At 45.5% G+C, this 141,480-nt stretch overlaps 1 protein-coding gene across 1 annotated transcript; it reads left to right on the top strand.

Moving 5' to 3' along the window:
• The first annotated feature begins 19,891 nt into the window (after positions 1-19,891).
• NHERF1 (NHERF family PDZ scaffold protein 1) lies at positions 19,892-89,335 on the top strand. The gene is made up of 7 exons (XM_056848466.1): positions 19,892-20,321; positions 21,304-21,413; positions 71,150-71,311; positions 73,204-73,357; positions 81,168-81,208; positions 86,938-87,036; positions 89,103-89,335. The coding sequence occupies exons 1-7, from the start codon at positions 19,892-19,894 to the stop codon at positions 89,268-89,270; spliced, it is 1,164 nt and encodes a 387-aa protein (XP_056704444.1). The 3' UTR covers positions 89,271-89,335.
• Positions 89,336-141,480: the final 52,145 nt, after the last annotated feature.

Here is a 141,480-nt window from a genome sequence, read left to right as displayed (position 1 = left end):
GCGGCTTACTCTCTGTCACTAGGGTTTCCAACCTCCAGGCACTAGCTGGAGATCTCCTGCTATTGCAACTGATCTCCAGCCGACAGAAATCAGTTCACCTGGAGAAAATGGCCGCTTTGGCAATTGGACTCTATGGCATTCTAAGTCCCTCCCTTCCCCAAACCCCACCCTCCTCAGTCTCCACCCCCAAAACCTCCCACTGGTGGCAAAGAGGGACCTGGCACACAGAGGGATCCGTCACACAGAGAAGACCCTTGTGCTGTGATAGCTTGTGCGGTGGTGTGGTTAAGAGTGTTGGACTAGGATCTGGGAGACCCAGGTTCAAATCTCCACTTGTGGCACAGAAGGTCGCTGAGTGACCTTGGGCCAGTCACACTCTCTCAGCCTAACCTACCTCACAAAGTTGTTGGGAGGTTAAAATGGAGGAGGGGAGAATGATGTAAGCCACTTTGGGTACCCATTGGGGAGAAAGATGGGGTATAAATGAAGTAAATAAAATAAATAATATATTTATGTAACTTCATTTAATCTGCACAATCCCTGTTGCAGAATTCAGTTTTTTCTGGTCGCAAAATTTTAGTTTTTACTACAGAAATTTAGACTGGGAATTTATCCCATATACGTTCGGATGAGTGAAATATTAAGACCATACTTGTTCAGGGTTCATTATAATTTATTGCGGTCCTTGACAAGTATTACAAAGTTAAAACATAATTAAAACAACAATAGTTCAATACAACAACAAAAATAGCTGCATGAACATTTGAGCTAGTCAAATGGGTTTAAAACTCTACATCAGCTTTAATATTGTTTCCCCGTGTCTTGCATATCCCTAGACAGAATTTGGCTACTTGTCTGGATACCCAATGGTTTCTATCAGACAACAGATATTCTAGTTTAGCTGCGTCAGATTCATGAAGAAGCCCAATTAACACTGGCTGGAGATATTTTAACCTGGCCTCCTTGTAATGTGGACATCTCAGAAGCATGTGCTCTGTAGTTTCCACCTCCCCCATCAAGCATAAACATAGTCTTTCTGAGTAAGGGATCTTTTTGAATCTCCCTACCAGCATGGCAGAAGGAAGTGCCGTGCACATTGCCAAGGTAAATGCCCTTCTGCTGTTGTTAAATTCTAGTTTGGTTAAATAGGCTTCCGGGGCAACCACATATTTAATGCTCGGCTGACATTTAAAATTTGGGGCCCTAGAGAGGTCTGCTTGCCGCTCAATGTCTTCCACCCTCTGTCGAATAATATCTTCCCCACGTTCATACCCACTTTTCAACAGTGCCTGCTGGGGACTTGATCAGGATAGTGTTCTGCACATGTAGCAGGTTCAGATTGTAACTGCTTATTAAAGTGTTTGTTTCTTGATTATGTTTGAGTGGAAATCTACAAAGGTTGTGCTACTGACTTGTATAATTAGGGTTGCCAACCTCCAGCTACTAGCTGGAGATCTCCTGCTATTACAACTGATCTACAGCTGGAGAAAATGGCCGCTTTGGCAATTGGACTCTATGGAATTGAAGCCCCTCCCCAAACCCTGCCCTCTGCAGTCTCTGCCCCAAAAACCTCCTGCCGGTGACAAAGAGGGACCTGGCAACCCTATGTATAATGTCAGTAGTAAAGAGAGCTCCCACAATCCTTTGGGCTTAATGAAACATGGATGGCCTGCATTGCAGGTGTTCAGCTCATGTGGTTGTGTAACTGTGGCAACAATCCTAAGATTATTTTCCTTTGACTTTCCAGCAGACCCATTTAGGGACTTGTTCCCGGCTTCACTATGTAGGCACATTAAAACTCACTACACAAATGCACACACTTAACATTGCTACGGCTCGGCTAATTCAGAAACTTTATGGTGACACACACAGAAGTGTGGCTGGCAAGCTATAATCTGTCCATAGACAAGCTAGTAAACTATCACTCCATAACTAGCTTTACTTCAATCAGAACCACTGTACTGGCTGAATCAAACCACATTTCAATGCGCTAAAAGGAAGGTGTCAGTTTCCCCACAGGTCTCTGCAAAGGCTTCACATGTTAAGTTTGTGGTGTAGCTATCTAGGACTTCTAAAAGGTGCTATCTAACCTTAAACCAAAATACATATGTTTGAATGCTGCATATATTGTTTTTATATTTAACTGTGTGTGTGTGTGTGTGTAAAGTGCTTTCAAGTCGTAGCCGACTTATGGCGACCCCTTTTGGGGTTTTCAAGGCAAGAGACTAACAGAGGTGGTTTGCCAGTGCCTTCCTCTGCACAGCAACCCTGGACTTCCTTGGTGGTCTCCCATCCCAATACTAACCAGGGCTGACCCGGCTGCTTAGCTTCTGAGATCTGATGAGATCAGGCTAGCCTGGGCCACCCAGGTCAGGGCATATTTAACTATAGTTTACTGCTATTGAGCCAATTGCTCAGCCTCCCATAATTCCTATGCAAATTTCTATTTTACGTTGGGCTGCCCCACATTTTCACCCACAAAAGGGGACTGGGGCATAAGGAGGGAGTTTCATACAGCCAAGTCAGAGTAAGGGCAATACTTTTTAACCTCAGCCACAGTGGGTAAATATTTTTGTCCTGTTTCACAGATCCCCCCTGCAACAGTAACAACAATGTGTATGATTGAAAGGGGGCGAATTTTATTATGGAATACCACCTTTCCCTTCCTCGCCATTTTCGCTATTCATTATTACTCATTACTTCATGTTTTCCATTTTACAGCCGACTAATTAAAGCTAAGTCAATGATGTTTCCTATGGCCCCCCAATGACTCTGTCAGCCCATCCCTGCCCATGTTTACTTGCAAGTAAGTACCACAGAATTTGCTGGGCATAGGATTGCAGCCCATGGCCAAGATTAAACTGGCCCCCCCTCCCAATAATTTGATACTTTGTCTACTAGACAGTTCTGTATATTTCTTCTTTCCTGCTACACCTCTGCTCTCTCTCTGTTGCAGACAGCAGAACTTTTATTACCACATTAAATCAGGGCATCAGATCCTGGCGAACAAACAAGACTCCTCTGCCCTCTCACATTATCACGGTAGCCAGCAATAAGCAGCCAGAAAACAATCTCGTGTGTTTTTGCTGATTAATTTCTTCCTTAACGAGTTCCAGAATGGTTGCCAACCGCTCATGGGCTGACTGTGCTCTCAGACCAGTTCTTCTGGTCTCTACACAGGGCTTGCTCTTGCAGCAATGTTTGCCTCCCGAGTATTTCCTGTTCTTACGCATTTGGTTATGTCATACAATGACACTTTTTTTTTTTTTTTTTGGCCTTGGCTGCTCTGCGCGAGTTTCTGGTTGCAAGTTTCAAGAAATAAACCTCCGCATGCTAGAGAACAAGTCTGTCCGTCTGCTTCTTCAGCGGAGCAGCAGGGAGAATTTGGCTGCAATCCTAAACACATTAACCGGGGATTAACAGCTTGATCCCGTTGTGTGTTTACTCAGCAGTGTTCCATGAAGTTCTGTGGAGCTTACTCCTGTGTAAATGTGCATAAGTTTGCAGCCTAAGAGGTATATCCCACTGAACTCAACGTGGCTTGTTTCCAAGTCACTATGTCAAGCAGTAAATCTCCCTGAACTCTGAGTGCCGGCATGATGTAGTGGTTTGACTGTCAAACTAGGATCTGGGAGGGTAAAGGTCCCCTGTGCAAGCACCCGGTCATTCCTGACCCATGGGGTGACGTCACATCCTGACGTTTCCAAGGCAGACTTTGTTTGCGGGGTGGTTTGCCACCCCAGTCATCTTCCCTTTACCCCCAGCAAGCTGGGTCCTCATTTGACCGACCTCAGAAGGATGGAAGGCTGAGTCAACCTTGAGCCGGCTACCTGAATCTGGCTTCCGTGAGGATCGAACTCAGGTCGTGAGCAGAGCTTTTGACTGCAGTACTGCAGCTTAATACTCTGCGCCACGGGGCTCCTAGGATCTGGGAAACTCAAGTTCAAATCTTCACTCTGCCATGGAACATTGCTGGGTGACCTGGAGCCAGTCATGCTCTCTCAGCCTGGCTTACCTCATAGGGTTGTTGCAGGGAAGATAAACCGGAGGAGGAGAGAAGTTGTAAGCACCTTTGGGTACCCATGGGGAGAAAAGTGGGGTACATAAATATCTAAAAATGATAAAAAGGCTTACTTTCAAATCAGCACGTGTAGGATTACACTGTTGAAGGAGAGGCTGCTGCCCAATGGAATTTACTTTGCAGTATTCAGTGGGTGTAGGAGAACCGGGTGCTCCCGGCATCTCTTAATAAGCACTCCGGGTAATGTTCATGACATGTTTCACAGTCCAAAGGTGACAGGGGGGAAAGAGTAAACATGATCTGTTAAATTAAAACCCTCCTCCTCCTCCTCCTCCTCTTGCCGTTCTTATGCTGCAGAGTTCGGCATTCCCCAAATACCTTTATCATCCCACCAACTGAATGGCTGCTGTCACTGGGCTGCTGCTTGGGAGAGAAAATGCATTGTTCTTCTTTTTTAAAAAACGTTTCTAATGTACATCTGAAGTTTTGATCCTTCTTGTAGGAGCTATAGAATGATCTCTGCTCAGGTGAGGCCATAGAAAGTATAAACATTATACTGGATATATTACTGTGGAACTTCCCCCATAATACCAGGATTTTCTCAGCTGCTGGTGGAAACACACCGAATCTCACACTTTTACGTTAAAGCCCCTGTACCAACGAAATTGAAGAAAGCAAAAAGCGTTTCTGATCAACCATCAGTTTGAATTAAAAACGTTCACTTTTTAGGGCCAGGGAGCTACAAGCTATTAATTTTCACCAGCACGAGCACGTACAGTGGTGGACCTACATTTTTGGGACCCTGAAGCTTGAACTGTTATGGGGGGCCCCTTTGCAACCAGCAACAACAGGGCAACATCCAACAAGGTCCAAAGGGCCTTGCTGCCCTTGCAAGGACCTCAAGGCCCAAATGGTGGAGAACAGGGTGATGAGGTGGAGTCCTTGAAAATGAGCCATATAGTGAGCCCCTTCCCACCAGCAACGAGGTCTGGGTAACAGCTGTTATCTTCTTCAACAGGGTTGTTCTATGGCAGATGTATTGGTTCATTCTCTAATTCAGTGGTTCCCAAAACTTTCGGGCCACCGCCCCCTTGGTTCCACAAACTCAACCCCAGCACCCCCTACCTTATCCAACAACACAGTTGAAGGGGCCCACCGCTAGCGCCCCCTTGCTGCCCCCTTGCCTCTTAGTGCCCCCCTTGGTAAGCCCACCCCTCCACGGGGTGGTACTGCCCACTTTGGGAACCACTGCTCTAATAGAGAGGTAGAAGATCATCAGATTGGGCTCGTTAGGATAAAGAGGTGAGAATCTGATTTTTGGTGTTAAAATGCACAAGAGAGACAAGTGAAGCCTGAATTGAGAATTCAGATGTCTTTTTATGGTTCCGATTGGCTCTAGCCTAAGGGCTGAGCTATAGAACTATTAAGCCGTGCACCATCGAAGGATTCGAGGATCCAGCTGTCAAAATGTGGGCTATGAATAGATTCTGGCAAACTCAGTGAGCCCATACAGCTGGGGGTTTGGGCGCTGCAAGCCCCTGAGAAAATTTTGAAATTTGACCAATTACAGGGACATTTTGAGGCTATTAGAACACATTATAAGGTCAATATGAAGTACTTCAACCCATTGGCTTATGATTCTATCACTAAAATAGCCTTATTTTAATAACAAACACAAATCCATCAATTTTGTTGAAAATTCACTCATTAAAAAAGAAGTTGCTTCAGGGCTCCTCCAGGATTAGGGCCCCTGAAACTTAAGCTTCATTGGTTTCATAGTAGATCCACCACTGAGCATGTATGTCATTTGCTGGAACACAGTGTGGAGGAAATCAAGTACCTATTTGGAATACCGTATATACTCGAGTATAAGCCGAGTTTTTCAGCACATTTTTAATGCTGAAAAAGCCCCCCTCGGCTTATACTTGAGTGAGGGTCCCACTGTCCTGGGTCGGCGGCCGGCACCCCCCCCCCCCGCCCCCTTCTGGCTCCACAGGCGGCTGGGGGCAGGGCTGGCAGGAGAACAACGCCGCCGCCCGGCAAGGCGGGGCGCCTCCCTGCAACGTCCGCGGAGATGCAGACACCCCGGGAGGAGAGGCGCCCCCCCGGGGACCCGGCGGGACCGCGGAGACTCTGCACCGCGGGAGGGGCGGGGTCGCCAGGAGCTGCCTAACGCCGAAGACGACGACGACGCCCGGAGCATGTGGGGGCGAGACGGCGCCGGCCGGGGGCAGGGCGGGGGGCAGGGCGGGGCCGTCAAGCCAGGGAGCCCTGTGCCGCCGCGACAATGGCTCTGGGCCAGGGCTCCGTTGCTGCTAGAGGCCCCAGCGCCGCCCAGCTGACGGGCGGGCGAGCACGGGCGGGGCGGGGGTGCCAAGGCCACGCCACACACCCAGTACTTAGTCTGCTCTATTTATTTACAGTACTTAGTCTGCTATATTTTATTTTTTATTTTCGTATTAACCCCTATCTGGACCCAGTGTTGACTATGCTTGCATAGAGCAGCCTGTGTTAGGGCTCATAATATACACGCTGCGTTGTGTACGCACTGTGTTATTGCATGTGTTGCGTTAGCACTTCTTTTTCAAAGTCTTTTTTTTTTATCCTGTTACAAATGGATCCCAATACTTCTAATCCTGGACCAAAACAAAAACGCAGGTCGTACGAAGCTGGTTTCAAACTTAAGGTTGTGTCAAGAGCAGAAGAAAGAATTTTTATTTTGAAATTTACCAGTAGCTGCTGCATTTCCCACCCTAGGCTTATACTCGAGTCAATAAGTTTTCCCAGTTTTTTGTGGTACAATTAGGTGCCTCGGTTTATATTCGGGTCGGCTTATACTCGAGCATATACGTAATTCATTGAGAGGCACTGAGACTCAAACCACACCCCGTGACTGGAAACTCCGCCCTGTAATTGCCAGTGATGGAGTCTGGTTGTGTTTGCTTAAGGGTGAGTCAGCTCAGCATAGTGGGTTAACATATAAGGCCAGAAAGATGGCATAAATCTCCACTCAGCCATTATGCTGTTGAACGCAGAGAAGTGTCAGACTCGCATATGCTTCCTGAGTGATCTGGGCTAGTCGTTTTTTCTCAGTCTGAACTACCTCGTGGGGTTGTTGTGAGGATAAAAGGAGGGGCGGTGTATGCACACTGCCCAGAGCTCCTTAAGGAAAGGGTGGGATGAAACATGTGATGGTTAGTCTCTTGTTTGTATAGAATTCTTTGGGCATGACTGGATCTTCCGAACGATGGCAAAATTAAGAGTTCTCAGAGCATCACCCACCCGAGAAAACCCAGCATATTTTATAAGCAAGCTTGTTAGGGGGTGAGAGGATTTGCCAACTGGTTAGGGAAAAAATTCAGGTCTGCTTTTGTGCCTTGAGCAGAAGACAGATATGAAGAAGGAAGCCGCAAAGAAGCAAGCAGCGCCCACTGCTTCATGCTGTGAAACTTCAGCAAACTGAGGACCCCAGTAAAGTGTGTGCACTGCAGCAAGCCACAAATATCCCATGGAGGCTTCTGTTATTCTTGTGTCCTCAAAATAATACCTTCACATCTACCAGTTGAAAGTAAATTTAAGACAAATGTTTTTATTGTCTGTGTGTAAGGGCTACAATGTCAAGTCTCAGAGGATGGCTAATTCTGTGGGCCACAACTCAACAGGACCCAAATTCTAATTAATCTCTCCCCTTGATCGGAATGGGTTTTGCACTGGGAACAGCAAGGAATTTTACATAAGGCTATTTGACACAGTGTCAGAGCGTTGATTTAGGCTCACTATTATCTATTACAATTAGTAGTAGCTTTAGTAGTAATCTGGTGACCCGGGCTGGTTTCCCAACTCCTACATATGAAGCCAGCTGGGTGACCTTAGGCTAGTCACAGCCCTCTTAAAGTTCTCTCAGCCCCACCTATCTCACAGGGTGTCATCTGTGGGGAAGTGGAGGGAAAATGATTGTAAGCCGGTTTGATTCTCCCTTAAGTAGTAGAGAAAGTCGGCATATCGTTCCAATTTTAGTATATGTGCTACCGAAGCGAGCACAAGACGGCATATAAAAACCAACTCTTCTTCGTCTTGCCAGGGGTCTCAGGCGGAGACATTTCACATTGCCCACTGCCTGATCCTTTTAATTGGAAATGCTGGGGATCGAACCTGGAACTTTCTGCATGCAAACTGGATGATCCACCACTAAGCCACAGCCTCTTCTTGGTTCACAGCTACTAGGTACAGGCTGGCTGGATAGAGGTGAGATGTCAGTGGATGCACAGTAGCAATTGGGAAATAGAGGGAAAACCAGCTCAGTTTTATATCCAAAGTAATTGCAATGCATTGCATTAGGACTGCACCTCCTTGGTGCACTCACATGAACACATGAAGCTACCCTATACTGAATCAGACCCTTGGGCCATCAAAGTCAGCATTGTCTATTCAGACCAGCAGTGGCTCTCCAGGGTCTCAGGCAGGGGTCTTTCCCATCACCTACTTGCCTAGGCCCTAGTCCCTTTAACTGGAGATGACGGGGATTGAACCTGAGACTTTCTGCATGCCAAGCAGATGCTCTGCCACTGAGCCATGGCCCCTCCCCTAACTTAACCAGTTGGAGAGGAGCTCCTAAGTCTGAGCTGTTGGTTCACCTGTATTTGCTCACCATCCCCATATGTACTGCCTAGTGCTCTGAAAAGATCTGGGGGTTAGGTGGTTGCAGGCAACAGAAGCTCTGTCCTTCAAAAGAGAGGAAAACCCTTTCCTTCTTGGCCCCCTTCCTAGAAAACAGCGGCTTAGTCTAGAAGATACAGGCATCATGGGAACATTTCTGTTTCTATGTGATATATTTGTGTATATAGAAGACTTAACATGTAAAGCCTTTGGTATGCTGAGTTGGTAGTTTGCCACCTCAGGAATCTATCTCAGCAATTCTGTAATGGTTTCTTATGATCTCTTTGACTTGTGGCATTATGAACATTTGCATTATGCTCCTGGAGAAGAAGTACACTTTCCATATCAGCTGGCCATAGAGTTTTGATTCCAATCATCTGAAAGAATTGGGACTATGTAGCTGCCTTTTTTTGTCTATGGTACTCCTTTCAAAGTACTGACTTCAACAGCTTCCTGTAAGAAACTTGCAATGGCTTATGGGATAAAAAAAATCTTTGAAGCAAGGGGTTTGGGGGTGTTTTTTTTAAAAGAAATCCTTTATTCCATGCAATGCAGATTAATGTCATCAATAGGGTTGCCAGGTCCCTCTTCACCACTGGTGGGAGGTTTTTGGAGCGGAGCCTGATGAGGGCGGGGTTTGGGGAGGGGAGGGACTTCAATGCCATAGAGTCCAATTCCCAAAGCGGCCATTTTCTCCAGGCGATCTGATCTCTCTCGGCTGGAGATCAGTTGTAATAGCAGGAGATCGCCTGCTACTACCTGGAGGTTGGCAACCCTAGTTATCAATAATCATGACAGACACCAGGTTACCAATCGAGACTGTGCTAAATATGTTGTTTAACCCATGCCTTATGTAGCTCAGTCAGAGGTGCATCTGAGAGGACTGCTGTGTCATCACTAAAGACTTATGGAACCCTGTAGTACTCTTGGAGAGGAGACCCCCTAGGAGTTTCCAGACCCCAGTTTGATATACACTGACACACAGAGAAATGCTATCATATCATTTGCTGGTGTCCAGTTTCAGGAAAACCACTTGAAAAGATGACAACCCTAGAAGTGTGTCTGCAGCATTAATTCAGAAAATGAAAGTGCATGTTTAAAGACACATTTGCAACATTATACTTATATGGGTATACATGAAAGATTATCTTTTGCATATGTTCGCAACAAAAAATGCAAAAATGGAAAACTGCCACTATGGTGGTAAAAAAAATCACAGAAACTTGCAGAAAGTTATTTCTTCGCAGTACACATTTTATGTATTTATTTGTATAGTTACATCATTTATAGTCTGCCTTTCTCACTGAGACTGAAGGTGGATTAAGCATGCTTACTCGGAAGTAAGTTCCACTGAGCTGCTCAATGGGACATACCGGTAGCCTCGGTTCCTCAAATGTTTCTTTTTTTTTTTTTAATTCTTGTATTTTTTATTCAACTGCAACATTCCTCTATGTCCAGCAGATGTTGCTGTTAAAGTGGAAGGAAATAACTTGAATAGTTGTGAGGGGAGCGGGTGACCCATTTTCCCTGAACTTTTAAACATACCACTAGTTAACATTTTTAAAACAAGCAAAGGTCACAAGAAGATTCATTTGGAGGCTCATAATTCGGCCATCATCCTGGCCAGATGCTTTCTCTTCACTATCCTTACCTTTCAGCAAGTGTAGCCTTCTCCCCGCTGTATGACCACCGTCACCTGCCACAACTTCCTTTCTTCTCACACAAATATTAGACTTGATACAGAAGTCCCACAGGGTTTTGTACCTGGTTATCTGTCAGACATATTTCCTCTTCTGTGGCAGAGAAGGAAGACGGGAGGACTTTCCATCCATGCTTTTGTATATACTTAAAAAAAACCTGGCTGCTCATTTAATTGGGGACAGCTTTATCATAGGGTTGCCAGCTCCAGGTTGGGAAATACCTGGGTTTTTGGGATGGAGTCTGAGGAGGGAGGTGTTTCGATAGGGGAGGGATTTCAATGGGGTATAATGCCATAGAGTTAGGGTTGCCAGGTCCCTCCTCACTACCGGCAGGAGGTTTGAGGGGAGGAGCCTGAGGAGGGTGGGGTTTGGGGAGGGGAGGGACTTCAAAGCCATAGAGTCCAATTGCCAAAGCGGCCATTTTCTCCAGGTGAACTGATCTCTATCGGCTGGAGATCAGTTGCAATAGCAGGACATCTCCAGTTAGTACCTGGAGGTTGGCAACCCTTCATAGAGTCCCCCTTCCAAAGTGGCCAGTTTCTCCAGGTGATCTAATCTGTGTCACCTGGAGATAATTTGTAATAGTGGGAGATCCCCAGCCACCACCTGGAGGTTAGCAACCCTACTTTTTCATCAGTTATGATTAGATACATGAGACCCAGCTTTCCCTCATTTCCCCATGCCCATGTGGGGTGGTGGGCTCACCATACAATGTTAGAGCGTCCACTATACACGAAGATGGGAGTTTTGTGAATGGAGAACCCAGCAATTTTCCCCTCTTGAAAAATCAAGTGTGCACCACCCGGGCAAATTAGAGCCCCCCTGGAGCAATCCCAGGTTGGGAGAATAGTGCAGGCAGGGAGGTTTGAACCCCTTGCACTGCAGTCCCAATCCAAACTGAAGCCCCTTTGTGCTCGATTTTTCATGCACCTTCCAGCATCATACATAGCTGATCCTTTGGATGACCCCAGTTCAAACCCACTCGGCCATGAAGCTGATTGCGCTAGTCACTGTCTCTAAGCTTAACCTACCTCACAGGGTTGTTGTAATAATAACATGGAGGGGAGAGGCATGCATGTCACCTTGAGCTCCTTAGAAGAAGGGTGGGATGAAAATGTGACAGAGAGATACTTTGGCATTCTCTGGAATTTCCCCATTGTTAAAGACATTAACATTTCCTTGTTTACAGTTTCCTTGGGCTGGGCTGTGAATTGTTGCAAGCAATTGTTCCATTTCTCTCTTTTCCCCTGCCCCTCCCCGCTCTGTGCAAACACACTTGCCTTTTGCCCAATGCTTAGTCAGCTTAAAAATGCCATGTGCCATTGCAAACACTCTTACATCCTAAAAACTAAAGCGCACTCCACAAGATAACAAAGTGAGAGATATGCAAGGCTTATCAAGAACACCTACGGTCTCAAAACAAAATCCCTGAGAATGTCTCCTCTCTTTTTGCTAAATTTGGAGGATTACTGTTACAGGAAATGTGAAAATGGGCATGCCGTATGCACAGTTATTGAGGAAGCTTTGGTGGTTTACCCCACTGAAAATGTGTTACAGGCCTTTTGTATCAAATGGGTTGGCAGAACTGATTTGGTGGAGAACCAACCACCCATTTGCAGAAGTTGTGATTAGGGTTGCCATACAACTGATCTCCAGCCGATAGAGATCAGTTCACCTGGAGAAAAAGGCCACTTTGGCAATTGGACTCTATGGCATTGAAGTCCCTCCACCCCAAAAACCTCCTGCTTGTGGTGAAGAGGAACCATTTTCTCCAGGTGAACTGATATCTATCAGCTGGAGATCAGTTGTAATAGCAGGAGATCTCCAGCTAGTACCTGGAGGTTGGCAACCCTAGGAATACCGGATCAGGTTCAAGGTGCTGTTTTTGACCTTTAAAGCCTTACACTGTCAGGACCTCCTCTCCTGGTATACCCCCCAAAGAGCATTAAAGGTAAAGGTCCCCTGTGCAAGCACCGGGTCATTCCTGACCCATGGGGTGACTCCACATCCCGACGTTTACTAGCCAGACTTTGTTTATGGGGTGGTTTGCCAGTGCCTTCCCCAGTCATCTTCCCTTTACCCCCAGCAAGCTGGGTACTCACTTTACCGACCTCGGAAGGATGGAAGGCTGAGTCAACCTTGAGCCGGCTACCTGAAACCAACTTCTGTTGGGATCGAACTCAGGTTGTGAGCAGAGCTTTTGACTGCGGTACTGCAGCTTACCACTCTGCGCCACGGGGCTCCTCAAAGAGCATTACGCTGGACTAATAACTTGTTGGTGGTCCCCAGGCCAAGGAGTGTGTGGCTGTCCTCAACAAGGGCCAGGCCTTCTCAGCCCTAACCCAGCCTGGTGGAACTCCCCAGTGACATCAGGGCCCTTCCTTAAAGAGTTCTGCAGGGCCTGCATGAGAGAGTTATTCCACCAGGCCTACAACTGAGGGCAGCCGCAGGTTGTCATCTTTGCTGGCCTCCCTACCCTCCACCCTTTCTGTTTTTATTAACTATGTGGGGGCACGGACTGCTCTGCCGGGTCTCTCGGCAGTGACTATACTTTGAATGCACCATCTGGTTATTAAATAATATTGCTGTGGGGTTTAAATAGTTTTAATTGTAGATGTATTATAGTTTTATTGTTTTATTATTGTTTGTTGTTACCCACCCTGGGGCAGGCTGAAAATGGAAATAAATTAAAATAAACTTTTGCCACCTTTGTTTTTGCCTTGTAGAGATTATGGGGAGAAACTGCCTTCGCTATGCCAGATTACTAAAGGCTCATTTATATAATCATTTTTGCTGAATGTTGTGATCATGTACAGCATGGAGTAGTAGCTAGAGTTTCAGACCCAGATCTGGGAGACTCAGATTCAAATCCCCCCTCCACCGTGGAAACTTGCTGAATGCCAGCCACATTTGCTGAATGCCAGCCACATTTGCTGAATAACAGCCACATTCACTCAACTTACAGCCCTAACCTGGGTGGCCCAGGCTGGCCTGATCTTGTCAGATCTCAGAAGCTAAGCAGGGTCAGCCCTAGTTAGTATTTGGATGGGAGACCACCAAGAAAGTGTTGGAATATGAGACTGCACATGGCAAGCAGATGGCAAGCAGATGTAAAAGATCTATGTGACAGCCAGGTGATTGGTGGTGTCACATGACAGCTCAATGACTGAGCAGAAAAACTGGCTTGTACTGGACTGAGCTAGATAGTCCTGGAGACAAGGCAGCCAACAGGTGATTGGCTGAGAGACTATGCCAGATATGTATATAGGTGTGTTATATATGTATTGGGGTGTGGGTTGTGGAGAGTTGATGACCAAGCGGAGCATTCTGTCACTGTGAATAAAAGAGCACTTTTGTACTACGTGCTGAGTCTTCTGTGCTTACTCGCCTGTAGAGCTGCAACGCTTTCTAACATACGCCAACAGGGTTATGGGCCCAGAACAGCTCAACTGCGCTACATCCTGGAGGTTCTGAGCAGAGGTACTATCTGTGGAACAAGGGCTGTAGTGAGCAGAAGGCGAGTGCATGTCTGAGGTTGAGTCAGACGGAGCAGAGGAGGTGCCCAGCAGGTCTGTCAGCAGCAGTGCGTCTGAGGCGGAGGAGGAGAGCGACACGGAGCAGGAGCAGCAGGGAGCGGGAGAAATTATGGCTCAAGCTGCAATGTCCTTGCTTGTGGAGAAGCTCACTTCTACCAACTACAATGTGTGGGCGTTACGAATGCAACACTACCTTAAAAGAGAGGCACTGTGGATTTATGTCTCCAACCCACCGGATCCTGAGACGCCGCAGGACGTGGTGAAAGATGAGAAGGCACTGGCAAGCATAGTGCTGAGCGTGGCTGACGACCAGCTTGTCCATGTGACGGGAGCTTTGAAAGCGAAAGCAGCCTGGAACTCATTATCACAGGTCTACGTCCAAAAAACAGCTGGCTCTTTGATAGCCATAACGAGACGTTTGTACAGAACTTTTCTTTTGCCGTCAGTTCCTGTGAGAAACCATATAAATGAACTGACTGAATGTTTCCAAATGCTGGAGCAGAGGGGGAAGACTCTACCGGAGGATGATAAAGTTTATATACTCCTGAGCTCTCTGTCTGAGCAGTATAACATGCTAATTACAGCTCTGGAGTCGGTTGAAATTGATAAACTAACTTTACAGTATGTTATTGGAAGAATTTTGGAACATGAAAAGAGATTGCTTGCAAGAAATCCTGAGAAGCCTGCCAAGCCGGAGGGAAACCTGCCAAGCCAGGAGACGCGGAGGTTTGCCGGCGGAGAAAGGAATGCGGAGCAGAGAAAGCCGGGTGATTTACAGCAGCACGTGGCTCTGAGGGTCAGACGTTGCTACATCTGCAAGGCTACAAATCACTTAAAGCGTGACTGCCCAGAAGCAAGGAAGAAAAGCCGAAGGGACCAGTCGTCACGTGAGTTTGTGAGCGGTCAGAAGGCATCATTGGTGCTGACTGAGCACAGTGACACAGCCGGTGTCTGGATTTTAGACTCTGGTGCGTCACAGACCATTTGCCGGCATCAGGAACTTTTAAAAGACACACTGGACTCAAGTTTGCCGCACGTAAGCCTCGCTGATGGAAGGAATTCTGAGGTGACACGTGAGGGGAGTGTGTGGTTCCCAGCTTTGAACTATACATTTAAAAAGGTGCTATGTGTCCCTGAACTAGAGAATAATTTGCTAAGTGTAAGTGCCCTTGACAGGGCTGGATATACTGTAACATTTACAGACAAGGCTTGTAAGATATCCAAAGGTGGGAAAGTGCTTCTTACAGGGAAAATGTGTAATAATGTGTATGTGGTAGAAAATAGGCATGTGGAGGCAAAGATGATAACTAATAAGAGCCCCCATGACAATTGCATACATCTGCTACATAGAAGGTTGGCTCATGCAAATTATGAGACCATAAAGAAAACGCTAGCCTTACTGGGGAAGGAAAAAGTTAAAGAGTGTGGGAACTACCTGGATTGTGAGGTATGCAAAAGTTCCAAATCTAAAGCTTACCCAGTGGCTAAGCATAGTGAGAGACTCTCAGACACTGCATTAAAGGTAGTGCATGCAGATGTAATAGGCCCCTACAGGGAGAGTCACTCAGGTAACCATTACGCGTTGATTCTGGTGGATGATTGCACCAGATTCTCCTGGGTGTATCCTTTGAAAAAGAAGTCACAGGTGTTTGAAACATTTAAGTATTGGGCCAAAAGAGTGCAGAAACAACTTAAATGTACCTTGGATTCTCTCCAAACAGATTTTGGGGGAGAATTCATGTCAAATGAGTTTAAGAAATGGTTACAGGTGCAAGGTGTGAGGCACAGAGTTGCCAACGTGGCGGTGCCAGCAGAAAATGGTGTTGCTGAACGACATGGGGGAATGCTACAAACAAAAATGTATTCCATGTTGCAGGATGCAGGGTTGCCAATGACATACTGGGCAGAAGCAATAAAGGCCGCCTCCTATGTTTCCAACAGGATCTGGACCAGGTCCATACAAGACATACCTTATAGGGTTTTGTACCAGAGGGATCCTAGCTTAGGTTACCTCAGAGTGTTTGGTACAAAAGCCTGGGTTGATGTGCCAATATCCAAGAGAAGGAAAGGAGGAGCGAGAGCTAAAAAACTAACCTTCCTTGGGTATCAGTCTGGCATGAAATCATACAGGTTTGCTGATGAACATAATTCTCTCAGCTACAGCAGAGCTGCGAATTTTTGTGAGGGTAATAACTGGGCCAGAATTCATGGACAGGAGGAGCCAAAAGAAATTGGGCTACCATTGACAGATCTCTCACAGGATGCAGATGGGGTGAAGCAGGAGGGGTCTCCTCAAAGGGCTTCATCGCCAAGGGCTGAAGAGGGGAGACAGATTCCTAGGGTGTCAAGCAGGAGCACTAAAGGAATTCCCCCGGAGAGGTATGGTTTTGAGACCACTGATGTAAATCATGTACAAGTCAAAGAACCAAAGAGCTTTCAGGAGGTAATGGCTTTGGAAAGCAGGGAAAAAGAGGCCTGGCTAGAAGCCATGCAAACTGAGTTTGATTCCCTGAAAGAGAATAAGGTATTCTCTGTAACAAAACTGCCAGCTCAAAGAAAAGCCATAGGGTGCAGATGGCTTTACAAAGTCAAACAGTGTCCAGAAGGGAAGATACTCCGTAAGGCCAGGCTTGTGGCTAAGGGTTATTCCCAAGTTGAAGGGCAAGACTTTGATGAATTATTTGCTCCCACTGTGAAGGCTGATACTATAAGAGCTGCATTGTGTAAAGCTGTCAGAGATAACATGTTAGTGCACCATTTTGATTTCACCACTGCATATCTGAATGCAACAATAAGTGAAGAAATATATATGGAGCAGATCCCTGGGTTTGAATGCAAGGGTAAACAAGGAGTATTAAAATTGCATAAGGCTCTGTATGGATTAAAGCAGAGTGCACGTGCATGGTCCCAATGCATTAGTGAAGCATTGGCAAATCTTGGGTTTAAGCAAGGTGTTGCTGATCCTTGTATGTTTACCAAATGTGTAAAGGGCTCTGACTGTGTTGTATTTTTATATGTTGATGATCTTTGTTTGTTGTGTCATACAAAAGAACAACTAAACTGGTTTAAGGAGGCAACTGGAAAACTGTTTAAAATGAAGCATCTTGGTGACATTCAAAATTATCTGGGGGTAGAAATTACCAGGAACCCAGAAGGATATTTTGAATTGTGCCAGGAGAAAAAGATTGAACAGCTCCTAGAAAAATTTAAAATGACAGAGGCCAAAAGCACTGAGACTCCCATGACAACAGGGTATGTGAAAGAGGTGGATGATAAGGTATTCCATGATAAAAATCAATACCAATCGTTGGTGGGTTCATTGTTATATCTGTCATGTTGGACAAGACCAGACATTTGTATGGCAGTACATTTGCTTTGCCAGAAATGTGCATGTCCATACATGAAAGACTGGAATGCAGCAAAAAGGGTGCTGCGATACTTAAAAGGCTCAGCTTCAGCCAGGTTGTGTTTAAAGGCTGATGCAGAGGAAACAATCACAGTGTATAGTGACTCCAGTTGGGGGGAAAGAGAAGAAGGAAAGTCTACCACTGGGTACGTGTTATTTCTACATGGGGCACTGGTTATGTGGAAGTCTTTAAAACAGACTCATGTAGCTACCAGCACATGTGAGGCAGAATATTCTGCATTAAGCGACAGTGAGATTCAGCTGGAATGGCTGTGTCAACTGGCTAAAGACCTAAATCTTGAATATGAAATGCCTGTAAGTGTTTACTGTGATAATACTGCAGCACAGCAATTGGCTGGATATCAAGGTATTAGAACAAGAAGTAAACACATCACAATAAGATACCAGAATGTCAGGGAAGCGGTAAACAATGGTTTAATGGTTCTGAAACATTGTGCTTCAAATGTAAATATTGCTGACGTTTTCACCAAATGTTTGTCTACTGAAAAGTTTGAACTATTTAGAAGCAAATTGGGGCTTGCAATGTCAGTCTAGGAGGAGTGTTGGAATATGAGACTGCACATGGCAAGCAGATGGCAAGCAGATGTAAAAGATCTATGTGACAGCCAGGTGATTGGTGGTGTCACATGACAGCTCAATGACTGAGCAGAAAAACTGGCTTGTACTGGACTGAGCTAGATAGTCCTGGAGACAAGGCAGCCAACAGGTGATTGGCTGAGAGACTATGCCAGATATGTATATAGGTGTGTTATATATGTATTGGGGTGTGGGTTGTGGAGAGTTGATGACCAAGCGGAGCATTCTGTCACTGTGAATAAAAGAGCACTTTTGTACTACGTGCTGAGTCTTCTGTGCTTACTCGCCTGTAGAGCTGCAACGCTTTCTAACATACGCCAACAGAAAGACCAGGGTTGCTATACAGAGGAAGGCACTGGCAAACCACCTCTGTTAGTCTCTTGCCATGAAAACCCCAAAAAGGGGTCGCCATAAGTCGGCTGCGACTTGACGGCACTTTACACATACAACGCATCTCACAGGGGTGGAGTTGTGAGGATAAAACGGAGGAGGGAAGAATGATGTTAAGAAGAAGAAGAGTTGGTTTTTGATATGCCGACTTTCTCTGCCGCTCACGTGGAGGAGTGGGGAATCAAACCTGGTTCTCCAGATCAGACTCTACTGCTCCAGACCACTGCTCTTAACCACTACTCCACGCTGGCTCTCTGCTTTAAGCTTCTTTGGGTCCCCATTGGGGACAAAAGAAATGTAGAAATAAAGAAAATTCAATTAAAAACATAACTTGCTGTCCAGTACTGTATGTATGCTGAACTATTATTTGTTTTGTCGAAGGCTTTCACGGCATCTTCAGAGGAGTAACACTGAAGAGAGGAGAGACACTGTCCATCAGTGTCACTCCTCTGAAGATGCCTGCCACAGCCGCTGGCGAAACGTCAGAAAAGAAAATACCAAGACCACGGTCACACAGCCCGGATAACCTACAAGAACCAATATTATTTGTTTAATGCCGGTTCCGTGGTGTTCTGGAGGCATTTTGGCCCAGAAAGGGTTAACATATGCATGCTATTTCCACCTTTTGATTTCTAAAATATTGTTCTGGAGTGTCTGTAAGGGATGCCGCTGTTTTTCCCCCGGTACTATTATTTGTTTAGTGCCCTTCCCGGGCCACAGAAGTTTCCGTAGGCATTTTTGGCCTGGAAAGGGTCAACAAATGCCAGAATGCACCCTTTAAAACACTGGTTCCCAACCGGGGGTCCGTGGACCCCCAGGGGTTCGCGAGAACTAAATTAAGGTCTGCGAAACAAAGTTATAAACCCATAACAAATTAATATTTTCAATTAAATGTTCTCTATTATAAAAATATATATTCAAATAAATTTCTAAGTTTAATGTTTCACTAACAGTTATGATTAAAGTTTATTTTCAAATTCTCGGAATTTTTATTTTGAACCTTGGGGTCCCTGCACCGAACAAAAAAGTCCTAGTGGTCCCTGGCCAAAAAAAGGTTGGGAACCACCGCTTTAAAGTTTCACTTCGCAGAAGTTTCACTTTTGATCCTTCCTAACATTCCGGCTTCCTGGGAGGCGACAGAGAGACAAAACTTTCTTTTCTCTCTCTCTCTCTTCCCCCCCCCCTCCCGGCTCCAGACAAGACGACCAATAAAGAAGGAGGAGGGGAGGGGCTACCCGCGTCGCTATTTACATAACCCCTCCTCCGATTCGCCTCTTGCCTTGGAGGAGCGCCCTCCCGACTCCGCCCACCGCCTCACCGCCCGCTGCCCTATTGGTCCAGCGATGCCCTCGGGGACTTGTGCCCGCCCCCTTGATAAAGCCGGGCTGACAGCTCCGGGAAGGCTCAGACCCCCGAGGGAGGCTGCGGCAGGCGGAGCGGGTGGCGTCTGTAGGGCAGCCTCCTGTGGCTCTGGGGTCGTTCCGGGCCCGCCCCGGGGAACACCTGCTGCTCCTGCCCGCCAGGCCCCGTCGCCAGGGCTCGCCTTTGCACCTCCCCTCCTTGCCCGACGCGTGACCGGAGGACCATGAGCGACGGGGCGGGGAGCGAGCCGCCGCGCTTGCCCCGGCTGTGCTGCCCGGAGAAGGGGCCCAACGGCTACGGCTTCCACCTGCACGGCGAGAAGGGCAAGGTGGGCCAGTTCATCCGCTTGGTGGAGCCGGACTCGCCGGCGGAGCAGTCCGGGCTGCGGGCCGGCGACCGGCTGGTGGAGGTGAACGGCGAGAACGTGGAGAAGGAGAGCCACCAGCAGGTGGTGAGCCGCATCCGCAACTCGCCGGGCTCGGTGCGCTTGCTGGTGGTGGACGCCGCGGCCGACGAGCGGCTGCAGCAGCTGGGCCTGGAGTGCCGCGAGGAGCTGGTCCGCGCGCTGCCCGCCGGCCAGGCCGAGGGGCCGGAGGGGCAGGAGCCGCGGGAGGCCGCCCCGCAGCAGGGGCCGGAGGAGGAGGAAGAGGAGAGCCGCCAGGAGGAGGAGGAGAAGGAGCACGATGCCCAGCGGGTAAAAATCTGGGTCACTCCCGGGCGGGGGGGGGAGCGCATCGCAGGGGGCTGCTGGGGGGGGCAGACGAGTAGTTAGAGGCCGGAAAGCCGCGAGAAAGACGCTGGACAGTTGGAAAGGGAGCAATCCATCGCGGGGCTACTTGGGAGTCAGTCCCGTTTTAGTGGGTAGGGTTTACTCCCGGGAAGGCGTCCTCGGGTTGGCAAGCCGCTCCTTGGGGGCGGCTCTGAAAGGGGGAGGGGCAGCAGCGCCATAGCGGAGGCCTCCCCGAAACTGCATCTTCTTGGTGTCGGTCAAGAAGTTACGCCGGACGCATTTCTGCCTGTCTCACCGATCGGTTGGGGAGCGGGGGGGAGGAACCTGCCGGTGAAGTTGCCGTGAGCTGACCTTCTGCCGGCCTCGCTGCTCTTGGCGCCTGCAAGATCCCGGACAGGAAGGAATCCTAATCCGGGAGGATCTGGGTGGGTGGAAAACGTGGACGTGGTTCCTTAATCCTCCTGAGTTGGGGGCTCGAGTGAAACAGGGAGGGCTTTCAAGCGGTGCGGCTGCTGCGTGCTGATCTCCCGAGGAGCAGGAGCAGAAACTGGCCTCTTATCTTTCAGGAAGTAGATCTGAATTAGGAGAGCTCTTCCCACCCTTTAATCCTGCAGGGCTTTTTCTGGAGCGAGGGAAAGCCGGGTCTTGAAAGAATTTTTCTTTTTCCCCTTCTGGTGCTGATGAATAACCCGACTCTGCTTTCTCTCTCTCTCCTCCCCTCTGTCATTATGGAACGTGACCTCTTCTTGAAAAGCGGGTCGCTTCCGCTATGTGTGAGCTGAATGCAAAAGCCGCTGGCACCCACATGAGCCGGGAGTGCCGCCCAGTCTCAGCTTGCCCAGAGCAAGGTGGATAGTGGGGTTGGGGGGGGGTTGTGGAGGGGCTCTTGGCGGTCCCCACCCCAGCTGCAGCCATCTCCTTGCCAAAGTCTCCAGTGCCAGTCTGGTATCCCAACTGGGTGCCAGGAGTAAACTTGAAGGGAAAGATCAGGGTGTTCTTTAAGAGGCAGAACTGGGTTGGTGTGAGGTTTCTCCTTGTTCTGTTCCAGCGTTAGATCGCCCAAGCAGAAAGGACCTTTCAGTTGTTTGGTGCTTCCTGACACGCTTTGCCTTTTTTGGTACCTACCTGGACCTGAAGGAAGGCAATGACTTGTGAAATCTCTACAAGTACAGCAGGTGCCAAAAAACAAACAGACACCTCCTTTATACTATTAAGAATGAGAGCCAGCGAGGTGTAGTGGTTAAGAGGGGTGGCTGGAGCAGTGGACTTTAATCTGGAGAACCGGGTTTGATTCCCCACTCCTCCACATGAGCGGTTGACTCTAATCTGCTGAACCGGGTTGGTTTCCCCACTCCTCCACACAAAGCCAGCTGGGTGACCTTGGGCTAGTCACAGCTCCTAGAACTCTCTCAGCCCCACCTACCTCACAGGGTGTCTGTTGTGGGGAGGGGAAGGGAAAGTGATTGTAAGACGGTTTGATTCTCTCTTGTGATAGAGAAAGTTGGCATATAAAAACCAGCTCTTCTATTCTCACCAGGCTGGATATAGATGGGACTAAAGCTTATTTTTAGTCCCTTCTGGATGCACACCTTAATGTGGTGAGGGGGTTTGTGTGTGTCAGGGAAGCTGAGAGCAATACCGTAAGGGGTCTAGACTCTATCAAGAGACTAAACTCCTAGCAGAGTCACTCAAGACGGAATGGTCACAGCTGAGACACCAGACGAAGATGCATCCACCCCCTTAAGGGATCAATGGCCACATCCGCAGAAGAGAACAGGCAGTTCCAATGGGGATGGGGGCAGAGGAATCCCTGAAGGTTAGCTACTGGGCAGCAGCAGTAGTGGAAGGTGACACTGGCGGAAGATCTTTCGTAGACAACGGCAGTGCCACTATGGCTAACCCTGGTTAGTACTGTGCAGAAGAAGGCACTGGTAAACCACTTCTGACCGACCTTCACCTTGAAAACCCTATGATGAGACAATCCAAAATGAAAAAAGATATAGTGCTGGAAGATGGGACCCCCAGGTCGGATGGCACTCAATCTGCTACTGGGGTAGAGCAGAGGACAAGTACAAGTAGCGCTGTTCTTAATGATGTGATTGGACTAAAGCCGAAAGGACGTTCAGTGGTTGACATGAATAGATGCAAAAGGAAAGTCCGAAGCTGTTCGACGCATATAATAGGAACATGGAATGTGAGAAGCATGAATCAGGGTAAGCTTGAAATTGTTAAACAGGAAATGTTATCCTAGGGGGTAAGTGAATTAAAGTGGACTGGATTAGGACATTTTCAATCAGAAAATTACAAAGTGTTTTATACAGGGAATGACAAAAAGAGAAGAAACGGAGTTGCTTTAATAGTGAGGCAAGATGTAGCAAAGGCAGTCAGGAGCTACAATGCAAAGTCTGACCGAATAATATCAATCAGACTTCAGGGAAAGCCTATCAACATAAGCATCCTTCAAGTTTATGCCCCCACTACAGATGCTGATGAGGAAGAAATTGAATGTTTTTATGCCAGTGTTCAGGAAGAAATAGATCACACACCTAAACAAGATATGCTGATAATCATAGGTGATTGGAACACAAAAGTAGGAAACAAAGCAGAATCAAATGTTGCTGGCAGATTTGGGCTAGGAGCACGGAATGAAGCAGGAGAACGCCTCGTAGAATTCTGTGAAGACAACTATCTGTTCATTGCAAACACATGTTTCAGGCAACCAAACAGACGATTGTATACATGGACATCACCAGACGGCCAGTATAGAAATCAAATAGATTATATAATTGGAAGCAGAAGATGGAGAAGCTCTATTCTCTCGGCCAAAACAAGACCAGGAGCTGACTGCGGTACAGATAATGAATTGCTAATATCGAAAATTTAAGATAAAGCTTAAGAAAAACACCAAAACATTCATAGCACCAAAATACAATCTAAGCAATATTCCGGAAGAGCTTAAAGACCACGTAAGGAACAGATTTGCATTACTGAGTTCAAGTGAATGTAAACCTGAAGAACTATGGGTGGAAACTAGAGATATTATCAAGGAAGAATGTGCAAAGACTATTCCTGTAGCCAAAAGAAAAGAAAAACCTCGATGGATGTCTGAGGAAACTCTTAAAATTGCCAGAGATAGACGAAAAGCTAAAGTAGAAGGTGACAGAAATAGAATCAAAAGTAAGTGCAACGTTCCAGCGACTCGCACATAGAGACAGAGAGACCTATTATAATAACCTATTATAATAACCAGTGTAAAGAAATAGAAGAGAACAACAAAAAAGGAAGAACAAGAGATCTGTTCCACAAGATCCAAGAAATCAAAGGGAAATTTAAAGCACGGTTAGGCATGCTGAAAGATCAGCATGGAAATACATTAACTGAACAGGACAAAATAAAGAAAAGGTGGGAACAATACACTGAAGAACTATACAGAAGAGATGAAAGGATAAAAAATTCTTTCCAAGAAGAATCTTTTGAAGAAGAACCTATAGTTTTAGAAAATGAAGTGAAAGCTGCATTGAGAGCAATCGGGAGAAACAAATCACCAGAAGCAGATGGGATATCAATAGAGCTATTCCAAGCCACAGAAACAGAGTCCATCAAAATTTTGACAAGAATATCCCAACAGGTATGGAAAACAAAACAATGGCCCACAGACTGGAAACGATCCATTTACATTCCAATTCCCAAGAAAGGAGACATCAAAGACTGCAGCAACTATCGGACCATCGCATTAATTTCTCACGCAAGTAAAGTGATGCTCAAAATCTTACAGCAAAGGCTGTTACCATATATGGAACGAGAAATGCCTAATGTTCAAGCTGGTTTCAGAAAAGGAAGAGGCACTAGAGATCATATTGCAAACATACGTTGGTTACTGGAGCATACGAGAGAATTTTAGAAGAAAATCAGCTTGTATTTCATAGATTACAGCAAAGCTTTTGACTGTGTGGATCATGAAAAGCTATGGCTGGTTTTAAAGGAAATGGGTGTGCCACTACATCTGATCGTTTTGATGCGCAACCTGTACCCTGGACAAGAGGCCACAGTTAGAACAGGATATGGAGAAACGGACTGGTTTCCAATTGGCAATGGTGTCAGACAAGGATGTATTTTATCTCCCTATCTCTTCAGTCTGTATGCAGAACATATAATTAGGAAAGCTGGATTAGATTTAGATGAAGGTGGAGTGAAAATTGGAGGGAGGAACATTAATAATTTGAGATATGCTGATGACACTACATTATTGGCAGAAAATAGTGAAGATTTGAAACTACTACTGCTGAAAGTTAAAAGAGAAAGTGCCAAAGCAGGACTACAGCTGAACATCAAGAAAACAAAAGTAATAACTACAGGAGAATTACACAACTTTAAGGTTGACAATGAGGAAATTGAAATTGTTCAAGACTTTCTATTCCTTGGCTCCACCATCAACCAAAAGGGAGACTGCAGCCAAGAAATCAGAAGGAGGTTGAGACTGGGAAGGGCAGCCATGAAGGAGCTAGAAAAGATTTTGAAGTGTAAGGATGTGTCACTGGCCACCACGACTAGATTAATTAATGCCATCGTATTTCCTATAACTATGTATGGGTGTGAAAGCTGGACAGTGAAGAAAGCTGAGAGGAAGAAAATAGATTCCTTTGAAATGTGGTGTTGGAGGAGAGTGTTACGGATTCCGTGGACTGCCAAAAAAACAAATCAGTGGGTTATAGATCAAATCAAGCCTGAACTGACCCAAGAAGCTAAAATGACTAAACTGAGGCTATTGTATTTTGGTCATGTCATGAGACGACAAGAGTCACAGGAAAAGACAGTCATGCTAAGAAAAGTTGAGGGCAGCAGGAAAAGAGGAAGACCCAACAAGAGATGGATTGACTCAATAAAGGGAGCCACAGCCTTCAATTTGCAAGATCTGAGCAAGGCTGTCAAAGTTGGGACATTTTGGAGGACTTTCATTCATAGGGTCGCCATGAGTCGGAAGCGACTTGACGGCACTTAACACACACAAAGCTTATTTTTGCAAACTCTTTCTAGGGAAATTTAGGTAGTTCCCCATCTTTACTTTTTATCTAGCTGTCCAATCTGTTTTATCTCTCTCTCCCCCCCCCCAGAATACATAGTTATGGCCTCTTAAAAGGGTTTTATTGGTAGATTGAGCTAAAAAATTGCAATACTGTATTACAAGTGATAACTTATTACCATACCTCTCAAAGCCTTCAGGGAAGGATGGAATAAAAAGACAAGGGAAGTAAACCCAATGAAGTGATAGATGTAAATGCTAGTGCATTTTATATTACTTAGGAAATTTCTATGCTGCCTTGCCAGGATACCTGCCAGGATGGTTTACAAAATAAAATAAAAATAAGTTATTAAAACCCACCATCCAAATACAGCAGAGCATAAAACATGAAGCAGCTTAAAACTTGTCTTAAACATACCTGAGGCTAAAGACAGACGATAAAATGACGTTAATAAGATCAGCCCCTTGTTATAAGCATGAGTAATCAGACATTTTGGGCTGGCTGGCACCTGAAAGAGCATTGTAGGCTCCAGGTGGGCCTCCAGAGGAATGCATTCCACAAGCAAGGTGCCACCACTGAAAGAGCCCTGTCTCTGGTTGCCACTTGCCATAGCTCCACAGGTGGGTTCACACAGAACAGGGCTTATGGGTAAGATCTTAGTTGGCAGGCTGGCTGACGTGGGAGGACCTGGCTCCAAGCCGCTTAGGGCTTTCAAGTTAAGAACTAGCAAAAACATCAGATCAGTGCAGACAACACTCTGTGTTAGTGAGCCAAACGACGGTGTGAGCTCTAGTAAGTGTTTTATACAAACCAAGGAAGAGAAGGTCTCTGCTGAGTTCTTTACCTTTTGTTTCTTCTTGGGAGCTTGGCTTTTTCCATTACATTTTTAGATTATTTTTAGATTATAATCCAACACGTCTCCCTATGGAAGTACAGCCTGCTTTTCTTTAAACACACATGAAGACTTTTCAGTGTTTAATGTCTAAAAAGAGAGGTGCTATAGCACTCTGACATGCGCATGCACCCTGCAGAAGGAAAGCTCCATTTTCATGATTTCAAGTATGTATGTACCTCCTGCTTAGAAAATAAAATGGCCCCCACTAAAACCGGAATCCCATTCTCATGGAGCATGCAGGCACTTTGGAAATTTTGAGAGGGTGCTGGTCACTGCCACAAAATGGATGCTTGCCATTGGATGTGTTCAGTCCCAAAAGGCTGGGAGACTTCAGGCCAAGGGTTGACCGGCAACTAGGGTTGCCAACCTCCAGGTATTAGCTGGAGTTCTCCAGCCGATACTGGAGAAATGGCCGCTTGGGCAGTTGATCTCTATGGCATTGAACTCCCTCCCAAACCCCACCCTCCTCAGGCTCTGCCCCCCAAACCTCCTACCAGTGGTGAAGAAGGACCTGGCAACCCTACCTGCAACAGAGGCACCTTCTTCTGAATGGATCCTCTCCCCAGATACAAAGGATATCTTGCTCCATGGATATAGAGGGAAGCAGGGAGTAGCTCTTTGCTTTGGGATAGAGATGCAGTTTGGTGTCAATTTCCAAAGAAAGGGAAGAGTTCGATCTCTGTATGGCCACTGAAAGGTTTCCAAGGCCAGGGACATAAGGAAGTTATTGTCTATAGCCTAACCAAGGAGACATAGCTGTAACACATCTGCATGGGATGTGTTCAGCACTTTGCTTCTTGGTCCTGTGGTAGGGAACACCGTAAAGCTCCTGACTTTTTCCTGTATTATTCAAGAGCTTCTGGATTTCCCCCACCCCCTAGATTCTAGAAGCAAGTGGGTACCAAAGAACATTATTAGGAACCATGGCATCCCCAGGCACCATGCAGGGATCACTGCACTAAAACATCCCTCTGTATACTACCCAATCTATACAAAACATCTGTAAACAAATAAGCCAGCCAGGGCTATCCCAAAGGGCTTCCCAGAGTTGCCAAATAAATCTTAGGTTTTAGGAAATATCACAATCCCACCAATATAGCAAAGACCCCACATGTGCAGATGTTCTGGGGGGGGGAGGATTTGAATGGCAATGGATGAAAACATGGGCTAAAGTAGATGGAGAGGGTAGGACTGAAACAGCTGCGTTGTGTCTTTATCTGGGTCGCCCACTTCTCCCCCCTGTTGCTGCACTGGGGTGAGGAGAGGCAGGTGGGGAGAGAGAAAGCTAAGCAGCCATTTAGAAAGTGATCCAGAGTAGTAAAGGCATGGGGGGGGAGTCAAGCCAAGCTGAGATGAGGGGCAGGTCACAGTGGGTGGAGGGGAAGCAAGATGCAGTAGTGAGGACAGAGAAGGGATTTCTCTTTGATTGTAGGTCCTCTTGTAAAAATATACTATGCCGCACGCAAGGTATCTAATGAAGCAGTCTGGTGGGAATCACTGGTTAAAACTGGCAATAAGACAGTAGGGAAGTTATCAGAAACTTGTCCTCTCTTGGAAAGGAGTTCTCGAGAATGGGAGTCTTGTACGTTCCAGGGCCCAGCCTTTGTATTGGAAGATGTTTCTGAGGTTAAGCCCTGAGACAGCTGAAGTCTGGGAAGCATTTTGCTGTTCAGGCGCTTGCTGAGAAGTGTATGGCTTTGGAAGTGAGCATCCCCGTGATGATCTTTCTGCGGTGGAATCGGGCTGAATCCTTGCCATGCCAGCTGGCAAGTAGGCAGGCCTCCCAGTGCTAATGTGTGTGCAGAGAAGTGTACATCCTGCTGCAAATCAGTTGGATTTGATTTACAGCAGGAAAGCAAGTGGCAGGTAACTCATATGAAACAAGAGAGCTAATATGTTTGGAAGCATTTAGAAATGTTCAGCCTCAAGCACACTTTGTATACACAGAAGTACGAGCCATTCACAAATATAAACGAGGTCACGAGTGTGCCCGCTTGGCGCACAGACATGTGAATGGCTTATCTTCTGCCATAATCCTGTTCTGAAATATTTAATAGACTGGGAGATTGGGCTTCTCTGCTTGAGAGTGAGTCTCGTAATGTAGGGCAGGGGGGCACAGAATGGTTGCCTCTTCAACCTCTCGCTAAGATGCTAAGCTTCCTTGTTTCCCACAGAACTTGGACACTTAAAGAGCCTGTAGGGTCATCGGAGATCCAACAGCCTGAGCTGTGAAAGCAGATTTATTTCATGCCTGTTTGATAAAGAACCCGGCTAACCTCTTGTAAATCTCCAAGGGAGGGATTTGCATGACCACCATGGGGAATTTCTTACCGCTATCAGGACTCAGATGGATCTTGAAGTTTTGAATCTAGACTGCCTGTTTTGTTTAAATTCATTGCTCAGATTCTTTGCCTTTTCTGCTTTCTTTAATAATACTGAACAATTACCCGGTCTCCTTTTTTAGTATCACTTTTACTTATGAGAGAGAAGCTAATGCTACATGGTAATGTGGTCCCCTAAGATAGGAGAGAAAATATTTCAGGTACAGAATGAGGATTTTATGGTTACCACAGTTTAGGGGCTGGTCATGGTAGTAATATCATCTGGCCTGACTGTCTTCCATCATGAGCTTGTCTTTTAAAAAAAAACGTATGCTGATGGGTATCATAATACCTAGTGGTGGTGGGTTCCTTGGGTAATTAATGTTGTTAACCCTAATCCTATTTGTTTCAGTTTTGTGGATGACTCTGAGGGAAGAACTGCCTATTACCCCTGTTGATGTGTATTCTGAAATGAAGTTATGTGCAAAGGTGGGGTGGTGCTTAATGCTTCCTTATAAAAGCTCCCTCAATGCATTTTATTCCAGCCAGGCTTACGTTTGGTTGCAGAGCCTAACTTGAGGGGGAAAGGTGTTAAAAAAAAACTATCATAGGGCATTTGCAGGGTTGAGCAGATGGCTGAGGGATGGGTTAATTGCCTCTCACCCGTCCGCTCAATCTCCCTGCACGTGCGTCCCCCTCCAGCATCAGAGCTGAGACAAATGTACGGTCAAGAGACCTGGGTTCAACTTATAAACTGTTGGCCTGTCCTGAATTCCAGTGTGCTGATAATTCTGTCACTTGTCAGTATCTTGACACAAAATATGGACCCCAAGGTATATGCTGTTGAGATTTTTGGAGTTATACAGAAGGTTATTTATAGTCCTAGGCAAAATACTCTGTTAATGACTGATCTTCTCTACCACCCCCTGCGTATGATTTGAGGATCCCAAACAGCTGCTCTAAATTCAACTCCCCAGAATGTTCTTAAATGACATCCCACAAGTGCCCCATTTTTACCAGTACTGGGTCAATGATGTTAATATAACTGCTATGCTGGTTGTGTGTAGACAATGTCTGTCACCCCTTGGCCCTAGATAATATGTCACGTTCTCCTCAAAGTTACCTGTTACCCATTGGTTCCAATGCCAAGAAGTAACTGCGGCATTAACTTTGCTGAAACTGGAGGCCACCTTGTTGGGTGAGGCGTGAGATAATTCACTCAAATGCTCAAGTGTAAGCTACCAAGGGCTAATCACAGCATGCAGTTAACCTTTTCATAGAGATATAAATGGATAACTATATTGGTGTAAACCAGGGGTGTCGAACTCAATTGTTATGAGGGTCTGATATGACATAAATGTCACTTGGCCGAGCTGGGCCATGCCTTGCCAGCCCAGATCAAGAGTGAAGGGGGTAGCTGTCTCGGGCTAGATAAGAGCTCTCAATGCCCTCGGGCCTGATGTTTGACACCCCTGGCGTAAACAGCTCAGAAAAAAATAAGCATGAGCAATGGCTGGTGATGGTCTTGTTGGTAATGCATGTGGAAGTGAGATTCTGCTGTAGTAGTACGACCCTATGGGCCACTTTCATATGTCGTACTGAGGAAGCACACTCAATTTCAGTGGCATATGGTTAGCCATAAATATCTGAATGCAATAACGAAATGAGGAAATTTGCTTTTTATCTTTTATAGCACTTTTATGGCGGATGATGCCATCTTATTATCTTAAAGGAATTGGGTGGTAGCCTGTTATGAGAACTATGCAATTAGCTGTTTAGTACATTTGTATGCCACATCTCCAGGGTCTTGCTCAGGGTAGCTTACAAGTAAAAATAATACAATCAAATAATGAAAAGAGCAAGCCAAAATTATCAATATAAACATAGACCAGAGGCATAAAAAATTAAGCAGCCGAAGGTGGTGATGTCCTTGAACAATTCACAAGCTGGAGGGAGGCTGCAAAACAGCTAAAAATGATGGAACAGTGTTTGCTGCTATAAAGCTGGGCTATTTTGTTGGGGCAGGTGAAAAAACCTTGCTGAGAACAGTGCTTGGCTCTTCGAAACGTGAGTAATTTATTACCCCAGGACTGCATGGACACTTCCCTGAGTAGCCATGTTAGAAAAATTCAAAATTCATCCAGGTCTTCTTTTGTAGGTTAAAATATTGTTTATATGTGGGGTGGGAGAAGCGATTCACAAATCCCTTTTCAGGGAGTGTTGGTGTGTTGTGGTGGCTGAGAATATAAGCTGTGGCCTGGAAGGCCTCTGGTTCAAACTTTCCTTTTCTGGAGAGCTCACCAGGCAATCTTAGGCATGCCATTTTTGCTCAGTCCCCCGAATACTAAAAGCACAATAATTGTAACTGTAAGTAACCCCTTACACTAAACTCTGATATGAACAATGCAGTCCTATGCAGAACTGATTCCAGTAGTCTTAGGCCTCTGTCATATTACCGTTCTATACTGGATGTTCTCCGTTGTTGGTCCAATTCTGAGTAAAGCGATAAAGGGATGGGCGTTTGATACAGCTCATTTCAACCCATCTATGAGCCGTCTCTAAAGTGCTTGGAAGCACTCTGGCCATTTCAAACAGTGCTGAGCTTGTTTCCCCTCCTTTTTTCATGCCTTGTTCTTTTTCAGCTTTTAAAAAAAAACATTCTAAGATTAGTGCTATAGCGCTACAGAATCATAGCAATCCAACTGCTGGTGATACAGCAATCCGGCTGCTAAAACGGATTGTAAGGGCAGTTTGAACGGGGCCTTTGTTTGCAGCAACTCTGCGAGGGATTGTGCTGTCAACATAGGTAATAGATTGGTAAAAGGGAAGACTTTGCATTCTCCCTAAACTGGCTGTGTCTCAGTTTAAAGTGATACCCGAATGGCTAATAAGTGGTTATCAGCGTGGTGTTCCACGCAACCCAGTTTTGCGTTTAAATTGGGCCTTCTGTGACTGTGCACGTAGTGCGGGTACAACACGTACCAGGACCACTGATCCCACATGGGTAGCAGTTGAAGGACTGACGTAAATGTGAAACCAGCCACATGGAATACCATATGAGTAAACATTTTTAGCCCCACCCAGCGTTGCTGGGTGGCACCCCAGCAGTCATGATGCTGAAGGGCGAAGTGGTGGTTTTAAACGGGCAGTTGTGAGAACAGTCTCTGTTAATCGGGAATAAACCAGGATTAATACAAGATTTAAAACCCTTCTCCTAACTGGCCCTGAAATAGGGGAAGGAAATCCATCTTCATGCTGCCTGCTCAGTCTGACCCTGCTCCATGACCTTGTGGCATGAAAAATACTTTTTGCACTTGCCTTCTGAGTAAGCCGTTGCATTGTGCTTTTGATGCTAATCTGATGCCGCGGTGGAGAGATCCTCTTTCAGTTCAGCTGATTTCATAAAAGCAGGGAGTAACTAGTTCTCAGATCCAAGTGCCTTGAGTGACACCATGCAAGATGGGAATCTTAAGCTATTCATGCCAGTCTAGCCAGCCTTCTCTGAGGCCTCGCTGTACATTACAACATTAGAAAAAGCAAGCACTTGTGGGGAGAAATCTTATTTTCTCCCACTCAACTGTTTCCTCTTTCCCTTCCCCAGAAGTCCCCATAGTCCTTTTTCTGGCTTCCTTCTCTCCTTCCTTCCTTCCCACCCACCAGCCAATCTATCTTTATCTGTCCCCCCCATCTTCAGCTTTTCATCATGACCTCCCTCTGAGAGAACTGCATGGTGCTGGTTGCCTGGCAGGGCCAATTGCATGGTGGAGAATTTACAGACTTGTGGGGGGCCCCTCTCTTCCCAATCCCCAAACTACTCCTTCTTTTCATTCTCCTGGCAACTCCCACATCTTCACCTTTCCCTTCTTTTTCTCCTTCCCACCAGTCAACCTTTTATCTTCCCACATCTTCACATATCTATTTATTTACTTCATTTATACCTCACTTTTCTCCACAGTGGGGACACAAGGCAGCTTACATCATTCTCCTCTCCTCCATTTTATCTTCACAACAACCCTGTGAGGTAGGCTAGGCTGAGAATATGTAACTGGCCTAAAGTCACCCGGTGAACTTCTGTGGCAGACTGGGGATTTGAACTCGGGCCTCCCTGAGCCTCGTTCAAAACTCTCACCACTATACCACACTGTATTTTGTGGGGTGACTGCACTCAAACAGTAGCCAGCTACTAGGCCTGGGTAAGGCATTCAAGTCATGTGGTATCAAGTTGCCCAGTGGTTGCTGCTCGGCCTGGCCCCAATGAGTCCCCTCGAAGACCAAAACAGCCTTGGATACTGATCGAAGCCGAGGATGGCAATATTGTTGTGGTTGTCTAGCAACAGGCACTGAGGTAATTTGTTTCTTAAAGCTATGATGCTGCTTTATGGGAGTTTTAAGTCCCTCACTTTTAAAACGAGACTTCAGATTTTTCTGCCAACCTGGGGCTTTTCTCAGGTTTTTATGTACAGACCTGTCCTGTCTGTTCATGGCTCAAGTCCCTGAATATAAGTATCCACAGGTTTTGCCACATTGAGAATTAAATATATTGATTGTGCCAGTCAGCCTGCCTCTATGTATGTTGGGAATCAGGACCCCCTGAGTTCAGCTGGGCTTATTCCCAAGTAAGTGTGCATAACATTGCAAGTTTGGCCTCTGAGTCATTATCTCTGCGAAGGAAAAACTTGTTGCATATTTTGATAATTTGTATACTTATGGATTGGATCCAGTGATCAATCAGCAGAAGGTGCTGTGGCTGTCTCTGTTCTTCTCCACTTTCCCTTCTCTTTCCCGAGAAGCCGTTTCCCACCCTGGAAAAGTTGATTCCCAGGACTGCATGTAGGACCTGCATCATGGAATGAAGCCACATAGGTCTGTTGGATGCAGTGAGATGGGGAAAGGAGGCAAAGCCTGCCTTTTTGCCTCTTCTGTTTGGCACCCTTTACTTTGTCAGTGCAGCCCAGCCACCACCCATGTAGGTCCCACGACCCTGAGAATCAGCTTTCCCAAGGCTGCCAATGGCTTCTGGAGAGAGGGGGAAGCAGGGAAGATTTACAGTTTAGGCACTAGTGGATCACAGGATCCATTGGTTTTATGTGATTACCTTCTGGCTCTACAAGTTACTTATTAAACATTTTTTTTTTGTTTAAATAATTCCATGAGCTGATACTTGATGATGACTGCCAAACCTTCTTGGTTTCAGGTTCAAAGGTTGCAGTTAGGAGTGCAGCCCTGTGGCACGTCACTGAACCAGTGGGACATTTGAATAAGTATGTATAGGATCACCGTGTATGCTTCAAGAGATATATACATAGTGTGATGGGATTACTTGACTGTTGCTAATATAGTAATGCTGCAGAGTCCTCAGAAGAGCCTACCTGTCGCATCTCTGTGCGAGTCAGTTTTGGGCAGGCATTCTTCCATTGAGGGAACTCGCTTGAAAACACAGGGACGGGCTTTTCTGATGTCACATAACTCTTATTCTTACATACTGTTAAGGGTGTTTTCACACATGAATGCACTTTAACAATATTTTGCAGGTGGATTTTGCCATTTCACACAGTAAAATCCAGCTGCAAAGTGCATTGAAAGTGGATTAAAAGTGCGTTATTCAGCATGTGTAAATGTGCCCTAAATATTTTAGGGTGTAAGAAGGAAGTGTTTCCTGCTTTAACTTGGGGGGGGAAGGGTTGGGGGAGAAAAGGAGTGAGCCTGCTGTTGGAAGTCTGTGCTTGCGGCCCAAGCTTTCACACGTGGCTAGCAGGTGTCTTGCAGTTGAAGTTGGTGTAATCTGATTGCATGCTCCAGCTGTGTTAGAGGCAATCAGGTAAGGAGTGGGGAGGCTGTTTCTGAAGTCTGCCAGAAAGGAGTTGGACTTTGCTGTCAGTGCTGAGCCATCACTTGTTCGGTTCATGATTGTGTATAGTTATGTTAATGGTTCTCCTTGTTGGACTTTAACCGAAGAACGGGGAGGGCCGTGGCTCAGTGGTAGAGCATCTGCTTGGCATGCAGAAGGTCTCAGGTTCAATCCCCGGCATCGCCAGTTAAAGGGACTAGGCAGGTAGGTGATGTGAAAGACCCCTGCCTGAGACCCTAGAGAGCCGCTGCCGGTCTGAGCAGACAATACCAACTTTGAGGGACCAAGGGTCTGATTCAGTATAAGGCAGGTTCATGTGTTCAATGGCTGCTTCCCTTTGGCCAACTTGACTAACAGTAGGAGTGGCAGGGGCCGTGGCTCAGTGGTAGAGCATCTGCTTGGCATGCAGAAGGTCCCAGGTTTAATCCCCGGCATCTCCAGTTAAAGGAACTAGGCAGGTAGGTGATGTGAAAGACCCCTGCCTGAGACCCTGGAGAGCCCCTGCTGGTCTGAGTAGACAATACTGACTTTGATGGACCAAGGGTCTGATTCAGTATAAGGCAGCTTCATGTGTTTATGGTATGTATATCTCGGAAAGAAATGGTTAAGAAATTGGGCATCCAGCCTCCTACTCATTCCAGACCATTTTCTTGAGTCCTGTCGGAGAACCCTCTTCTTCAGTAATTGATTCATCAGGGTTTTTTTCTTTTTTAAAAGAGAAGTTTTGCCTGAGCTGACACTCCTTCTGTTTGAAGCATGTCTAGTTGGCGCAGCCCTGCTATGTTGTGACAACAGAACTAAGAACATCATGGAGAGGTAGAATACTGGAAAACCAATTGCAGACTCTTCAGTACAGACAGAACACTATTGTATATCAAAGGTCATTAAGAGTTCTCATCAGAATAAGAAAACGCCCCTGCAAATATTGTGCTGGGGAACACACTCCTTTAGGCATGCGATATAATACTATTTTGACGATCTTTTGTTTGTTCGCAAGTGGCAAATAATCAGAATAGTCTCTCTAAGACAGATGAAATGTGGAAAAGTACGGTTAAGTTGGTTGCTGTTCTCTGTGACAATGTCAGAGAGATACAAATTCAGCCCACGTGCAGGTAGTTTCTTGAATCAGATCAGACAAACTCCTGCCTTTAGCTTGTAACTTTCAAATGTTCCTGTTTAAATGCTCCACTAAAACTAACTTTGCAAGAAACAAATGGTGAGATTCTCAAAAAACAAAATTTGTGCCACCTCAACGCAAGGTTTTGCACACAATGCCGTTAAAACCACAGGTGAGGAAGATTTTATTCACTAAATGTGTAACATTCTTCTGCAGGGTACTCGGTATCCTATTCCATAATAATTAAATATCAAAGCACTAAACAAGAGACCACAGAACAAAACCAAATAAATCACATCAAAAAGCAGCAACAACCAGATACTTAAATCCCGTCAAAAACGGAAGAGAAAATTTAGTCCCCAGTCTAGCTAAGTATGCTTCTACGCATGTTGTTGTATTGCCCAAGATCCCCTGATAATCTTTGTTTTACTGCAAAGGTGTCTTCCCATAAGGACTTTTAAGGGAGATTATCAGTTAGAGGCCCTTATCAGGCATGTATGAGTTACAATGTATTGTCTTTAAACATTCTGTTCGGAAGTGATGGGTGGATGGCTATAAATGGATCCTGAATACTGATATGCATCTTCTGCAGATACTTGGAAGGTTTCTGGCAAAATGCTTTGAACAAAGGGCCATGTGCAGGAAGCACTTATTGGTAGGGTTGCCAACCTCCAGGTACTAGCTGAAGATCTCCTGCTATTACAACTGATCTCCAGCCTATAGAGATCAGTTCACCTGGAGAAAATGGCTGCTGTGGCAATTGGACTCTATGGCATTCAAGTCCCTCCCCAAACCCAGCCCTCCTCAGGCTCCACCCCAAAAACCTCCCGCTGGTAGCGAAGAGGGACCTGGCAACCCTACTTATTGGAAGGAAGGAGCTAGGTGAATTTGTATATCATTCTCTCTTGGAGCTAGTTAATGATCTACTGTTAACATTTTCAGAGTAATTTAGAGTAAACACCATCTTTTTCTTCTCACAACGAGCCTATGAGGTAGATCACTACATTCTGGGAAGTGCTTTAACAAAAGGATGAAGGGAAATCACTTACCTTACAGACGTGAGCTGGAAGCCCTCTCCCTTGAGTGGTGGTGATGATTCCAGAGAGGTAGCCATGTTAGGCTGTTGCTGCCAAGATAAGCAGTCTGGTGACAGTTTGCACATTAAGGGCCTTGCTAGGCAGGCAAAAATGTATGAGGTTGCAAAGAGGGAAAATAGTTGTAAGCAGCAGGATCCAAGGGCCATGAAATGCATGGAAGTACTGGATCAGATGTAATGCCAAATTCGCATGATCAAGAGAAAGATGGAGTCTATTCGCAATAGAGTCACTCTAGTTTTGCTAAGCTGCTTAACTGTGGCAGGGGCTATAATGCAAGGACACGTGTGTTGGATTCTGCTTGTTCTGCAGTCCTGTAGAAAGGAATTACATCTTTCACTAGGGTCCCATCTAAGCAGAGAGGGAAGGAGATGGTCATAAGGGCTTGTGAAGGTGGAGTTCCTAGGAATGCTTAGGACTAGGTGCAAGACCAGTTGCGTTTTATTGACTTCTCATGACAGTATGCTATGTTTCTCTTTACGTAAGCCATCCTGCATATTTTTTGCAATGGGAAGATGGTGTGTAATTTGAAGAAAGAATGCTGCCAAGTACCCACACACAGGATTCCACCTTGCTTAGTGACTTGTGACAGCATCCTTCCCTCGCCTCAGCCAGCAGATAAAGTAGGGCTGGGGGGGGACATCTGAGATTTTTGAGAGCAGGCGGTAGGTGCCACAATAAAATGGCTCTCATGGGTGGGATCAATACAAATGGTTCCCCTATGGCCTGGGGTTCAATCACAAATCATTTGGAGGCTGCACAAAATGTTTAGGGGTTCTAAGCTAAGCATTCCTCTATGATGGAGGCAGATGTTTCAAGACAGGTGCTCCCTGCAGACCTAAAGTTGACGCTTCCCTGGCTCTTCTGAAGTACCTCCTATGCCAGGGTTGCAGTATAGGTCCTTGTGCTGTGGTGGCAACTGATGCCAAAGCAACTTTTTTAAAAACTGCACAGCCAAGCAAATCTCCAACCGTAAATCAGAAGCCTTGCTGGCCGAAAGCCCTACCTGGCCCCACCCACTTCCTGAAACACTTAGCGGGAGCCAGAAAAGGTGCCCCTGAGCACCACATTGGGGACCCCTGAACTAAGCCATTGAAGTAGAGGAAAGCCAGGTTTGTGTCTATACTTGGGAGTAGATGCTGTGAAGAAAAATCAAGTGGGCACTTGGAGACATATTGGCAGAAGGCATTTACTTGTTTACTGCATCTATACCCTGCCTTTCTCCTTAGTGGGTATCCAAAGTGGCTTACATCATTCTTGTCTCCTTCATTTTATCCTCACAACAACCCTGTGAAGTAGGTAAGGAAAAAAGAGAGTGACTGGCCCAACGCCACTTGGTGAGCTTCCAAGGCAGAGTGGGGATTTGAACCTGAGTCGCTCAAGTCCCAGTTTGACTCAGCCCGCTATATCACACTGTCTCTCGTGCCTACACTGCACCTGTGGGCATCCTGTTGGGCATCAGTGAGGTGGAACATTGACTTTGGCGGAACTATGGGAAAGTTTCTCTTGCCTGTTAGGGATATTTTACTTATTGTTACAGTCTTTGACCAGTAAACTGCATATTCAGATATAAAACATTCAAGCGAAGAAGAAAACAATTTTTGATAGGGCAACACCAGAAGACTAATTCATGATAATAGTAAGACCATTTTACCACTTGTATAATTCCAATGACAATGGAGTCTATAAATAAATATATAAACACTAAAATAAAAATAGAGTAAAAATGTGAATATAAAATTTGAGAATTAAATCCATTTAACATTTTTCCCGTTGTCGTTGGGGCGAACTTTATATGCAAAAGCACAGAACTTAGCAACATTACTTGTGATTTGTCATCAGAGGAGTTTTTTGAGTCGAGTTTTTTTTCCAGAACGACCTCCTATTAGGGATAAGTAATCATTGTTGCTTTAAGGTTTGGTAATGGCAGCATAGTCTAGAATAGATTTTGCACTAGCAGTTATACCACTAGATAGCCGTCTGCTAGGAAAAGCATTCTTTCATTCCGGGTAGGGCTGCCCGTTTCCGAATGTCCTGGTTTTATTTACTTTCAGCAAGCTTTTACAAACGTTAACTGCCACCACCTGCGACGTATCTGTAAAGCGACTGCTTCCTCGAAACTGGAACTGTCAGTGTTAACAAGGCAGCCTCATATGTGTTGTTAGTTCCTGTCCTTCCCACAAACAGGAAGGATGTCTCTGGGGCAAGATATGCACTAGCCCACCTCATTTCGTGTGTGGCTTGTGGCCCTGGGTTCGTGAGACCAACTTTGCAATTGTCAAGTGAGCGCCCTTAGTTTGTTTTGGCAGCTTGCTTTGTGAAATTTAACCAACTGCTGAGGGATGAAAACAAGTGTTGTGAAAACTCCAGAAGTATGGCAGCCTTTCAAATTTGACTGCCATTTCAGAAGCAAAGTTTGAATATCTTTAAAATGCAGACCTAATTGGTAAATGTTGGTAGCTTAATTTCTTGTGTATTTGGCCCCGTTGTGTAGCGGTTATTGCTCCAAGAATTCACTGCACCCAAACAGCCAGGGTGAGTTAATCTCTTTTACTGACCTGGGAGTTCAGAACAGAAACCAAGGCAGGGTAAGAGTTAAAGCAACTGTACAGCAGTTCCCTCCTCTGGTTTTCCCCCTCTACTGCCTCTGTCTGTGTACGTACTATGCCGTTTTTAGAATCTGGACCTCCCTTCTTTCTGTCCACCCCTCACTACCTGTTTGGTGAAACTTAGTTAAGCTCAGAGGCTGAGTAACTCACATGGGGTGCGCAAAGAAGACTGGACTGTACGCAAAGAAGACTTGCTGATTCTCCCCATTCCAGTGGTCAAGTGCGTTTCTAGAAAGGTATTGAATCCTGTGGTGACCTTTAAATCTTAAGGCTATGTGAAATACCTTGTCCAATTCACTCTGAGATGCATTCCTTATACCCCTGCTTTCCAGCTTTGAATAACTGAGTTTGAATGTTAGAATTCTTGTGAGCAAAAACCAAAATGAAGCTTGATTTCTTATACTCAGAGTGCCTTTTAGTTCTGGTTGACTTTGTAGTGCGGGATCAAGTGAAGGATCTTCCTTGGGTGGTTGTCTTTTGATTTATCATCCCTTTTGTGTGGAGATCGCCTCTCATCAGAACTCTGATGAAACCTCTGGCTATTGAACAAGACTGGAACTATTTTTGCAATCATACCTTGAGACTGATTTTAATTGTAAGTTTCAACTGTAGCATGGAGTTTAGGAGAGCAGCACAATCTGCCCTTACTCTTTTACATGCAGGGCAGAATTAGTCTTATCTGCTTTAGACAATATAAAAACAAAAATAGCTTACATTTAGAAAGGGCTGTAGAGGGCGTTTTGCGGTCAGTAGGCTCGCCCTGTCCCTTGACTTTCTCCATGGCTCTTAATCAGTGTATGACTTCTCCATAATCCGTGCTTCCTATTAGCATATAACCTTACACCTTGCCCAAAAGATCTACAGTCTACAAACAGACTCCACTGTAAGAACCAAAATAGCTTACGGAAAGATGTCAGAATGGAAGTGGGATTTAAGCATTGTTACAAGTCGGTGAGAGAGCCGAAGCTGTCGTCAGCGATAGCGCATTTCTGCAGTAGACTTTCTGTCATACTGATACCTGAAATGCTGCATAACTGATTATCTTTACAGGTAACAGTGTGAAATTGTGAATCCACAATTCTCTCATGCACTGAATGTTCCTCGAAATCTACAGAGCTTCTTGTGTACATGCGTATAATTGGCATGTCCTAATGAAGCTCAGTTGCCTGCTCGGATCCTATGAGTTCATGTGTAGATCCTCGCCATATTAATGTCCAGCATTCCTATGCCTTACAGTATTAAAATGGGAAGAGGCTAACTTCAGCCAGATCATGCAGCAGAACGAACCTGCACCTTAGCAGTGGATTAAATGCTTTTGCCAGCTGCTTATCTGGGGCCAAGGCTCCCCACACCTACCCCCGGTTTAAAGTCCATATCTTGTTGGGGTTGATGATGAGGCTTCAAGTCCTGTTCACCAGCTGGGATATTTGCATATGTCAGAGTCTTATTTACTTTATTGAGTTGGACTTGGCCTTGTTTGCTTAACAAGCCTGAAGCAATTTTCTGCCAGGGTGTCATTGGCAGGCGGCTGGCAATTTAGTCCGTTGGTTATTGAGGGACTAGAGCAGAAAAATGGAGGCTGCTGTATTGAGTTTTGGTGCACTGCTTGCACATGCCTGCCTCAGTGTTCCCCAAACTTCCAAGATTCCAGGAACATTTCCCCCTTAATTTAAATTAAAGGCACGCTTCACTGTCATTCATGCAGGTTTAATTTTTGAGTAACAGTAAGAACTGCCCAGTTCTAGACACACCCACCCTGTTTCAGTACGAGTCACTGCTGGGGAGGCAGAACAGTGCCTTGTATTATGTGCTCTTCTGCAGGCACATAGTTTTACACCTTCTCTGGCTTGGGGATTGTCATGTGATCTGATTCCACCTGATACAGAGGGGAAGAACTACCTGCCTTGAGCAAGAACAGTAAACCGTGCAGACATAAAGCACGCCTACTTTCTTTCTCTTCAGCCCTCTATCAGGAGGCAGGGGGCATGGCAACAGGGCCCTCATTCAGGGCTGTTTTGGCCTTTCTACTCTGCCTACCCCCAGTATTGCTGGGTAATTTGGGGCTTGGATGAATCTCCAGTTAGTGCTCCGGGCTGGGTATTGTGGAAGTTCCTCAGAGTTTCATTGCTCCTGTGGGCTGTTAAAACTGAGACTTGTGGCTGACTTTAGAACTTGTAATGTAGAATTATGTACTAAGTGGGCCTAGTTTCATGGGCAAGGGACGTATCGTATTGCAAATAAACAGAAGAAGAAGAAGAGTTGCCAACTTTCTCTACCACTTAAGGAGGAATCAAACCGGCTTACAGGCACTTTCCCTTCCCCTCCCCGCAACAGACACCCTGTGACGTAGGTGGGGCTGAGCGAGCTGTGACTAGCCCAAGGTAACCCAGCTGGCTTCATGTGTAGAAGTGGGGAAACCAACCCGGTTCACCAGATTCATATCCGCAGCTCATGTGAAGGAGTGGGGAATCAAACCTGGTTCTCCAGATCAGAGTCCAGCACTCCAAACCATTACTCTTAACCACTACACCATGCTGGCTCCTATTTTATGGTATTTTTAGTATTGGTGGCCTCGATACATCTGGAAAGGCTCGATATACCGTATATACCCGTGTATAAGCCGACCCGCGTATAAGCCGAGGTGCCTAATTTCTCCCCCAAAATGGGGGAAAATTAGGCACCCGCGTATAAGCCGAGGGTCGGCTTATAACCCCTCCCCCCCCCGCAGACTTACCTTCTGGGCTCCTGGCGGTGGGAAGCGGCGGATCTGGCGGGGGTGGCCTTCCTGCAGCTGCAGGAGGCCCCCCCCCAGGCAGCTCCTGGCGGCGGGAAGTGGTGCGGCCCGGCGGGGGCGGCTGAGCAGCCTCTGGAGGCCGCTCCCCGCAGAGAAAAGGCGGCGGGGGCAGCGGAGCGCCCTCCCCGCGGCCGCAGAGGGCCTCTAGAGGCCTCTCCCGGCCGGGAGAAGGCGGCGGGGGTGGCGGAGCAGCCTCTGGAGGCCGCTCCCCGCCGAGAAAAGGCGGCGGGGGCGGCGGAGCTGCCTCTAGAGGCCTCTCCCGGCCGGGAGAATGGGGCGGGGGCGGCAGAGCGCCCTCCCCGCGGCCGCAGAGGGCCTCTAGAGGCCTCTCCCGGCTGGGAGAAGGTGGCGGGGGCGGCTGAGCAGCCTCTGGAGGCCGCTCCCCGCCGAGAAAAGGCGGCGGGGGCGGCGGAGCAGCCTCTAGAGGCCTCTCCCGGCCGGGAGAAGGGGGCGGGGGCGGCGGAGCTCCCTCCCCGCGGCCTCAGGGGGCCTCTGGAAGCCTCTCCCAGCAGAGAAAAGATGGCGGCGGTAAGTTCCCCCCTCCCTCCTCCCTCCCCCCTCTACCGTATTGACCCGCGTATAAGCCGAGGCCGGCTTTTTCAGCCCTTTTTTTGGGCTGAAAAACTCGGCTTATACGCGAGTATATACGGTAAGTGTTTTGAGTGATTCTAGAATGTCTTCTCCAGAATTTCAGGCAGCATCTCCAGGCTGTGTTTAACTGGTAGCTGTTTTTCAGTGGTGACAGGAAATGTACATGCCCTAGTTCTCTTCTGAGGCTAGGGCATCTTGAAGTTGTGGGTGTTTACCAATGCTCTCCGGGGAGGCAGGACCAAACTTTACTTCCTGTCTCCTCTGGTGGGAAACAGCCCTCGGCTTCCCACTTTCCATCCTGCCTTAGAGGGGAGAGCAGTGTGACTGCACAGCTCTGAGCTAAGTCTTAGATTTAACTCTTAATTCTTCCTAAAAAACTTACCTGTCCCTCCTTATCTATCTTATCCTTATTCTATTCCTCCTACTGGCTTTTAAGCTCCTTCCTTAGCCTCCTAGATCTCTGTCCCCGTTCCCCCCTTTCTCATTTTTCGGGCGGGTAAAATGGCGGACGGGGAAAAGGCGAGAGAGGACGATCTCCTCTCTGTCGGGGACTGTGAAAGTGGGCTGGTCCAATCCGCCCGCAAGGACACTGAGGCTCCCAACGGCTGCTCTCGCTGACCCTTGGTTGAAAGAAGCCCGCAAGAGCCTTTTAAGACGGGCGAGGAGGTGGCCACGGCAAACTGCAAGGGAAAAAAGGCGCGAAAGACCGTGTCGCTGCCGGGAGCCGCAAAAAAAAAAAAGCGCAGGTCAAAGTCAGCTTTCTCTTTCAAAACTGGGAAATCGCTCCAAGTGGCTACCAGCGGGAAGGGTAAAGTAAGACTCTCTGCTTCAGCAGTCCCCTTCCCTGCGCCAAAGCCTCTTTCCCCACAGAGTTAGGTCCCTCCTCCGCTACCAGAGTCGGCTGCAGGGACACAGATTATCATGGATGCGGAGGCCGCCATTATGAGTCCCTCTCTCTCGGGGCCATCTGCAGTTGGGAACCCAGCTACCCTCGAACAAGTCTCTGTGTTGTTTAATACTGCCTTAGAAAGACAGTGGCAATTCATGCAGTCCATGCTACCTTGTTTCCAATACCCCAATGTAGGGGAACAATAGAGTTCTGCGGGCAGTTCTTCCTCCTCCTTCCAAATTCCCAGGCTTGCTGAGGATGCAGTGGGGGGAGCTAGTTCTTCTCAGGATGCCCCTAGACCATCGCCCACTAAAGCAGCCATGAAGTCACGTCCTGCTAAGGTTTCTAACGCACAGCAGGATCCTCCCTCCCCTCATCTGGATTCAGATGACGAGGAAGGAGAGTGATTCCAATGAGGATTTCCCTATAGTTGAAGAGCAACAGCCCAGTCTTTTTGCCACTGAGGATTTTCAGGGCCTTCTGGCCAGAGCCTTAGTTGCTCTGGATCTTAATGAAGAGACAGAGTTGATAGAGGAACCTCAGCCTAAGTTAAAGAAAGGGGTTAAGGAATGCTTTCCCAGGACTCAGGCTCAGAATAACACTGTTCCTTTCCCTGAGTTTTTCCAAAAGGCTGTTAAATTGGAATGGGAGAGCCCTGCCTCTAACAGGCAATTCCCTGCTAATCTAAGAAAGCTTTATAGATTGGCTCCTCATGCCACGGATCTGTTAAAGATCCTTTTAGTTGAAGTTCCAGTGGTGGACGTTCAAAACCCCGGCTTAGTCTCAGAAGACGGGAGTGGTTCCATTAGGCATCACCTAGACAGGAAAACAGAGTTCCTCACTTGTAAGGCCCATGAGGCTGCGGCTTTGCCCATTCAGGCCAGTGCCACTACCTCAATATTTGCCAGAGCTTCCACGACATGGATGAGGAAACTTATCCAACTGATCCCGGAGGACAACCGCAGGGTTACAGTAGGTTGGGACAGAGTTTTCAAGGCGATCTCCCTCATGGCAGATGCCTCCCTTGATTCCATGTCTTTTTCCACCAGGTCTATTGCATCCCTCTCCACCATCAGAAGGGCTCTATGGCTAAGGCCTTGGCAGGCCGATTTTAGATCAAAGGCGATTTTAATGGTTTATCCCTTACAGAGCGGCCGCCTGTTTGGCAAAAAATTAGACAACATAATAGTGGAGACTAGGGATAAGAAAAAGGCACTCCCTAAACAAGTAAGGAAGGGCACTAGGGGACCCTCGTACCCTTCCTTTCGGCCTTACAGACCAACTCCCAGAGATAGGTCTGACTATAGAAGGGGCTCCTGGTCTAATAATAGAAACTCCTTTCACAGAGGGGGGAAGTTTCAGAGGCAAAATCAACAGTTCAGAATGGAGAAAGGGGACAAGTTCCCCAAAACCAATCCCCAGTGACACCAGTGCATTACATGTGGGGGGGAGGCTGCAACATTTCCTACACCGATGGCTAGCCTCAAACCCAGACAATTGGGTCCTCAGGGTCGTCTCCACCGGGTATCTCATAGAGTTTTCAAGGACTCCTCTAGATCGTTTTGTTCAGTCCCCCATGTCACTGAGGAAGGAAAAATATCTAAGAACCATAAGGGCCAACCAACACCTTTACAACATCAAAGCCATAGAGCACGTGCCTCCAGAGGAGGCCGGTCTGGGCGTGTATTCAATTTTTTTCACAGTCCCAAAACGAAATGGAGACTGGAGGGCTATTTTAGACTTAAAATATGTCAACAGAAGAATTTTCCCAAAACATTTCCACATGGAGACCCTCCAGTCTATAGTGGAGTCTCTCAGGCCACACACATGCATGACTGCGGTAAATCTCACAGAGGCCTATTTGCATATTCCCATAGACCCTGCACACAGGAGGTTTCCCCTCTTCACGCACAGACACAAGCACTGCCAAGTCAGGGCCCTCCCTTTTGGACTGGTCTTCCCCGCGCATTTTCACCAAGGTCTTGGTGACCATCATGGCCACCTTAAGGCAGGAGGGAGTCCAGGTACACCCGTACCTGGACGACATCTTCATGTGCGTGCGGTCTCAGGACCAGTCTGCATGACACACAGAGAGGGTCATTCAGGTCCTGGAGGAACATGGCTACCTGGTAAACACAGCCAAAAGTTCCTTGGTCCCCTCAAATTAATGTTGCATCTTGGAGTGGTCATAAATTCGAATACAAATTCCTTCTCATTACCACAGGGGAGGATAGACAAAATCTCCAGAATAGCCAGGGCCATCTATAGGACCAGGTCACCCCTACTCATGCTCCTTTCAAAACTAATGGGGCTCATGGTATCCTGTATGGCCATAGTACCATGGGCCCGATTTAATTCCAGACCTCTTTAGTGGCTCCTGCGCCCGTATCAGAAGAATATAACTCAAAAGCGGGACAGGCCTATACTGATTTCAGAGAAGGTGAGACTCAGCCTGACCTGGTGGTATTGCTCCAGCAACCTACGTCGAGCAACACAATACCTGCACGAAGATCCAGTCCAGCTCTTCACAGATGCCAGCCTGGAGGGGTGGGGGGGCCACCCTGCAAGACCAAATAGCGCAGGGACTCTGGTCCCCACAAGACAAGAGATCTCACATCAACTTGCTGGAAATCAGAGCCGTCAAACTGGCTCTGTTCCACTTCAGCTCAACCTTGCAGAACCATTGTGTTCTCGTCAGAACGGACAGTATAGCCGCATAGGCTCATCTAAACAAACAGGGGGGCTCAAAATCCTCAGTCCTCCACAAAGAGACCGAACTGATCTTCCAGTGGGCCCAGAACAACATCAGGTCCATCAGAGCAGAGCATATCAAGGGCTCCCTCAATGTGCAGGCAAATTGGCTGAACTGACTATCGTTAGACAAAGGCGAGCGGGCCATCAGTCAGGAGACCTTCAAATACATCTCCCACAGGTTTGGAACCCCAGTATTGGATCTCTTTGCCTCAGTGAGCAACTCCAAACTTCCGAGGTTCTGCTCCCGGTACTTCCATCCAAAAGCGGAAATGACCAATGCACTTCTGTCCCCCTGGCCCAAAGGGATGCTATATGCATTTCCTCCTCTACCCATTCTTCCCAGAGTGCTCAGAAAAATACAGCAGGAGAGGGCCAGCGTTCTCCTAATAGCTCCTTATTGGCCTCGCAGACCTTGGTTCGTCACCCTGAAACAACTGTCCATACAAGAGCCTTGGAGGATACCACCGGAACTGACCTCCCTTCAACAGGGTCCATTCTTCCACCAGGACCCCCGTTGGTTCTGCTTAACCATATGGAACTTGAACGGGGACGTCTTTTAGATTGCGGCTACTCCTCGGAAGTCATAAATACCATCATTGAGGCTAGAAGGCCAGTAACAAGGCGCATATACGACACCTCTTGGAAGGCTTTCGTTCGATGGTGCCGTAGAAAGAATGTGTCTCCACTCAATCACGGAGTTGGGAAACTTCTGGAATTCCTTCAAGACGGGGTTAAAATGAATCTCTCAGTGGCCATGTTGAGACGACAAATTGCAGCCATTACCACGGTCATTCCAACGATCGAAGGTTGGCCTACATCTAGACACCGCGACATACTAGCCTTTCTGAAAGGTGTAGCACAATTGAAACCTCCAACTATCCATCGTTTTCCTACGTGGAACCTCAACACGGTCCCTTAAGGCTCTTACTAAGATGCCTTTTGAGCCCCTCAGGTCAGTCCCTTTGAAGTATTTGAGAATGAAGGTTCTATTTTTAACGGCTATTACTTCGGCCCAAAGAGTATCCGAACGGAGAGCCCTTTCCATCCGCAAAGGACTATGTACCTTTCACAAGGACAAAGTTGTGCTAAGACCAGATCCCACCTTCCTTCCTAAGGTGAATTCTTCTTTTCACTGGGCACAGGAGCTCAATTTGCCATCTTTCTGTCCCAATCCCTCCTGTTAGAAAGAACAACAATGGCACACCCTTGATATGCGCAGGGCTCTGTGCATCTTCATCAACAGAACCGCGGAGTTCAGAAAATCAGACGCCATGTTCATTTCCATATCTAATCCAAATAAAGGTCAGAAGATGTCGGCGGCTGCCATCAGCTACACTCTGAAACTATGCATCACCGAGGCATACAAAGCCAGTGACACACCGATCCCAGATGGTATCACCGCTCATTCCTTGCACAGTGCCGCCACCACAGCGGCCTTCGATAAACAAGCACCAGTAGACGAGATCTGCAGGGCTGCAGCCTGGTCCAATGTTTTTACCTTTATTAAACATTATAAGAACAACACATGGGCATCAGCCCATGCGGCCTTTGGGCGCAGGGTACTACAGCACATAGTAGAATAAACAGTTTTCCTTTCCCATCTGGGTTGAAGCTCTTGCACGTCACAGCTTCAAGATGTCCTAGCCTCAGAAGAGAACAGAGCCTTGATTACTTACCATGAGGGCTCCTTCTGTTCTGAGGCGACGGGCATCTTGCCCACCCGGTCAAATGTACGTTACACAGTAGGCATGGTGGGACACACAGTTGATTATGTTACCTAGTTCCCTTAGTTCTACTTATGGGGAGTTCAGAATGTATCGGGCTCTGTTCTTATCTTGACTTTACCCAGTTTTTTCTTAATACTAATTATACTGTTGGAAGTTTTTCCTCTTTACCTTTCTGCTGGAGTTTTTTATCTTGACAAGTCTGAAAGTGGGAAGCTGAGGGCTGTTACCCGCCAGAGGAGACAGGAAGTAAAGTTTGGTCCTGCCTCCCTGGAGAGCATTGGTAAACACCCACAGCTTCAAGATGCCCACCGCCTCAGAACAGAAGGAGCCCTCACGGTAAGTAATCAAGGCTCCGTTCTCCCAACGCCCCCCCCTCTCATTTTTCTAGAGAATAATTTAGTCTTGTTTACACCAAATGAAATCCCCTGGACTGGTGCTGTGGCACATTATCTTTTGGCCTAGAAATGTTAGTCGTCATCTTTATAAGCTAAAAGTGAATAAATAATGTGGTTGCTGATCTTGAAAAGTTTCCTAATCAAGAGAACAAAATGTTAAGAAAACTACTCTGGAATGTTGTGTTAAATGCTTCCAAATTCTCTTGCAGTAGATAACTTTCACATCTTAGCTTGAGTCACCTGGGTAGGGTTGCTTCAATTTCTAGGGAAGAGCTTCATTTAAATGTACATATGTATCGAACTGTGTGTGATGTAGGCATTGTGCAGCTTGTAACACAGTTCTTTGACAATATCCCTGAAAGTTGTGGGTTCAGTTGTTGATATTACACAGTCTATATCCAGTCCATTTAAGCTGCAAATTGATTAGAACATTGATCTAACTTGTTTGAAAGGCAACCATGGTAATAATGGCAGATCCATTCTGTTCTGGGTAGGCTTATGTTGCCTCCTATGGAATGGTTTTGGAATCTGTCAATCACAACTTCTAGCTAGAAGTAGGAGACCCTTTTAATTCTTGTAGTGTGTTCCCAACATCCATTGGCAGCAGAGTGGGCTTATTTTAAATGATCTAGCTATGTTTGTGGGTTAAGATGGGAAGTAAATGTCAACACCATTTGCTTGACAATCATAAAGTACATGGCCATTCACTTCCCACCTTAACCCACAAACAAAGCTAAATCATGGTCCTCATTTTAAAGTAAGCGATTGTGCTTAGTTTCCTTATATAGTGCCAAGGCTGCAGGAACAAAGGAGCGGAATTCAAAATTTAGGGAGCTTTATTTAGTTACAAACAAGTGTGTATTGTTATAGCAGCCAGTTAGTGTGCATGCTTGTTCAGGCAGTGTACGATTGACAAAAAGGGGAATGTGATATTCTCTTGGCCCTAACTCAGGGATTTAAAGAATGGATTAATTTCTTTGAAGACAATAATGCAAAATCCAGGTTTGAATCTCCACTTGTGTCATGGAAGCTTGCTGGGTGACCTTGGGCCCGTCACGTACTCTCAGCCTAGCCTACTTCACAGGGTTGTTGTGAGGGTAAAACAGAGGAGAAGCGAATGATGTAAGCCACAGTTTGTTCCTCAGCATGAAAAAGTATTGCTGCTTTTTTGAAGTCTCTAGGAACAAATAGTTAACCACCTAACAATGTTTAACTGAATTCCTGGTGACTTGGCAAAGCTGTAGCCCCATCAGAAAGGGGTGTAGGGTGGGGAGGGACCAGCACCTTTGATTGAAGCCTGAACACCCTTCTATGTATAGGGGAGTGAGCTGATTGTTGCCTTCAATTGCTAGCTTTCTGGCTTCCAGTACTTGAAGCAGGATGCTTTTGAGTTCCTCAAGCACATCTTTCCCAAACCACATGCTACCTTCCAAGTAAGCTCTTGGCCTCTCATCTGGCATCTTGACCTGGAGCTTTGTAACTGGGCAGTATAGCTCGGCTCTATTAACCTTGTCACCCCTGCCAGCCTGCTAGCTCCCCGTGTCCCTTAATCTTTCATCCGAGTACTTAAGTGGCCTCCTTGTCTGGTCTGTAGAGTTTGCACTGTGGGTGGAAGTAGCTGGGAATGGGTGGGGCTGGAGAGCGAATTTGCTCCTGGCTTCCTCCTTACCGTTGAAAAATGGGATCAGAGAGGAGGGAGGAAGTTTCGAATCTTTCCTTGGAACTCTTGGTCTCCCCCACCTGGGATTATAGAGTACAGATGTAGAACTGCAGAGCAGATGTGGATGGATGCAGTGGAATCTTGCGTTGGTTTGAGGGATGCTGGTACAATGCAAAGAGTTTGGTGCACAGTGGCTGTTTTGTATGCTTGTCACTCAAAGCTTTGGCTAGATCTGTGCTTGGACTCTGTCCAGGGACCTGGAGCTTTCCATATTTGTGCTCTACTTATATCTGAAGACCTGGGGGAAAGAACAGGGGGGAAATTCTTCCCTAAGAACTTTTCATATTTTTCAAGGGAATAATTAGAAATACTGTGGAGTACTGGACAACTCATGTAAAATACTTGCTCCTTTGGAGTGAGTAAAATGCTTTTTAAGGTTAGGTTTTACACAGGGATTTTTTATGGTTCTCACTCTTCTCTTCCAAGCAGGCTGGATTTGATTTAAATGAAATAGATTTAAATCAATTGTCAGACTAGATCTAAATAATGGTTTTCTACATAAAGACTCATTCTTGCTGTTATAATCTTAATATTTACAACCAGATGAAGGTTTCATTTTTAGAATAATAACTTTTCAGATTATCTTTGCAGTTGTATCAACATTACTGATTTTGTTATAATATTAGAAATACATAGTTCACCTTGCAGTAAGTTTCGTAATTATCTCCAGTTCATTTTCAGTCTTCGGTGCAGTCCCACATTTGGGACTGTGCCTGTGCACAGGCCTGCCACTGGAAACTTTTACTAGCCTCAGGCCTATGACGGGGATGCCTCGCCCACCGAGCCAGCAGACCCAGCTTCCCACCGAAACCACCGCCCTCCTCAGTTCCTTCTTTGCCACCGCCGAGAACGGAGCTTCTTTACCTCAGTGCGACTTCTTCTACTTTTGTTTTTGTGAGTCTTCATTGCCGGCTGCCGCTCAGGGCTTCCTGACCAGCCCCTCCCCCCCCCCACTCTTCTATCCAGCTCTTAATTTGGAGAAGATAACTTTTCGCCTTGGTCCCCTCGGCCGCATGCTGAGGGCCGGTATGGCCCCTAAATCGCCCTTCAAGCGCTGCCCCAAGTGCTCTACTAAGATCCCACACACAGACGAGCATGAGTTGTGCCTGATCTGCCTGGGCGAGGGACACAACGTATCGGTATGCAAGATCTGCCAAAAGTTTTCCACCCGAGCGCGAAATGCTCGCTCCAACCGTTTGAACGCAGAGTTGTGGAAGAAGGCTTTACTGGCCCCATCTCCCTCTGCTGGTTCCGGGACGCCCCAGCGTGCTCCATTAGTGCACTCGGTGCCGTCTGCTCCAGCCCCTGGATCTGGCTCGGACCCAAAGCGCTCGGATCCGACTCAAAATAAATTGGATCTGGTACATTCCAAGAAACACAAGAGCAAGTCCAAACACAGAGACAAGTCGAGCGACTCAATCAGGTCCAGATCCACCCCAGCCACTCCAGTTCCACCTGCGTCGGATCTGAAGCTTCCGGTCCTGGTTCCGCCGAGGACCCCGTCTTTCCATTCAGGATCTCCCCTCCACTCGTTTTCTGATGTGGAGCTGGCGCTACCGGCAGAGACCCAGCAGCCTTCGGATCCGAACACTCTGGATCCGAGACCCTGTTTACAGCTGGGTTTGGTTTCAACGTCTCAACCCAGCATTTCCCTGGCCCTCTTGCAGGATTGGATTGAGTTCTGCCGATTCAAGCAACTCAACCTGCAGGGAAGACCAATGCCACAGGGCACTATGCAGCAGGTGCCTTTCCCATCTACTTCCTATACCCAACCAGTCTCTTTACCGGACTCGGATCCAGAGGATTTTGAAGCCCTGGCATCTGTAGACAGCTCAGAGGGCGTGTCTGAACCCTCTCCTGATGAGCAAGTGGGGGATACTGAAGCGGTCTCCCCTTCAGAGGATCTCTGCCTGAGAACCGAACAGATGATCCGGATGGCTGAGGCACTGGAAATTAATGTTGCCACCTCAGACAACAGACCTAAGGATAGGATCCTTAGCCAACTGTACCCCGATTCCCTGGGTATTGCAGCATTCCCAATACTAGAGGGCTTATCCAATATTACCAAGACAGTATGGAAGGAGCCGGCCTCCACTCCAGCTTCCACCAAGAAAATTGAAACCTTTATAGGGTAAAACCAGACTCTGCTAAGTTCTTGACCATCCACCCTCCCCCATCCTCCATTGTTATGGGAGAAATGCAAATGAGACAGAGGCAAGGCCAGCATTCCACCCCTGCCGAGAAGGGGAGCAAGAGGATGGACTACTTGGACAGAAAAGCTTATACTTCCTCAGCTCTTAGCTTCAGGATTGCAAACTACCAGACAATAATGGGGGGCTACCAGCTCTTTCTCTGGGAGAAGGCCACCCCCCATCTGGAACTGCTACCAGAGGAATCCAAGGCCTCACTTGGACTTATTCAAGCTGAAGCAATTCGCCTGTCCAAGCAGGTGATAAGTGCAGGCAAGCATGCTGCGGAGATTGCAGCTCGGTCTATGGCTACTGCGGTCACCCTAAGACGTCATTCTTGGCTGTGTAATACTGCATTACTGCTGGACACTAGATCTCAAATTGAGGACCTGCCATTTGAGGGAGTCACATTCTTCGCCTCAAATACTACAGCGTTCCTGACCAACATCAAGAGAGATTGCCAGATGGCTAGATCCCTTGGCATCACACCTACCTCTAATCCTCAGAAGGAGAGATTCCAACCCTGCCAACAGGTTTTGCCTCGCCTTTCTACAGAGGACAAAGGCACCAGAGATACCAACTGTATCCTCAGCAGAGGCAATTCCAGCATCAACAATACCAGCAAGGTCAATCAGGAAAGCGTAGACCATTCAACAGGCAGAGGCCCCCCAGTGGTCCTCAGACCAAGGACCAACAACAACAACCTTTCCAGAGAGTCTGACTATTACAGCAAGCCATCCCAGAGGAGTTTCCCTTCCTCAAAAGACTGGCTAAATATTCTGATGCATGGCTCTCCATTTGCAATGATTCCTGGGTCTACAAAATCGTTTCAGAGGGCTATCACCTTGAGTTTAAAGTTATTCCTTCTTGTGTCCCATCCAGTTTGGCAAAGGACAACCCATTCCCAGAGTTTGCCCCACAGTTGCAGGAATTATTGCAGAAGGGCGCAGTTCAACGTGTTCGCCCTGAATGTTTTGGGTTCTTCTCTAGGATCTTTATGGTGGAGAAGAAAGACGGAAGTTCTAAACCTAGTCTAGACCTCAGAACTTAATAAATGTTAGAGAGTGTCAAAATTCTGTATGGTTTTGTTACCATCTGTTATGGAACTGCTCACCCCCAATATTTGGTTCGCAGTCCTAGACTTAAAGGACGCGTACTTCCATGTGTCTATCCACCCCTCACATAGGAAGTATCTTATGTTCCGCTACGGTAAGGAGGTGTTCTGTTACACCGTTCTTCCCTTTGGTTTGGCTACTGCTCCATGGGTGTTTACGAAACGTGTAGCTGTAGTCTCATCTTCGGAGTAAGGGGTGGAGCATCTTCCCTTACCTAGACGACTGGCTTATTACAGCCAACAGTCCTGATACCTTAAGGTCCCATATAGATTTGGTTTTGACCACTTGCACCTCCCTGGGCCTTTTGGTCAACTGGAAGAACTGGTCAACTGGTCCCCTCTCAGAAGGCCCAGTTTATAGCAGCCGTCCTAGAGTCCACTAAGGGGAGGGCCTTCCTCCCACTGGAGAGGGTGAGGGCTATTAGGTGTCGAACGTTTCTTACACTGTAGACTCCAACCCGTTATAGACATCCAGAGACTGCTGGGCCTCATTGCTTCCACGACAACAGTAGGGTGCTAGGCTGCAGATTCGCTAGGCAGCAGATGAGGGTTCTACAAAACTGGTTCTTTAGGGTTTTTGACCAGTTCCGCCACTCGCAGTGGCACAGACTTTCCATCCCCAGGGCAGTCTTGAAATCTCTGGGGTGGTGGTTATGAGAGACAAACTTACTCGCCAGTGTGCCCTTTGGTTACTGGAACCTGTACTTTACACTACTTACTGCATAGATAGAACAAAGCAGTTCAGGAGGTCTAAGAGTCTCTTTATTTGCTATCAGGGCCCTAAGAAAGGGAAAGCTGCCTCAGCGCAGTCCATCGCTAGGTGGGTGGTATCGGCAGTCAGATCTGCATACAGAGAGGCAGGCAGGACATGCCCCCTAGAAGTCAGGGCCCACTCAACTAGGGCCCAAGGGTCTTCAGCTGCTCTTCACAGGAAGGTACCACTCCTAGACATCTGTAAGGCAGCAACGTGGTCAAGTAAATGTTGCATGAATATACAGCCTCATGCTACAGAACTAAAAATGTATCCTTATTTCACGATGAGTAACCTTTGTACTATAATGTATCTTAAGTAGAAAACCATCTTTAGATAGTTTTTTCCTCAAAAAGCATTTTATTCACACACAAAAAAGTACCCCTTCACCTTCCAAACTGATGCCTCAGGGTACTCACCTGAGTTGCACCATGAACCATTGAAGCCACATTTTCCTGCACTGCTTCTGCAAGCCGCCTATCACTTTCAGAGTAGGGTAGGTGAATCCCCTCAGCATATTGCCAGTTGTGCCAGAGGGGTAAAAAATTCCTGCCTGGTCCCCAAATGGGAGACTAGCTTGCACCTGTGTTCACTTTCCCAAAGATGGAGGATCAGCTTGACGCAGACCCATATATGCCTTTTTGTTGGGCCGGCCTCTCTTTCCACGTCAGCCCCAAGGCATGAATGCTGATTGGCCCTCTGTTCCCACCACTGGCAGCCAAAACACACCCCTCCCCTCACTTCTTTGAATGGGGTGGGAATGGGATGGCCTTTGTGCTAGTGCATTCCTCTAGCAGTATAATTTGAAATATTCAGACTGTCAAATGTCTGAGAATTGTCAGTTCTCAGGCAAGCATGAAGCGTATCTCTTGGTTCCAGTGTGTGTGTGTGTGTGTGTGTAAAGTGCCATCAAGTCGCAGCCAACTTACGGCGACCCCTTTTTGGGGTTTTCATGGCAAGAGACTAACAGAGGTGGTTTGCCAGTGCCTTCCTCTGCACAGCAACCCTGGTATTCCTTGGTGGTCTCCCATCCAAATACTAACCAGGGCTGGCCCTTCTTAGCTTCTGAGATCTGACAAGATCAGGCTAGCCTGGGCCATCCAGGTCAGGGCTTCGTTACACAGCATATAACTGATCCTCTGCTTTATACAAGGAAAGTGATATGGCCACATAAGCGCTTTCAGAGCTTGCTTACATGATAAGGAGTCCCAGGGTCACTGGAGAGGCTGTTTAAATGCCTTATCATAGGTTCTCAGCTCTCTCTGTTTAGAGAAGACACATTTTCCACTTAGATTAAGTCACTGATGCTTTAGGCTTCCTGGAGTTACAGCCTCATGATAAAACCAAGGGACTGTGTCATCCACCCTCCTAGTAGGAATAGCCATGTTCTCTTTTCCCCATCAACCTTTCTTGCCTGATACTGCCTCTTTTTCCCTCTATCTCAAGCAGTTATCAATGTGAAGCCATGTATTACATGTTAGCAATTCTTCTCTAATAAGAGGAATGCTGTCCAGTGTGATGTTTGTGAAGATTAGTATTTATATCCCAGTGTGTGGTTGAACAAACAACTCGAGGCAGGTTATGGCTTAATTTGTGACCAAGGACGTGAGGGCGGCTTTCCAACACCTTTTAAAGGTTGCTTAATTTGGCGTATTTGTTAAAAAAAAAAAAAGGCTTTTGCCTGGGATAAACACGTAGGGTGTGCTAGCCACATGCACAGATTGTAAATGTACTCAAAACAGTGAATTATAATTGCTATTACTCTGGCTCTTATAACATGCCAGAGAGGCAGAGTTGATGGGGCCAGTCCTGGAAAGTCCACCTGTAGTTTTTATTTCTCCAAGATGGTATTGTGCTACCTGCATCCCCAATCCCTGTGCTCAGTCCATTCATTGTCTTTCTCCTCTACCTATAAAATTCAGGGCTAATTGTACACAGCACAGCTGGGAGAAGGATGGTCCCCTCCCAGCCAATGGTAGGAAGCACTCATTTGTATAAAAAGTATCCTCATCCAAAGGTAGGGTTGCCAACCTCCAGGTACTAGCTGGAGATCTCCTGCTATTACAACTGATCTTCAGCTGATAGAGATCAGTTCCCCTGGAGAAAATGGCAATCTCTTGGAATGAACTTGGCGGCCCTAAAGGCCTGCAGTCACTTATTTCCTTTGCATAAATCAAGGTCCACGGTCGCCAGTGATGTGATCAAGTATCTGCTTCCCTTCATGTGTTGCTGAAAGGGACTTCTGATTTAAACAAATCAAATTAAACAGAGTAGCTGAGGGTAAATGTGCCTTTCACTTGATCACAGAATGCTGCAGGTTTGGTACTGCCCCAAGGAAACAGGCCACCTTGAGTGCTATGTTGTAGTAGAAGACAGGGATGAAAAATGCTCTTAACATAAACACTCTTAAACCAATTGGATCACTTTAAACACACTAAGGGCAGAGTCTGTTGGAATTCCTGAGGGAGGGCTATGGAGCATCATGGAAGCAGGAACATCTGTCTTGGCAAAGCAGAAGAATTTTTGAAGATTAAAGCCCCCTTCCAATCAACAATGATTGCCAGTGTTAAGAAGGTGGTGGCAGCGCGAAAAGTACAGGGGTTAGCCCAGAACTATTGAAACCCTCTTGAAACAGTTGAGCTCTTGTGTTAATGAGCCTGTTTCCTGCAGGAGCTTGTTTTGGACTATTTACTCTTTATCCATGATGATGTGTTTCCCAGAGCTACATTATTATAGTGAGATTAGTGCAGTGGGGCACGGAGCCAGCTTGGTTTGCTGCTGCTGCTCAAAGGATCCTGAAATGAAATTAAGAGGTATTTTACTGGCACGTAGAGACAGACCAACATTGTTATTAGTCTAAGGTGGTTTGGGTCTTATATATTTTCCCATGTTTTCTAAGCATCCCATGTGGCCTTTCTAGTAACAATAATCCTGTGTAAACCGTAACTTAAAAAAAAAAAGGCCCAGCCAGAGTACACTAAGTGTGATTACACAATTCTAATTTCCTTATCAGTTTACTTGGTATACCTTTGCAGCTGAAACTTGGTTAGTAAGGGTGCATCCGTGGTTCACATGGGAGGAAAAAATACTGAAAAAAAATCAGGGTTTCTGATTCTCTTGATTCAGTTGATGTCAAGTTCGTGAGGCTAGGTCTAAGTGGCTGATGTTCTGTATCTGGACAATTTATTGCAACCATCATATGACTTTAGTTGCTCAGAATGAGGGAAAGGAACTTGCACAGGAAATGTTATTGGGCCTTTAGGACTTAAAGGGAACTTAAGTTTTGAAGGAAATCAAGCTTTTGCAAGTCAGAATGATTCATTTGCTTCAGAATCCTGCAAGATGTGCAGCACTGTCAGCAGGGTTTTTCCTGGAGAGCTGTAACTTCCTCGAGAAGAACTGACCCTTTATAAAACATGGTAACAGTGAAATAGGAGCCACATCCAGTCTGCAGAGACTTGGAAAATGAGTAATAGAATTCATGAAAAGGAGAAACCTAGTGTATTCTAAACCGCAATAAGTATTAGCATCTCTATTAAGTGGCAGCCATCTTGGGGTATCATTAAAGAGTAGCAAATGGTTGCAGTAGTTGTGTTGACCCAACTGGTAGCCTTGGGTGGTTTTGTCTCAAGCCAAGTTAGATGTTAGGGCAGCAGCTCAGACTTGAAATGTAAAAATACACCAGTCATTTAGCAAGAAGAAATGGGAGTACAACGTCAAAAGCACAACGTTGAGGCTGCTTTTCAATCATTCTAATGCAGCATGTAATAGTCTTCAATAGCATGCATTAAGGAATACCACAGCCACATTAATGCTGGCATAGTTTACGTTTATAATAGTTAAAGTTGCCTTAATTATTCTGTTGAAGACCTCTAATTCCTAACACACCCACAGCTGCACCTGTAACCCTTCTATTAGGATTTCAGTGGACTTTTACCAGAATGTAGCCAGCTTTATTCTTCACTTTTCCTTCCATATATTATTTGCTTAAGGCTGATACCATGAGCCCCCTTTGGTCATAAGATGCAGCTTGAAATTCCAGTGCATGTCTGATCCCTGACAAATGACAAGGTGCTTGCGCAGCGACAACCATAAGCAATTTTAAGCTCATTGTGACCCCCCCCATGTTTGAAAGATGAAGTCTGCTACATTATGCAAAAAAAGGAGAAATTTTGCATGTGACCAGGGACCAGAGGAGGTGATGTCTAGCTGTTTACTGTGAGTTATATGAACTAGGTTTTGATTTCTTGGCTACTGAACTCTTGAACAAAATGGGTCAGAAGAGGAAGTTGGTTTTTATATACCAATTTTCTCTACCTTTTTTCTTTAAGGAAAATCAAACTGGCTTACAATCTCCTTCCCTTCCTCTCCCCACAACAGTCACCTTGTGAGGTAGATAAGGCTGAGAGAGTTCTAAGAGAGCTGTGACTAGCCCAAGGTCACCCAGCAGGCTTCATGTGGAGGAGTGGGAAACCAACCTGGTTCACCAGATTAGAGTTCACCTCTCCTAACCAATATACCACGCTGGGTCTCTATCAACTATCAAAACATCCTGCACTGAGGCAACTCAATGGCAAACTGCTCATTAGCAATAGTTTTTTCTTCCATCTCTTTAGAATGTAACCACAGTGTAAAGTTGCTGTTTAAAAAGCAAAATTGTTGTGAACACAGTTGCATTCTCTTTCTTTATAGTAACTACCAGCATGTGGAATAGTACCGAGATATTGCCTCTGCACTTGTATGTAGAGACGGGAAGCCCTGAAAAAGAGATATATGTTTTTTGCCAAGGACTTTAATGTCTTGAGTCGAAAAGCTGAGAAAAATTGAAACTTTATGAACCATTTTCTTGAGGGAAATTTATAATACTTGAACTGCCTCTTGCTCCCCCAGAGCTGCCTAATCACTGTTTTATAGCAATGCGTTCTCCAGACTAGGCAGTTAATTCTGATATACCACAGACATGTGCAACTCGGAATCCTCTCACCTGCTTCAGATTCCTCTCTCTTCTACGGCATTTGAAAGAAGCGGGTCTCTGGCCAACAGTAAGTTAGCAGGATGCGGAAAAAACCAAGCAGCATGTTTGAAACTGTGGAAACCTTTCAATGCCACGGAAATACTAAAAGCTCAGAACTGAAAGCTATTTAATCCTTAAGAAATTTATTCTGATTAGAGAACCTTAATAGGAGAACCTTAATGGAAGTTTTTTGAAGCATGGGAGAACCTTAATGGAAGTTTTTTGAAGTAGTTTCGATAGCATGATATGAGTGTGACACAGCTAATCTTTGTCAGTTACTTTGGCACTAACTGAGGGTGGCGATGATTACCAAAGAGGTCAGTTTATTCAGTTTCCAGATTATGGGTGGCATTTAACTGTGTAGGGCGTGAAACAGCAGCCAAATTAGTCTTGAAGGTGGGCTTAGGCCCACTTTTCACGGAAGATTTTGATGCTCTCTTGCCATGGACAAAAACAAAAACAAAAAACGATTTAAATGTTTTTTTCATGGCCGCGATTTATCCCCATCAATCTCGATGTAGTTTTGGTTTTTCATGGGAACAAAGAACGCTATATTTGACAACGGTTTGGTCTGTCCCTTTTGCAGGAGGCCTCCCCTTCCAACAAGCTCATTGTTTATGCCTGCCCCCAACTCCACCCCAACTCCGCCCAGCAGATTGCCTCGTGCGGTTCACCAGCCCCAGCGCAAAAAACAAGCACCAGTCCCTCTGGTCTCCATTTTTCTTCCACCCTCGCTCTGTTCTGCTTTTGGAACAGTCAGATTCCAAATTGGGGGGAGGGGGAGGCAACGCTTTCCTCAGAGCTTCCTTCTATTTTCTATAGGTGTGGAACCCATTGCCCTTTAATGACAGACAGGATTGGGGGGGGGGCAGGAATTGCATCCATGTGCCCAGAGAAGTGTTTAGCTGAAAGTGGGAATGGAGCAGCTCCAACCTGTGCCGCTTCAAGAGGTGTGCCTTGGATTTGCCGCTCTCTAGATGCACATTTTCCCCATTCTAATTCTCAAAACTCTTCTTGGGAGCTGATTGTTGAGTTTTGGACGGGAAAAGGGTGCATCTAGAGAGCGGCAAATCCAAGGAAAAACCTCCCGTGCATAAATGGCCACTGTAAACCTCTTGCATTAAAGCAATTTCCCAGAGTGTGTCCCCCCCAGAAGCCCCCTGGCTTGCGCGCTGGCCCTGATCTGACCCCAGTGCATCGTGAAAGAGAGGAGGGCTCCTGGCTTGCGCGCCAGCCCCTATCCAGCCAACGTGCATTGCGGGGGGGAGAGGAAAGAAGGCCCCTGGCTTGCGCGCCGGCCCTGATCCGGCCCCAGTGCATCGTGAGAGAGAGGAGGGCTCCTGGCTTGCTCGCCGGCCCCGATCCAGCCAGTGAGCATGGCGGGGGGGGAAGAGGAAAGAAGGCCCCTGGCTTGTGCACCGGCCCTGATCCGGCCACAGTGCATTGTAAGAGAGAGGAGGGCTCCTGGCTTGCGCGCCGGCCCCTATCCAGCCAGTGTGCATGGCGGGGGGGGGAGAGGAAAGAAGGCCCCTGGCTTGCGCGCTGGCCCTGATCCAGCCCCAGTGCATCGAGAGAGAGGAGGGAGACCCAGAGCAGACTGGCCGCCCCTCTTCAGAAGAGTGATGGGAGGGAGTTTTGACTTGGGTTTTCCGTTCTCAGGATGCATATTTTTCCCATCCGAATTCTCAAAAATCCCCCCTCCCCGCTGGGGTAGAGGGGCCAACAGCCCCTTCCCTTGAACATCTCTCCCCACGGGTCCAGCTGCCCTAGACCGAGCTGCCACCACCACCACCCCCAGTGCGCAAAGCACACATGGCGTGGCCTCGCCGGTCTCCCCCTGGAGCCGTCCGTCTGACGTCCCCCTGGGCTTGGAGGTGTGGGCCCAGCTCCAAGGCCCATCCCGGGCGGGGAAGGCGTGCCGCCTGCCTGCCCGCCAGCCTCCGGGATGGAGGGAGAGAAGTGCCAGGACTCTAGGCAGGCAGGCAGCAAAAGGGGCGGTATTCTTGTCCGAGCGCGAAACTTTCCCAGCCAATCGCCGTTCTTGGGGGAGGAGAAATTAGCCGGCACGGGCAGGGACAATTGTTCCAAACCAAGGAACAAAGGCAGTTTTTTTCATAGAGCTCCGAGCCAAAAACTGCGCAGCAACAGGAAAGAACGGCGCAAAAGTGGCTTGACTTGCCCCGGTTATCCCGCGGCTTTTATTGCTCAACCCGAAAAAAATCTGAGCAGCCATGAATAACCAAAAATTTGCAGCGATGCAAACCGGCTGTAAAACCGCTGCAAAGCTCCGTGAAAAATCCCCCTTAGAGTTGGTAGAAGTTTGAAAGTGAGGTTGTTGCTTCTGATGTATGTGTGCATCCTACTACAGCCTCTAGCAAGCAGGAGTTGTAAAGTTTTTTTTAATACTGTGTTTCTGGATAAGGCTGGCCATAAAATCCAGATGACGCAAGCCTTTTTATTTACTATACTTTTTATCTCTTTTTCCTGTTTCTTCCCCAGCTGTCATAAACGAAGGTCTGTTTGGTTATCTTTAAGAAACTGCTGTGTCTCTTAAGACATAAATAATGGCACATGCATAGTACGTTTTGCATTCTGAAAGAACATTTAAATCTGAAAAAGGGAACATTGCATATTGTTTCACTTTCCCCAGAATTTCCACCATTATAGAAGCCACCAAGTAAAAGAGCATGGTGGCCATAGTGGGGTGGTGGTTGGGGTGAGCATATCGATATGCTGAATTTTAAAAACCCGAAAAATACTTTTTTGGTATTTGAGGGGGGAGCGGTTACTGGCAAAACTGGCAGCAAAACATGGGGCTGAAAAAACGGGCCCAAATAAATGCCGAGGGAGGCGGGAGCATTCCTAATAGCCCCTGTGCCTGCATGCTCTGACTCCACGGAGCACACAGACAGCTGGCTAGAAGAAGAAGAGTTGGCTTTTATATGCCGACTTTCTCTACCACTTAAGGAAGAATCAAACTGGCTTACAAGCACCTTCCCTTCCCCTCCCCCCAACAGACACCCTGTGAGGTAGGTGAGACTGAGAGAGCTCTAAGAGAACTGTGACTAGCCCAAGGTCACCCAGCAGGCTTCATGTGGAGGAGTGGGGAAACCAACCCAGTTCACCAGATTAGCCTCCGCCATTCATGTGGAGGACTGGGGAATCAAACCCGGTTCTCCAGATCAGAATCCGCTGCTAGGAAATCTCCCACCTCCCTCTCTAAGCTGCATGCCAGATCAGGCCTCCCCAGGGCCGAAAAAGCAGACGTGGGGAGGTCCGATCTGTCATGCCGCATAGAGAGGGAGGCGGGAGCATTCCTACTGTGGAGTTGGAGCCTGCAGGCAACAGAATTAGGAACACCCCCACCTTGCCAATTTTTTTGGGAGGGGGGTATTTTTAGTTTTTTTCAGATTTTTCAAAAAATTTCAGGTTTAATAAACCCAAACCCAAAAATACCAGGAAAAAATTGGTGCACACCCCTTATGGTGGTAGCTTTACCACCTTTTCTCCACTATCAGGAGCCTTGGCAATCTTGCTCTGTAGCCTGAACTGCTGTGCCCGTGCTGAAGAAAGAGCAGGAAGGGAAGCCCTTCTGCTCACTCCAAATGCCACAGGGGTTGGCTAAAGGCTCAGCAGTGATGGGGAAAGACAACCCTACATGCTTAGAACTGATCTGGTAATTAAAAACATGTTTATATTAGCAGCTTATATTATTGTATGTGTCATTGCAGTGGCACACAGGGCATACTGTAGTTGTGTGCTCTTTTGGCCGATGGTAACTGCCAGTGCGGCTCTCTGCGAGCCACGGAGTGAGTATCACGTGTAGAGTGTAACTGTCCCAAATGAAGATCAGGCTGCAAACACTCCGCAGACTTGCCTCCAGTTTAACGTTGGTAAATAGCAGCATGGAATCGCTAGCGGTTTCTTGTACTTGCTCGAATAACGTAGTTGTCGATGCAGCATGCATGCGGAAGCTGGCAGCTCTCTGTCTGTTTTTTTAAGACAAGGGATTTGTGGCAGTAAATGGGGATTAAATGCAGCCAGGTTGAAGTGACACATGTTCTTTCCCCGTGGCAGTTTGTCATTTGATACTCCGCAGGGTCTTTACTCTTCTTCAGCTTCCCATTGGGCCTTAGCTCTGGCCCTTCACTTTTCATTCATAGAAAGCTGTGCAGACCTTACTACTGTACTTGGCAGTTTGACTGGCTAAAGGCCGATTTCTGTAATTACGGTTTCCTCGAGATAAAGCTACATAGACCAGAAGGAGTCGAGAAGGTGATAGAAATAGTCAGTGTCTCAATCAATTGCCTCTGAAGTAGGCTCTCACCTACAGAAGCATAGGCCATAACAGTTTTCATTAGTTCTTAAGATGCCACAAGAGTCCTTTTTTTAAAAAAAAGCAGCCGAGTTACAGTATGTCATTCATTAACAATGAGCCACATTCAAATCCTGGCTCGTATGGCCTTGCTGGGTGGCCTTAATTGGTTCACTCTGGCATGCTCTGTCCTTGGTAAAAGAAGAGGCATAGGGGCCAGCATCACATAGCTGAGCATGAGTCACCAGTGCCATAAATTCTTGGCACTGTTTAAAACGTGTTGGATGCGAAGCGGCAAATGTTTAAGAATGGGAGAGAGAACTTGCCCACGAACCCCGCTTTCCCCCTCTTTTTTCCCCATTGGTGAAATCAATGGAGGTGCTTTACAATACAAGTCCAAATGATGTTGTTTTCAGTGGTTTATATCAACGTTAAGCCTTCCGGATTGTATTTTCCTGTACATGTTTCTTTTTGTTTACGATGTGCTACTCTGTGGATGTTGTTTTTGAAGGCTTATGGCCACATACAAATAAATTTTTGCTTCCAATACAAGCCCAGGGAGGAGAGGTTTAAATACTCACTAATATAAACTTGGCACTACATGGTGTGTTCCACAACACAAGGGAGAAAGTGTTGGGTGGGCACCCTTTTCCGTCACTTCTCTCCCCCACCCTTCAAAGGCTCTTTTTAAATCTGCCCCTTTTGTAAGTTCTGCTGTTCCTGACTTCTTGATGTGCAACCCTATTGTGAAGGGTGAGTGAGTAAAGCGTCCTGCCATTCAGTGACTGCAGTAGAGTGACTTTATTTGAGAACTCTTTGTTGGGAGAGCCAGCATGGTGTATTGGTTAAGAGCGGTGGTCTCTGATCTGGAGAGCCGGGTTTGATTCCCCACTCCTCCACATAAGCGGTGGAGGCTAATCTGGTGAACTGGATTTGTTTCCCCACTCCTCCACATGAAGCCAACCTGGTGACCTTGGGTTAGTCACAGCTCTCTTAGAGCTCTCTCAGCCCCACCTACCTCACAGGGTGTCTGTTGTGGGGAGGGGAAGGGCAGGTGATTGTAAGCCGGTTTGATTCTTCCTTAAGTGGTAGAGAAAGTCGGCATATAAAAACCAACTCTGCTTCTTTTCTGTGAGATTACTTACAGGCTGGTTCAAGCTTGGGCTATTTTAGACAGTCCGGAGATACTAGTGTGAAAGGAAAGGGGTAGCTTCTCTCAGCAAGGTGTGTGTCAAGTGGATGTACACTTGTAGAGCCAATGGCATATGACCTCAAAGTGGGTGGTCTGGAGTTCATCACTGCAGGTGCGTACAGCAGGGGATTCTTCTTTATGCTTAGGCTTGCTGACACTCAGGAGAAAAAAAAAGCCCTGCCCCTTTAACAGAGGCTTAATGGATGCTATTTACCAGGTGATGTTGTTCTCTGTGCCTCAATTGCTTATTTCCAATGTGCCTCCATGTAAACCCTCAATTGCTTATTTCCACACATGAAGCAAGGGGCAAGACATTTTTTTTGTCTTGAGGTTGTTTGTGCTGCCTGTCCCAATTTCATTTAATTGGGACAACCAGGGCTTTCAGAGCTGGCACAGGAAAAACCACACCCTCCAATTGCCTGATATTTAAAAAAGCAGGTATGCTTCATTCCCTTCATTTCTTGATCACATCAGTGTCCTGCTTGTGGCATTGTGTTGGTGTTACGCTGCTGAGCTCCGCCCCGGTCCCACTTATTCCTCTGAGTGTCTCTGCTTCCTTCTCTGAAATGTTGGAATTTATGTCTCTAATGTACTAGTTTATTCTTTATCTCCCCCCCCCCCCATCCTGTACAACTGAAATGATACGGTTTAGAACTTTTCAGTCAACATTCTGATCTCTTTAAGGACTGATGTGGAGGTTGGGCTAAAATAGTTATTGACTAGTCTTGCCATCCACAAGAGACAGTAAATGCATCTTTAACTAGCTGTGTACTGTACTTTAGCCTACAATCCTATCTTGTGGCCTCTGGGTAATGAAGAAAACCAGTGTATTTGTAGAACAAGATTTTGAGTCCTGTAGTGCCCCGTGCCACAGAGTGGTAAGCGGCAGTACTGCAGTCAAAAGCTCTGCTCACGACCTGAGTTCGATCCCGACAGAAGTCGGTTTTAGGTAGCCGGCTCAAGGTTGACTCAGCCTTCCATCCTTCTGAGGTCGGTAAAATGAGTACCCAGCTTGCTGGGGGCAAGTGTAGACGACTGGGGAAGGCACTGGCAAACCACCCCGTAAACAAAGTCTTCCTAGGAAACGTCGGGATGTGACGTCACCCCAGGGGTCAGTAATGATCTGGTGCTTGCCCAGGGTACTACCTTTACCTTTAGTGCCTTAAAAACCAACACATTTTTCCACGGTTGTGAGCTTTCATGAGTCAAAGCTCACTTTGACTCATGAAAGCTCACAATATCTAACAAAGCTCACTTTGTTAGATACAAAGTGACCTTTGACTTGTGAGAGCTTATACCCTGGAAAAAAATTGTTGGCCTTTAAGGTTCTTCAAGGTGAAGAGCCAACATACTGTAGTGGTTAAGAGCGGCGGACTCTAATCTGGAGAACCAGTTTGATTTCCTCCGCCTCCTCTCCCCATGGCTACCCACTGAAAAATATCTTCAGGGAAATGTATTTATATGTGGTCCAGAGCAGCTTTGGGTAGTGTATGCGGGAGGGGCAGAGAGTAATAGTAGCCTCTCTTGAGCAAAGCAAAAGTTGGTGATGGGACCAAAGTGTTAGAACCATCTGAAGCTGCTCTGTATGCAGCATTAGACTCCATGTATGTTTTCTTTGCACACATTTTAGGGGTATATATTTATTGGTAGTTTCATTTAACAATTGCAGTTTCCTATAAGTGTAGCCTAGCAAAGTGAACTTACAGTTCACATGCACGCTGCTATTCAAGAGTTTCTATACTAGTGCACACAATAGCCGTGTTCACATGTTACATTGAATGCATATACATCCGGCATGTACAAGTGTACACCGATTTGTAAGTTAGAGCTAACGTGTGTTCACTTTACAGTTAGAACTGGTGTGTGTTCACTTTACAGATAAAACTAGGGACTAGTACCTGGATAAATGTGGGGATTTAATCACATGTTCAGCTGTACATACATTAAATATAACATGAAAATTACTCAATGAATATATAAACATATTAAGTATACACTGTACATCGGGGTGTCTAACATACGGCTTGTGGGCTGGATCAGGCCCTCTAAGAGCTGTTATCCGGCCCTCAAGTCTGCTGACACAGCCGCCACCACCCCAGTCTTGAGGTGTCAGTGATCAAAGACTGTTAAATAAGAGTGTTATTGTTTTAAGCAGGTTTATATTTTAAGTAACAAATAAAGTAAAAAAGAGTATCATTAACTGTCTTTGCCTGTGTCTTCTATAAAGTTTGTATCTCCGGTACTTGGCATTAAATTTTATGGTACACATGGCCTGGCCCAACCAAGTGACATTTTTGGCATATCTGGCCCTTGTAACAAATGAGTTTGACACCCCTGCTGTACATGGATTTTACATGTGTTCACTGTAACTTGCGAAGAGGGCTGCTGTCTTCTCTACATAGGTATAAAGTGGCCTGAACAAAGGAAGTGTCAAAGATATTTAAGATATAGTGTTCAGGAACATGGAATCTGCTCCCTATATTGTGTTGTATAGAATCATACATTTACAAATGAGAGACAGATTTCTTATAGAATTCTTAATGTGATGGATGGCAGAGTTCTATGTAGAAACTAGAATATTCTAGCAAGGACCCAGTTGATCACAAGGGATGACGCCATGGGTTCAGTAGATGCATAAGAAACCAGAAATGATGCTAAAGTCCAGTTTTACTCCCATCCGACTCTTGGGGCTTTTCTTCACGCCTGACTTACTCCTGATTTTCTTGGCAGTAGGTCCTTGAGCATTGGAACCAAGGCATGGTTCTTCCACATGTCTGCATTTTCTTCCTCCCTCTGCATTTTCGCAGTTGTCGAGTCAGTTTATTTTCTTCTGCATATGCCTTCAATAACCAGGATTTTCAAGGGAAGGTGGTGTCATCATTGGTAGCATCATAGGTGGTGTCACAGCACCCCTTTTATTTTTTTATGCTTGTTTATATCAATATAATGCCTGCATTTCTTTAAAAAGGCACAAAGATATCAATATATGCTATAATGATAAGTCAAGCAGGTTCTCTGAATTCCCAGCTTTTATTAAAAACAATATATTGATCCCTTTCCCACAAAATCACACAAGGTTGGAAGAGACCACAAGGGCCATCCAGTCCAACCCCCTGCCATGCAGGATCCCGCAATCAAAGCGCTCCCGACAGATGGCCATCCAACCTCTGCTTAAAGACCTCCAAAGACGGGGACTCCACTCCGAGCAGGGCATCCCATACACCTTTTTCCTTATATCTCTGCAAGGGAATGGGATAGAGACTTAACGTTATAAAAATGAAAGCTGGGGATGCAGAGAACCTGCTTGACCTGTCACTTTGTACTGCTGATAGTTTGAGGGGAGAAGTTAATGTTTTTTATTAGGATTTTGATGCAGCTTTTTGCTTCTTTGTATCAAAACAAAATCCCCTAGAAAATGCACAAAATGTTAGAATCTGGGATTCAGAGACATTTTACTTTGCTGAATTGTTGTCTAGGCTAAGGATATTCTCCCCCAAAGGCCTCCCCCAGAAGCCTGGAAGGTGTGCCTGGTATACGTAAAGCAAAGCCAATCTTCTGCTTTGCACTCACTTCTCTTTCCACATTAGGAAACCTTGTAGGTGGTGAAGGAATCTTGGATAAGAATTTGCTGTAGAACTGGGTGTTGGTTGGCTTGTGTTAGAAGAGCTTGTATCATGGATTTTTTCCCCCTTTTCACCAGAGCCTCTTCAGCAATTACATAAGCATGGGGTATTTATAAAGAGAATCTTCATTGACAAATGGCTAGGCAGCTAAAATGGCTGATTTACTGAGAACTGTCCTCCGTCTAATGTAGGAAGTTCATGATCTCAATGTGGACTCTAATTATTGCTTATGTGGCTCTGTAAAAATTACCATGGCTGGTTACAATGATCTCTTGTGCTCTGTGTTGACAATATGCTGCTTCCAATTTACTTAGACTGTTCAGCAGGCAGAAACATTATATTTTTTATTTGGGTTGGCTTAAGAACATAAGAAAAGCCATGCTGGATCAGACCAAGGTCCATCATGTCCAGCAGTCTGTTCATACAGTGGCCAACCAGGTGCCTCTAGGAAGCCCCCAAACAAGACAGCTGCAGCAGCATTATCCTGCCTGTGTTCCAAAGCAGCTAATGTAATAGGCATTCTCCTCTGAACCTGGAGAGAACAGGTATGCATCATGACTAGTATCTATTTTTACTAGTAGCCATGAATAGTCCTCCATGAACATGTCCACTCCCCTCTTAAAGCCTTCCAATTTGGCAGCCATCACCACATCCTGGGGCAGGGAGTTCCACAGTTTAATTATGCATTGTGTGAAGAAATACTTCTTTCATTACATGTTTATGAGAGACTATGTGCATGCAGTGATCCCCTACTTGCTACCTGTTTAACTCTTATATCAAACTCCTAAACTTTTGTATCAATGAAGAAATAGGCAAAAAAAAAGACTCTTGTTCAAGCTATGATTCTTATCAATTAAGGGTACATAGGTTTTCCCTTTAGAGAAAAAAGGAAATGAAATGGCAACACACTTGTATTTTTTTTCCGGCTTCAGATGAGTATCTGACTTCTTTAAATTTTCTAAAACAAAGTACATTTTGAAGGCATCATCTGAGTTACCAAAACCAGCGTACTTAAACTACAGTGTTCCTGATGAGCTTGGGATGGATTTCGGTGCAGTGTTTCATGTTGGTGGGATGTGCTGTAATTACATGACTGCTGCCCAAAGAAACTCAGGTCCTCTGTCACTCGTTTGGTTTCTGTATCTGCCTCAGAGGAAGTTCTGGAGGCTGGTGGGTGTGCCAGCTCCTCTACCCTAGAAGCCATCAGTGTGGCAACGGTTATTAATGAAATGTAGCCACGGCTACCAATGAACTCCCTCCGAGCTGACGGGAGAAACTGTTGGGTGGTGACACATGAGGCAGGGTGGCCTTGCAAGTGACACATTGGGGGGGAAGGAAATGCAGCCCTGTAAGGGAAGGGTGTTACAGACCGGGCCGTTGATGATATCACGACTCTCGGCCAACATTTAATTGAGTGCTAATTTTTAGAGGCCTTGCGATAAACAAATATGGAGTTGATTCTATGGGTGGAGTGACTGAAAGGGTTGTCTGTATAACTGTTGGGAAAGGAAATGATTTTATCACTTCCGATTTTTAACTCCTTGATTGCTTTAGCATGCTTTCATGTCTAGATCACTGCTTCTTAAACTGTGGGTCGTGACCCCATATGGGGTTGCGTTACTGAATGTGGGGGTAAAATTCGGCAACAGTAAAACCAAAGAATTGTTTTAAAATAAATTTCTTTATGACTTATTATCAGTAAATGTTTGGTTTGTATACCTATTTTATGTAACTATATACCCGGGGTGCGTAAAAATTTCTTGGATGAAAAGGGGTCGCGAGTGGAAAAAGTTTAAGAAACCCTGGTCTAGATAATATTCTTTGCTTGTTCCTTGCATCATTTATGTGTGACATATGGAGACATGTCCTCTAGTTATGAAAGTTTTCAGTGTATGCTAGGGGCTGAATGGTCTGACGGCTGTGAATATTCCATGTTATTATTTTTTAATCTATCCTTAGGCAATCCACATTTGGTACAGAGAAACATGGTTTATTCAATTTAAATTTGCCTAATCCTTAATTTGGATGCTTACATTTTTCATAACCAGTCTTAATTTTACTAGTCATGGAAGAAGCAAGGCCCCCGAAACCCTGCCTTCCTGCAACTACATGATCTTACTGTGCTAGCTTTTATACTGAAACAGCTGCACGTGTTGCTCACACATCTGAAGGATATAGTCACAGCCATGAGGGCCAGAAACTTGGTTGAAATTAAAATAGATTTTTCAGCTGCATTTGGTATCCTTTGAGACTTTCTGCATTTTCTCTTTGGCCTGCAGAATCTTGGTGCACGTACACAACATTGCCTGTGTGTGATTTGTCAGGGTGCAAAACACAGAAAAGAAATTTAGATGGTGAAAACAAGCCAGTAGCAGGGTCTCTGGGGTTTGCAATTCTGCTTTCTTTTTTTAGGAGGCGGAAAACATCAACACTGATAGAAAAGTGGGGATGGAAAGTCACTTCCATTCATGCAGTGATGGGGTACTACTTCCCTTTGCCAGATTTCCCATTCTTCGGGATTCAGCAGATATGGTGATATAAAGATTGCAATTTGTACAGCTTCTGTGCTAATTATTTTTGTGAACATGCCCCAGGTTATGAAGGATTGCAGACCCAGACTGATTCCATGTTAAGTAAGCGTTTGCTTCTAAATAGATGCTGATCCTCTTGCCCAGGTTCAGTATAGCTGACATGAAACTGATAGGGAAGGCTGACTAGACAGATGATGAAATAACCGTAAACCATCTTCTGAATGCTGTTTGTGATTCTCTGTTTTAGGATGAACTGCGACCTCGCCTCTGCCAGATGAAGAAGGGCCCCAATGGGTACGGGTTCAACCTCCATAGTGACAAGACCAAGCCAGGCCAGTTTATCCGAGCTGTAGATCCAGACTCGCCAGCTGAAGCTTCAGGATTGCGCCCGCAAGACCGTATTATTGAGGTATAAATGATGGAGTGCTTCAAGGGGCTAAGTATAGGGTGTGTGTAGCTGGATTTTGCCAACTCAAAAAATGCCCAGTATTTCATGGATCGGATTGGCAGGTATCGAATACTGTTCTTGCCTCTTTGACACAATTCCCAGTTCCGCTGTTACCAGTCCCAATAATATCTGGATCAGGCATCCTGTCTGGGAGGCAGGATCAGCTTGGGAGGTGCTCTCTCCCCATTGGTTGGTGGCATGTTGTCCCTTTAAACTTTAAAGGATCATTATTTTCTGAGAGGTAGACTTGGGCCCCTGTAGATTGGAGGCCAGGTCTTCCCATTGAGACCAATGGCCTTTTAAAGTTTAAAAGGCCAACATGCCATGAACTAGGTGGGGGTGGCAGGTATCCTGCCTGATAGTTTTAATTAAATATTGGGAGTATTCTGGAACAACTTTCCAAAATGTTACAATATGCGCAGTGTTTAATAGAAACGATAATCATGCCCTTCCTGTTAAAGAATTAAAATGATAATTTTGCTGGTGTGCGCCCCAAGCTGAATGAGTGATCATGTGCATACAAAACATCATCATTTGGTGGCATGAAAATAGAACATGCCGTTAAAAGACTTGGCAGAGTGAAATGACTGCAGCTTCAAATTTAGCACTAAAATCTTCTATCTCTCCCCCACCCCTCACTTTCATCTGGCAGCAAGATCTACTTGGCTGCTGTAGCAACTACCTGAAGAGCGAAACAGTTCCTTCTCCAGCTGCTGCTTGTTCAGGGCCTCTGTGAATGGATCCTCCTGAATGCTGTTTTTTATTATCATGGTGTTTTACAGAGTAATAAACAGACCAGTCCTAAAAGGCTTGAACTAGGGGGGACAAATGTATTAGTTGTCCTGGCACCAATTACAGCCAGATCTTTTCTGCTGGAGCTGTTCAGGGATTAGCAGTGAAGCCAGGAAAACCTCATTAAAATCAGATTTTCCTGAAGCGATTAGCACAGGATTGCACAAGCCAAGCTGCCAGGTGTGCATAGCCAGAGATGTGCATGGTCTAGATTACAGGCCTGCACCAGGCATGTGATATTGTGTACAGACTGAGAGGCTGTCAGGCAAGCTCACGTGCATAGATTTTAAATGCTGGAAGAAATTTCCCTTGTGTCTTATTTGCCATGGAAGATCTTTCCCTGCCCTACAACTCGAGAGCCTTTTAACTGGCAATGTTGAAGCATAATCTGTGACCAAGGCGTGGCTGAGAACAGCCATTGGTTATTAACGACAATTTGCTCATTGCTATTGGGCTTGACAATTTGGTAACCTGTGGCAAAAGATTTCAGCACTAGCCAGCTGAGTTCTGTGATCATTTTAGCAGTTGTAGAATCCACACACCCTGCACGGCTGCATTTGTTAATCTAGCACTGGGCAGACGTTCACAGCCTTATGGTAAGGATATAATGGGGAGGGGGAAGCACTATACCTGTCTCCTTTGAAGCACTATAGATGCCCAAGCTCCTTTGAGGAAGGGCAGGATCAAGATCCAAGAAATCATCGTAGAGAACTGGCACTGGTTGAGTTCTTGCCATGGTGGAAGAAAATTAGTGTATAAACGTGATAAGAAATAGTGATAATGTGATAAAACTCTAGGCATGACTGTGCTGTACGCTGCTAGACAATGGAAGGAAATGAGCCACAAACATGGGTGTATTCCAGGGTGCTTAACATAATGTGAAGTGACAAATAACTGTAACCACCCCGTGAGGTTGGTGAAAAGGGTTCCTGACAGTCATGGTGAAGAGTTACAGAAAAGTAGTGGCAGCCACAGCATGGCTTGGCAGTCATGTGACTAAGGTTCTCTTGGAAACTGCCTCTCCCTTTCTGTGGTCTCAAAGCATGTTATTGTCTTGGCAGGTGAATGGGCTGTCCATGGAAGGCAAGCAGCACTCTGACGTAGTCGCAGCCATAAAAGCTGGCGGAGACGAGACCAAGCTGTTGGTGGTGGATAGCCTAACGGATGATTTTTTTAAAAAGTGCAAAGTCCTTCCCTCAGAGGAGCATCTGACAGGTGAGGTGTGAGATTGTGGTGGTATCAGTTTTGTACACATTCCTCGCTGTAAGAATGTGGTGGTATCAGTTTTGTGCTATGTAATGGGTGTGTGGCAAGGTGTTTTGAAAATGAGACTGGCTTGGATGCTAATGTTCAAGATGATATTGTTTCTGGGTTAATGTTCTGTCAAATTGCCAGCTACTCATTCAGTATACGTTGCTGCAATTGTGGAGTATCTGAAGAACATACCAGGCCAGTCCAGCTGTAATTCTGGCTCCTGGGAAATCTTGGGTTGCAAACTGGAAGCTGGCCTTTAGAATGTATCCTCCTTCTATTCCCCTTCCTCTGCACATTAACCAAATTTTCCATATGAATGAAACTATGGTTTAAATCATGGTTATGACAGAATCTGGTTAGTATAGCAGCACACATGAACTCTAATCCATGATGAATAGTGGGTGTGCAGGGAGGGCAGTGTGTCCTCAAGGCATGCTCCCGTTTGGCAGGCCAGAATTTTCAGGGACTCAGTGTTGGGTGTCTTCCAGACCATAAATGTGCATTCAAAAAAGATGGAAGGTGACTTTCTTTTCTTCCTATTTGGGATCTTGAAGAGAGCTAGTGAGGAAATGAGTTATCAGCCATTATAGCCAGCTTATTTATGTGCTGTTGGGTAGTAGTGGTTGCTTTATAGGACAGAAGAGTTGACATTCCCACTCTATAGCCTACTTAAAAGTGAGGGAGGGGATATTAACATTGTTCGCTAGAAGGCTAGTTTGTAATGTAGCATTTGCTTGTAGTAAAAGTAGTCTGCAAACAATGCTGTTTAGTGTTTGTTAGGATACGTTACCTACAGCCATTTGAGTGGGTGACTTTGGGCCTACTCCCCATAAAGCCTTTGCAGGGGAGAAGCTAGCTGACCCATATTACATGGAATGTACATAAAGTTTACTGACAGGTCCTTCTAAGCAACATCTGTGTAGAAAAATCATTGTGACCAAGCTTCGTTCCTACCAGATGTTGTTCATGACAAGGAACTTGTCAAACGTGCTGCATGTGATTATATGCTTAATACAGACTTTGATCATTGGATCATCTAGACCAGCGGTTCCCAAACTGCTCCATGGAGCACTCAGTTCTCCGCAGAACATCTAGTGCTCTGTGAAGAGATTGGAAAGAAAAATACTACTGTCCTTTGGTTTAGTATGTAGGTGCTAGTTGAAAATTAGTGCTCTGTGATTACTTTCTCTCCTGAGAAGTGCTCCATGACTCAAAACGTTTGGGAACCACTGATCTAGACAATAGATGATTTTTATTATTGACTTCACTTATACCTCTTTCTCCTCAATGGGGACCCAAAGCCGCTTACATCGTTCTCCGTTCATCCATTTTACCCTAACAACAATCTTGTGAGGTAGATCACGATGGGTAGTCGTGTTTGTCTGTAGCAGTAGAAAAGAGCAAGAGTCCAGTAGCTCCTTAAAGACTAACAAAATGCCCCAACTACTAAACCACACTGGTGCTCTCAGTACTGTCCACCCTGACCACAACAGTTCTCCTACGTCTCAGGCTGATATCTTTCCCAGCCCAAGTACCGAAAATCTTTTACCTGGAGATTCTGGAGTCCTGCCTGAGAAGAGTGTGTTGTTCCAAGCAGCAATTGCTCCCCCACCCCGTTTCAGAGGCTCAGAACAGAGAAGGCATGCTAGAACAGCACTTCTTCTCTGGATGATATTTCTAAGCCATTAACCTGGCTTCTGGAGGGCAGACGCTCGAGTTCTATGTGTGTTCTATGTGTGGCTCCAAGGCTCTTGTTCCTCACTGTTTTCTCATTTGGCAGGGCCTGACATCCACTGTTTGTTAGCCATGCAAATGTAGACATGCAAATATGATCTCCTCTTGTAGGCTGGAACCGCAGAGCATGTTGCACACATGCCTGCTTTGTGCCCTGACTGGAGAGATCTGCACCTTTCCAGTTCTAGGTTGTTGTTGTTGTTTTTCCTCCTCTTGCCCCACTGACTTTGGGTGAAAATTTGCAGTAAAACCTCGTCAGCTGTTTCTTAGCTCTCCTGTTGTTTAAGAACCCCCTTCTCAACATCTCCGCAATTGAACCTCCTTCAGATTTTTGTACCTAACCCTTCTTAGAGGGAATGCCTCAGGGCAGAGGTTTCAAACATAACGCCCAGGGTCCGGATCCAGCCCCTCGAGAGCTCTTATCCGGCCCACGAGCCAGCCAAGGCAGCCACCCCCACCCCCAGTCCCGAGTTGTCAATGATCAAAGACTATTAAATTAAAGAAAATACTGTAAGAGTGTTATTGGTTAAGCATTTTTGTATTTTAAGTAAAAAAATAATATCATTAATTGGCTTTGCCTGTGTCTTCTATAAAGTTTGTATCTCCTGTCCCTGGCATTAATTTTTGTGGTACACGTGGCCAGGCTCGACGAAGTGACATTTATGTCATATCCTGCCCTTGTAACAAATGAGTTCAACACAACTTGCATTTCACATCTGACCGGGACTCACCTTCAAAATAGTGTGTGGGGGGGTGGCGGAGCAAATCGGATGTGGAGCACTGTGCAGCAGCAGGAGGGGCTTCAATCTTCCCTCCCTTCTGTCCTAGGGAGGGGCTTTCTCTCCCGCTGCCAGTTCCTTGTGTCTGCCCTAGGGAAGATCGAAGCCCCTCCTGCCACAGCACCATGCTGTGCGGCTGATGCTCCCCCCCCAACTGTTTTTGCAGGTGAGTCCCAATCAGACAGGAAACCCCCAACCTAACTCACATTCTGCGTCTCATGTAATGGGACCCTCCGAGTCTATCAAAAGGACTTGGGGCAGGAGACAGCTTTTGATGTGTCTAAAGAATGTGTCGTCTGCTAAGATTAATGCTAGTTACTAGAGTGCAAAGTGTGTTGGGTTTTCGGCTCACTTTCTCTTTTAAAAAAAAAACTTGCATCTACAGGTAGTTTGTTTTATGGGCCAATCCTAAGGCCATGGATTTATCTCTTAGGATAGCAGTGTTATTTTAATTCTTCTTCCGTTTGTTTCAATGGGAAATGCATTTCCAGCTTCATCGCTTCTTATCCAGTCACGATGCCATTCTCAGGGCTTGTACGCCCCTTTGACCCTTCCTTCCCGCTGTGGGTGGGGATCTCACTTGCAGAACTGGTCCAAGGTGGCCTGTTAAGTGAGTTTTTCCTGCTTTCCAGGATCCTCACCTGTGGAGGGGAGTGCAGTGTCCATTTTTAGACAAAAGCGGAGCACACAGGCAATGGACAGTGGCACTGTTTCCTCGGCCTTATGTTGCTGGGCTTGATTATTTCAGCACTTTTCTCCCAGTCCACATCAGGTACTGGAATTAGCCAGGCTGGGCAAAAACTCCTGGAATCAGAGTTCTGTGAGGTAACAATGGGAGGAGGTGAGTGTGTGTTTAAAAATAGGCCACCACTGCGTTTTAAAAAATATGAATGGGCAGATATGTGCCTAAATGTGAGGATAACTCAATTTGGCCTTGAACTAGCAGTTACCTTACTCTTCCCAGCTACCCTGCACCCTATTCCTCATCCAATTACCCTTCCTGTGGTTGCTCTTAAGATAAAGTTAACTATGTAGCTCTTTCCTCATCACCAATCTCTTGTGTCTGGTCTGCGCCCAGTCAACTCCTATTTGCTGTTGTCCTCCACATGAGTGGCCGACTCCAATCTGACCACTCTTACACATGAAGCCAGCTGGGTGACCTTGAGCCAGTCACAGCTCTTTCCGAACTCTCTCAGCCTCACCTACCTCACAAGGTGTCTGTTGTGGGGAGAGGAAGGGAAGGTGATGGTTACCTGGTTTGAGACTCCTTACGGTAGAGAAAATCTGGGTATAAAAACCAATTCTTCTTCTTCTCCCAGTCTGCACTGTTGTGATTTGCCTGCTTTCCAGACAGTACAAGCAAAATCTTTCTCTGTTCACTGAAAGTGTAACTTCTGTGACAGGGAGGGGGAGGAATGTACCCTCTGCCTCAACTGTCCCCTCTCTTTAGTCAGCAGCACTATCTGCATTCCAGATGGTACAAGCAGAATGCTTACTCAGTGTATGGAAAGTGGAAATGCTGTGGACACAAATAGTCTTCAGTAACATCTACAAACTGTTCCGTTAGGAAGATGCCTCAGTGTCGGTTACATTCAGTAAGTCCCCTCACTGTTCTGCTGCCCTTACCTCCTGCACTATGAAAAGAAAAGGTGCCAGAAGTACTCTTGTGTTTCTAACAATCAGATTTGGTATTCAAAGAACGAGGAGAGTTTGGATTTTACTAGTTAATATCCAAATGTGCACCCTTGCCAGATAGTTGAGGCTCAGAGACTGGTATTCAGCTGCCATGCCCTCTGAACTGGAGCCTGTGTGTGTTTGTGTGTGTGTGAAGTGCCGTCAAGTCACAGCTGACTTATGGCAACCCCATAGGGTTTTCAAGGCAAGAGAAGTCCAGAGGTGGTTTGCCATTGCCTGCCTCTGCGTGGGCTGAGAGAGTTCTGAGAGAACTGTGACTGACCCAAGGTCACCCAGCAGGCATCAAGTAGCAGGAGGGCCACAGATGGGAGATTCTTTTTAGAGTGAAAACGCTAGATGTGCACTGGGAGTCTTAAGCTGCACCAAACACATCATGCGAATGTGTGCTCAGTTCTGTAATAATTACCTCAATATTACTTCTCTTTTGATGCTAAACCTCCGTTTAACGAAACTTTCTGTTGTGTGTTTGTATTACTGAGTCTTGCCTAGAACGGGGAGTGATCCAGGAATTTATATTTTGTTCTCATTTCTTTATGGGGTTTATTGCTTTGTATTGAAGCTTGGCTCATCTGTAGTCAAGGTATGATATGGAGAGTGCATACAACATTTTGAATCATGGCCGGGAATGAGGGGAGGCAACAGAACAAGTAGTGTAAATGTGGCACATTGCATGTGTCAGTTTCCTAGCAACTTGGCCTTGGCAGCCTTGCCTTTTTCTTGTCTGCATAGTTCAGCTATTGCTGTACTGGGGAGTCCTGCGTGAGCAAACTTAATTAAACTTGTGGGTTACAATTTCTCTGTGTATTGCTTCTCAGTTTGGCTCCTTGTGACCATACGTCTGCCTTATTCTTTCTCAGCAGATGTATATCAACATCTACCTTGCAGGTCCAGAGAATATCTGCGTGAAACTAATGTGTTGTGTACACTCCAAGACTCCTGGGGTGAATTTAATGAATGGGTCCGTGGTTAAGTTAACCAGATTTTTGCATTGACATCTAAACTTGAGATCTGCCACCACATACTTAGGTCCTAGCTAAAGGGACCCATTTATCTGCATCCGTGAGTCATCTAAAATTTCTGATCGCTCTCCCAATTAATAATATCCAATGTGGGAACTAAGAGGTTAGAGATTTACGTTGGATTGGGGCTAGGGCTTCTGAACCTCCAAGGCAAAACTCAAGGTTTACAACGAGAAGGGGCTTCCCCCCGCCCGACCCCAGCACACATGTAAGGAAATGCAACACCCAAACGGAGTTCTGGGTAATTCTGTCCTAGTTTAGATGATGGCTGCGGAACTTGGTGTGATGTACTTGTTGTAGTGTTGACAGATGATATCAGTGTTGTTGTTTCCCATTGCACTGCCAAAGCAGGTTGTTATGGACAGGGTGGGAACCGTCAAAAGAGCTGATGCAAGGGCCTTAAAGTAATTTGTACTCATTAGGAGGTGACCTTAAGGTTCATTTGTCCCCTCCCCTAACATTTTCTTCATTTATAGTCACCTTTCTTCATTTATAGCCACTTTTCTGTGTCCAAATGCGTGCAAATAGACTCCCTGCATACCAGACTAAGGCCTTTTGTGCATGGCTGTTTCCCTTGCGGTCACCCCCCGATCACTTCGGGTCTTTGTTTTGTTTATGCATGCTGTTTCTGACCGTCAGAGGTCGCCTCTCTCTACCCCTGCCTTTCCCCACGGTTTGCCCACTAGCTGGAGATCTCCTGCTATTACAGCTGATCTCCAGCTGATAGAGATCAGTTCACCTAGGGCAGTGGTCGGCAAACTCAGTCAACAGAGCCAAATATCAACAGTACAATGATTGAGATTTCTTTTGAGAGCCAAGAGTTCCTGCCGTTAAAAAAGAACAACAACAACATAGCCCACATGTGCTCTTCATCCCCTCAAATGTTACACCCACCTCTCCATCTGATAACAGGTGCAACCAGAGAGGTGAGCGACTGGGTGGGGAATTTAGGGTGACCCGGCAACTGCACTCACCTTTCAAAACAAAAGCAGTCTTCCCAAACTGAAAACTATTCCCCTCGGCCGTTTTTTTGCCCTCCTCCTCGGCCTTCGCCCCCCTGGCCTTTTGTAGGCCTGGCTCTCGGATCCTCCCTCCCACCAGCCCTGCCTCCCGAGTCCTCATTAGGACCTGGCGGTGCACGCGCGTGCGGGGCGCGCCCTGCCGCTTCTTAGCTGGGCGTCGGGGCTGAGGCCGGCTGGCCGCGTTGCTTGGCCGCGGCCAATTTCCTCGGGTTCCTGCCGGCTCCTGGCTGAGCCGACGCGGGGTTCCTCCTTCTCCCCCCGACTGTTGAGGTAGGTGGGGCCTCGCTCTTCGGACCCGAGCCCTCCCAAGCGGCCGGCGGGGTTCCGTCGGCTCTCGGCTCCTGGGGAGAAAATGCGCCTCTTTGGGAAGGGGCCGCCGCCTGTTCCGCCTGGGATTCTGGTGTCCCTTCCCCCCTTTCCTTTCGAGGAGGCGTGAGCCTCCCGTCTGGGAGGGATGGTTACGTCCAAGCGGGGCCCGTCTCGTGACATACATGTGTGCGTGCTGGACAGGAAGAAACCGGGAAGTCGGGAGAAAATAGAAAAGTTTGCGCATGCGTGCCTGTTCACGTGGCGTTCTGAGCGCCAATGTTGGCGGGGTTGAAATCGTCTCCCTCTTGCCGCGTGACCCTTTTGCGCTCTCTTTCTCGTGCGCGCTGCAGCACACTGGGCTACCTCAGCCAGCTGGCACGCGCAAAAGGGGGGGAAAGGAAGCGCGCCAGGCGAGCGCTCTGGGACCCGCACTGGGTCATTTGTGGCAGAGCGGCACTCAAGGGGCCAAAGAGCCGCATGCGGCTCGCGAGCCGCAGTTTGCCGACCACTGACCTAGGGAAAATGGCCGCTTTGGAAATTGGACTCTATGGCATGGAATTCCCTCCCCTCCTCAAACCCCACCCTCCTCAGGCTCCGCCCCAAAAACCTCCTGCCAGTGGCAGAGGGACCTGGCAACCCTACTGATAGCACCTCTCAGTATAAGAGGGTGGTCTGATCTTAGCCTTTCTGGCCACAACCCCTGCAGCAGACTGACTACGACAAGAGTTGAATGTGGAATGTCGGGCATGGAAATCAGCAAAGTTGCTAAGCTACTGCATCTCCCCCTCCAGCACATTGATCCACCGTACCTTGGTGCCTTTTTGTACCTGCAGCCACATGCCAGCAGTTTCCCTGTGATGCTATTGCATGCAGCTGGTGGGTATATATTACTGCTCATATAGGTGTGGCATGTGCAAGCAGATGAGGGAAAGGAAAGCCCCCCCTCCCCATGGTCTTTATGATTGTTGTACATGTGTAGCAATCACATGGGATAGGGGTATGGAGAAGCAGCTGCAAGTGTGCATGAACTGGATATAAGCAGTCCCTTCTTTGGGGTGGGCTGGGGTGGTAGAGCTGGCACAATGGTAGAAGCAGCCTCACTTGTCCCAGTTCTGCAAGGAATATGCTAACTAATACAAGGAGAACTTAGAAAGGGGTTTGTATTTTTTAACAGCTTTGCTAACTGCCTGCTTTGTTTGGTTTTTCCCTTCAGGGTCCTTGCCAGAACCAGTTGCCAATGGCGATGTAGAAAAGGTAAAGATTATGCCAGAACATGTGTGGTCTTATTTTGTACAAAGGCTGCTTTTTATATGTTGCTGATTTGCTATACAGAAAGCACTTTTATGTAGGAAACTACCATGACAGTTGGGCAGACTGATTTGTGATAGTCCATACCTGTTGGGTGACCATGCACTGCTCACCTTTATGAATCCTCTGCACTGCCCTAACTGGATCTGCTTATGTTTCATACCGCAAATTAGATCTGATGGTACACCAATCCTATTCTACCCATCTATCTAAAGTACGGAATGGTCCTCACCCTCCCTTAATGGAATGATTTCATTGTTGTTTCTAACTGGTCTTTCTTTCATGGCATCTCCTCACTCCTACCTTTTCTGTTGCTTGCAACCTGAAACATAAGTATCTGCTGTGGTTGTATACCCCAATTTATACATTTATGCATGGGAGTCATTTATGCATGGGAGTTTTACCTGAGGTTCGTCACTCTGGACCCACACTTTCCAGTTGGGAATCTCTGCACCAGCAGTCTCCAAGTTCAAATCAAGTCCCGCCCCTTTAAATGCTACGTTGTAATTTGCTTACTTCGCAGTGCTCACTATAAGAGAACCCCCCCAAAAAAACACAATGCCGCATAAAAATGCATTTTAAGAACAAAAAAATTGGAGCAATCTAAAAGGAAAGGTGGGGGGGGGGAGAAATCCAAGCCTCGGTTTTAAAAAGCCTTTCTTTTGCTCAGAAAGAGCTCCGAGAAAGCAGGAAGCAGGAACTATTTGAATCCCTGCCTCTTCACATGCTGCTTTGTGATTGGCTGTGAGAGAAAGCCAGCTTCTGTTTTCCCTGATTTGCCTTCTGCATGGAGATTTCAGCCGGGCTGAGATCAGGGGAGAGGGAAGAGTCGATTTAACAGGAATAGGAAGACCCAGACATTGCAAGGGCTGGCGGTGAGGTCGTTTCTAATGGACGGAAAACTCGTGCAGAACTCCAAGGAACAACCGAGTAAGACAAGGGGGTGAACATGAGTCCAAGTACCCGTGCATAAATGACCAATGTATCTGTTGATGTGAGCTTTGACTCAAGAAGGCTTCTGCTGGAATAGCAAGGTACAAGTCCAGTAGCATCTTAAAGACCAACCACATTTCCAGGGGATAAAACTTGGATATCTCTAAGGTGCTATTGGACTTGAATCTTGCTCCTCTACTGAAGAACAACACAGCTACCCACCAGAAACTTATGCTGAAATAAACTTCTGTAAGCCTTTAGAGTATCCCTGGACTTCTGTATAACTTGGCTGTGTGTACTTTTTAAGCATGTAAGCTGCTTATGGTGAAATCTTTCCCTGTACAGCAGCCCTTCTGTGTAAGAAATGCATGATGTTTAAAGCCGCTCTGAGTTGTGTGGCATCTGCCCCAAGCTAGGGAGGTGGGGTGGGGTGAGCATCTTGCTGCCTCTTCTGATTTGTGCTGTAGAGCAAAGCCAACCTCTTGGGGAGGAGACGGGGGTGGGTGGGCCTCCGAGGCATGTCACTCAATGGCCTGGCCTGCCTCTTATCTTGGAACAGAGTAGCTCATTCTTCAGCCTGTGGGTGGAAACCCACAGTCAGGGCTGCTGTTCCAAAAGGCCACGTTACTTCCAGTCTGCTTTGAAAACACAAAACCTAATTAAGCACCAAAAGGGAAGCCTCATTAGAAGCTGAAAAGGAGGGCAGGGCAGCAATTTTAATATCCATTAGGGGACAGAACGAGGATGTTCCCAGACTAAAGATAAACTCAGTGAATATAGTCAACTCCTTTCTTCGGCATCGGTCTGCTTTGTGTATTGATGATTATTAGCCAGGGTGGCCAAGATGCTGGGATTTCACGACACAAGGTGATGAATCCCACTTCCACAGCACAAGACAATGAATGCTGTCAGAATTGGAGACAAGGTTCTAGCACATGTGAAAGTGAGAAGCAGCAGCTGTGAAAAGCCACAGATAGGTCTGAACTTGGGCTCTGGTTGTCGGGGTGGGGGTTGGGCGAGGGAGAGCAGTGTTCCTTCCTTGTCCCGAGCTGATTACTCTTAATAAGCCAAGAGTGTCTATTTTGTAGAGTACCAAACTTCTCTTTTGTCTGCATTCAGACATAATAAAACATTGGTTTTGTTTTGTAATGGGCACAATCCTGGTTATTGGTCATGCTTATGAGCCCCCCCCCCTCACACATGCACACTATGTTTTAAGATACCTTGGTTATGGAAGTCTTTGATCCAACTCCCAGTTGGTCAGGTGTGAATGAGGAGAATAGGAGTTTGTTTTTTTCACTCAAACCAGAATTCTGATCTAACTCGTGTTTGCCCAAGTGATTGCATTCAGATGTAGCAACAGATTGGGAGGTCAATCAAAGATTTCCAGGAACAAGAAATTATCAGTCATGCTTCACATGTAATAGGAGAAAGCATGCAGCTGCAACTATTAGCCAGGTTAGTACCTGAGTGGAGATTTTTGAGTGTCAGTGAGAAATTAGCTTTCTTCTAAAATTGATGAACATATGAAGCTGCCTTATACTGAATCAGACCCTTGGTCCATCAAAGTGAGTACTGTCCACTCAGACCAGCAGTGGCTCTCCAGGGCCTCAAGTAGAGGTCTTTCACTTGCCTAGTTCCTTTAACTGGAGATGCCGAGGATTGAACCTGCCACTGAGCCACAGCCCCCTCCCAATTATTGATGAATTGGGAGAACTCTTTATCTTGTGTCCTTACTCATGTCTTTCAAATGTCTGGTGTGGCAAGGGCAAGCCTGTCTTCCCAAAGTCCTTCTCAGCCCTTTCAATGTAATGTGCATTTAGTTTGAATTTTAAACTTTCAATTGAAAATCAAATGCAAGAGGCCAGGAATGCTTATTTTTCTCCAGAAATCAATGCTTTAATTCTTTGCTCGGCAAAAAAACCAAAACAACAACCTGTGATTAGCCGCTTATGCTAATTCAGCATTTGCTTATCAGCTTTCCCTGTTGCGTGCCACATTGTAAGTGCCATCTGCACTACAATAATGGTGTCTGCTGGTTGACTTGTGGCAATCTGATTGTCAGGGGCTTGCTGATGGGAAAGCATTTTGCCTAATTTTACTAATTGCCAGTTTCAGAGTTCAATTCAAGATGGTTGTTACAGCCTTTAAAACCATTCAAAGCCTGGGGTCCCCCATATCTGAAGAACCATCTTCCCCAAGCACAAATTATCTTCTTCTAGATGCCACCTTCTAGTTATTCCCAGTTTGTCTGCTCAAGAATGCTTATAGGGAGGAAACTTTTGGGGGGAATGGAATTGCCAAATTTTTCCACCCTTCCTGTGGTTGCTCTTGGTCTACTCCAACCCAAATTGGTTAGATTACATCTTTCCATTTCTATCTCGGGTGCGTTCCACATGGGAACAGGCTTAAGTGGTTTCCCCATTGGCAGTAGTGCAACAGCAATAGGGCTTCCACGCGTCAGGTTTCCCCACAGTTTTCCTGCCACTGATGGCAGTGGCCTTCCCCCCGCTTCCCTGGGGATTTTTCAGTCTTCCAAAACAGGCAACTGAATATTGTAGTAGCAATGTCTGTAACAGGTTGTCTGAATTCCCACTTCTAATTTTTTTTTAAAAAGATAGCTCTTTTCATTGTAACAATATGCCTTCCCTCTTGTATCTTTACAATAAAAGGGGCTAGAGACTTTTTTTAATGCAAGCTGGGAGTTGAGGGAACCTAACGTTACACAGATCGTTATATTGCTATGATGATACTCAGTTTCTGTTTTTAAAAGCCCCCTGTGGCAGGGGGAGGAAATGGTGACTGCAGGATCAGCGGCAGGGAAAATAGCCATCATGTGGGTGGGAAGAGCCAAACTTTCCCACCCGCAGGGCAGCCATCCAGGCTTTACTGCAATCTTTCCTAAAGCTTTGCAACAAACCAGGTTTAAGAAAGAAAGAGAAAAACCATGGAATCCCTGAAAGTGCATAAATGATGCTGTGAGGAAGAAGACAAAGGTCACTTATGCATGGTCGGTTTAGCCTCCTTCATTCCCTGTTTCAGCCAGGATCAAACTAACCCGGGTTGGGGGAAACTGTATGCATTGGCTGGAATGATCAGGGGTAAAACCCTGTGCTAATGGAGGCATGAATCGAAAAGCAGTCTCCCAAGTTCAAATCAAGTCCCACCCCTTTAATTGCTGCTCTGTGATTGGCTCACCTCATGAGAGAACATTTCCTTCCCCCCAGACCCAACTGCCGCATAAAAAAGCATTTTAAGAACAAAAAACGGAGCCATTTGAAAGAGTGGGAAGCGGGCGAAATCCAAGCCTCCTTTTAAAAAAACCTTTCTTTCTTTCCGAAAGAGCTCCCAGGAAGCACTTGAATCCCTCCCTTCCTCTTTACACACTTCTTCATGATTGGCTGTGAGAGATGCCAATCTTCAATGCTTCCCTTATATGGCTATCAGCAAACAGAACAGAAGAGGGGTTTGGAAAGGGGGGGAGGGAAACTCAACGCGAGGCCGGCATATGCACGCTCTTTCAATCTGGTTTGAGCCAGGAAAGGCGATTTGACTCGGGTAAGAAGAGGAATGGGAAAAGCCGAGTTCGTTTAAGGTTGAAACGGGGTTGAGCCGGAAAGGAATGAGGTCACGTGCATTTTCAAAAACTTGGTCCTGGCTGAAACAGGGAATGAAGGAGGCTAAACCGACCATGCATAAGTGACCAAAAACTGCACTTCCTAACAGTGTTGAATCCAGGGCAGATAAATCACATGGAAATGACCCCTGTGGACTGAACTGAACATTTGTAGGGATTGAAATTGTCTTCTTTGTCTGACATTTCGTGACTTTGTCTGCGTATTGCCGGAGGTGAGTTTCTTTTGTAAGCTGCAAAAAACTGAGGAACCTGAAGTGGCCTAGAGAACTAGAGAATTGTACAATATGTGAATTGTGTTTGTAGTAACTATGTAAGAGAGTTGTTAGCATTTTGAGGCAATAAGGGGGAGCTAAAACAATTGAAACTTTGCCTCAAAAAGCATGCTGCCTTGTGAAGCCTCAATTTGCCTCTGGGTTATGCAGGTAAGAAAGGGAATGTTTAACCCTTAAACTTCCATTCATTTTCACTATTCCAAACAAGTTCCCTGCTTTGCTGTTAGCAGTTTTAAAGGATGAAAGAAGTGTCCTTTTCAAATGTTTATTTTCTGTCTTTAAAATGCCAGCAAAAAAGCAGAGAGCCTAATTTTGAGCTAGAAAAGTTAAGTGGAGATTGAAGGGTTAAACACCCTCTCCCTTCTTTGCATAACCCTGAGGCAAACTGAGGCTGCCTGAACCTGTAGTTCTCATTTTATGGGCAGAATGAGATTCATGACCTATCTTGTCTGTTTGAGCTCTCAGTGACTATATTGTAAAAATGCAAATTCCTGACTGAAAAGTTAGGCTGCCTACTGAGTTCACGGCAGAGCTAAATGACACTCTCAAACTCCGTACCCCCCCTACTGTCCCTGCATCTGCACTGTGATGGTAATCATTTCCTGCCTTACAGAGTCACTATAAGGATTACTGAGATGATTTATATGAAGTGCTCCACTGCATTATGAGCATATATCATTAACGATGTTCTTATCCTCACTCCTTAACAAAGATGTAGGAGTGTGTCTCCACAAAATGTGTGAGCTGGCCAGAATGGGAAGAATGGCTGTACCTCCATTTCTGCTAAGTATCTGTATGGCACTTAAGTTTCATGTTTCGGTCTCTCTTTCCAGGAGAACAGCAAAGATGAACAGCGGGAGCATGTCTATGAAAGTCCTCCTACCCCTGAGCACTTGTCTGCTTCCCCCACTGTGAATGAAACTCACCATGAGGTATGAGAAACAACCTGGGTACCAGACGGATGGTATAGGGAGGCCGAGTGCCCTGTGCATAAGTGTTACATGGAGTGGCGAGTGGATGTTGCCCAAGAAAGGCCAAGTAGATCTTATTGTTCTGTCCCCTTTTTGACAACATAAAGCAATCAAAGCTTTGCCAAACCTTTTGCTGTCCTGCAAAGGGGGGGGGAAGTAAATGAGATTTGATGCTGAGTCCCTAGAATAAATTTCAGGTTCTTAATTGAAGCTGAATTGGGCATCATTCCTGAGATGGTGAATACCTGGACCTGGTTCCAGAGATGTCGGATGCTAATTACTTCCCTCACAAGAACTGCGAACAATCCAGCCCATTTGAAAATGGTTCCACTTAAGACCTGAACCATTGAGGGCTATTGTTTGCCTAGAATTGCCTAGGAGACTTTCATGGCACAAAGCAACTGGCAATCTTCATTGGATTCTGTGAATGTTCTGGAAAATGTCTTGCGTATGTAGCCAAGATCTGTGGCTCTTCTGGGCAAGGCAAAAAGTGAATAGGATTAGGTGCAAGAGCCCATGTTGGAAGTCATTGTGCTATACAGGCCTTTTTGTCTGGGTAGTGTCATAATTCACAGGTTGAGACATGCACAGTACAGCTGTTGTGGGGTAGAGGTGAGCAGAGTAGAAGGGAGTAGCAAGCCTTAATACACACAGTGTTGCAATTATGTCTCTGGAGAAAACCCTCCCTTTACACAAGATGCCAGTTAACAGGAGAAAAAAGGTTCTTCAGTGTCAACTCTTTGTGGGATCAAACTTAGTTACCAGTCTGTGACCTCAGTACCTTGTTAGGATTAATGAAAATGAACATAAACACTATCCTGAGCATTCACAGTCAAAGTTGTAAACAACCAGAAACGTTTAGTGTTCCTAAAGGTTCACTGACCATAAAAAGTGCTTACAGATCTTTCCACCTTCTCCCTTTCCCCAGAAATTTCCTGGCACCCATGTGAAGAAAAAAGTTCAGCTTGAGAGGCTGCAATGAAGAGAAGAAACTGGGCAAAATTACCCCCATCTTCCTCTTCCACCAGTGGAGCTTCTGCTGGCACAGGAGTGAAGCGGGGGTGATTTGGCTCATTCTTCCGGCTGCATGGCTTTATTCACATGGGTCCCACAACCTTCAACATTAAGTTTCTAGGGGTCTTGAGGAGAGGGTTGCTCAGAGAAGTGGGAGGCAGGAGAGACTGATGTCCATGTACCCCTTCCCCATGTGTTTCATAGTATCCAACTCTGCATTTTATTATAACTCCTAGGATGCCAAACACTTGTACTAGGAACCTTAATCCCCAGGACAGGAGAGGCACTGGGGAGGAGGGCAGTCCTGCCTGTGGACTCTGATCTGGAGAGCTGGGGTTTGATTCCCCACTCCTCCACATGAGCGGCGGATGCTAATCAGGTGAACCGGGTTGGTTTTCCCACATGAAGCCAGCTTGGGTTAGTCACAGCTCTCTTAGAGCTCTCTCAGCCCCACCTACCTCACAGGGTGTCTTTTGTGGGCAGGGGAAGGGAAGGTGATTGTAAGCCGCTGTGATTCTTCCTTAAGTGGTAGAGAAAGTCGGCATATAAAAACCAACTCTTCTTCTATGGGCAGGGCCAGTCAGGTCCACCTGCTGTAGCAGAAGCTTGTATCTTCGCTTGGGATGAGCGGCTGAAAGCTTTAGGAACCCCTGATGGTTCCAGTGACATCAGGAGTACCATAGGGTTCTGAATTGCATGAGTGCGCAAAATCAGGCTGGAGATAATCATAGCTAATCTGAAAACCCCTCCCCAGAAAGATTTCCCATAGCCATTTCTAATGATAACACAATAATTCCAGTCAGAACAAATTGTGCAAGAGACTTGCCTGGCCTGTCAAATTACATCAATATAGACATGTTTCTTTGCCCATCCAAATCCTGTGCCTAGAATATGTCTAGCCCTGGACTGTGGCCTTGGGCTAGGCATGGAGGCAGGAGAACAGATGGAGCTTGGGGAGGATAGCATGTTTGCTGTGAACTCTAGTCTTATTTTCTGTCCTGTCATTCTTGCAGCTCAACTCTCAGGAGAAGGTAGAGAAACGCAGCTCTATATCCGACCCAGTGCTTGATTTGGACATCCCTCTGGCGGTGGCCAAGGAACGTGCCCACCAGAAGCGCACCAGCAAAAAGGCACCTCAGATGGACTGGAGCAAGAAAAACGAACTTTTCAGTAATCTCTGAAGTGTCTCATCCCCAAGCTGGGAGGAGAAGTGGGGGCAATACCATAAAATATGACCTGATCTTCCTTGACTCTAGCTGTCAGCCTCCAGTTTCTTGGGGATTCTTCCCTCTCCTCCTCTACCCCTTCCCCCCCCCCCCTTAGCCTGGGGATGCACAATCTTCTCTATCCTGTGTAATCTGAAGGAAAACCAATGGCATGATGACTGCGCCTGTACAATTTTGGGGAATTTAAGAGAATGGGGAGACATTTTTATACACTGTCTATAAATAATTTAGTGGGTTTCATGTGAGTGTGTGGCGAAGGGTTGGGCTGATCTGTGAAGCTGAAACCAGTATGGGGCCTGTGTAGATTGCTGTCCACATCACTCCCCTCCTCCCCCATACAACAATATTTTTAGTGAAAACTTGTGTTCTGGCCAAGGTTTGAAGGTACCAAACTTAAGGCACCTAAATTGATATTAATTTGCTTAGTACTCCTTAAAGAGCATCAGCTTCAAGAGTGTCTAAAGCTGGACACCTAAAATAGTCAAAGTTGTTGCTCTCAGCTGACTCATGCTGACAGAAATACACCTGATTGTTTGAGGGTCTATAGCATTAGGATAGCATGTAGGATTTAAAAAAGATTGGTTCCCTGATCTCCTTTTTGAGAGCCAATAGACTTCCTTTTCCATGAAGTTGCATTTTCTTCTGATTAGAAATTCCATCCCTAACACTCCAATCTTTTTATCACTTTCCTGGATAATCATTCGTTAGAAGAGATTGAAAGTGATAGTAAGGTACTCATTCATGTGACAACAAGACTTGTGTTGCCTCACTTAGGCTTCAAATATTTCTGTCACACTCAAGGTCTGAGGCAGGAAGGAAGCTTCAGAAACAGTCTTGGCTATAGGCAGGTGGGGGTTTTGTTCTTCTGACTAGGAAAGCTTGAATGTTCAGGCCTAGCTGTAAACAGCCAAGTGTATTGCCACAGAGCTTGTGCTCATCCAGGGTTTTCAGTAATAATGCTCAATTAACAGTTTATGTAAAAACTGTTTCAATTTCTGAAATGAGATGTTTTCTAATCGCGGTCCTGCTTCCCTCTCCCTTTTGTCTACGTATGTCGTGGAAATTATTCTTCTCCGTGAATGTTTTATTTTCTTGATTTAATGTTTGTACTGTCAAATGCGAGAAGAAGAAAAAATCTGTTTACTAGAAGGAAAAAATTGCATTGACTGAGTGTGTGTGTATTCATTTGATGTCTCCTAGGAAATCTTGGAGCTTGTGACTAGGCAGTCTCTCTGACCTTACAGCTCTTAGGTATGCCATGAAGGAAACTATAATGTTGCTAGAATCTACTTAACATAAACAGAATAGGCTACAAATATAGTTTCACCCTGCCCCCTTGTCAGAAAGCCAAATTCTTCCTGGTATTATTGTGTGTTAACTCATCAGTGTTTAGGGTGTGGAGACATCAGGGAAGGGATGTATGAAATGTTTTCTCCTTCAATAATTTTTTCCCTCATCAGATTCTAGCAAACTATGGGAGCTCCATCTACAAATTAGTTTCCCATTTTTGTATTGGTCCTTGGACTTGAAGTTAATAGCATTCAGCTGAAAACTGTTGGCAACCGGAGCTGAACCAGAAATATTCTTTTCTGCTAAGGGCTGGAGTGATGGCTCCAGCACCCCAATTGCCAAGTAGGCAACCAGCCAACAGCCTGAAGGAGAGGAAGAAAGCCCTTGAATGGGCTAAGTGTTGATGAAAGCTCCAGTCCAAATGGGATGACAAGAGCAGACCCCTCCACTGTAGCAACCCAGTGAATATAATATTGGGCTAAACTACTGCAATTACTCTTGCATCTGGTGTTATATTTGCATTGACCAGGTTTGATGTCTGGGGGGGAAGGATCTGAAACTATCATTTCTGACACTGAAGCAACGTGTCACTCAGTGCTAATGTTACCCCTTCCATCTCTGATCTGTGTCCACTATCCCATTGTTACAGAAGAGAAAAAGGAGCACCTTGGTAAAAAGGTGGGATAGAAATGTAGTGAATCACTTCCATTCTCCATCCCGGCTTGTAGCAGAAGGCACTGCTGCTCTGGCCAAGCCAAGAGGTGGATGAGGTCAGTGTACATGAGGAGGAAGAAGAAGAGTTGGTTTTTAGATGCCGACTTTCTCTGCCACTTAAAGAAGAATCAAACTGGCTTACAATTGCCTTCTCTTCCCCGCAACAGACATCTCTGTTTTTAAATGATACCCTCCCCCAAATCAAACACCTGAGACCCTGGTCCTGACTTTCCTTGCCATGTGGTCCTGGACAGGTAGCAGAACCTAATCTGGGAGATCTGGGCTGAGAGGTGGGGCAACCTTGTAAAGCACAGTAAATTAGCAGCTCAGCCATGTTTCTTTGAATGACACGGGGCAGACAACACATATCAAGCAAATTATCTGCAACCAAACAAAATGCCTCGAGAGGAAAGCAAAGGCGCCAAACTGGGCGAGAGTTGCCCTCTACCACACAAGAAAGTGGCCTTGTGTTGGAAAAAGCAGTAGGAGAGTGTTCTTCCAGTATTACCTCTTAGCTAATCTGTAACTTGGGTTAATGATGATTATATGGTAGAATATTAGAAGTGGAAAGCTCAATATACAGACAGTCTTTTTATTAGATGGCAAGGAAGTGGTGGAGGGAAATTACAGGGTATTGTAGTATCATGCAGAGAAACTGGAAGAAAGCTCACCTGATAAGCAAAGGCATAAGAATGCCCAAGATCTTTGCAGATTCCCAGAATAGGCGTTTCCAGCTTTAAGCAGGTATTGGTGAGCAAACTAATATTACTTTACTTCTATCCCATAAAGTATTTAATGTGTGCAATGCTGAAACTGTTACTTACTGGTGGAGTGGGTGTAGCTCAATAGTACAGCATCTGCTTTGTATGCAGAAGCTCCCAGTTTCAATCCCTGGCATTTCCATTTATAAACAAGCAGATAGTAGGTGAAATGGTATACTCCTACCTGCCTGAGGCCCTGGAGAGTCACTGTCATTCAGAAGAGACAATACTGAACTACATAGACTAATGGTCTGTCTTGGCATAAGGTTGCTTCATGTATTTTTCTCTCAAACCCCCCCCCCCAAGCTTCTTTTAGTTGGGCCCAAGAATAAATCAACAGATCCTAAGAAACAACAGTCCACTACTGCTGCAATACAGGGAGATTCAGTTTTGAGCATTAAGAAAGATCTGAAAATAATAAAAAAGAGCCAATGTGCGATAGTGGCCTAGGATGGGCGAGACCTTTGTTCAAGTCCCTCACTGTGACACTCGCATGGGTGACCTTGGGACTGTCTTTCCCCCATCCTTGAGCCTAACCTGTGAGAATAAAATAGAGGAGGGCAGAACCATGTGCCACCCTGAGTCCTTTGGAGGAATGGTGGGATACAATTGCACTAAATAGCACCTAAGATAATGGATGCAGTTTTGGAAGGGTGGCTTTAAGAAGAATGGCAGAAGCCGCTATGGGTTCTTGTCTTACAGGCTTAATGAAGAAATGACTGTTGGGGGCCAGAAGGGCTTGTGTATGAAGAAGAAGAGTTGGTTTTTATATGCCAACTTCCTCTACCACTTAAGGAAAAATCAAACCGGCTTACAATCACCCCTCCCCACAACAGACACCTTGTGAAATAAGTGGGGCTGAGAGTGTGTGACTAGCCCAAGGTCGCCCAGCTGGCTTCATGTGCAGGAGTGGGGAAACAAATCCAGCTCACCAGATTAGCGTCCACTGCTCATGTGGAGGAGTGGGGAATCGAACCCAGAGCAGACTCCACCGCTCCTCCAAACCACCTCTCTTAACCACTACACCATGTTGGCAATAAGCTTGGAAGCACATGGGGCAGGTTCTTTCTTCCAACCAGCCCAATTGAGAACCTGTGAAGGAGCCATGCAAATGTCTCAGCCCAGCTCTCCTCTCATGTAGGGCTTGTTCAGAATTTCCGATAGTTACCCTGTTTTGCTGCAGCTAGACTAGAGAGGTAGATAGTTGGAATGTTATACTGCTTCTTGCAATATATGGGGCTGCTTTTCTGTACAAGTAATGTACTCTGAGGACAGTTATTTTCTGTTCCTGGACAGGCAGATAGTGTTTGAAACAGGAGAGTCTGACATGCAGTTATTTCTAATTACATGTATTGGTTTCTTCTCCAAACCCCACATTAGCGAAAGGAATGGAATGTAGATAGCAGGTCAAGAAATATGGGCTTATTTTGTTTGAAAACAGCTGAACAGACCTCTATATGTAAAGCACTATGGGAAACAGATTTGTACTGCAATGAATCCTGGATGCTAAAGTGTGTTCATGTAGCTGATGAATCCATTTAATATTTGAGCACAAGATTTTGGATTCTGCTCATGACCAAACCAACTACCATGTTTTAGGTCCCAAGCAGAAAGCATCAATAACTTGCAAAGGAAATAATTATGAATAAATATTTCTCTCAAACCTTTTCCAGTTCTGGAAGTAGAGGTAACAGAATGGCACCATTAATACAACTTTTCAAAGCCTCTCAATACTAAAACAGATCCTTGCTTGGCGTTCATTGAGGGAGCTAGTGATAGTGGGGCAATCTACCTTTTTTTCTTTTGATTTTTGTTCATTGAATACAAAATGCTGAGTGCAAAGTAATTGATTTCTCTCTTCAAAACAGGAGGGTGGAGAGGTCTCAGCCTATCCCTCCATACGCTAATAATGGCTTTGGATTATTAAAAAGCTCTAATCCCCACTGATAGGATAGGAAAGGGGAGGGAGGAAAGAAGAGAATAAGACTGCTGCATGTATCGGCTCTATAACCTCTCCTTGGCTGGAAAGGCTCCCCAGGAAATAGTTTCTACAAGCGCCACTGATTATTTTAGTGTTTACTGACCTGATTTAGCAGGCATCAGCCCCTGAGCACTTGCTGCCTTGGAGGAGCACAACAGGGTTTTTCAACTTCTAAGACATGTGCAAGCCTTGGTCTGATCTAGGCTAGCAATCCCTTCTGGCATCGCAGATAAGATGATATGCTGTAAAGGACTTGGCATGCAGCATGCTGTTGCAATCTGTGGAAGGTACTGTGGTCAGTGTTACAACTTCATATGGCAGTGCTTTGTATGAAAAGTACCAGACAGTCTTCAGTCTCTGAAGAGCTGCCAAGCGCCCAAAGTTCAGGGAGGGAGATGCTGTGGGCTGGTGGTAGATAAGAGTCCAAAATGAATCATAGTCATAACTATAAAATCCTTAGAGACAAGACTTTATTCCAATGCAAGTTTCCATGGATGAGTCCCCTTTGCCAGGTTGATGTAGTGGGTCCTCACTAGGTTGACAACGCTAGGACCCACAAGTAGCCTCTAGCCCACAAAAGCTTATGGTGGAATAAAACATTGTTGGCCTTTAAAGTGCCCCTACAATCCTGCCCAGGCTAGCCTGATCTCGTCAGATCTCAGAAGCTAAGCAGGGTCAGCCCTGGTTAGTATTTGGATGGGAGACCACCAAGGAATACCAGGGTTGCTGTGCAGAGGAAGGCACTGGCAAACCACCCCTGTTAGTCTCTTGCCACGAAAACCCCCAAAAGGGGTTGCCATAAGTCGGCTGCGACTTGAAGGCACTTTACACACACACACAGTCCTGCTTATTTTTGGTCCAACCAAGTAATTCTGCTGCCCCTCTGCAATTATGAAATCTTTGCAACACTGAAGTATACATTTGAAGAAGAAGAAGAGTTGGTTTTTATATACCGACTCTCTACCACTTAAGGGAGAATCAAACTGGCTTACAATCACCTTCCCTTCCCCTCCCCACAACAGAAACCCTGTGAGATAGGTGGGACTGAGAGAGCTCTAAGAGAGCTGTGACTAGCCCAAGGTCACCCAGCTGGCTTCATGTGTAGGAGTGAGGAATCAAACCTGGTTCTCCAGATCAGAGTCCACAGCTCCAAACCACTGTTCTTAACCACTATACCATGCTCCTCTTGTATAGAAAGGATGCATTGCTATTTTTGTCAGTGTAAATAAAATGTAGTGCATTGTTATGCTACATTTATCAGTACCAGAAGGGTTGCTGAATCAGTTACTTGTAGCAAAACAATAAAGTCTTACAGTAGCTTAAAGACTTACCGGATTTACTGTTGGATTAATTTTGATGAATACATGAAACAGTATGTGCAGTTGACAGGTGTATCTATACATAGGTACAAAGAAAACAGGTGTAAAAAGCCACAAAACGGCAAAGTGTAGCAGCAGGTCTCACATACTTGTATGGTTTACAAGATAACAGTTTTTGTTCAGTATAAACAGCCATCCACAGTATGCCCATGTTTTGGTAGTGGTAGGCACTGCTGACTCTGAAACTCTCTGCTGTCTTTAGGCAGTCTTGAAAGACTGTAATTCTTGAAAGCACCAGGAACAGCAGTGGTGGTCATCCAGTAAATCACAGACTACCAGAGCCAGCGTGGTGTAGTGGTTAAGAGTGGCAGACTTTCTTTATTAAAAAAAATATGCCAACATATACAGAAGCATATACAAAAAACGATTTCCAAGAATGGTGGACTCTAATCCGGAGAACCGGGTTTGATTCCTCACTCCTACACATGAAGCCAGCTGGGTGACGTTGGGCTAGTCACAGTTCTCTTTGAGCTCTCTCAGCCTCACCTACCTCACAAGGTGTCAGTTGTGGGGAGAGAACAAAGACATAAGAAAGGCCCTGCTGGATCAGACCAAGGTCCATCAAATCCAGCAGTCTGTTCACACAGCGGCCAACCAGATGCCTCTAGGAAGCCACAAACAAGACAACTGCAGCAGCACCGTCCTGCCTGTGTTCCAAAGCACCTAATATAATAGGCATGCTCCTCTGATTCTGGAGAGAATAGGTATGCATCATGACTACTATCCATTTTTACTAGAAGCCATGAATAGCCCCCTCCTCCCTCAACATATCCACTCCCCTCTTAAAGCCTTCCAAGTTGGCAGCCATCACCATATCCTTGGGCAGGGAGTTCCACAATTTAACTATGTGTTGTGTGAAGAAATACTTCTTTTTATCTGTTTTGAATCTCTCACCCTCCAGCTTCAGCAGATGACCCCGCGTTCTAGGTTTATGAGAGAGGGAGAAAAGGGAAGGAGATTGTAAGACGGTTTGATTCTCCTCAAAAGGTAGAGAAAGTCAGCATATAAAAACCAACTCTTCTTCAAAATATTATCTGGCCCTGGCAGCCCTACCAAATTTTAACCAACATGTAGTAAAAATATTGCTCATGGTCTTAAGGAATTATTTCATACGTGAGGAGGGGGAGGGAAGCGTTTTAAAACTGTGAAATGTCTGTTACATGTTGATGCGCATACACATACACAATGGCATGGCTGAGGACATGTGCTCCATAACTGTGTACCCCTGACTGCCAGATGGCATTATCACCTTATTTTTTATGGAGCCTGTCGACACAGATCCGACATTCCAGTTGGTGCTGCAAAATACTCATCTGGCTCCTGTGACAATCATGTAGGGGGGGAACTACCCAATGATGGTTGGGATGTTTTATTATCCCAAGTCAAATTCCAGTATCTTGGGGTAGTCAAAAGTCCCATGGAGTGCTGGCGGCGGGCTGAAACAGGCTCTGGCGAGTTGCGAAACAATCACTCAAAGCCTTGACATAGCACTTTCACCCCAGGTGCAATGTTTCTTCTGTTTAGATCACCTGCTATCAGGTTGCCTTTCTGTGAAAAGAAGGCGGGGCTGTATCGCTCCAGCGTACTTAACAATGCTTTCCTGGATCCAAGTTTCTAGGGGAAATCACAGGGTGGCTCGGTGGTTTAAGGTAAAAACAAATGCTTCCAAATAGCAAAACCATAAGCCACCCGCTCTCGTGGGTGACTAGTGACAAGTGTTTAGCTGGCTTGTCCTGCCACCTTGTGGTATATCCTTGGCACAAGCAGCCAGAGCATATTTATAGACAGGGAATCCTCCTGTATACACAATGCTGCCTGTGTAGCTTAAGTGGGTCACCCAGCTAAATCCTTCTCTTGCAGAGCCTTCTGCAGGAAGGTGCGGGTAAGCACAGCCAGTACCCAAGCAAGCTGAAAGTGCTGACTTCCTCAGGCATTAGTTACACTAGCTGTAGAGGAGGGAACAGCCTTCCAATTGGGGAGAGTCAAGGTCGTTTCTCCTAACTATGAAGTTGCCAATTCTGGGTTGGGAAATTTCTGGAGAACAGCCTGGGTATGGTGGAGTTTGGGGAGAGGAGGGACCTGAGCAGGGTACAGTGCCATAGAGTACCCCCTCCAAAGCAGCCATTTTCTCCAGGGGAACTGATCTTTGTCATCTGGAGATCAGTTGTAATGCCAGGAAATCTCCAGGCCCCACCTGGAGGTTGGCAATGAGCCATGCAGTGAGTAGCTTACTCTGGAATGTCCTTCTACTTCCTGCCTAGCTTCTTTAGAAAAGGTACAGTCTAAATTCCTTTGCGCTATCTTGCAAGTGCCCCCTTGCGTATCTAACACCATAATTTGACTTGAGTTGGGCGTTATGCGAATTGAGGCTAGGGTTTTTCTTCTATCAGTCTTAAGATAAATATAAATGGAAGAGGCCTATTTCTAGGGTTGCCAACCTCCAGGGGGTGGCTGGAGATCTCCCGCTATTACAACTGATCTCCAGCCGATAGAGATCAGTTCCCCAGGAGAAAATGGCTGCTTTGGCAATTGGACTCTATGGCATTGAAGTCCCTCCCCTCCCCAAACTCCGCCCTCCTCAGGCTCTGCCCCCCAAACCTCCCGTTAGTGGTGAAAAGGCACCTGGCAACCCTAGGTAATGCTCTTCTCACCACTGGGTCGGCCCAGAGAAGGAAGGGTAAGTCATCGGCCCATCAGAAGAAGTCCCAGTAGATATAATGGCCAATCTACCCCTACGTGCCATGGGCTGAACATAGGGACTTTTGCATACAAAGTATGCACAGTCACTGAACCACTATAATCCCTTTCCAATGGCTTGTTACCAGAGCAGTTCATAAGATATGTTTCTTTCACTTATTCCATGTGATAACACTGATTTACATGTGTACACAGCCATCTGTGGTATGGGGTTCATCAGCATCCTTCTGACTAGAAGAAGGAAGCCACCATAGCCTCAAGGAAAGCTGGGTTTTGCCCCTTTTCTCCTCCCTTCCCTTCCTCAGTACAGCCCAGTACAGTAGGCATGGGCCAAAAACGCATGGCCGCTTAGCCCACTTTATTCCCGGTTTCAGCCAGGAGTTATCTCGGCTCAGCCCTGGATTAAATCTTTTTGAATGAATGTTACCTCATCCCTTGTCGGCTCAACCCTGTTTCAAGGCAAAATGAACCCGGCTTTTCCCATTCCTCTTCTGGCAGCCGACCAGGGGAAGCACAGAAGATTGGCATCTTTCACAGCCAATCACAAAGCAGTGTGTGAAGAGGCAGGGATTCAAGTGCTTCTTGCTTCCTGCTACCTCGGAGCTCGCTCTGAGAAAAAGAAAGGCTTTTTTAAAACGAGGCTTGGATTCCCCCCCCTTTCAGATTGCTCCGCTTTGTGTTTTTTGTTCTTAAAATGCTTTTTAAATTACAAGCTGGTTGAGAAAAGCCTTCATTGGTCAATTCGAAAGGACCAATCACCAGGAGCTGGGGCAGGGTGGGGAGGGCTTACTCTGCAGGAACTCCACAGAACCCACATTTTCTGTTTACATGAATCTGTTTGCACACAGTTTCGTCCCTGCTCATTCCAGGTAATGCATACAGTTTCTCCTCCAGCCCGGATTACTTTGATCCAGGCTGAAACAGGGAATAAAGTGGGCTAAGCGACCATGCATTGTTGGCCATACTTGTATTTATGGGCATGTATTTATGTTTGGGGAATTTGCAACTGTTTGGTGCAATGAATCGATACCTCCACCTCAGACATCCCCCCACACACGCACATACATCTTGTGAGTTGAACCACATGTTACATGAAAGTAAGGCCTGGTCTACATATAGGATTGACAACCTCCAGTTACTAGCTGGAGGTCTCCTGCTATTACAACTGATCTCCAGCCAATGGAGACCAGTTCACCTGGAGAAAATAGCTGCTTTGGCCATTGGACTCTATGACATTGAAGCCCCTCCCCTTCCCAAACCCTGCCGTCCTCAGGCTCCGCCCCAAGAACCTCCTGCTGGTGGCAAAGAGGGACCTGGCAACCCTATCTACTTATGCCACAAAATACAGCAGTAATGAGATGGCAAAATGTTTAGAATGGACTGTACCATTTTAGGTTGAAGGAGAGGGATGACATATTAAACTTCCTCTACCTTAATAATTGTCTGAAAGTAGAAAACTAGCCCAATGTATGAAGGCCTATGCTAGAATCTTTCTCCCTGACGTGCTGTAACAGATTCACCGAGGCGGTCCTCTCTGTGACAATCTGAAGTGGTACAGTCCCATCTACCACCTCAGATTTATACCACCCCATTTTACTGGATGTGGAGCCTGAGACCATAATCTCAAATCAACTGGGATTAGAAGATTTGTGAGTCCTTTGACTTCATTCCTAGCTACGAAAAAGCCTTCCTCCTCCCCAGCTTTCTAAAGCAGTTTCTACCAGCTGCAAGTACAAGGGAATGCCAACAGAGAGGCCTAGTCCATTGCAAGCACTACAGTGCGTGTCTCTGTCCAATGCATCTTTCCACATTTCCCAGCCTGTGCTCTTGTCTGCCAGAATTACATCCTCCCATTTGTCCGCCTGCTAAACAGGGAGTGATGCAAAGCGGGGGAGGGAATGCTTCTCCGGTAACTGTTGCTGGCCTGATAGAAAGGAGTTGGTGGACAAAGCATGTAGGAGTTTCTCAGGGCCCCCTGTTGTGTGTGTGAGTGTGTGTGTGTTCGGGATAAGAAGCAGGACTGAGAGAAAGAAGCCAGCAGTTGCGTTAGGAAGCATATGGGGCCCACACTGCGCTCGATCCAGCTTGGAAACAAAGCCACATAAAGTAACACCTCCTTGTGACGGAACAGCCGTGAATCCCAAAGCGTCAAGGCCGACTCTGCTGAGCCATGCCTAGAATGAGGATCATTTAACTCCTGGATCATTTAACCGTTCTGCTAAAGAGTTAGGATAACACCTCCCCATCCACGGAGGAAGGCAAGAGGTTTCCTGGACTTGATTACAGGATGGAGATAGTGTCTTGTGACCGGGGACAGCCGATGACAACAGCTGGGGAAGGGAGATGAGGTGAGGGGGGAAAGGGTTTTTGCTTTAGAAGGAGAATTGGTAGGAGACGGCAGAGGGCACCACAGTTTCCACACGCAAGGAGTAGGCAGGTGTTTTGATAGCTTCTGCTCTAAAGCTAAACTTCAGGATCTGCCTAACCTAAATGTATACCGAGGCATCCCTAGAGTTTGACAACTGATCAAAAGTAAACAGAGTATGCTAGAACTTGACTCCCTTGAATACTGTTGAATGATTCTTTTCCCTTTTTTCTGCACTGTAAACAGAAAGGAAGGAAGAGAGTCAACATCAGGTTTCTCTTTCTTTGCTCTCAAAGTTGGAAAAATATAAACAGGTCAGAAGACATTCTCTGTTGATTTGTTTTGTGCATTTAAAGGGAAAACCTTTTTCAGTTTTTTTTTTCTTCCTGGGGAATGCTCCTTGTTATGCTGGCAAGCATGCTACAGATTGTTTGGCATTGCAGAAGTATTAAAATCTATACAAATTAGATTAGTTTATTCCTGCAGTACTGTCTTGCACGCTCAGTCTTGCCCAGAAGACTGGTGTGTTGTGTTAACATGGATAACTTTGGTAGACAACATTAATTACTATTTGTAGATAGTTTTCCTGCTGCGGGGACAACCCATTGTATCTGCTGTGACCTCATTGTGACCATAGTTTGCTTACCGTCTCTTATATTTCAACTGTAAATTCTTCCAAGCAGGGTGTGGGATTGTTATGGATTAAATATTTTTGCTTGGTGAAGCACTGTTGCAAATCCAAGTGGCAGAAACGTGGACACGGTGCATTTGAACCTTAGAACAAAGTGGCTAACATCAGTCTAAACTGGGGGCAAGCAAACTGCCTTCTGGGTATTTCTGACAAATGAGATGAAAGTTGAAAGATATGTGTCTTGTTCTGCTGATCTACTCAGCATCCTCCAATGTTAGTTTGCTTGAGAAATAGGATAGAGAGGGAGAAAATCTGCCAAAACAAGGCCTTTTCTTTGTGATGTGAATGCTGGAAGCCAGAAGATACCACTGTGTTTCTGGACCCATAGCTTTGCAATGGAAATAGAATTTGTTTTGCCCACTCTGGTTTTCCAGTGCTTTTCCAAACTAGATACTCTCTTGCCTTCCAAAGGTATGATAGCTGTTAGGTCTGATGCCGGTGACATCTTCTGTAATTCCACTAGTCTCTTCAAAGGGATGCTGCTGTTCTGCATCCTCAGCTTAGGGGAACTGTCCAGTTTTGCAAGGGCTCTGCCAATGAAATCAGTGGTTGGAGGAGAAACTGCCCTGAATGGAAACTCAGGCAGGTGCAAGGTAGATATAGGAAAGGGTCCGGCCTGTGGTGGACGTGGGGAAGAGGGTGGGCAGCAAGCCTCAGAAGAAGCAGATATGGATAAGTTCGGCGGAAGGAAAAGAAAGCCCTTGCTGATCAAAACCAATTGCCAAAGTAAGAATGAAGAGTCTTCGGTACTCCTTTGCCCCTCCAGATGTGCCTGCACATTCACAGTTGCGAACTGCTCTTACTTGGGGTTGCTGGAAATCCCTACGGAGGATGCCTGCTCACGGAGAAAAACAGCCTTGTAAGTAAGCTGCTGTGGTGGTGCCCCTCCAATGGGATAAAAAGGGGGGAAGGGGATGTTGTGGATCCCTATGAAGGATGTGGTGGTGAAGAGGAGTGGAAGCATGTTTGTTGGAGCCGAGTGGCGCTATCTCATGGGAACAATCATGACAGGAATGTTGGTCAGACATAGCTGATACTGAGGAGACGGAGGAATGCTCACTCCTCTGCATGACCTGGCCCCTGACCTCATGGCTGAGGGCATGGAGATCTCTGTAAAATGGGCAGGAGACAATGATGATTTAGACAAATTGCCTTCACGCCTCTCCTGGAGACTGTAGAGCATGCTGCTTATCATCAGCCTAATTTATAGACCTACAAACACCCCTACAAACCCGGAGCCAGAGAGACTCACAGAACAATAGAATGAAACAGGAGTCTAGTGGCACCTTAATTTATTTCTGCATAAGCTTTCATGAATCAGAGGTCACTTCATGAGCTGTATGAATCGTACATCCATTAGGCAGATGTATTTATACTAAAGAGCCAGCTTGGTGTAGTGGTTAAGAGAAGTGGTTTGGAGCAGTGGAGTCTGATCTGGAGAACCAGGTTTGATTCCCCACTCCTCCACGTGAGCAGCAGAGGCTAATCTAGTGAACTGGATTTGTTTCCCCGCTCCCACACACAAAGCCAGCTGGGTGACCTTGGGCTAGTCACAGGTCTATTAAGAGCTCTCTCAGCCCTTCCTATCTCACAGGGTGTCTGTTGTGGGGAGGGGAAGGGAAGGTGATTGTAAGCCGGTTTGATTCTGCCTTGAGTGGTAGAGAAAGTCGGCATATAAAAGCCAGCTCTTATTATTATTCTAGTGAGAATAAAATAGAGGAGGGAAAACCACGTGTTCTTGAGCTTTTTGGAGGAAGGGTGGGTTAAAAATGCATTAGAAAAAAATAATAATACATAATGTACCTGCACTGCTGATGTGACTTCTGTTTTCTCTCATTTGCATTATAATATCTTTCTGTCTTAATAATGGATATTCTCACGTGTGTACTTCTAATACTAATGAGTTTTGTCATCTGTATACGTGCTGAAGAACACTTGGAGCCAGTATCACATTGAAAATAGGAAGTGATTGCATCACATTACAGGGATTACATTTGTGTCAAGTGCAAATTTAAGATACTGGAAAAGTCCAGACAGTTCAATTGCTGCTGAGGTCCCAAGCGACCAGTTCTGAAGAAGGCAAGTTTTGCCTTGCTAAAATAATGCTTCTTTTTTTTTGCTCAGAGGTGCTTCATCACTGGCCATTTTGCTCACCACTTTCCCAGGACCTTTCCATAAAACAATGCACAGCCCATCCAGCCTAATAGTTATCCTAGCAAGATTATCAACAGTCTGGAAGTCAGGATCTGTATTGTAGGACAAAGCAGAGGCTTGGATCAGTGGTGCACAAGCAGAAGCATAGATAGATTTAGTGCTGTTCTGCTCTTTCAAGATCTTGTGCAATACTTAGCATTTTCCTCCCTATATATGTAGGGTAGAAAGAGTAGAACTTGAAAGAGTAGAACTGTGCTAAATCTATCTATCTATCTATCTATCTATCTATCTATCTATCTATCTATCTATCTATCTATCTATCTATCTATCTATCTATCTATCTTGCAATATGTGTGCATGTTTGTCCCTATATAGTGCCCAGAAATTGGTTGCACAAGATCTTACACAAGTAGAAATGTAAATCTGGCTTAGCACAAACATCTACAACAGTCTTTTCCTTGAGCTTTCACTTGCTCAAGAGCTCGAGCACAAGTGAACATTTAGTGCTGGATCCAATCCATAGGTTGTGACCTGGGTAGAGCCTATTCTTTTTTGTCCCAACCCCACTTGGGGATGATCTTTCAAACAGGGCTATTTTTTAAAAGTGCTGAGAAGAATATGGAGTGGTTTTAACTCTTGAATGCTATGTAAATACTAAATATTATGGTCCCTCCGTTTCCAGCTGTAACACACATACCATACACAGATAGTGATGTGCTTCACAGGAATGGGGTGCTTACTTTCTAGAAAAAGAGATGTTGGTACTTCTGTAAATGACATCCTCTAATGTAGACTCTTCCTTAATCCTGAAATGAAGAGATCCTCAATGTGGTACCCACTGACATGTTTCCTCGTGTCCACTTGCTTGTCCCCCAAAGCAAAGAACTAACCATGGCTTTCGTCCAGTCCATGAGGCCTCTTCAGAGAAGCTGGGAGGCATCATCTTTGGGTCTTCAGGGAGCACCCATTTGGAAAGAGTTGCCTCCATCCTAGGAAAATGCTTGTTTTAGAACCTCTTGACGTTTTGTGATTGGCCCCTAAGCAGACTTTTTTGTGATTGGCCCAGCATCCCATGGCAGTCATTTTGTGGTTACACCCACTACCCTTTCGCAAAATTACAAAAGAGCCCACAGGGTCAACCTGTAGGGCTGTCGATTCGGTTCATCCCGAACTGAAAAACAGCTGAATTTTCCCCGATTCGGCAGTTTCTAGTTCGGATGGAACCAAATTCAAAAAAGGTGGGAAAACAACGAGCCGAATTCAGCAAGTTTGGGGTGATCGCTGAATAAATTCGGCAAATTCGGGGGCTCCGAATCAGCAGCATAACCATAAAGGCATTAAAAACACATCCGCGCCTTTCTGTGGCTCTGGGGGGGCATGCTTGAAGTAGGGCTGTTGAAAAAAAAAATTCGGTATAGTTCGGATTCAGCTGAATTCATCCCGTCTGGATTCTGGATATGCCGAAGTCTGAATTCCCCCGCTTCAGGTCTGTGCAATTCGGCGCCAATTCAAAGTTCGGGGAAAAAATTCGGCTGAATAAAGCCATTAAAAACACAACCGCTCCTTTCCGGGGGGGAATTTTGGGGGGTAGAGGTCCCAAACTTTCAGCGGAGCTTCAAAGGACCCTTCTTGCAAGACCCCCCAAGTTTTGTAAAGATTGGGTGAGGGGGGGGCTGAGATATGGGCCCCGAAAGGGGTCCCCCCACCCTTAATGTGCATCTCTGAGCAGAGCTTGCCGCCCACTCACAAAACTCCCAGCCCCAACAAACAGCTGAGCTGCGGGGAGCAAGGGCGGGGCAGGTGTGAAGAAGTTTGCAAAGCAACACAACTGCAAAGCATCACGTTTGCAACCATGCAAAGCAACACCTGACACCTGGGAGTTTGCAAACCATGGAAAGGGACAGAGACAGCTAGCTATGCATAATGAGCAGGAGGGGGTGGAATTTCCCCTTTTGCATCGAACTGGGGACCAGGCAAATGCATTCTTTAAGTCACCATTTGAAAACCAGTTTTGAGCAAGCATCAAAATAGACCTAACTGATCTTATGAATGAGGGAAAACCTGAGGACACACAACTGAAGCCCCCCCCCTCAAACCAGGGAGAGAGAGACTCGAGGAGGCACACCCCCCCAGGCAGAACGGGCGAAAGCCCCCTTTGGCTTCCCCCCCATCCACAGAAACTGCTCCCTCCCCACACACACACAGACTCTGCTCCCCCCCCCACACACACAGGAGAAAAATTATAGATTAAAGCCCCCAAAGGGGTCTTACTGGGCTGTCTTCTGTTCCATCAGGAGGGGCTGGGAGGACTGGGTAATCCAATACGATTCTATTTAAGCACAGGAGGTTTTGCCTTGGATTTGCCGCTCTGGAGATGCATACAGGATCGGGTGATCCATTCATCCCAATAGGGAAAAGGGGAAAGCCCATATCTCGGGACCTCCTGACCCAATTTTACAAAACTTGGGGGGTCTCTTAAGAAGGCTCGTCTGAAGCTATGCTGAATGTTTGGGGGCTGCACCCCCAAAAATGCGCCCCCTGCAGCCACGGAAAGAGAAAAGGGGGGAGCCCATATTTCTGCCCCCACTGAACCCATCTTTACAAAACTTGGGGGGGTCTCTTAATAAGGCTCGTCTGAAGCTATGCTGAAAGTTTGGGGGCTGCACCCCCCAAAAAGCACCCCCTGCAGCCACGGAAATGGAAAAGGGGGGAGGGGAAAGGGGTGGAGCCCATATCTCGGGACCCCCTGACCCAATGTTTACAAAACCTGGGGGGTCTCTTAAGAAGGCTCATCTGAAGCTCCACTGAAAGTTTGGGGTCTCTACCCCCCAAAATGCACCCCCTGCAGCCACGGAAAGGAGCGAATGTGCACACCCACACACCCACGAGGATTTCTCTCTCTTTCTCTCCCCAGCCGGGCTGCGCAGCAGCTGATTCCTCCAGTACTCAATCCTGACTGATTGGCCAGAAGAAGACCCAGCTTGGCCACGATTGGCCGGGGAAGAATGCTGCTTACTGACGGTTATGCTGCTGCGCCCCGAATTTGCTGAATTTATTAGTGAACTCCCGAACTCACTGAATTCGGCTCCCCCATTTTCCCTCAATTTTTGAGTTCAGTTCGTCCCGAGCTAAAACCCCCGAATCAGGGGAAATTCAGCTGTTTTTCGGTTCGGGCCGAACCGAATCGACAGCTCTAGTTTGGAGGTAGAGGTCCCAAAAATTCAGTGTAGCTTCAGGGGACCCTTCTTTCAAGAACCCCCAAGTTTTGTAAGGATTGGGTCAGGAGGTCCCAAGATATGGGGCCCGGAAGGGGTCCCCCCAAAAAATCACCTACAGGAATAAAGGCATTAAAAACACATTCGCACCTTTCCGCAGCTCCGGGGGGGGGGTGTAGCTTGAGGTGACCCTTCTTGCAAGAACCCCCAAGTTTGGTGACAATTGGGGCAGGGGGTCCCGAGTTATGGGGCCCGGAAGGGGCCCCCCACCCATCTGCCCATTACAGCCTTTAAAAACACATTTGAGTTGGGCTGCACCATTACCCCGGCCCGGGGGTCTGGTCTGGTGGTTGCCTCGGCAGTTGGGCCATACCATTACCCCTGCCCGGGGGTCTGACTAAAAGGCAATTAATCCCGAGTTATGGTGTCCCCCCCCCATCCACCGATTGGAATGAGTGGGAGCAGGCAATCCTTAATGTGCATCTAGAGAGAGGCAAATCCAAGGCAAAACCTCCCGTGCCAGAGAGTATGTGTGTGAGAGTCTGCTAGAATCGTATTGGATTACTCCTGAGTCCTCCCAGTCCCTGCTCCTGATAGAAGAGAAGACATCCACAGTAAGACCCATTTGGGGGCTTTTCTCTATAATTCTCTATAATTTTTTTTCCTGTGTGTGTGTATCTGGGGGGGGGAGATTCTCGCTCTCGCTCTCTCTGTGTGTGTGTGTGTGTGTGTGTGAGGGGGAAGCCAAAGAGGGGTGGGTTTACCTGTTCTGCTGGGGGGTGGGCTTGATTGCCTCTGTGTGGGACTGTGCTTTCTACTGTTTTCACCAGTTGCCAACTACGTGTGGAATTAACTGTGGGTCAGTGAGTCTCTCTCTGGCTGGTTCCTATTGTTTCCAATGGGCTGTGCAGCCACTCCTGTTGTTTCGAATGGGCTAGCCTGTCATTCGTTTTAGTACATCCCCTGCAATGTATTTCAGTGGAGTCAATGCAAGTCAACCGACATTCCCCTCTCCCATTATCTTCAATGGGCTGGGCAGCCTCTCCCATTGCTTCCAATGGGCTGGTTTGTCATTCATTTTAGTACATCCCTTTTAATGGCTTTATTCCAATGGGCAGATGGGGGGACCCCTTCCAGGCCCCATAACTCAGGGGGCCCTGACCCAATCTTCACAAAACTTGGGAGTTCTTGCAAGAAGGGTCCCCTCAAGGTACGCTGAGATTTTGGGACCTCTACCTCCAAACATGCCTCCCCAGAGCCACGGAAAGGCGTGAATGTGTTTTTAATGCCTTTATTCCTGTGGGCGATTTGGGGGGACCCCTTCCGGGCCCCATATCTCGGGACCCCCTGACCCAATCTTTACAAAACTTCGGGGTTCTTGCAAGAAGGGACCCCTCAAGCTACGCTGAAATTTTGGGACCTCTACCTCCAAAAATGCCCCCCCAGAGCCGCTGAAAGGAGCGAATATGTTTTTAATGGCTTTATTCGGCTGAATTTTTCCCCAAACTCGAAACTTGGTGCCGAATTCCATGGATCCGAATAGGGGGAGTTCGGACTTCAGCATTTCTTGAATCAAAATGGGCCAAATTTTGCCAAATCCAAATTTTACCGAATTTGTTTTTCAACAGCCCTATCAACCTGTTTAGTGACTTCTGCCAAAATGTATGGGGGCTGTGTGTGGTTACTCATTGATGAAGGAACTCCATTCTGTATCTGCTGTAGGGCATGGTAATCTATTTCCACATTGTACATTCCAGTGTTGAACTCCTGATTAAGTCCTGGCACGAATCAAACTTTATCGTGTTCTGAGAATTAATGAGATGAGGAACAGTCTTATGAGCCTTGTGAAAAATAGATAAATGTGTGTGTTCTGTGTATAATCATCAAGGCTCAGAATAAATTCTTCTGATGTAAAGAACATATAACCCTGTCCTGGATGGCCCAGGCTAGCCTGATCTCATCAGATCTCAGAAGCTAAGCAGGGTCAGCCCTGGTTACTATTTGGATGGGAGACCACCAAAAAAGACCAGGGTTGCTGTGCAGAGGAAGGCACTGGCAAACCACCTCTGTTAGTCTCTTGCCATGAAAACCCCAAAAGGGGTCACCACAAGTCGGCTGTGACTGGACGGCACATTACACACACACACACACAAAGAACATATAACCCTGCCCTGGTTAGCCCAGGCTAGCCTAATCTTGTCAGATCTTGGAAGCTGGGTTGGCCCTGGTTAGTATTTGGATGAGAGATCACTTCGGAAATCCAGGGTTGAAACAAAGAGGAAGGAAATGGCAAAACCACCTCTGAACACCTCTTATTTTGAAAACCCCACAGGGTCACCATAAGTCAACTGTGACTCAATGGCAAGAAAAGAAAAGAACAAGAGGGGAGAATTTGAAGTAGTGTTTTTATTTTCAGTCTCGTAAAACACTAGTTCCTCTTTCTGAAACTCTCTTTACTGAGAACATGGGTATGGTGCCTGCTCACAGTAGGGGGGGGTAGATGTTCCATTCCTAAATATGTGCAAAAGAATGTATCCATCTAATCCATGATAAGCACTTTCTTTTTGCCCATCCCTATCACATACCAGATATTGCTGGCAACTAGATAGCTCAAGCTAGAGGCCTGCAGTGACTCACCAGAGTGGGCTGGCAATATGGAAAAAAAAAAAAAAACTCACACCAACCCTCCAAATCTGCCTCTCCCTAGATCCTCTAATGTCTCAGGGGTCTGAGGAAGTTGATTTCTATTTTCTCTCTTTTCTCTTTAACTAACATCAGGCAGCTCTCAACATTCTGTCTCTTCTGGAGCATTATCAGCCACCATCAGACTGATTTTAAGAAGTTTGATTTACAAAGTCATATTTTTCTAAGTACCTGGGGAGTGCCCCTTGCCCCGTAGGTAGGGATCTCTGCCTTGCCTGTGGATAGACTGGTTGTGCTGATTTTTACGATCCACACATGGGCCAGCAAAGTTAGCATTTAGATATAGGAACAAGAGGGGACCTACAACAAAATGGTGCGGGCTTTTAGCTTGTTCTTCCTGTATAGCCTAAATTCAGCCATATATGTGAACTTCAGTACAGGATACAAAGTATGAATTTGATGCCTAATGGGTCAACACTTCATGCCTGTGATGAGCTGAGTTCTGACTCATGAAAGCTTATACTGGAATAAATTTTCTTAGTCTTTAAAGCGTCAGACGATTTTGTTTTTAAAAGACCATCAGTCTCCACTGCTGTCTCATCCAAAGGAAACCAAACCTACAGCGTTCAGTATGACAGTTTGGATCTGGTTTGTTTGGACTTGGAAAAACAAAACATCAGTTACAAAGAGAGCAAATTCTACCAAGTAGTTCAACCTTGAGCAGCTTTATACTGAGGTTGAGAGCCAGCATGGTGTACTGGTTAAGGGCGATGGTTTGGAGTGGTGGACTCTGATCTGGAGAACCAGGTTTGATTCCTCACTCCTCCACATGAGCGGCAGACTCTAATGTTGAGAACTGGATTTGTTTCCCCACTCCTACACATAAAGCCAGCTGGGTGACCTTGGGCTAGTCACAGCTCTCTCAGCCTCACCTACCTCACAGGGTGTCTGTTGAGGGGAGGGGAAGGGAAGGTGATGGTAAGCCAGTTTGATTCTTCCTTGTGGTAGAGAAAGTCGGCGTATAAAAACCAACTCTTCTTCTTCTTCTGCTTCTCCTCCTTCTCCTCCTCCTTCAATGTAAGTCTCCAAATTTTCTAACTTCCCAGCATGAAGAGAAGGAATGAGTCCAACAGCCCATATAGGAGGTAAGGTCCTAAAGCTTTTTGAACTGGCAGATAGTTTACATGTTGGGTTAGAGACTGCAGCTTCTTGTGAACACTTTATGCAACAGTGCATCATTTCTAAAACTGAACGAGAGCTGGTGTCCAACTCCCAGTCTGAGCCTCACTATGCCTGACAAAAGGTGTCTGGCTTATGCCTACTTGTGATTGCTTGAGGAAAGAGCACAACATTTGCTTAAAGGCATCTACTTATCTCTACTGTACATATTCATAAGCAGAGCCCTGGTCTTGAGAATAGGTCACAGGCTCTGCTGAACCCTGGCTCAAATCAAGCTTTGCCCAGCAGCCATTTTTGCACTAAGAATGAATCACTATGAAAAACAATGCTCCATAATCCACAGTCAAGGACCTGCCTGGTTTCTTTTGGTGAGAAACTATTAACTGCTATAACTCTTTATTTGAACACAGAGACATCTCTCATAACTGCTTGAGCATAATCCACAGAGAAGAGTTTGCTGGGTATCCCAACATTCAAGTGCTGTAAGTATGTGCCTGTACATAGTTTCTCCATGCTATTGCTCTTCAAGTGACATTATGAGGTTGGAAGGATGTAAATCCCATAAAATCAATTTTATCTAGTTTATCATCTCATCCTGACCAAGAATAAGGACACTGTGATATCCAAGATGTGTATATCGTACATGTGTGCATGAGTGCACCCACACATTAGTTTCCTTTTCAGATTCAAATTTTGTTTGACTTTAAATTGAGCATCTCTGCAAAAATGTATGCTGTTTCCTGATTTATTCGAAATTCAAAATCTGGAGGCCTGCAGACTCTCTACATTCAATAAGAATTAAGAGAGTAGGAAAGGAAAGGATGGAGATTCAGGGCAGATAAAAAGTTATTCGGTCAAAGAGTAACTAACGTATGGGTCTCTCTTTGCAAGGTGTATTGATGGCCACTAGCTTAGTTGGCTTTTAAAGGGGATTAGACAAATTCATGGAAGGATAGGTCCATCAAAGGCTGTTAGCCACAGTTATTAAATGGAATCTCCATGTTCAGAGGCAATAACCTTCTAGATATCAATACTTGGGGAGGGGAGAAACATGGAAATCTCTGGCCTCTGTGTCCTTAGGGTTGCCAGGTCCCTCTTCACCACTGGCAGGAGGTTTTTGGGGTGAAGCCTGAGGAGGTTGGGGTTTGGGGAGGGGAGGGACTCCAATGCCATGGAGTCCAATTGCCAAAGCAGCCATTTTCTCCAGGGGAATTGATCCCTATCGGCTGGTGATCAGTTGTAATAGCAGGAGATCTCTAGCTAGTACCCGGAGGCTGGCAACTCTACCGACAGGCAACCCCACATTTTGAGTTCTATGATTACGAAATATGTATAAAGTGTGTGTGTTAGTGGTGGTGGTGGTGGTGACTTCTGCTTTAACATCCTTAAAGGCTGAATGTGTTTGCTTTGTTTTACCACTGCAGCAGAGGAATGTCTAATTAGCCATTATGGATGACAAGCACGGTCCTGCCATTTCATGAATCCTTGCCTCGCCTCGCCTTGCCTGGTGGGAATTTCCCATTTCCACTGCTAGAATGATCACCTTCCTTTCCATTAAAAGGTGTAGGCCATGCATGTCAAACATAAGGCCATAGCCATTTTGAGCAGCCTTTTTGGTGCAACAAGACTGAATTATTCTCTCTGTATTAGATTGCTATTATTGCATCTACAAAGACAAATAAATTAATATCTATGAAGATTCCAGCTGATGAAGCTGCAATTTTGCAGTGAAAACGCTAGTGTGCATCCGGACCGCGTTATTGTGGACTTCTTCAATTTTTCAGCTTTCCTCGTGTTGCTTTTTGAAGAAAACAACCTAGAGATAAGACTCTTACTTACCTTGAAAAAGACTTTCCATCTTGGATTTGCTTGTACATACTATCACTGCTGTTTTCACTTGTCTGTAGATGTTACACATTGTTCACAATATATGTTTGCATAGTTTGCTTGTGTATTATTTAAATTAATTGGTTTGAGCCTAGTACTATATTTCCACTACTATCCCAGTAGTACTTGTGCATATTTTTCTCAGACCACTTGAAGGTTGGCAACCCTATGGCCTTGCTTGCTTTTTTATATTTAGGAACATGTTTTTTTCTTCTTCTTGTGTTTGTGTGTGTGTGTGGGGGGGTTCCTAGGGTAGTTGGTATACCCCTCCAAGTATTTAGTTCAAAGGTGGGAACATATTAAAAGGAATGCAAGTGAATTAATGTCATTGACGAAGTGGTGGGCTCATTTCAGATTTGGAGTCTGTGTACAAACCCTCTCATATATGCTTGGACAACTGTTAAGTATTGGTTTCAACAAAGATAAAATGAGTAGCCTGCTCCGTCAATTTTTTCGTATGAGCAAGAATTTATCTTTTTCTTTGTTTTGCCAATACCCTGCCTTTCCCTATCCTTTTTTACCCTCTGTATCCTTAATAATATAATATAAAATAAAAATTATAAACAAAAAAACCCAAAGATAAATGAGGTCTCAACTAGCTTAACTGAAGAGCAAAAGATGAGGTTAAGTATAGCTTGAGATCAACTACCACTTACAGACAGCCGGGCCTAGAGCACTGCTGAGTGTGGGTAAAAGTGCCACAGAGAGCAGAGAAACGAAGGTTGCCGTTTTCCCTCTGGGGGCAGGGGATCTCCTGCTCCTTTCCTGCTGCCACTCAACTGGGTGGCAGGAGAAAAATGGGAGTGAAATGGAGGTTGTTTGCCACCATTCCTACACACCGATGTCACTTTCAGTGCAATTGGAAACGATGTCATTACATCACATCAGTGCTCAGCAATCAGTCAGAATGCTAGAGCATCTACAGCAATGTGCTGGCATCACTCTGGGTTATGCCAGATATAGGGTTGCCAATTCAGGGTTGGGAAATTTCTGGAGATTTGGGGGTAGATGATGGAGTTTGGGGAAGGGAGGATCCTCAGTGGGATATAATGCCATATAGTCCAGCTTCTAAAGCAGCCATTTTTTTCGGGAGAGCTGATCTCGGTAGTCTGGAGATCAGTTGTAATTCCAGGAAATCTCCAGGCCCCATCTGAAGGTTGGCAACCCTATGCTGGGAGTAACATCAGCTTGTCACCAGTGACATAGGGCCCCTGTATCTCACCTCTTGGTTAGCCTTGTGCTGGCAGCCTGAAGAGAAAGAGAAAGTATGCCTTAAAGGTGCACTACCACTATTTACAGAACTGTTTCATACAGTACAACAGCCCCTTTGATTTTGCACCTCTAGTGGTTTTAAATGATTAGTTTATGTATTGTATGGTATTGAGGCCAAAGGAGCACACTTAATTTGCCACATTTTTATTTGCTCCATGCCTCCTTCCTTGGGAAACAGGCTGCCAGCATATGCTGAGGGAGCTGCCTGATTTTCTTGCCTGACTTCCTCTTCTTCCCTCCACAGCAACCTTGTTCCCAACAGCTTCACGTGTGGCTGTTCCTTGCGAAGGCTGGTAGTTTGGGCGCAAGAGAGGAGAATCCTCATGAGCAACACAGAAATGCTCCAGTGCCCCCCACCAGCTGCCTCTGGCAGCATCAAGCTACCAAGCCTGGATATCTTGTCACTAACCTTCGGTGAGTGAAATGCCCTTGAGATAGATGTTTGGGACTCAGAGGTTGGAAAGTCTCTGGCTTTTGACAGCTCTCAGAGTATGTGCCTTGTCCCTTCAACCCAGAACTACCCAACTGTGAAAGCCTGTGGAGTGTCTCAGACCTGCAGTGTTATGAATGTAAGTGATGGAGGAATTCATCTTGCCAAAGACAGTTTGAGGTATTTCCATTAAAGGAGGTTATTTCATCTTGTGTAACTCTGGCAATCTTCATATCCCTGTCATGTTTCATAGATACCCTTATAATTTTCACTGTGTGGTGTCAAGATGTGTTTGCAGGTTAGCATATGAGTGCAGGTTAGTGGGATCCTTGGACATTACTGTTAAATTATCTGTGCTGTGGATTACACTTATATGTATGCTCAACTGCTGTTCCTGAAATTTGCACTGCAGGAAAACATAGCTACTAATAAAAGAGCCATGCTAATGGTCTGCAGAATCTGATTCATACTGGTGTTGCTAGTTGTCCCATCTATACCATGCATCTACAACAGTTTAATACCTCTTTAACTGCCATGGCTTCTCCCCAAAAATCTTGGGTATTGTAGTTTAGGTAGCAGTTTTGCGAATTCTGTTAGAGATCTTTAGCTTTCTCCTGCTCTTCACAGAATTAGAATTCCCAAGGTTCCATGCAATGAAGGAATTATACCTTGGATATTAGAGATCTGTTTGGTAAAAGCCTCTTTGAAACCCTGCCCCCCTTTCTTTTATATTCTACATTTTGGGGATTTTCCCCCCTGTACATTGAGCTGTATAACTGAAGACGGGTCATAAGAGGAAGTGGATGACCAAAGATGAAAGGCTTCATACATTATTTTCCTTTCTTGTTTAGAACTGAGAAGGGATTTTTCCTTCAACTTGGACTGATTGATGACCTTGGTGATTTATGGCTTTCCTCCCCACCCTTGCTTGGGGTACATTCCAATGTGAATGGTGTGGGCTAATCCTGGTAGCGCTGAGTGCAGAGGACATAGCTGGATGACATTTGGATGATTTCCAGCCTTTCAGTATTATTTATGATTCTGTAACATGTAGGACTTAGAAAGAATTTAGGGAAATGCATTTTTTCTGAAGGCTTGCCTGTTAGTAGCTCTTGGAAGTGGATGAGAAGTATGCTAGAAACTTCCACTCTCTTTGTGTTCTGTCTAAAAAATGGCAATAATTTTCTGGCCTACTTTTCAGGAAAGGTGCAGGGATAGATTGCAGGGCACACCATAAATAAAAAGAGTTGTACACAACCCTAAGAGAAACAGAAGCTGACTTTTTTAAATATCAGTGTATTCAAAGAGTTTTCTTTCTTTTCCAGCAGTTGTTTTTATCTCCTGTGTGAAGGATACCCTAACAAAGAGAGATGCCATCCTGCACTACTCCTATCTTACCACTGGTATCTACACTCAAGACTCCTGCCTCACACTCTGCTACAGCAAAGGGTACACCCATTATGGGATGGACCTGTATCACTGCCTTTGTGGATCTCTGGGCAGCAATGAAATGGTGGGCTCTGGAAAAGTTTCTTCTAATGCAGTCCAGACTCGGGTGTGCAATAAAACAGTCATCCATGTTGTGTACCCAATCCAGGTAATTCAGTTGTTTCTAATGGCACCTCTGCCTGATTTTGTGTTGGGAATTGCTGATGAGGAAATCAGATATTTTCTCTTCGTGTGCGTGTGTGTGAAGTGCCATCAAGTTGCAGATGACTTGTGATGACCCCGTAGGGTTTTCAATCAAGACTAATGGGGAGGGGTTTTTGCCATTGCCTGCCTCTATATAGTAACCCTGGAATTCCTTGCTGGTCTGCCATTCAAATACTAACCAGGGCTGACCCTGCTTATCTGAGGAAATTATTTTGCCTTTAATAGTGGTAAGAGGATTGTTGACAGAGCACCTGTTCCATGTGTATAAGGTCCCATGTTCTATCTTCAGCAGCTTCAGTTAAAAAGTTCAGTTCAGTTTATTTACAGTCAATTGACCCATAAATATCAGTACAAAATTACAATTTAAAATCCCAACTGAGGATCTCCATACCTTACTGGCTACATACAGAACTTTGCCACTGAACAAGAGATAAGAGCATCTTTATCTTCTAGTAAAAAAATAACAATAAAACCATCTGAATGGCTAACATTCCTAAAATTTCTGGTCAACACAGGTAAAATCAGCTTATTTCTAACCTCCCGATAAAATTCACAGTGTAATAAAATATGTATAATTGACTCAATTGAATTAAAATTACAGGGGCTTAATCTGGCCTCTGTAGGTATACGCGGAAATCTCCCACTGAGCATAGCCGACAGAAAGGCTCTTGAAAAGGCCCATCGAAAACTAGAAAATGTAATGGTTGTTAAATAAGGAGCACTAGACAAACCTTCCCGGCTCTTTAATGAATTATTATGTCTTGGGGGAAGAGTCAACTCATTTTGAAATTTGATATGAGTTGACCAGATTTTTTTTGCTCTGTTTAAGCCCATTTCGAGTAAGTTATCAGGAGTTAAGCCTATAGAGGGAAGTTTATTAATTATCCTTTCACTCCAAGAGAGTTGTGGGTACTTCAGTTAATAAAGACTCTGGGGTAGCGGGGCTGAGTCCTCTGCCACTGCCAATCAGAGCAGACAGTGCCAGGCTAGGCATACCAGTGTTCTGACTATGGATAAGGCAGCTTTAAATGCTCTCTTACGTGTTCATATGTGAGGACTAGAAATTTTGGGGAGTGTTGAGAATATGGAAGCAACCCCTGCAAGAGATGGAAAAAGAGTAAGTGATGGGCAAATACAATTTTAAATTGGCAAGTGTAACTTCATGATCCTCACCCACCCCAATTTTAGATCCACACTGAATATTTCTTTCTTTATTCCATTCTAGGCAGAGGCTTTCTACACCTCTGTTTTTTTAAGGCAAGGAATGGCTAGAAGGTAGATCTTAATCTAGCGCCTGCTGATTGCTTGGATTCTTACAAAATATGTTGGAATAGATCAAATAGGTCGAATCCAGTAAGCCACTTCTGATGCGCTTCAGTAAGGGTTGCGTGCTCAGATTCATTTGACAGATTTATCAGGCCTTAACTGTGGATAATTCCTGAGTATACTCTCTTGTGTTGTCAATGTAAAACACACCGGTGGTCCAAAGTAAGTGAACTGAAGGCCATGTAATACTAAAGGAAGTCCCTGTCTGCTTTCAAATGCCGGGTGTTAGATAATGTCCCAAGTCTCTACCAGCTACAAGGCTGGTACGGTAGGTATCATTTTCTCCAAATGAGACTTATGTGCCTTTTTGTTGCAAAAGAACCAACAAGTAATAGAATCTCTCTGCCATCTTTTCCTTTTTTGGCCTGAATGTGGAAACCCTATTCTCTCATGTTATCACTATCTAATGGTTGTGAATCTTACCTTTTCATGGCCCTGCTATGACTATCCAAGCTGTACAACATGAGGGATGATTCTAATTCCCCCTTTGCCCTACTTCAGAAATTGCCCATGTCCTGCTTCTGCCCGGAACTGAAGGAAGGGAAATTAAATCTGACTAGAGCTGTCTTCTCTGCCTGCTGTCTTTTTTAGGTGAAACTCTCATTTTCCATGCAGCAACACAGCAGCCAGTTTGTTGAGTTCTCTGCGGAAGCCCCGCTGCCTGTCACTCTGTATATCTGGGATTTTGGAGATGGTGGGGAAAGACTCTACACAAGCCATTCAAGAGTGCAGCATGTATACTTTCCTGGTACCTATACAGTGATGGTCAGAGCCCTGATAGTTGGGAGGACTCTGCTTCACAAAACAGCTATCCATGTGGTTTTGCCCCTAAAGGCTGTAAGCCTTGAATGTCCTAAAGTGATAATTAATGAGCAGAAACATATTGACATCTGGATCCATGTCCAAGAAGGTACTGATCTGTCTGTCGTCTGGGGAATGAGAGATCCAAGAGGAGAAGAAATTCTTGGTGAGATATGTGGAATTTCTGTGTATGGTTGGATAGCTAGAGAAATTAGCTGTTATTATTTTCTTGGAAATAAGTAATTCCCATAGTCACGGATGAAGTTCAAAAGCATGCCATGACAACTAAAATAAGGGAAAGCAATAATATGTCAAGGGGTTATTGCAAAGAAAAAAAAAACCCAAAGGAATTTCACTACTAACCTGGAGGTGGAGATGTAGCTCATGCTTTGCAGACAAAAGGTCCCAAGTTTACTCTCTGGCATTCCCATTAGAAAAGGTTGGGAGAGACCTTTCTCTGCCTGAGCTAGATGGGTCAATGGTTTGACTCTATAAGGCAGCTACATATATTTTATATCTAGCAATTAAAGTGGAGTGGTTGTGTTAGTCTTCTGCAGTAAAAACCCAAAGGGGAGGAGTCTTGTGGGACCTTCAGGACAGATTTACTGAAGCATATGCATGAATAATGCTGTCCATAAGGCACCGCAGACTCCATTCTGTTTGTTTATATCTAAAGTGTCCTGGGGCTAGTTCCCAAACCCTTGAATCCCTCAAAATTGAAATCAGAGGATGGAAACTGAATATGACTACAGAACCTGGAAGTAGGAAGTATAGGTGAGGCAATCTGAAGAAAAACAGTTATTTCAGACAAAAGGCTGGCGTGGCTAAGGGAAGAGCTGAGAACGTGATTCTGGAATACAGAGGGAGATTTGGATCAGTAGCTTTTCCTAGTATCTGGCATCCAGTGTGTGTGTGTATGTGTATGTCTTGAGATAAATTCATTAGTGAGGATTGGAATGAACAACCTTGTAAACATGACAGTGAGCAGACCTTCGTGTTAGTGTACTAAGAAAATGGAAGTCAGTGGGTCAGGCAGGGTTATGGGACAGAAGCTCTGGGCATGGCAGCTGACAGTGTGAGGAAAGTTCCTTACACAGAGAATTTTAGTGAAGGGGAGCAGCGGCTGCGTAACCAGGGAGACTTGGGACAGCCAGGAAAAAGGCATTTTTTGAGTGAATGAGAGTGAAAGACATGTAGAGCAGAACCCTTATAAAAGGCACAGAAGGCAAGAAGCAAAAGCTGAGCAAAGCAGCCAGGAGCATCCATAGACCTTGGAAGGCAGAGAACACTGTCTTGTCCCTCGGACAGAGAAAGTTGAACAGGGGCCTCGAGACTCTCCATTTTCTTTGTCTACGTTTTGTGATGACAGTTGGAATATGAGAGGTCAACTGTGGCTCTCATCTAGAGCTACAGCCTCCCCCAGGAGCCTGCTGATATGGAGGCTAGCAAACCAGCGGTGGCTCCTGCTTCTCCTACTTGGCCAAGGAACAACAGGTACGTAAGGCTTTTTTGAGAGAGAGAGACAGAGAGAAGGGAGTTCTGTCTTGAACTGGTATATGGATGCAGCTGGTGCAAGGAGAATATTAACCAGATCACTCAGAGAAGATAGGTTAATTTCATGCATACTTTAATCACCCTTTTATTAAAGCAAAGAATTCATTGTACCCAGGATCTTAAATACTTTCTAGAGTAATGGTTGACCTGCTCTGGGGCTGTGAAAATGCACCAGATTAATTATTCTGGAGTAAAAGACAAGAAATAATATGGAGAATTATAAATTAATAATATGGAGCTATAAGCACAAACTCCCCCATCCCCATAAATAAGCATTGAAAGAGAAGGAGGGGGAAAAAGGTTAAGGCATATTCATTGGCTGATTTATGCATGTCTTAGAGATCACAGTCTAGAGTAGAGAGCGGAGATTCTAGTATGTGTTAGTAATTGTTATAACAGAATGAGGGTCGTTCTGGATTAATTAGCCCATAATAAAACACTTCCCATGGAATGGGAACTGGTTTTTCACAGGCTCATAACTCTGCTTCCAGTGTGCACCCTCAGAAGCTTCCATAAACGGAGTCTGATGTATCACTGCTAGTCTTTTAAAACCACGGTGAGGACACTGGGATTTGGGGAGTTAGTGTGATTGTGGGTTCCCTTTCCTCATTCTTTCTCCTGAACGGCCTTAACCGGAGGGAGTGTCACAGCTGTGCTGACTCTGACCATAATTAATGATAACCAGTTTCCCTATTCGCCAGACTGAATACAAGCAAACTTTGGTATCTTGGTATTTGCATAGAACAGTCACTCTTAACAGCAGTTATCAGTGTAGGACAATCAAGTATTATTGCTCTGGTTTTCAAATCAAAATAGAATTTGTGTCTTTGGAATTAGGGTTTCCAACCTCCAGGTAGTAGCTGGAGACACCCTACTATTACAACTGATCTCCAGCCAATAGAGATCAGTTCACCTGGAGAAAATGGCCGCTTTGGCAATTGCACTCTATGGCATTGAAGCCCCTCCCCTCCCCAAACCCCGCCCTCCTCAGAATCTGCCCAAAAAATCTCCAGGTGTTTCCCAACCTGGAGCTGGCAACCCTATTTGGAATTATCCCTAGTACTTAGGCCCAGTTAATTTATAGTTATGGCTTTTCAATGTTTACATCCTGTTTACTAGGCCAGATCTAATTTTCTAAAGGCATAACTGTATAGGCTATAGGCTTGAAATACAGCAGCCCCTCCCTAATTAGCACAACTGGTCCCTGTCATCATTGATGGGGTCCAGGCTAACATGGATGAAACTGCTTTGCTCTTCTTGGATCTTGTTGCCTTCTTCCTTGCATCATCCAGGTGAGTGAACTCATTTATTCCTATTTTAGAGATCTGGAACTGAGGCATAGTGTGTAGGGTTGCCAACTTCCAGGTAATAGCTGGAGATCTCCTGCTATTACAATTGAACTCCAGCCAATAGAGATCAGATCACCTGGAGAAATGGCCACTTTGGCAATCCCCTCCCCAAACCCGAAACATCCTGTCTTTGAGATCCTTGTGAGGAACCAGTCTGATCTGTTATGAAATGATACCTATTAGGTACATTCTATTTCCTCTTTTATTGATTGCATAGCTGATGAAGCCCATAGCAAAATGTGGTCACAAGATCTAGACAACACATCCTATCAATGAAGCTATGGATTAACTCTTGATGTTTGTTCCCAAGCCTTTTGTCTGCTTCTTCCTGCAAAAGAGAAATACAAGATTATATAGAACAAGCATTTTTCAAGATCTGTGATCTGAATACTTACCTTTGAACTTGTTATATTATATCAGTTTCTGACCATTGTTTGAATTGTCTAGGCTGGGAATTTTTTGTTGTATATATTTGTGCATTTTGTTCTGTTTGTATTTTTGCTTATTTTACCTTTTCACTTTAATATATTTGTATTTATATCGTATTGTTCTTGCGTGCTGTTTCTGGTTTGCTTTACCTACTATACAGCACGGAGCCTTCCCTTTTTTTTCCAACTTCCAGGTAATAGCTGGAGATCTCCTGCTGTTACAATTGATCTCCAGCCAATAGAGATCGGATCACCTGAAGAAAATGGCCACTTTGGCAATCCCCTCCCCAAACCCCGCCCTCCTCAAACTCTGCCCCAAAAACCTCCCACTGGTGGCGAAGAGGGACCTGGCAACCCTAATTGTGCATGACCTCACAACTGAGCTCAAACTGAACCTATGTCTCCTACACTGTAGTTGAGGGGCCCTACTTTCTTTCATCTGCATTCCTCAAAGTTCTTGATTGACATGGACTAAATTAATCAAAGGCAATACACTTCTAAATACAGCATTACAACACTGTGGTGGTCCCTTCCAACTCTATGATTCTATTCCACAGTAGCTATGAGCATAAATTCATAAACATAAGCCAAAAAAGATTGCGACTTTATGCTTATTTGTTCCTGGCTAGCAGAGGGAGCAGCAGTTAGCTTGAATGAAGGCCCTCTGGAGATGGATGTGGGGCAATAGGTCACCAGGCAGAAAGCTTGTGGCCCTTGCTAGTCATTATCTCACTAGTTTCTGCATGCAAGAGGGTTTTTTGTAACTTTGGGGAGCATTCAAAAATGTGATCACCTACAGTCTGAAGTAGTACAATCCATTCTACCTCTTCAGACCTTTTCTGCCTCCTTGTATTACATGTGTCTTCAGTCAACCAGACGTGAATACTTACTTTGAAATCACTCTCCACCCTATTCTCCTCTTGTTTGGAAAAGGGCAACAGATACTGAAAAGCAAGCTCCCTAGAAACGGTAACAAGTTTTCTGCACAGAGTTTGAAAGAGGTATCTGAAAGGTTCGAACAAGGCCTCTCAGTGACACCTGAATGTTAGTACATAAAAGAGGGCTAGGGGAGCCCCCCTGGAGCAATTTCTTTCACGGGGAGAATTTATGGGGGTCAGCAACAGATCCAACTTTGTTTAGGGTTGTCATGACAATGAATTTTTCTAGCTGCCAGCAGGATAGTTCTGGTTGTTGCCATGATAGCTGGGAATATTAAGTAGGGCGTTTGTCTGTCTCACAACAACAATCCTCAATGTACAATCATAACTCCATTTATTTGACTTAAAAAAAACTTTTTTCAAGCATTCCTACGGGTGGTCAAGTCCGTTTTCCTGGGACTGCTTTGTGTTGTTTATATTCCAAACGGTGGGCTTTGTAATAGACTTGGTGATAGTGATTCTTTCCTCCTTATAAAGGAATGGCTATACTACTTTAATAAGAAAGCCTAGCACATACCCCCTACTATTGGTTTGTATCCCATCTCCACAGATTCTCAGGTGTTGAAAATATTCTTTGAGAATTGACCAAAAGGCTTGCATCACTGATTTAAGGGGGAGGGGGAGAATGTGAGATTGAATCGTAATTTATGTGGGCTCAGCAGTGCTTAGACTTCTCCAAATATCTATAAAATGAAGTTAAGATCTAAGCCACTTGCTTTTGTTTGGAAGATTTTGAAAAAGTGCTTGCTCAGTCTCTTCCAATATTACCCTATAACCCTTTGAAGGGCATCGTTTTCCTCTGCTTGAATAGTAGGGTTGCCAGCGTCCAGGTGGTGGCTGGTGATCTCCTACTATTACATCTGATCTCCAGGCTACAGAGATCAGTTCCCCTGGAGAAAGTGGCCACTTTGGCAATTGGACTCTATGGCATTGAAGTCCCTCCCCTCTCCAAACCCCACCCTCCTCAGGCTCCACCCCCAAAATCTCCAGGTATTTCCCAACCCAGAGCTGACAACCCTGTTGAATAGGAATGAGTAGAATCCCACCTTAGGCTGGAGGAAGTTCCTTGAAGAGCCTTGAAATTTACAGAAGAGCCACTTAAGTTGGAAGAACGATCTTCAGGATTGAGGAAGCCTTCAAGCTTTAGATAGTAGAGTGGTAGGATACAGGCCAATGGCTTCTGGAGTATTAAAGAGAGTGGCCTTGTGCCACTTCCATGCTTCAAAGGTTAAATGGGAAAATTCATACAACATTGACTTGCTTCTTGCTAAACTCCTTGGTGAATTTTTCCACTTTCCCCACCTTTCACAATTGTACTATTTGTTCCTTTTATGAGAACCCTGTCCATAATTATTAGAAGGCGTTTTGAATTTAGTTTGGCCTTATTTTGTTGTTCTGAGTGAACGTGATTAAGTTCCACTGATTGCAAAAAGGACTTCAAATAATCAGGATGAATTTGCTCCCTTAGTTTCAATGGGACAATCAATAACTAAAATAAATTTACCTAGTTAGATTATATTTGTAATCTGTTTTCCAATTCTATATATGGTTTCATTCTTAGCAAATTAGATACACATGGTTAGGAGAATTAGATGATCTGAAGCAAAACAGCTACCATTTCCTACACCAAGGATGTGGACATAATATAAAATTGGTGGAAGAAGGCTGACAATTTGTGTGGCTGTTTTTTTTACTATTTTAGATACTTCCTCTTGTCCGCAAGCTGGACGGATCAATTTACAGAACCTGAACTGTTACTGGATTAGTGAAACTAAGGAGACATGGCAGGATGCCCGAAAGGTCTGCCAGGAGGTCCCTGGAGGAGATCTAGTGGTGGTGAGGTCCCTGGAGATCCAGAACTATCTACAGCACTCTTTCTCTAGGTAAATTATAACTTGTAACGTGCCACTTATTTTTAAATGTCCCACTCTCATGTATTGTAAGGGATGTTTTATACCTATTCTTTGAATTGTATAGTCCATGCTGTTTGAAGGACTCAATTTACACAATTGTTTGCATTGTGAATGCTATAAAAGTAGGTCCTGATGTCTGTAATATAAAATGATGGTGCATGCAGCAGTGCAACTGACTCAAGTCAGTACAACTTTTACAGCTGATCTGAAAAGTGACTACCACTCTAGATTTCAAACCTTTCCTTCTGTTTCCTAGAACCACTTCTTCCATGTACCCACTTGTACAATTCTTTGGTTCTAGCTTTCATTAGACTCTCCAATGAAAGGGTCATAATATAACAAAAATGGCCAAGGAGAAGACAGACTACAAATCATACGTTTAAGAAAAAATGCAACTCTCTCACTCAGCTATTAGCTTTCTACTCTGTATTTCTTTAAAGCTGGAGCCTACCAAGAGCACTGTACATATTCATCTCCTCTCTCCTGCAAAAGATGCAACAAATCCCACCTCTTTTTTTTCCCTACAACCCAGTCTGCTATTTTCTGTCCTACTCCTCTGCAGTGAGCTAGGAGCGCAGAAATCAAAACAGTTTTCTAAGAGCAGAATATGGGTTTCTTAGGTAGCGATTCTAAACTGGTCAGCTCAGAAGTAAGTCCTAGTTTATTTAACCAGTCTTACTCCCAGGAGAGTGTTCTTAGGATTTCACTATTAGTTTGGTTTTTTCAGTATCCCGCTGGACTTGCAAGAAAAAGCAGTCTATCAGCAGTGGGATTTTTTAAAAAATTTGTGAAATTAGGATTGTGCAACAGAGAGCTATGTATAGCCTTGATCAACCAGAAGAGATTCAGGATATTCTGGCCACCTGAGACTGATGGGAATGCTCTAGAATCTTTTACTATTATAGCTTTCTGGAAGGCTTCTGCCCATCAAGGTTAGGTAGGAGTAGACACTATCCAGGAATTTGTCATCAGAGGTCAAGCTTGAGTCTACAGAGGCAAGAAACCATTCCAGCATGGAGCCTCTACATGTTAACCAAGCTGTGTTTTACTTGATTAGCAATGAGTTCTTGTTCAGCCATCTTTGATCTGCTACTAATAGTTATGTCAACTAGTCTTGTTTTCTCACCAGCCACAGTTATAAATAAATGAATATTTTTCTATCTTTCTACCCAAAAATTCAGGGAGGCTATCAAAAGTAGAATAGAATAGAAATTTTATTTGTATCCTGCCCTCCCCTGGCAAAGATGGACTCAGGGTGGCTAACATCACAAGTATACATACATAAACAATTTTTGAAATATTTAAAAGCTATATAACAATGCTGAATAACAAATGTATCTAGAAATGGTGCCATAGTAATTTTCCCTATGAGGAGAGATGTCAGTTCGCCGGCTGACACTCCACTATTTTGTTTGATGTCATACCTCAGGGGGAAGGAGATGGATGACAAGATCAACACAAGGAAAGGAAACACATGGGAAAGGTGTAGGAAAAAATGGAAGGGGATAGCCAGGAAAAGGGAGAGGAAAAGGGGGAAGAGGGGAAGGGAGGCCAGCTTCAGATGGATACCGTCGCTGCCCTCAACCATAGACCTGGCAGAACATCTCTGTCTTGCAGTCCCTGCGGAACTGAGCCAAGTCCTGCAGGGTGCGGGTCTCTTTGGAAAGAGAGTTCCACTACGCTGGGGCCAAGGCTGAAAAATCCCTGGTCTTGTTCGAGAACAGCTGGACACTCTTAGGGCCAGGGATCACCAACAGATTATTCCCAACTGATCGTAAGGCTCTCTGGGGGGTGTATAGGGAGAGGCGGTCCTGCAGATACAGTGGTCACAGATGCCTGAGGGCTTTAAAGGTTAGTACCAAAACCTTGAACTTGATCTGAAATTCAATTTGGAGCCAGTGCAGCTGACGGAGCACCAGGTGGATATATGCTGTCCAAGGGGTCCCTGTCAGGACCCAAGCCGCTGCATTTTGGACCAGTTGCAATTTCCAGAGCAGTCTCAAGGGTAGCCCTGCATAGAGTGAGTTACAGTGGTCTAATATAGAGGTGACCATTGCATGGATCACTGTGGCTAGGTTGGTCTGAGACGGGTAGGGGACCAATTGCCGGACCTGGCAAAGATGAAAGAATGCTGTCCTGGCAGTCCACGTGACTTGGGCCTCCAAAGACAAGGAGGCATCCAAGATCACTCCCAAACTCTTGACAGAGGTAGTCGGTTCCAGCTGAACCCCGTCAAGAGTGGGAAGCAGGAATCTCCCATCCGAGCCTCCCCGGCCTAGCCACAGGACCTCCATCTTTGATGAGTTTAATTTCATGCGGCTCTGTTTTAACCATTTCACCATGGCCTCCAGACACCTGACCAGATTTTCTGGGGCAGCGGCCCATCAACCCATGCAGCTGGGTGTCGTCTGCATATTGATGACTCCCAAGCCCAAAACTCTGGACCAGTTGGGCAAGGGGGCACATATAGATGTTAAAGAGCATTGGGGAGAGGATCGCCCTTTGCAGGACTCCACATACCAAAGGATGATGTGTGGAAAGCTTCTCCCACAAGTGCCAGACTCCGTCCCCAGCCCTGGCGAAGTGAGGACGTCCATTGAAGGGCTGTCCCACATACTCCAGTACCAGCAAGGCAGTTGGTCAACAACTCATGGCTGACCATGTCAAATGCTGCTGTGAGACTGAGCAGCAACAGCAGCACAGACTTGTCTTGAACCAGCTGTCTCTGGAGATCATCTGTGAGAACAACTAGCACAATCTCCATCCCATGGCCATGCTGGAAGGTGGATTGAAATGGATCCAGAACCGATGCTTCCTCCAGTAACTCATAGAATCATAGAGTTGGAAGGGACCACCAGGGCCATCAAGTCCAACCCCCTGCACAATGCAGGAAATTCACAACTACCTCCTGCAACTGTTCTGCTGCCGCTCTCTCTACTACCTTACCTAGAAACAATAAGTTTGATACTGGGCAGTAGTTGACTGGATCAAGCGGATTTAATGATTTTTTTTTAAAGAGCGGTTTCACCGCTGCCTCCTTCAATGTTCCCAGGAAGACCCCTGAAGTCAGGGACAAATTAATAAAGTATTTCAGAGAAGCTTGTACCCCCCCCCCACACACACACACTGGCCTTAACCAACTAGGATGGGCACAGATCAAGGAGACAAGTGGTTGGCTTCACAGTCATCAGGATCCTGTCTACATAGGATTGGAGAAGCACTTTAAATGATGTAATACTGGACCTGAAGATGACCAATAAAAATGCAGTATCAAAAGAATTTAACCCATCACTAATAAATGAAAGCACCTGATTAGAAAGCAAGTAAACAAAAGCACCTGAGAGCTAGTGTGGTGTAGTGGCGAGGTAGATATTGGAGACCAAGGTTCAAATTCCCACTTTGCTGGGGGACCTTGGGTCTGCCACTCTCTCTCTGCCTAACATCTCAAAGGACAGTTGTTGTGAGGATAAAATGAGGAGGGGAGACCCTTGTTTGTTCAGAACCCTAAGCACATCAGAGGAAGGTGGGATAACAATGTACTAGATAGATTAATCTAACAGCAGCGACTCAGAGACTAAAAATGTCCTCCTCCCTTGAAAAATGTTGGTATAATCCAAGGTGTTGCCCTAGTTTTTGTTTTGCCCTTCTGTTTTTTTCTCTTTAGCAGTGCTGGCATGGTTTGGATTGGACTGAGTGACCTTGGCTCTTCAGGATCCTTGCACTGGGTAGATGGGGGCCCTGTAGATTCATTCCAAAACTGGATGCCCCCCAGCAAACCTGTAGGAGGAAAAGAAATCTGTGTACAGATGCTTCTCCTGGATTCAAAAAGGCCCTGGAAGTACAACCCATGTTCTGGGAAAACATCATTCATCTGTGAAAAGAGAGCTGGCGGTATTAATCATTCTAGTAATTTGTGTGTGTGTGCGCGCACGCATGTGCAAGCATAAAGGGGGTGATCTCTGGGATTCAAATAATGGGACTGCCATTCTTTAATATCGGTTCCCCTCTCCAGAAAAATTAGGGAGATTACTTAAAAAGAAGCTGAAAGGAAAAATCAAGAGGAATGAGTTCCACCAGAAAGTAGAGATATTTATAACTGCTATCATTCGGGGTAAGATGAAATGTATATTGCAGACAAGAAATATCATAAATCTGTTCTAGAAGGTGCCAGATTAAGTAGTATCAAGGAAGCCATGAAAGGCAAGAAGACTTCCTTGAAAAAGTGATATATACTCAAATAATAGATTTTTTAAAAAGACATACTCTGGAAAAATAAATGCAAGTTCATGGTACAGAAAAACAAAGAAGAAATTTGAGTAGCTAATATACATATAAGATTATATATATATATATATATATATATATATATATATATATATATATAAATATATATATATAATTTTAACTAACTAAAATAATTATTTTAATATATCAAAAGTGAAACAGGTAGACAGAGAAGCAGCAGAACGATTAGATGACAAAGATATAAAACAAATGCTAAAGACATGGAAATAGCTAAGAAACCTAACTGGGTTCATTGCATTAATCTTCACTACAGATGATGTTAGAGAAATACATGTAGCGAGACCACAAGTTAGAGATCTGGGGTCAGATGGCATTAACCCATGACTTCTTAAAGAAACCGGTGGCTTTATGCTAAAATTAGCTTCCTTGTTGGAAGGTAACTATTTTTTTTTTAATGATCCAGAGGGTGTGAACAGTATGTGTATGTTTATTTATTTACAGAATTTATATACTTCATCTCCAGAGTCCTGCAGAAGTAGGTGTGCCAGGTCCCTCTTTACTACTGGTGGGAGGTTTTTGGGGCAGAACCTGAGGTGGGCTGGGTTTGGGGAAGGGAGGGACTTCAATGCCATAGAGTCCAATTGCCAACGCAGCCATTTTCTCCAGGTGAACTAATCTCTATTGGCTGGAGATCAGTTGTAATAGCAGGGGATCTCCAGCTAGTATCTGGAGGTTGGTAACCCTATGCAGAAGATGGGCCTAATAAGTGTTTTAGATACTTTTTTTCCATGAGAAATTCACTTGCAATTAGGCCTCACGTGTGCTGAAATGATTTTACATGTGTTCTGTGTTTACAGCTGCCCTTCCCAGCCCAAATATATTTTTGACAGGATTTCCGGTGTTTAGTAGTATCTATAATGTGAAGAACATCAGCGTCAGACAAGAGACACCTTCCTTGGGAGCCAGCAGTATTGAGGTAATACCTTAGAACTACACTCTGAACCCATTTATTTTCATGATAGATGACCCCAGTTTTACCATTTCTGCTGTTTTAGACTATGTTGTTGAGAAATCTATAGGAACTGGCAAACCAATGGAAAGGGCACATTGTTTAAGGAAGGGTACAGATGCCAAATGGCTCCTGATACTGGACTGTGAGCAAGGGGATTTCTGGTTTCTCGGACTTCAGTATATTGCCCAGAGTCGGCAACCCTACCTTGCAGGAGCAGCAGTTTGGAGGCCCCATTGAAATACAGCAGGAGAGGGGGGAGGTGAGAAAGTTGTGATGCACAGGCAGAAAAGTACTTCCGTCTGTAGAAATGCTCCATGGGACCCAAGCCTCTGCTCTAACCAAACCTATTGATTTTGAGATGGAGAAAAAAAAGTCAGGGGCAAAAGAAAAAAAATGGTGTTATAATCAGTGACTGATTGCTCTCATATTGACCAAGAAAATATCCATTAGTTATGAGAAGTTCAAGCTCAATTTATTACGGTCATTTGACCAGCATTAGTTATGAGAAAGAAACAGCATTTTAGTTGTGATAGATTATTATACCTTAGATCAGTGGACATGTAGCTGACAAGCATTGAAGGGAACCTTGACTTAATGCTGAGCAGAACCAAGGATCTAGTTATGCAAGTAGGGTGGCCAGGTCCCTCTTTGCCATTGGCAGGAGGGTTTTTGGGTGGAGCCTGCGGAGGGCAGGGTTTGGGGAAGAGAGGGACTTCAATGCAATAGAATCCAATTGCCAGCGTGGCCATTTTCTCCAGGTGAACTGATCTCTGTCGGGTGGAGATCAGTTGTAACAGAAGGAAATCTCCAGCTAGTTCCTGGAGGTTGGCAACCCTATATGCAAGTCTTGCCAAACTGTTTGTGAAAAGCGACTACAGAGAAAGTCCAGTACAGCCACATTTAATATAAGAAGCAGGAATGTCCAAAAAATGACAGGTTTGTTAAAATTAACAAATTGACACCCTCAAGCTGGGTGACATTCACCTGAACTCAAATGTGTAATTATTGCTGATCTGTTGACAAAAACCCTGCCTTCTTACTAGAGAGTAGCCAATGTAATACAAATTATTTTAAAAGGGATCCTGAAATTACAGACTTCCGCCTAAATCTAATCTGAGGTCAATTGGTTGCCTTTATGTATTGCCTTTAGGCTAGCAAAAAGTTGTTTGATTGGACACTGTTGGAAAGAGGGTGCTACAGTAGCTGGACCCCGAATCCATTGTTTTCTGGTTGTGCTTCCAGTAATAGGATTGATTCAAAATGGGCAAGAAATGTCATTTGTGTCTTGGAGGTATGAGATAATTGTCAGAAACCATGATACCTTGTTTTAAGCTAAGTACGTCACTTGTTCCTAACCTTCTGACATAAAAGACTTTTGGGAGGAGCAATACCACACAAATTAGTTGGAGGAGTGAAGGAATGATGAGAACCGAAGAGAACCAACCATTAGAGAACTGTAGATTTTTCCATACATACATTTTATAAAATTGAGGCAATTATTATATTAAGATCCTATAATATGGATTAAAATTCTGTGTGGGAAACTGGGGAAGCGACAAAGTTGGCAGGAAATATTTTATCAGGGTGCTCACTACCCCTTTCTGCTACTAGGAATTTCTGGAACTCAGCCATATAGGTGCCAGTCATGTTCAATAACTCCTGCTCAGGGCTTTTTTTCCCCTTCACACGTCCTTTCTTTCTGTTTTCCTTGGACTTTTTTTTTTGTCCTGAAGCTGATGCTCTTTCCTGGCCTCTGGTTCAGCCATAATGGAACCGTCAGCTCTATAGACTTTGGTGTGCAAGCAACCAAGAAGCCAGTCCACATCCGTTTCCAGATCTACCGTCCATACTGCAGCCCCAGCCAACACTTGATTCCCCCTGGTAAGACAGACTAGCCCCCTTGCTCCTTTTCTTGTACTCTCTGCTTTGTTCACCCACCAAGGGAGCAGTTTATCCTTCTTTCAGTTGGTGGCTTGGCTCTGCATGATTTTGTAATGCCAGCAAGGCCCTGACGTTTTAAGACTGAAGAGTTCAATCTCTTTCACTAAACCTAACTCAGATCTGACTGGTGATAAAAGTGGAAAGAAATGACATCATTAATTTCTTGAAATTTCTTGAAAAATGATTTTTTTTTGTATAGAGGCTGTTGTGTTGATAGTAGCCCCCCCTGCACCATTGTTTTCTCTAACCAAAATACAATTACCTTGCTTCAAATATTTCTGTTTTCAGTTCTTCCTTTTTACTTTTTTATAATCTGAATTGTCTTCAGATTGTCCTCATTTCTTTGAAAACATGATACTTAAATTTGATGCCTCAGGTGTAGGATTTCCATCCTCTAGGTGGGGCCTGGAGATCTCCTGGGACTACAACTGACAATAGAGATCACTTCCCCTGAAGAAAATGGCTACTTTGGAGGGTGGACTCTATGGCATTGTACCTTGCTGAAGTCCCACCACTCCCTAAGCCCACACTCCCAAGGCTCCACCTCCAATTTCCCTGTCTGGAGTTGGTAGGGTTGCCAGGTCCCTCTTCGCCACCAGCGGGAGATTTTGGGGCGGAGCCTGAGGAGGGCAGGGTTTGGGGAGGGACTTCAATATAGTCCAATTGCCAAAGCGGCCATTTTCTGCAGGTGAACTGATCTCTATTGGCTGGAGATCAGTTGTAACAGCAGGAAATCTCCAGAAGTACATGGAGTTTGGCAACCCTAGAAGTTGGTAACCCTATGTGTGATTACTATGTGGAATAGTACTTTGAAGATGATTCTGTTCCTGGATTTTGGTTTTTGGAGTTTGCCCATTTTCACAGAATTCTTCTAGAATCCTTTGAGAACACAGATCTAGAACACCCTGACTTTAACAAGCAGTAGAACCTGCAATTGCTAGCCCAAATAACATTCTCAGTCTCTCCTCTCCTCCCCAGCCCACATATTCCCATCATTATTTGTATCTTTTGAATGAGCCAGGCATAACTCGGTCCGTATGTTTCTGTTCTCAGGGTGTGCACTGCTTCAAACATCTTTTGCTTGCTGTTACTCGGAGCCATTCTGTAATACCATGGGTTGGTGTCCAAATGGGCAGCAGTGGTGTCCTTTGAAGAACTACTGTCTGAACATCTCCAGTCCTTGTAGCTCTTATGCCTTTGAGAACATGACTGTCCATATCCTGCGGCTTCCACACCCACCACGGTACAAAGGGGTGCCACCTTTCTATTCCCCAGTGGCTGATCTTCCCTTATTGCTCACTCCGAGTAGTGAAAACACCCATATCCATGTAAGTGTACCCATAAACATATGCCTTGCTTGAAATGTTATGTACTACAGCCCTTTCAAGTTTTTCTGTCTTGTGAGGTTTTTTCATATATTCTGTTTTTCTCTTGAGTATGTGGTAAACAGTTTTCAGGACAGTATAAAAGAGTAACTGTGTTCCACTTTTTCTTTCTTTACATCATTCATACCTTGCCTTTCTCCCAATGGGAAACCCCCCCCCCCACACACACACACACAACACACAAAGCTGCCTTATACTGAACCAGATTCTTGGTCCATCAAAGTCAGTATTGTCTGCTCAGACCAGCAGCTGCTCTCCAGGGTCTCAGTCAGAGGTTTTTCACATCACCTACTTGTCTAGTCCCTTTAACTGGAGATGCCGGGGATTGAACCTGGGACCTTCTGCATGCCAAGCAGATGCTCTACCACTAAGACATGGCCCCTCCCCAAAATGTCTTTCATCATTCTCCTCTTCTCTATTTTATCCTTGCAGCAACCCTGTGAGGTAGGCTAAGTCAAGAGTGTGTGACTGGCCCAAGGTCACCCAGCAAACTTCCATCACAGCATGGAGATTTGAACTTGGGTCTCCCAGATTCTAGTCGAGCACTCTAACTGCTACACCACACTGGCTCTTGTTGTCATATGGATTAGCTTATTTATTGTCACGTTGTTCTGCTTTGTGTGGATTACCTTGAGACCGATATCAGCAGGAATCGTTGCATGAAGAGCTAAGTCAAGATGTGCACTATTAAATGAAGAATGTATCCAAATGCTCCTGAAGAAATCTTTTCTGTGCATTTTAGGTTCTTCTGCCAAAAGAAGATATCATTGTCTATCCGGATGACATTATAGGGATACAGCATGATGCTGGTGCGGGCTTACTTCTACAGTGCCTGCCGTACACGCATTCCCCTTGGCGGCAGAATTATATCAGCCTTATGAAGGACAGCTGGTGGGAGGGAAGCATCATCGGGTTTCCCAGCCCCACCTGGGTGGACAGTGTTCTTTGTGATATCCGAGTGACTTTTGCACGTGAGATGAAGAGCTCGGCATCCACTTCTTTACTGGGCCAAAAGTTGGTACCTGGCTTGTACACTTACACAGCAACAGTGAAAAATGCTATCAGCAGCGCACAAGCTCACTGTACGGTACAGGTGCAATCCAAAGTCAGTGGTTTGCAGCTCATCTACCCCATACCAGTTAATGGAAAGCTCAGTATAGTTACTAAGCAGGAGGTTTTGCTTGTTATCAAAATTGTATCTGGCTGCAAAGCCGTGGCTCACTGGACATCACCAGTGGACAGGGCTGGAGTGCCATTTGTGGCCACTTGCCCGGCAAGCATTGTAACACGAGTGCCTGCCTGCTACAGAGATACCGCAGATACCTGGTTTTCCTCAGTGCAGTTTGTGGTGGATGAGCCAAGAGAAGAGGAGACCTTGGATATCCTGGTCTCCAACGAAGTCAGCGCCACCCAGAAGTTGTCAATGAAGATTCAGTCATACAATGCCATTGAGGGGCTCCAAGTGGTACCCCCTGGACCCTACCAGATGCTCATGGGGGTGTCTCAGGTATGTCTTGATGTCAGTTCCATTTTTGTCTCTAGGGTAACATGAAGGGTATCTGGTGCTGGCTGCATACATCCTAGTTCCATGTGTAAGGATAGTTCCACATGGGTCATAGTACTCTGGTCATACAGACTCTGTCCATAGTATTCAGCCCAAGCAACAAATTTTAAGGAAGTCTGCTGCAAATGGAAGAGGCTCCTTTCTGAAAGAAACCTACAGAAGTGCTCACCCTTCTTTTTGAATGAACCGGGGCCCAAACTTCCTAGGCTTGTGTGGGGAAAGTATGCACCATTCAAACCACCCTCACAGCACATTCTTTGCTGATTAGGTGAGAGGGTTTATGTAGTCTGACAACAATATTTGTATGCACCATTCATACCCTTATTACACACGCCATGCTAGAGAGTTTATGTAGTCGGACAATATTTGTAACTTTGCAGAACTCAACAAGGGATGGCATTTCTTAGCCATGGGAACCCTGATCACTGAAATCCCAGTAACTCTTGCTTCCTGAACTCCCAAAGCCAGTGGTATACTTGTTTTCAAACTTTCTGCATCCCTGAGCACTAGAAAAGTATTTCATTTATAATACAATGTTCAGGCTGCAAAATTTATTGGCAGTTTCCAAATTGCAGGCTGAGACGCAGGGAAATGGATGCTCAAAATATGGACAGTTTTGCCTATTTTGTTGTGCCTATTGTTTGATCACTAGTAGATAGAGGAACCCAGCTTGTTGAGTACCCAGCTTGCTGGGGGTAAAGGGAAGATGACTGGGAAAGGCACACTGGCAAACCACCCGGTAAACAAAGTCTGCCTAGTGAACTTCGGGATGTGACGTCACCCCATGGGTCAGGAATGACCCGGTGCTTGCACAGGGGACCTTTACCTTTAGATAGAGGAATGCTCTTGCTTCGGGCTTCCTTTTTGCTGCCTGCTACCTTGCCCAATATGCAACTGTGAAGGCTGGGATTCTAAATACCATGTAAACAGAGGTAGCATGCTGCATAATTCAGCCAGTGATCTCTACCCCAACCAGCTTTTAACAAACTGAACCCAAGCGGCCTTTTTTAGCCATCGATGGGCCCTGATTGGTTGCAAGATTCTTTACGCATACACCAATCAAGCAAACGGGATTAGTGACTGATAGAAAGGGGGAGGGCCTATGCTCATCGGTCACACCAGCCACGATGGCTGAACCAACACCTGAGCCATTCTAATCATGTGATTTTGCTTTGACCAGGTATTCACAGCTGAGATCAGTCGGGGCTCCTCCGTGTCCTACACCTGGCTCATGGATAACATGGACAAGTTTGCCTACAGTGGTCAGAGCTACAGGGTCAAATTTAGGAGACCTGCCACATACCAACTGAAGGTGAGATGGCAATACCATACCAAAAGAACTGAGAGCTAAGGAGCAGCCATTTATGGCAGTATAAATAAAAATATTGATGTAATACTTCACACACATTATTTCAGCAATCCTTACTATAGCCTTGTAAGGTCAGAGGTGGGCTGAAAGAGGAAGTGACTTGCCCGGGGCTAATAAATTCATGTGCGCCAGGACTTCTTGACACCTCATTCTCTTTACCATTGTGCTATATTTCAGGTAGTTTTCCCTTTCCCCCTCCCTCACCCTACTGCATCATCTTATTAGATTATCACACTGTTTCACTCCTCAGTAATATTTCTTGGTAATACTTAGGGTTGCCAGGTAGCTTGGAATGGTGGACAATTGCCCGTTGATCCATCTGCTGGCTGACAGCAAGGATCATGTGCTTGTGGGGCCGCAAGCAACGCAATCCCATCACTTCCAGTTTACTTCCAGAAAGCTGCAGCATGACGGGACGATTTACCACTCAAGTGGGGGTTTGAGTGGTAAATCGCCCCATTGTGCTGTGGTGCTTCCGGAAGTAAACCAGAAGTGATGGGAGCGCATTGCCTGCGGCCACACTCGTGTGATCCCCGCCCCCAAAATCTGCCAGAGGAGAGGGGGGACCTGGCAACCCTAGTAATACTGCAGTACTTCTCAGGAGTAGCTACTCTTTATTGAGCACCATCTGTTGTTTTAGCATGGTTATCTATGATTGATTTTATTGTTTTAATGAATATGTATTGTTATTATGACTGTAGGATGGTTTTAGTGTTGTTACCTGCCCTGAGCCTGGCTTCGGCTTGGGAGAGCGGGATAGAAATTTAAAGTAATAAATAAATAAATATATTTCATTGTTCTTTAATTGTATAATTTAGTTCTACTGCATTGTTTTGTTTTGTTTTTGTATTTTTATACCAGTCTTTATCATATTGTTTTTCTAATTCTTAATAAGAAAGGAGAATGATAAATGAAGTAAATAAACAAGTAAAAACCAAAAGTCAGCTGCACTCATGTTAATGTTCGCGGGGGTGATGGTGGTGGTGGTGTGTCAGTGACTTTAGGTATGGGCATAGAGGTACCATACTTTTTAAAAAAAGGTCTCTCTCTCTCTCTCTCTGGTCATTTTTTCATGGAGGTTTGCAGCGGTTGCACTTTTGTTTTGCCACGCTGCTAATTTTTGATTTTTCATGACTGCTTCAATTTTGAGAAAAAACCCGCTTCATCCCTGCGTCAAATCAAACCTGTTTTGGTCCGTTCTTTTCTTTTGCTATGCGGTTTTTGGCACAGATCTCCATGAAAAACTCCCTGGAGTCGAATTTATTCTCCCCGCCCATGCAGACAAATTTCTCCTCCCTCCCTGTGACTCGTCACGCACGCAAACGGTGATTGGACAAGGGGAGTTTTGTGCTCCGACAAGTTTCGTAGGCCGCCATTCCACCTCCGCAGAAGTCTTCCGGCTGGAGATGTGTGCGTTTCCTCTTCATAGGAGTGCCAGGCGGTGCATAGCTGCTGCAAATCGCCCTCTTTGTTCTTCGGAGAGCGAGTGCCACAGCTTTGCTTGCCGGGGGGGGGGGTCTGTTTAGGGGGATCGCGCCCGGGGGACAGCCTCCCTCCAAGGCAGGACGGATCGGCATGCTGCGAAGGGAAGGGAGAGTGTTTGGCCATTTATGCATGGGAGGTTTTGCCTTGAGTTTGCCACTCTTTAGATGTAAATTTCCCCATTCAAATTCTCAAAACTCTGCTTTGGGGGCTTATTGTTGAGTTTTGAGAATTCGGATGGGGGAAATGTGCATCCTCAGAGTGGCAAATCCAAGGCAAAACTTCCTCCCGTCACCCTTCTGAGGAGGGGCGGCCAGTCTGCTCTGGGTCTACCTCCTCTCCCCGCCCCCCGCCATGCATCCTGTGCATCCCCAATCTAGTAAAAGAACAGAACAAAGGAACTCTGGAAATCTTGGGGAAGTGTGTGGATCGGCATGCTGAAAGGGAAGGGAAGGGAGAGTGTGCATCCAGAGAGCATCCAGAGAGTGGCAAATCCAAGGCAAAACTCCCCATACATTCAGTTGCATGAAAGTGGAGTCGAGTGGTTTGGTCTCCTGAGCACTCACCACCAAGGCTCTCCCCCAAGGCTGCCAGCCCTCTTGAATGGAAGTTCCTGGCACTGGACGGCTGGAACTGTACTGGGTGGGAGCACAACAATGACCGTCCCGTCTGTCAAAGTCTGGGAAAGGGGGGAGCGTCACCAAGTATGGGGCTGGGGAGAAACGGGGAGCATGGTAAATAGAAAAATTATATAAGGAAACCACAGGGACTGGTGCTTGTTTTTTTTTTTTTTTTTTTTTGCGCTGGGGCCGTGTCCCAGAGGTGAACTGCACAAGGTAATCTGCTGGGTGGAGTTGGGACGGAGTTGGGGGCGGGCATAAACAGTGAGCTTATCAGAAGGGGAGGGCTCCAGCAAAGGGGCAGACCAAACCGTTGTAGAATACTGTCTGCTTTGTTCCCATAAAAACCAAAACTACTTCAGGATTCACAGTGGGTAGCCGTGTAAGTCTGTCTGCAGTAGTAGAAAAGGGCAAGAGTCCAGTAGCACCTTAAAGACTAACAAAAAAAATTTCTGTTAGGGCATGAGCTTTTTGTTAGTCTTTAAGGTGCTACTGGACTCTTGCCCTTTTCTACTTCAGGATTGACGGGGATGATCCACGGCCATGAAAAAAAAAATTAAATCATTTGTTGTTGTTTTTGCTCCACGGCAAGAGAGAAGCAAAATCTACCGTGAAAGGTTGGCCTACCCCTCTCTCTGTTTTTGTTTTGCATAGCTGACAGCAAGGAACCCTGTGAGCTTCAAAACTTTGGAGCTGGTGCTCACAGCTGAAGCCACAAGACCCTTGGCTAACCCTGAGTTGCTGGGCCTCCCAGGAGTTGTGGAAGTCAATGCTCTCCAGACTCTGACATTCAAGGTGGAAGCAGACACGGCTGTGGATATCACTGTGAGGTGAATGACAGAGTAAAGTATTTTAATCCAGTATTTTAAAAGTGGTTGCACACTACAGAGCTCCACAGCATGCAATGTTGCCTACATTACAGTTGCAGGGGAAAATACTAAAACAGCCAAGGCCCTTTCACCTCGCCATTCCAGTGTATGAGATCTATGGGAAACCCCGGGGGGGGGGAAGCTGAATTTAGCTCCTGGTGATGCATATACCTAACTGGCTTTGCACAGCTGATGTGCCTGCCAATTGACATGAGCCAGGCTGTTCCCATGGTAGCCATGAACTGAATTGGTCATGTGAACCAACTTTTTGAGATAATCCAAGGTTGTGATTTTTTTAAAAACCAAATTAAGGAAATCCCTTAAGTTTCTCTAGTCTAACAGACTGACAATTTAAGAAAAAAAAATATGTACCGACAGATGTGGAATGAAAAACAATCTGCTCAAGAACATTTTATTTTAAAATGGTGTTTTAACGTTTTGGAATATGATCAAACTGGAAAAAAATATCAAAAAGGAAATTCTATATTGTATTTAGGAATAATGTACTTGTAAAGGAATAATGTATCTATAATTATGAGGAAGTAGGCTGCTATAGGTTATTATCATGCAAGTTTAAGGAAAGACTGAATGTTGTGGATGTTTATATCTTTTTTGCTTATATTTGCAAAACATTATAATAATAAAAATGAAGAATAAGAGTTGGTTTTTATATGCCAATGTTCTCTACCTTTTAAGGAGAATCAAACAGGCTTACAATCTCCTTCCCTTCCCCTCCCCACAACAGACACCTTGTGAGGTAGGTGAGGCTGAGAGAGCTCTGACTAGCCCAAGGTCACCCAGCTGGCTTCATGAAGATGAGTGGGGAAACCAATATGGTTCACCCTATTAATGTCTGCCGCTCAAGTGGAGGACTGGGGAATCAAACCCGGTTCTCCACATTAGAGCCCACCACTCTTAACCACTACACCACGCTGGCTATATTTAAAGTGTTGTCGCTGCTCCCAGTTCATTTTCAGGAAGAACTTGGTTGATACTTCTGGTTCATAGAAATTCTTGTACTTAGGCTTCATACTCTCTAGATCAACAGGTATTTCTTGCAGAAATTTTGCATTGAACTGTCAAATGTTGCAAGCACATCCAAGGGTTTCTGCCTTAAATGCGTCATTTCTGTTTTCTGCAGGATGCAGTCATGAATTTCATTCATATGCATAAATTAACAGTGCATTCCTAAGGAGAGTTACTCCAATCTAAGTGCATTCATTTCAATGGGCTTAGACTGGAGTAACTCTCCTTAGGAATGCTCTGTAAGTTGAGGAAAACGCTGTTACTCTGGACCTCTGCTACTTTCCCTCAACACACCTGATGCGCTTCTTTGCTTTCTGTACTCTTGTATCTGAGACAAAGTTATTTCTATTTACAGATGGAACTTTGGTGACAACAGCCCAACGGCAGAGAGTGTTTTGACTCCACCTTACGGTGCTCAGCTACCACATCCGGCTGCACAGACTGAACAGGTTCAAGTGTCAGCCAGCGTGACCCATGCATTCATTCAGCCAGGTGGAGAAATGGGATTGGTTCTGGAAAATAGCTAGGGAGATAGAGGAGCTTCCAGGCAATGCTTTCCTTCCTGAAATGAAGAGGGAGAGAAAAGATGGAGGGAGAGAAAGAAAGAGCGCAAAACACAATGATGAAATGAGAAAACATGCCAGGGATGTAGTAATGGGACAATTAGCCACGATAGGGTTAGGACCCTGGAAATCAGGACATAGGAGGGGAGACCAGCACAGAAAACTGGGATCGAGGCAAGAATACTGACATATAAGCAGGTGAGAAGAGGCAAGCTTTTCTTGGCATGACAAAACAGTCAGCTGTTCAGTCAGTCAATTTTATTAATGTTTTAGTCACAGATTAGTCACAATGTTCAGATTAAAACCATACAAGATGTATAACCCACAACACCCAGAGTTACATGAATAAAAATTTTAAAATGTTACAGACAGCCACATTTATACATATTGGTTACTGAATTGAATGTTATAGTTCTCCTAAATTATTCTTTCTGTGTCAACTTCGGAGGCTAGTTTTCAACAAATTTCTTCCTTAGCTTAGAAGCTAACATGATATAAAAGGCCACACTAAGCGTGATCTTTGAATTAACATCTGCCATTGACCTGGATGGCCCAGGCTAGCCTGATCTCGTCAGATCTCAGAAGCTAAGCAGGGTCAGCCCTGGTTAGTATTTGGATGGGAGACCACCAAGGAAGACCAGGGTTGCTGTGCAAACCACCTCTGTTAGTCTCTTGCCATGAAAACCCCAAAAGGGGTCGCCATAAGTCGGCTGCGACTTGACGGCACTACACACACACACATTGGACAGGCAGTATCCTCAGCCTTGCTGTGATCTGTGGGTGCAATCAGTGCCAGCGTAACTGGTCAGGTGATTTTGGCATCACAGGGGTAAACCTAAAAGGTAAAGGTCCCCTGTGCAAGCACCAGGTCATTCTTGACCCATGGGGTGATGTCACATCCTGACATTTTCTAGGCAGACTTTGTTTGCGGGGTGGTTTGCCAGTGCCTTCCCCAGTCATCTTCCCAGTCATCTTCCCCAGTCATACCTAAAGAACAATTCAAAATGAGTTTGGGTCTAGGGTGGCCTTATGCTAAGCTATTTGCTGCACCCTTTGAGAGGAAGCTTCTCTTTAAAAATCGTGGCTGCGAGTAAAATATTAAACCTAGAAAGCTCAGTTTCTGAGGAAGCCATTCCCCCCGCCAAGTGACGCTGCCCATTTCTGTTTTGTAGGTGATTATGTGGTCAGAGCTGATGCCTTCAACGAATACGGGCAAGTTCATCAGACAGCCAGAGTCCGTGCTGTCATTCCTCTAAGAACGGTGACTGTGCTGGTGGAGCCAGCCTCCCCTTCAGTTAATGAGGTTACTTGTTTTGAGGCACTGGTGTATCCTTCCCCATACGGTATCTTATATTTCTGGAACTTCAGCGATGGATCACCTGTGCAAGAGGGACCAAATTCTACTGTGTGCCATTCCTTTGAAAAGAGTGGAATTTATAATGTGACATTACGAGTCGATAACAATATTA

This window comes from Euleptes europaea, chromosome 1, assembly GCF_029931775.1.
Source record: "Euleptes europaea isolate rEulEur1 chromosome 1, rEulEur1.hap1, whole genome shotgun sequence".
NCBI classification, from domain to species: Eukaryota; Metazoa; Chordata; class Lepidosauria; order Squamata; family Sphaerodactylidae; genus Euleptes; species Euleptes europaea.
The sequence above is the reverse complement of the archived record's forward strand: the minus strand, read 5'-3'. Positions and strand labels throughout refer to the sequence as shown.

What these genes read in the sequence shown, in the direction of transcription:
- NHERF1 (XM_056848466.1), top strand. Translation starts at nt 19,892, where the DNA reads ATGAGCGACGGGGCGGGGAGCGAGCCGCCGCGCTTGCCCCGGCTGTGC. An exon ending in GGAGGAGGAGGAAGAGGAGA is followed by an intron (nt 20,322 to 21,303) that starts GCCGCCAGGAGG and finishes TCCCCACCCCAG; the next exon opens with CTGCAGCCATCTCCTTGCCA. An exon ending in CTCAGAGGAGCATCTGACAG is followed by an intron (nt 73,358 to 81,167) that starts GTGAGGTGTGAG and finishes TTTTCCCTTCAG; the next exon opens with GGTCCTTGCCAGAACCAGTT.